General features: G+C 38.1%; 7 protein-coding genes across 16 annotated transcripts; 3 read left to right on the top strand and 4 right to left on the bottom strand.

Annotated features, from left to right (window-relative positions):
- Positions 1 to 6,228: 6,228 nt before the first annotated feature.
- On the bottom strand, positions 6,229 to 23,809 carry LOC119558914 (protein suppressor of forked). 2 transcript variants are annotated; one of them, XM_037872115.1, is made up of 10 exons: positions 23,740 to 23,809; positions 23,481 to 23,664; positions 23,097 to 23,419; positions 17,601 to 17,876; positions 17,239 to 17,542; positions 16,764 to 16,955; positions 16,132 to 16,545; positions 15,957 to 16,064; positions 6,624 to 6,924; positions 6,229 to 6,561 (listed from the first exon to the last, which is right to left on the bottom strand). In XM_037872115.1, exons 2-10 carry the CDS (start codon positions 23,514 to 23,516, stop codon positions 6,314 to 6,316), a joined length of 2,202 nt encoding a protein of 733 aa, XP_037728043.1. In that variant the 5' UTR covers positions 23,517 to 23,664; positions 23,740 to 23,809; the 3' UTR covers positions 6,229 to 6,313. The 2 variants fall into 2 exon arrangements, with proteins under 2 accessions (XP_037728043.1, XP_037728044.1); XM_037872116.1 differs by lacking the exons at positions 23,481 to 23,664; positions 23,740 to 23,809 and adding an exon at positions 22,751 to 22,890 and having other exon boundaries at positions 23,097 to 23,238.
- A 17,400-nt stretch (positions 23,810 to 41,209) lies between these two features.
- On the top strand, positions 41,210 to 42,406 carry LOC119558941. Its single transcript, XM_037872139.1, has one exon. The coding sequence runs from the start codon at positions 41,297 to 41,299 to the stop codon at positions 42,383 to 42,385; it is 1,089 nt and encodes a 362-aa protein (XP_037728067.1). The 5' UTR covers positions 41,210 to 41,296; the 3' UTR covers positions 42,386 to 42,406.
- Positions 42,407 to 42,543: 137 nt separating this feature from the next.
- On the top strand, positions 42,544 to 59,899 carry LOC119558942. Of its 4 annotated transcripts, XR_005220533.1 has the most exons (4): positions 42,544 to 43,105; positions 52,735 to 52,937; positions 55,341 to 55,422; positions 59,433 to 59,899. XR_005220533.1 is itself a non-coding variant. In XM_037872142.1 (3 exons), the coding sequence occupies exons 1-3, from the start codon at positions 42,574 to 42,576 to the stop codon at positions 59,493 to 59,495; spliced, it is 798 nt and encodes a 265-aa protein (XP_037728070.1). In that variant the 5' UTR covers positions 42,544 to 42,573; the 3' UTR covers positions 59,496 to 59,899. The 4 variants fall into 4 exon arrangements, 3 of the variants coding, with proteins under 3 accessions (XP_037728070.1, XP_037728069.1, XP_037728068.1); XM_037872142.1 differs by lacking the exon at positions 55,341 to 55,422; XM_037872141.1 differs by lacking the exons at positions 55,341 to 55,422; positions 59,433 to 59,899 and adding an exon at positions 53,006 to 53,848.
- An 11,169-nt stretch (positions 59,900 to 71,068) lies between these two features.
- LOC119558917 lies at positions 71,069 to 82,542 on the bottom strand. The gene is made up of 2 exons (XM_037872119.1): positions 82,294 to 82,542; positions 71,069 to 72,281 (listed from the first exon to the last, which is right to left on the bottom strand). Exons 1-2 carry the CDS (start codon positions 82,540 to 82,542, stop codon positions 72,174 to 72,176), a joined length of 357 nt encoding a protein of 118 aa, XP_037728047.1. The 3' UTR covers positions 71,069 to 72,173.
- A 94-nt stretch (positions 82,543 to 82,636) lies between these two features.
- LOC119558916 (FHA domain-containing protein DDL) lies at positions 82,637 to 88,824 on the bottom strand. The gene is made up of 2 exons (XM_037872118.1): positions 88,140 to 88,824; positions 82,637 to 83,519 (listed from the first exon to the last, which is right to left on the bottom strand). Exons 1-2 carry the CDS (start codon positions 88,718 to 88,720, stop codon positions 82,811 to 82,813), a joined length of 1,290 nt encoding a protein of 429 aa, XP_037728046.1. The 5' UTR covers positions 88,721 to 88,824; the 3' UTR covers positions 82,637 to 82,810.
- A 3,256-nt stretch (positions 88,825 to 92,080) lies between these two features.
- On the top strand, positions 92,081 to 94,867 carry LOC119558912. 2 transcript variants are annotated; one of them, XM_037872112.1, is made up of 3 exons: positions 92,081 to 92,370; positions 92,428 to 92,514; positions 92,572 to 94,867. In XM_037872112.1, exons 1-3 carry the CDS (start codon positions 92,311 to 92,313, stop codon positions 92,806 to 92,808), a joined length of 384 nt encoding a protein of 127 aa, XP_037728040.1. In that variant the 5' UTR covers positions 92,081 to 92,310; the 3' UTR covers positions 92,809 to 94,867. The 2 variants fall into 2 exon arrangements, with proteins under 2 accessions (XP_037728040.1, XP_037728041.1); XM_037872113.1 differs by having other exon boundaries at positions 92,084 to 92,370; positions 92,575 to 94,867.
- Positions 94,363 to 142,491, bottom strand: LOC119558911 (sodium/potassium/calcium exchanger 4). Of its 5 annotated transcripts, none has more exons than XM_037872107.1 (7): positions 142,122 to 142,491; positions 131,189 to 131,332; positions 121,914 to 122,221; positions 99,333 to 99,564; positions 99,122 to 99,268; positions 98,719 to 99,057; positions 94,363 to 94,710 (listed from the first exon to the last, which is right to left on the bottom strand). In XM_037872107.1, exons 1-7 carry the CDS (start codon positions 142,198 to 142,200, stop codon positions 94,391 to 94,393), a joined length of 1,569 nt encoding a protein of 522 aa, XP_037728035.1. In that variant the 5' UTR covers positions 142,201 to 142,491; the 3' UTR covers positions 94,363 to 94,390. The 5 variants fall into 5 exon arrangements, with proteins under 5 accessions (XP_037728035.1, XP_037728036.1, XP_037728037.1 ...); XM_037872108.1 differs by having other exon boundaries at positions 131,189 to 131,329; XM_037872109.1 differs by lacking the exon at positions 142,122 to 142,491 and adding an exon at positions 135,021 to 135,093 and having other exon boundaries at positions 131,189 to 131,329.
- Between the last annotated feature and the right edge of the window lie 1,688 nt (positions 142,492 to 144,179).

The raw sequence follows: 144,179 nt of genomic DNA, 5'->3' as shown, positions 1-144,179 counted from the left end.
ATCTCGTAGCGAGCAGACACATAAAATCAGTTCGTTACATCTGGCGCCCAACGTGATTGTCCCAACAGTGAGAACAGCACAATAAAAATGGGAAAGAAGTGGATTTACCGCCTCAAGAAGGAGGACTTCGCCCATGTCGCACAGAGGCTCAATGTCGCCCTGGAGGGCAGGCTAGACGTCATGAGGAAGGCATTATCGGAATACTACTCCGAAACAGAGAACGATCCACAACTCGTCGACATCTGGGTCGAGCTGGAGGCGACATACATAACTTCAGGAGGGTGCAGCTGGATCAAGGACATGGGCGAAAAGATAAGGACCCAACCGCAGAAGTACTCGGACTATGTTATGGATGGTGAGACACTGTACAGAAACATACCTCACCGAGCAGGCAGTGAAGACGTCGCGTCATGGAAGATGTGCGTCCCAAAGTCGCTACGAGAAACAGTGTTGAGGGAAAACCACGACGCACCGTCTGCGGGACATGTAGGAGGCCGGAGGACAGTTGCACGGTTGGCAGCCCGATACTACCGGCCAGGCATGCATAGAGACGCCCGAGCCCACGTACAAAAATGCGAGATTTGCATGCGGTTTAAGCCCAATCAGATGCAGGCGGCCGGGAAGATGTTGACCCAAGTGCCGGAGGAACCATGGGCCACGGTATGTGCAGACTTCGTTGGACCCCTACCAAGATCTAAGCACGGGAACCAAATGCTGCTGGTCATGATAGACAGGTTTTCGAAATGGACGAAACTGGTGCCCCTACGCAGTGCGACAGTAGACTCGCTCAAGAAGGCGTTTAGGGAGCGCATAATAGCAAGGTACGGGGTCCCGAAGGTGGTCATAACGGACAATGGAGTACAGTTTGCAAGCCGCATATTTAAAAATTTCCTGGCTGAGATGGGTATCAGACAACAGTTCACCGCACCATACACACCACAAGAAAATCCGACCGATCGAGCGAACAGAACGGTCAAGACCATGATTGCACAATTCGCAGGGCAGGACCAGAGAAACTGGGACGAGAAGTGGCCGGAGGTTATGCTAGCAGTGAACACGAGCACATCGGAATCCACCGGCCATACACCGGCGTTTCTTACCCAGGGCAGGGAGCCACGTCTACCCAGCAGCCTATATGATAAGGAAACCCTAGGCACTGGACGAGCTACGGAGACCCCTGAGGAAAACGCCAACAAACTGAGGTAGGTATTCGAGATCGTACGGAGAAATATGGAAAAGGCGTCCCAGGACCAAGCCAGACACTACAATCTGAGAAGGAGGCAATGGTCACCAGCGGTGGGCGACATAGTGTGGGCCAAGGAGCATCACCTGTCCAAAGCGGCTGAAGGATTCGCTGCAAAACTAGCCCCGAGGTACGATGGCCCTTACCAGGTTGTAGATTTCGTCTCTCCAGTGATCTGCAAAATTCGCCACACACAGTCGAAGAAAGAAAGGACGGTTCACGTTGGAGAGCTCAAGCAACAACAAAACGAGCAGACAGCAGAAACGTCAGATGTCTAACAACAGGTACTAGGCGACAAGACTAGGCGTCAGGCCGAAGCGAGAGTCATCCATACGCCACACGGAAAGGACAATCAGGATAGCACAAGGACATGGATAAGGATTTCACGTTGATCCAGACTGCGAGGCCATAGGATTATGCGTCAGGCCTAAGCGAGAGTCATCCACACGCCACGCAGAAAGGTCAACCATGAGGATAGGTTACAAAGACGTGGATAAGGATGGTTGGTGATCCCAACCGCAAGGCAACAGGATTCAGCGTCGGGCAGTTGCCAGTGTCATCCGCGATTACGCCAGGCGGAAGGGACACTTACAAAACGGCAACAGACAGGCAAGGCAACAGGTTTCAGCGTCGGGCGCGAGCCAGAGTCAACCGTTTACGCCACGTAGAAGAGAGTATGCGCGGAGGGAGACAAGCAACACAAGGCGCGCAGTCCAGGCACACCGTAGCATCCGGAGATTCTTTACGGAAGGCGTCGGACGAACCCGTCTAGTTGTTACCCGAGGAAAGGGGGAGGACGGTGCAGAATCAGATCTACACCGTAGCCAGCTGGTAACAAAAGACAGAAACACGCATCGCACCAACGGTTAACAGGAAAAAAACACGAACAAACCCTGAAAGGAAAGGAAAGTAAATGCCGGTTCAACCAAAAGAGCAACTCACCACGGGCAGAAAAGCTCTGCTACAAACGAAGGCCAAACGTTATTCAATGCCGCTGAGGCCATTGTACTGGAGGTTGAGGGCAACGAACGGCATAGGCTGGAAGGAGCTGAGAAGATAAAATGGAAAAGACAGATTAGCCAGAAGCTGTGCGGGCAGATCAAAAGTTGCAAAATCACCACGAGCCAGGGAAGGGGGCGCCTCGATAGGCGATCGATTGGCACTAGACGATAGTGCGATCGATGGGTACACGAAAATGGTAATATCGGCCAAAGGTGGAAATATCGCAACGAGCAGGTGGCAACGCCGCACCGTCGGTATCGATATGCGAATAAACATCGATCACGCACGAATGGTGTGACCAGGCGGAAAAACAAATAGAAGGAGTAGAACGCAGAAATGAGCAGCGAGCTGGGGATCGATAGCCCATGAGTATCGATGTCCCAGTGGAGCCAGGGAGAATATCGGCGCGGGAGATTTAAGTTGCTACGAGGAGGATGACCAACGCTGTGGAAACTCAACGGAGCTAAGAGCGTCGAGGGAGCATCGAGGGAGCAACGAGGGAATCACAAGGACTCGAAGGCTAGGATAAGCAAGGAAACGCCGGAGAGTAGGAACAAGTTTTAAATGTTTCTCGAAGTAAGGGAGGAATGTCAGGAGTTGAATAACTCCCCACAAATAGAAGCAGCAGCAGAGGGCCGGCCGCTTACCAGATACGCGGCGAATTCGCGTAGTAACGGCCCGGCGAGGAGAGGTTGGAGACTTGGACGGAGAGCGAGAGAGTTGGGAGACCAATGATGGAGAGCGAGAGAGTTTGGAGACCAAGGAAGGAGATCGAGAGAGTTTGGAGACCAATGATGGAGAGCGAGAGAGTTTGGAGACCAAGGATGGAGATCGAGAGAGAATGGAGACTTTGCGGGCAGAGCAAGAGTGCCGTGTGCAAAAGCGGATAACGGAACTCCACCGGACTTTTGACTCTCCCGTGAACTTTGAACCGGGAGAAGAAGTGCCACATCTCGGCAGTGGAGTGGCACACAGGCGTGCCACAAGCATCCCGGGAATCAGCGGGACGGCAGCTGTGGGCAGAGCATCGGTTGGGAGCGGTACGTGAAGGACAAGTGGGTCAACCAGGAGGCACGGACTTTGGACCCGGAGTGGAGAGATCCAGCGGGCGATGCGCAAAAGGGAAATAACGGTTCCCGGAGGCCCTATATAAGGCCGCAGAGCGCTGGCAGCTGGATCAGTCGATCACGAGGAGTCAAACCTTCAAGATCAGTTAAAGTACCAAGTGAACAGTCAGTCAAGCAAGTAATCTACGAGGGAGCTACAACCAAGCGAGTCGTCGGAAGCAGCGCCGTGGGAAGCACACAAGGAGCAAGATCGCCACGTCGAGACGTTCGGGATTGGGACATCAGGAATCCCCGAATTGAGACACAAGTGGCTGAGTTCCGGAAGGCATCACACGGCTAAGTCAAGGCGTTCGTTTTCCAACTTTGTCAAGACCACACCCTGGCGAGTCGCCCGGCGGGTCTGTCAGAGACAAGCGGAAGAGTCATACGACGAAGAACCGTCAGTTTGGGGAGGAAAGTTGTCTGAGACCCAGCGTACCTTGCCGACCAAACAGGACCTGGCGTGACGGACGAGCGGTAGATCGATGGCGGTTTCAAGAGGCGGTCGCCTGGAGAGCCCTGCGATTACCGGCGAAGTTCCTGAACAGCAACCGCCCAACTCCCCGAGTGCCAGAACGACAAGCTACTGGTCAGGAGACAACGCAGAGGACATCGGCAGCGACGCCAGCAGACATTTCCGGCAGCCACGTTACCATCGCCGCGCGAAGCTCGTTGGGGAGCGCAGGCGCGTCACGGACGATAAGCATTAGGGTGAAGCCGGGTGGAACGTTTGTCTGCGCTAGGCGTAAAGCAAAGTGAACTGCTAGGCAGCTTCCTGGCGGCAGCCTGGACTGTTAGCGCGATCTGAGCAAGAACCTAGCGGGACCGTCCAGGACAGAGCAAGGGACAGGTATTGCCTCGAAAGGCGTCGGCCTGGAGAGCAAGGCTTGTTCACCCTAGTCTGAGAACGGTGACGCTTCCCTAAGCCCACAAGGCCGAACTCCCTGCGAGTCTAAGGCGCAACAAGCGACCCCGAGGCAGCGCGTCCGCGAGCGAGCAGAGGCGGCCACTACGAGCGTCCCGAGACCCAGGAGCCAAGCGGAAGCCGAGTCAACGCGTCGACAAGCCAGAAGGAGGAGCACCAGCAGCCGGCGGAACCAGAGCAAGGAGATACAGAAGCCAGCCCAGCCACACACCCGCTGTACCAATACTACGAGAATAAATCCCACTGTTACCATTTGAACCCTTTGTTTTCTCACTGATCTACGGGGCAGTCACGTCATATAAATTTGGTGGGACGAACACACAATCTTCTGAGCTAGCCGCACGAATCTCGTAGCGAGCAGACACATAAAATCAGTTCGTTACAATTCTTATACACAGAAGGATCCATGTCCGGCACGGAGTATCTTGTAATATCAATACTAACACACGTAAAATAAAATCAGCATTCTTTACAGCACATAGCTCTTTATTCGCGAATACGCTGTATTACAAAAGAAGAGATTCGAAATTTGTTTGGACTCACTATAATCACTGCAATAAATAGCCAACTTAAGAAACCCGTTTTTCTATACCGCACGAATCCGAGATATTCTCAACAGCCACCAGTCGAACATAAAACAAGAAAAAACGCTATAGTCGATGGTTTCGACTATTATATTCCCGTTACTCTGCTTAAGAGAGTGCGAGAGGGATGGAGATAAGTTTGCTTGTGGCTAGCACCACCTAGCGCTACCTAGCCTATAACACCACAAGCCCATAGCGTCTCTAGCGTCTTTGTGGCGTAGCACTGTGGACGGCAGTCCACGTAGTGACGAAGCGCAACAGGAGGGTGTGCGAAAGCGACTTCTATATATACACGAAGAAATGAAAATCTACTCTAATCGTCCGATTGTTTCGAGAGGTATTGCTAAAACTAAAAGGATTGCATACCAAGACACTAAAAAACCAATTGGTTTGGGAGAAAGAGCGGTAAAAGTGTAAAGGTGAAAATTTGATTTGATCTGTTGGGGCCGGTGAGGATAAATGCCCCCCGGTATTAGCCTACTTGTATTCTACTGTCATACTGACATACTGTCAAAATCGGATGCTCTGTTCCGTGCTAAATTTTGTAAATTTGTTTACATTTGGCACGCCTGGGCTTAGTGTACGATTTTGATAAAGCGTGCCGAATGTAAAAAAAAATTAAGAAATTATAATTATTTAGTAGATCGTATAATATATTTTTGTCACAAAAGTTGATATCAGAACTTATGTTTGCTGAAGGTGCGATCGTCACTAGATTTTTACCTCGTTAAGAGGTGTTTTTGTTTGATTAGTAACAGCTGATTTTCTGCATATGGTGTGCAATCTCGATTGAATTGTAAAATATTGATTATTGTTTGGTTATAATTTGTTATTGACTGGTCCCGATTTCAAAAATTTTTTCTGGCACGTAGATGGGTATTTATAATAAGAACATCTTGTTTAAATTTTAACAAAATATTAAAAGTTGTGGGCGCTAGACGGGTTTTAGTGTTATGACCGTTTGTGGGCGTTAGATTCGGCGTGGCACCCTGCTGAAACAAACAAGAATCTGCATGCCAAGTCCCAACATTCTAGCTAGTTTCCGAGATCTCAGCGTTCATACGGGCAGACGGACATAGCTAGATCGACTCGGCTAGTGATTCTGATCAAGAATATATATAATTTATGTGGTCGGAAACGCTTCCTTCTACATGTAACATACTTTTCGACGAATCTAGTATACTCTACCAGTAGCGGGTAAATTTAAGTATCTGGTGACCGAATTTACAGCAAAAACCCCTTGTTTAAAACTAGTAATGAAAAACGGAATGTATACCAAGACGTCGGAATCCTTAACATCTTTACCCTTCCATGATGGCCATGGCAACCAACACATCCCCAAACATTCTCCAAAGAAAATAAATCATCTACTGTTTCTTTTCCGTATATTTGTTGTAAATGCTTTAATTGAAAAAAAATAAGTGGGATAATAAGTGGGTCTGTACAGCTGACCTTAATTTGACTTAGCAAAACGCTTCAGCTGCCGCAGTCGATAAATATCGTGAGTGGGCGGCACGGCGGTCTGAAGTTCGTCGTCACTGTCATCGCCACCAGGCAACAGACGTCGCCGGCGCGGTGGAATGGCCGTTACACTATGCTGAACACCCGTATACGTACTTGTGTCCACGATCCAGTGCACTGACTTAGCCAAATCAAAGATCTTTGGCGATAGTTCATTGTCTCCATTCGGTTGCGGTGCAGCTTAAGTGGCAGAACATAATAAGAAATATAAATAAAGTCAATACAAAATCAAGAACACTCACAGTCGGGCAGATTGAGTCGCATAAATATGTCGAAGAGCAACTCCACGCTGACAAAGGGCCCGCGAAAGGAATTTGGTGGAGGCAGGGTGGCACACAAAGCGGCCAGAGCTGGCGGTTGCGGAAATACACCACCGGCAAGTGGATGGGCACCAGGATGAGCGCATGGTCGCGGCTTGAACGGAATCATCTGAGAAAAGTCCGGACGTGGTAGCGGGGGAGCAGCCTCGCTATCTGCCTCGACATCTCCGGTGTTTTGTGGTTGAACTCCCCCGCCTACCTTGTTTAGGATAATGCCCACATTCTGCGAAAACAGTAGTTATTAAATGAAAGGAAAGATACATGTATTTATGTAAGGACATTTTCATGGTCCTACTATAATCCGCCTATACGGTGCGCATTGAGGAATTTAAGGTATACCAAACGATTTATTTTAAACCGGTTTTAGGGTCTGCGAATTGGATTAAAAGGCATATAACGCACTGTTGTATTTGCTCAAATATATTATTTTCATAAAGGTGGTCCGACTTGGTTTTATTTCCTAAATATGTTTGTTACCTACTTTAGTTTTCCAAGCAAAGGCATTTCAGTATTTGTGTCCAATTTTTGATTAATTTGAACGTTATTTAAATAAAGCAAAGAGTATACAGTCATATAGAGGGAGCGTATGGGTCGCTGACATCTATTGTACGCTTGTTGGCGAGGGGAAAGAGCGAAATAGTTGTGTCTTTAACATTCATTCATTGCGTACATGCGTACATACCCAATTGGTTTTAGCTGTGTGTGCGTGCGTAGGAATTTTGAACAAAATTTAGTTTTTGGGATTTCGAAAGTGCGAGAGTTAAACAAGGAAGAACGCTATAGTCGAGTACCTCGACTATCAGATACCCGTTACTCAGCTAAAGGGAAAAAAGGGAAATGGAGATATGCAAGCAGCAAAACGAGATTGAAATGCGCCACCTACCGGCGGTAGACAGACTTAAGCGTTATGGGCGTTAGAGTAGGCGTGGCAAAAATTTTTGGATCAATCGATAGGTATTGACAAGACCAATACATTTCAGTTTTAAAATCTAGCATGAAAATTGTGGCATATTCGTGTAACAAACTTGCGCTGCGTACAATTCTCTATCTTTCATAGTTTCCAAGATATCCACGTTCTTATTTACGATTTTTTGAAGTTTGTGGGCGGTTTGTGGGCGTTAAAGTGGGCGTAGCAAACTTTTTTTGGGTCAATCGATAGGTATTGATGAGAAAAATACACCGCCCAGTTTTGGGCGGTTTGTGGGCGTAAGAGTGGGCGTGGCACTCTGCTGAAACAATCTTGCGCTGCGCAGGAATCTCAGGAATCTGCCTGTTACATACTTTCCGACGAATCTAGTATATCCCTTTACTCTACGAGTAACAGGTATAAAAACATTAAAACGTCAAAACGATTTTTGCAACATTTTTTTTCGTAATAAGCGTAGAGACCTTTTTTTTCTGGTCAGTCTTAGGTCGGTAAACACGCTGAACTCATTTGGAAGATAATTTTTCTTAATTAAAAAAAAAAAATTACCTATGCCGCACAATTCCTAATCGGATTATTTCACGGCATTGCTCGGCTCATTATTGGAGCGATTTTTTCTCAGACTATACGATTTTATGTATGTAAAGTGCCAGCAAGACATCCGTGTCAGCTCTAACGTGCAAAAATTGACCAAACCGATGGGCACTTCTGGTATTCTTTCTGGTATTCAACAATCCCTGGAAAATGTAATACTTGGACCTATAAGTCAATGGACAAAATTGTGTTTAAAAAGTAAAATTTAGCTTATTCATTAGAGCTGCACAAAAAATTATATCGAGTATAAAAACGAATTTAATGTTTCTTGCTTGATTTTTTCAGCTATAGCGGCCAATTTAGTACTGTAAAGAAATAAAAACAACATAAGTAATATTTTAGCGTCTTAATTAGTCCTTTGCGACCAAAAAAAATTTTTGCTATTTATAATTAAAGACACAACTATTGAAGCCAAATTGGATGCTGTCGAAGTCAAATTTAAAGATTTTGTGCTTAGATGGGTGCCCGCCATCCGAACTAGCGCAAGAGGACGAGCAAGTGGTGGAATGCTATTTGGAATAAAAAAAGAACTTCACGACCGAAATATAATCAGATTCATAAATGTAGATGAGAACACTATTATCCAACTGAGGACTGTAGAAAATGAAAACCTGCACCTGCTGCCAGTGTATATTAACTGCAATCATTGGGAAAGAGATTCTGGGAAGTTATATGAGGTTTTAAACCATGCTCGACTAAATGAAAGTGCACTGATCATAGGAGATTGTAACGCAAGGCTGGGTGAAGCTCAACTTCATGGATTCGACCAACAGTTAGTCACAAGCTCCCTCAATGAAGGCCGTAATGCCAAAGACAAAGTAACAGACGCCAATGGCCGGCTCCTAATGGACTTGGTCGAGCTGTTTGGCTTCACGGTGGTCAATGGAAGGTCGGCAAGCGATCCTTTGGGCGATTACACTTTTAGGAGAGGTGAAGCTCGGTCAACCATCGACCTATGTATGGCACGCGGTACATGGATAGAAACTATCAAGGACTTCCAAGTGAGCAGTCAAATATTCTCTGACCATCTCCCGTTGGAAGTTACAGTCATACTCTCCACAACATCGCACGCAAACACAGCGCCGCTCGGACTTTTACCAAGTTTGATCTGGCGAAATCGAGAGAGTGAAAACTATAGGACAAAGTTGGACCGAAACCTGGCAACAAATTGTGTGGCAGATTTGATAAACCCTGACGAAATTGAAGGATTTCTTACAGAGTGCATTACCAAAGCCGCTAATAATCGAGGACGAAGAAAGCCCAGAGACTTTAAGCAAGAGTGGTACATGGAGCAGTGTGAGGCAGCTCGAATACTTTCCTTCAACTTGCTAAGGCAGGCCAAATCAACTAACGCAGCAAGTGCAGCGGTAATGTATCATGAAGCAAACGCCGCATACAAGTTAACTTGTCATAACGCTCCGACGCAATTTTTCATTAACCTAGCGAGATCATTGGATTCCATAACAGATAGCAGGGCATATTGGAGTACTATTAGGAAACTCAATGGAAACTCATTTGTAAAATCAATGGAAGTTAATGCAGATGTTCTAGGAAAACGTTTCCGTGATCTTCTAGCGCCTCCAGACTGGACGCTATCGCTGCACTTTGCAATGCCGTGGGTAAAGAATCAGTCTGTAGATGGATGTGTGACAGGACTAGAAGTGGAAAATGTACTTTCAATGTTAAAAGAAAGAAAAGCACCCGGGCCTGACAGAATACCATCGGAATTCATAAAGAACGCTACTCCTCAATTTAAAGCCAGCCTTGTCACTGCTTTTAACAAGTTCTTGGGATCGGAAACAGTCCCAAAGAGCTTTCAAAAAGCTATAATTTTCCCCATCTTTAAGAAAGGCGACCCGAAAGTGACATCTAACCACAGAGGAATCTCTTTTCAAAATGCGTTAGCTAAAGTCTTCTCTGCGTTGCTACTCGAGCGGCTTAAAAACTGGGTAAGAAACAACAATATTCTTACTGAATTCCAAGCCGGTTTTAGAAAAGGATATTCGACAGTAGACAACATTTTCAGTCTTACAAGTATAGCAAGGTCATATATCGATAGCGGGAAAAAGTTATACGCGTTCTTTGTAGATTTCAGAGCTGCCTTTGACTCTATAGACAGAAGAACCCTAAACTACAAGCTCAGCAATATCGGCATATCAACGGCATTTTTGAACGTCCTACAAAGCTTGTACACGGATAACCTGGCGACAGTATGGGATGGAAAACAACTATCCGAGTGGTTTACCACGGAAGCTGGAGTAAAGCAAGGATGTCTACTCAGCCCCCTCCTGTTTTCCCTTTTTTTAAACGACATAACGGATAGTCTGCCTTGCGGTATTCAAATATGCGGATGCTCGATCAAGGCTCTGCTGTATGCAGATGACATTGTGATCCTCGCCGAATCCCCCGTTGAACTGCAAACAATGATTAATGCTCTGCACAAATAGTGTTTGTTATGGGGATTGTTAGTAAACACCGAGAAGTCGAAAGTTTAATTTCAAGAGGCATTGGAGAAGGCTAGCACAAAACGAAAAGTGGAATTTAGGGTCTATTCAGCTAGAAATTTTCAAGTCGTATAAGTATCTGGGAGTCTGGATTTACCACAACGGTCGTTTCAACAACCATTTACAGGAGAAACTTCGAGAAGCAAAACTAGCCATAAACTGCACATGGAAATCGCTGCTAGGGAAAAAGGACGTCCCAATGGGTAGCAAGTACAAACTGTTTAGTGCAGCAATGCGGTCAATCCTTTGTTACGGCGCGCAGGTCTGGGGCATCTCACCTTATGAAGAAGTTGAAGGCCTTCTAAGATTGTTCTTAAAGAAAATATTTCGTCTACCCAGATTTACTCCGAACAGGATGCTATATCTTGAAACAGGACTGTCGCCGCTGCATATCTTTACAGCTGAAATGCATTTCAGGTATATCCAGAAAGTGGTAACCATGCCCGAACATAGGCTGCCACGAATTCTAGCGAACTTTTTGGTGCAGGAGCGTAAGCAATGGGTTATAGAATGGGAGGCGCTTGCCGAGACCTACGGAGAAAGGCTACAGTTAGGCGATCCTTCACAATGGTCGCAATGGGCGAAAAATATTCTAGCACATATAGACGAAACCTATAGGTCTCAGTTCAAAATGGAATCAAGGAGAAGCACAACTCGGATGTCTCATAGGTCCCTAAATTATGATTTGGGACTTGGTAACTATTTTACTGACGCTTTCACCGTTGAGAAGATTCGTACCATTTTCATGGCCAGGGGAGAAATCCTCCCACTAAGCTATATCCCAAACGTGACAGCCAGCGACACGGTGTGCCCGATCTGCAATATGAGGGAGCAGGAAAACGTCGTGCACTTTATAGGACGCTGCCCCATTCTACGGGAGATCCGCCTGCTGCATTTTGGTAAGGCACAGCTGCAACCGCGGGATGTATTCAATTCGCTGGATGGGCAATGTTGGTCAACTCTCTACAGCTACATCAACCAGGCTCTAAAGTACCGAAACAACATTTTAACGGAAAGCTTTTAAACACCTCATATTATAAATCCAACACAAAACTCAGCTCACCTAGTTGTTAAACTGATTGGTAGAACGATCTGATATCTGGGGAAGACCCGGGAAGTCAGGTGTAGTACACTGTGCAGTTTTGACACTGGGAAAGCGGAGATCGACAGACGGTTAAAATAACCAAGTCGATATATTTCATTTCCTTTTTTAATTCTTGTTTATATAAAAATTTGTGAATCTTTTTAATTGTACACTTGAAATGCCGTTTGTTCAATGTTTTTTTATAAATAAAGAATAATACTACTACTACTACTACATATGACAGCATTTAGAAAGATAACTCAAAGACTTTTTGAAGAAATTACTGCCGGAGATGATCAAACTAATAACAGTTTCAAGCTTTGTTCATTATTAAATATTTTGAAGTCGTATCTGAAAGTATCTGATTTTAAGGCAGAGCACACTATTAATTGTAGACAATTATACCTATTTACAATTTAATTTTAAGCCTCTTATGAATTCTCTAATGAATGAGCCGAACAATGCCGTGGAATAACCGCATACGGAATTCTAGGTTTTTTTTTCAAGGTTGCGTGGGGACTATTTGCAGCACGTTGTTTACTTTTTTCCACGACGAGTCCCGAACGATGTTCGAAGCAGAACGGAAGAGCAGAGTAGAAAATAGATGCGTCGTTGAGTGTTTGTATGTTTATACGTGATACTTTATGTGATTGTAAGCGAGATATAAAGGGATCTGTGTATCGCGAATTTTTTTGTACGAAAACTAGTTTTTAGGTACAGCTACAAAGCGTGTCCACCAGAGTTCGCTTATCAAACTAATTGGGACTGAAAAAGTCATTAATTCTTGTTAAAGTGGTTGAGGTTAAAAATGACACTTTTATCAATTTATGCAGATATTTAGTTTTTAAATCATAACCTCAACTTTAGAAAGGGCCCCCTTTGCTTACACTGTGGGCTAAAAATATAAAGTAGGCCTTAATTTAAAATTCTGATTGTTGGGGCGGGATGGCTTGATCGCTTAAATAGATGAAGTCCCAAGAACGAAGGGTACGCAAAAAACGCAGGGGTACTTTGGGTTTTTTGCACGACGAGCATAGGTGTTTATTGGTACACTTGGAAATAAGAACTCATTAAGCCTAGATGCGAGCGTGCGAGATGTAGACATCTGGATAAAACTGCCGCTCGACACTGCCTCCTGAAATTAAACGCCCTTTTGACGTAAACACTTATTTTTGCAAGCCAAAAAAACACCTAGCGCAGAACTTTAGAGACTATAAAGGGGAAATATCTATTTATTTATTTATTTCGCCAACAGATTTCGAATCCTTAACTAACTTAAATAGGTCTTATTTAATTACTACATCTAGAGAAAAACATGAACAAGGCCGTTTTATTACTATCCATTGACGAACTTGGGTCCAAACGCATGCTATGTGGCAAACTGTTAAATAAATGCAAGGCCCTACAAATGGGCTCAATTAGAGCGTTATTCGTTCTGTCTATTGGTATAAAAAAAGGTTCAATAGTTCTTAGAGTCTTACTAGGTACGGACAGATTAATACTATTTGGCAAGACAGGTTTTTTTTCTGCCACTAAGTAAATCAGGAGCAGAGCAATTACATTTTTTCGATCTTGAAGTGAGGACAGATGCACAAGACAACATTTAAAGGTATAGGTAGGAGCGGGATCGGTAAAATGGAGACTTTAAAGGGCAAAACGCATGAAAACCTTTTGCACACGCTTAACGCGACGGATATGAATGACTTCAGTCGGGTTCAAACAAATGCCGCGTATTCTTATTTGGTACGAACAAAAAAAGAGACTGGGCTAAGCTTAGTATATGGGTGTGAGGTCAATGTGTTGCATTGCGCTTAATGAATCCATACATTACATATGCTTTAGGAATAATGTAGTTGATGTGTTCAATAAACAGAAATTTAGAATCGGAAACAATTCCTAAGTCCAGGCACTCGTTTTTAGTGGCAAGGAGATAAGTATTGAAAGAATTATAGCAGATAACATTATTTATTCGTTTGCTGTATCTAACTAAAAAGCATTTTGAGAAATTCAATGGAAGCATATTCCAGAAGCCTAACCTATTTCAGTCATTTTGGAGGAGTGCACAATCCCAAGTTGAATTGCCGGACTTGAATAATTTGAGGACATCTGCGAATAACAAATAACTCAGAGTCGTATATGACCTTGCTTATAAATTAAACATTTATAAATAAAACACAAAGTAATAGAAATGTAAATTAATTCTTACCGTTTATGTATCTATTAAAACTATAAAATATATATAAACGATGTACAAAAAGGTTATAATATAAAAAAGCTGCTTTCAATGCCCTTTGCATTTATCATTAAAACTATATAAAAGTGGATCGGATTATTGCTATGGCAGCTATATGATATTGTTGTCTGACCCATTGTATTTTTATTCAGAAGTAACAGGTTAGCCCGCATCTTCGCCTGCGTTGCATTATTTGGCGGAAATCCATGAGCAAATATAGCCATACTAAATTTAATGTATTCAATTCCAAGCCATCGACAAGATAGAGATAAAAATAAAAGCAAGAGATGATTATTTACTTAAGTATTACGCGAAAGAGACACGAAGAGTTACAAACGAATGACAGGATTGGATGTATTTCCCTACCCCATCCCCAGCACCATGACTGATTATTTTAAAAACGTCAATTCAAATTATAAAAAAAAAAAATCGAAGCGATCATATCTTTTCAACCTTTTACTTAAATGATTTGATATGTTTGCGAGTACGTTCTGGCGAAAAAAGCGTATCGATTGGTTAAACGGTTTACAGTCCACAATTGTTAAAAGAAATTCGTAGTCATTTCCAGATGGAAGGGAGTGGGGACATCTGGGGAGTTCCAATAAATCTTATCGAATAATTTTACATTTAGAAAAATCGAATGATGTCACTTGAATAGTGTCAATAAGTGGATTCGTTGATTCCTAGTTCTTAGATTTTAGCTGTATATAAGACAAGAAGAAGATATGAGATGGGATAACAAACAATGATTGGTAGATTTACTTTGGAATATTTTAAATTGAGCGAGTTATTAATTTTGACCAGAAAAAGTTGTCAAATTTACCATAGTGAAGTTGGCGTGGCAATCTTTTTTTTGTCAATCGATAGGTGTTCACAATACAAATATTCTTATTCTAGCATCAAAACTGTAAGCAATACAGTTTGTGGGCGTTAGAGTGGACGTGGCACACTGCTAAAAAAAAAACCTGCATGTTTAATACCAATTTCTATTTGACATGCTGTGTATGGAAATTGTCTCAATTTAAGGAAACAATTATTATTATGATATAATAAGTTTTATATGTATTACTAACATACAAATTAATCAACTGAAAAAATAAATAATAGGGTTATAATCCGCGATTGTCAATAAAACTATGTAGCATCATTAATACCACCAATATGAACATTTTTGTATCCCCTCACACTTGCAGTTCTGCTCTGTAGCGTGCTCTTTCTTTTTGATGTGAAAGCGAGAGAAGAGACAATATCAATGTAATCCGCTCAAAATAATATAACAGATGTGCTCCGATTATCACATTAGATTTACGTTTTTAGAAAAACTTTTCGATTTTGTTTTTGCGTGCTCCCGATTTTTCAAAACTTTCGGTTCGTCAATGTTTCATTTTGTTACCGTTTCTTTCTTTTTACGTAGATGTTTTTGTTTGTCACGATGCATTTATTGCTCTTTGAGAAAACGAATGTTGTTGATGCTTGGGTAAATATTTGGGTGTACAGTTTGAAATGGAGTCAAAAAATATTGAATTATAAATTATATATGCCATTTATTGCTCTTGTAATGGTGTAAGTTAATATTAATAAACAAATGAATGCGTAATCTAAATTTTATCTTTGTCAATAAGAACGACTTTAGTTATAAAAATTTTTATCATTTCTAGACCAAAGAAAAATGTGTCGTTCTTAAAACGAAATCAAATTGTGTTTCGCGTAAACATAAGTACTTCTTTTTTGCAATGTAAAACGTAAAACAAACAAACTGGAGCACTCTTACTATTTAAAAAAACATGTTTGCTGCAGTATGACGAAAATAATAATTCGTACATTGAACACTACTGATGTCCACTATTTTCTCACCTTTTTAAAAGTTTTTTTCGTAAAATGAAACAAAAACATAAGTTTTTAAAAGGCTACGCACCTCGGCATATCCTATGGACTTCAGCTCGGTGCTGGTGCAGGGGTAGAGATCCAGGAACTTATAGCGGTCGACCAACTGGGCGGTCTCCTTGCCCTCGTACTCTTTAAGCTTTAATAAAAAATGAGAACACAAGAATTTAAGTGCTTATTTAAGATAAATAGGTTAAAGAACTCACGTTCTCGAAGACGGCACTGCGGCGACGTTCGACCTTAACGATGCTGGACAGATCTCCGATATTGGACTCAAATTCAAGGAAGCGATTCCAAACCTCAACACTCTTATGTGGCGACAAACCTCCGGAGCTAAGTACGCGTTCGAATAAGACCCGCGTGTTGTTGTCCTCGTTTAGATGGGACAGGTAGTCAATGTAGCACATCACGTACTCTGGACTACCTCCAAATCGCTTTAGTCCCAATTCGAAGATTCGAAAGGCGATTTCCTTGTCCTTAGAACAATAGTACTCCATCAAAGCGGCGGCCACAAAGATGTGATAGCGCGACCGAACGTCCTCGCGTGCCTTCTTAAAGATGCCACGCGCCGACTTGATGCCCTCAGCACGACGGGCAAACTTCATGTACTGCACATAGACCTGGAGTATTTGACATTAAGCTTAAAGAATTCTGCTCAAAGTGGTTATCTAGGCAACCTCCCAATGCTTGATCTCTGCCGCAACACGTACAGTGAATAGCAGCGGTCGGCACACACACATCGAGGAACTGTAAGTCATGAATTGCAAATTATACACCCAAATTAAAAAAAATTGCATTGTACTGTGTGCCGACCGCTGGTTTATATCTATGTTCCTACCAGTGTGGGATCAATGTCTGGCAATTGTAATAGCTTGTTGTACATGGAGTGCACCTTCTCGTACTTCAACCTTCCCTCCTCAAAGTCCGCATAGGCGAAATAGAGCAACGCATTCCGGTTCAGTACACCGTTAATAGAGCGCTCCAGAATATTGGCGCACTCGTCCGCAAATATCTTTGCCGCCTGGACGTCCTGAAATATAGTCAAATGTAATTAGCAAAGAAATTTTCGAGACTTTGACTTAGTTCAAGTAAAACGCGTGCGGCCTGACCAAGGGCAAAGGGGCAAGCGGCGGACAACGGGATTCTCTCCTTCACCGCGTGCTCCTTTACTCGAGGGGCGACACTTCTCAGCGAACAAGAGACTATGTTTCATTTCGTTTTTGATTTTGACCCGCCACCGAGCAAAGGCCAAAATCCACTCTATTTGCTTGACTACAGGAATGCAGAGAACGGAGGAGAACACTAGTACGCACGCCTTTCTCGGTGAGCACCCGAGCACTGGTGTCCAAGAATTGGGAAGCCTGGTGCCATACGGCCGGATGATGGGTTAGCACGAGCAAGCATTGTTCCGTAGCGAACATAACGCGACGGGTTACTAGGGCCGTGTCTTCAGTGCGCAACGGATTAGACTTCTCGTACGTGATAAAACGCTTCCACAGCTCCACTTGTTTCACCTCCTCCTTGGTGAGAGTGGGCGGAACGGCGGGCAAGTTGCGATTAAGACCTTTGGTGTGGTATTCCAGTTCCTTGGCCACACGGCGAGCGTTCATGTAGTCCCTGGTCAAAAATATAACTTTAGACTGAAGTTTTATCGAAAGCTCCGTATAAAACAAACTTGGATCGTTCCAGACTCATCTTCTCCGATATAATTGGATTGATGTTTTGCTCGAAAGCAATGTAATCCTTCCATAGCTGCTCAATACCAACAATGGGTGTGACTACCGCTTTTTGATAGACACGGCGTACTGCTGTGATCTTCTGGTTCTCCGCATAATTACCAACGGCTTCAACGCCACGTAAAAAGTAAATGTAATCCTGCCAGATGCTGAACGAGTGCAAATCCATCCCGATCTTCTCCAAGGCAAAATCATATGCCTGAGCCATTTTTTCTCTGGAGAGTATTAAATAGAATAAGATATTTTCCGATTATATGAAAATATGTACAAAAAAATCTTATAATGATCCTTACTTTATTTACTGACTATTCTGTGAAGGAAATTTTGGGACAGACATAATTGTAAGGGGTTAGAACCAAACCAAGAAAGCGTTTTTTACTTTAATAATTCAAAAATGTATACCATCGGTTGAATTTTCGGGTACAACTTAATTTTTTGAGTTGTCCTCGTTTTATATCCTCCATTTAAAAAATAAATTTTCAATTTTTATTTCTTAATCAATAAAAAAAAAACAAGAATTAAATCAAGAAAGCGCATTTTACTTTAAAAAAAAAAAATTAAAAAATGTATACGTTCGGTTAAACTTTCTGGTTCCACTTAATTTTTTTTAGTTTTCCTCGTTTTATGTGTTGCGTATCTAAAATAAGATTGTCATTGTTAATTTCTTTTAAAAATTATAAAATTTCTGAATTTAACGCAACAAGCCTGGTGTCTTTTTTTCAGTAAATTAACTAGCACAAAATATGTATGCATACCAAGTTACCTACATATATATCAAATGAGAGTGAGCGAAATGCACGTGTTGCCGTAACCTGCATTTACTGAAGAATCAGAAGGCTTGTTGCGGTAAATTCGATATCTAATAATCTAAAATAATGATAAAATCTTAAAAAAAAGCACGTACACTCACTTTTGTGTACGGGTAATAATTACAATCTTTTTTTGAAAATTCTGGATATAAAACGAAGAAAACGGAAAAAATATTAATTTTAATATATTTTTTAAAGTAAAAAACGCTTTCTTGACTTGGTTCTTATCTCATAACTCTTACAAATATGTCCGTCCAAAAATTTCCTTCACAGGGTAATTAGTAAGTAAAGTAAGGATGTTTTTGAAATAAATGAAAGGGGGATATTTTGTTAAAAAATAAACCATTTTTTTAGTTTTTCTCAATTAAATATGAATTTTAAAGGCCAAAATAGAAGTACTTTCGTAATTTTTTCTTTTGAAAAAGTGGACAATGTTTTTTTTTTGCAAGATGTTTGTTATTTTAACATTATAAAAAATTATTTAAAAATATTGATTTTAAAAATTTTTTTGGATTTAAAAAAATCAAAAAGGTTTTTAATTTAGCAGAGATCGCTTTTTTACTTCGGTCTTCGCCGTTTTTTTAACCTTGCAGAGGGTATAATGATTTCAGTCAGAAGTTTGTATTCTCGATCAGCATCACTAGACGAGTCGATCTAGTCATGTCCGTTTCTACGCAACATAATCTCTCAGTTTTAAAGCTATCGGGATTAAACCGTAGTATATAAGTCGGATCGAGCCAGATCCGTCAAAAAAATCCTATAGCTCCCCTAAAAAACAAAAAATTTGTTTAATGTAAACAAAATTGTAACTTCGGGTATTTCTGACGTATTAACTTCTACTTTTGTGATTATCATTCTTTCAATAGTCCAGAATTTCACATAAAATTTAAATTAAATCGGACGACTTTATTATATAGCTGCCATTGGAACGATCGGGTAATTAATGTCAAAATATACAAAGACCGTTATATTTCGTTATTTACGGTAGTAAATTAAAACAAAAAATTAGTTTTATATTCCTGTAATGAGTGTTTTGTTTTCCTAAAATCGGAAAGCTCTGTACACACAATGCTCCTACGGTTACGACCTGCAAGGGTATAGAAACTTCGGCATGCCGAAGCTAGCTTCCCTTCTTGTTTTTTTAATATTTTAGAAATTCGAAAAATATTATTTTAAACAATAAAGGAAGTTAGCTTCGGCAAGCCGAAGCTTATATACCCTTGCAGCTATATTTATTAAATTTAAAAACACAAAAAATGATATTCCCAATAGTATAAGATAATATCTCAAAAAACACCGAAGCTATAATTTGTTTCATATTATTTTCCTACCAATTTTCCGATCGTTCCTATGGCAGCTATATGATATAGTCGTCCGATTTTGATAAAATTAAATTCGAAACTCAGAACTAATTAAAAAATGTTTTTTCCAAGCGTTGGAGGTTATATGTTGAAAAACACCGAATCTATAATTTGTTTCCTATTACTTTTTCACCAATTTTCCGATCGTTCCTATGGCAGCTATATGATATAGTCGTCCGATTTCGATAAAATTTAATTCAAAATTCAAAACTAATTAAAAAATGTTATTTCCAAGCTTAGGAGGTTATAAGCTAAAAAACACAAAAGATATAATTTTAAAAAATTTTTTTTTTCGATTATTCCTATGGGAGCTATAAGATATACTTGTCCGATCCGGCTGGTTCCGACTTATATTTTACCTGCAACAGATATAAGACTTTTGGGAAAGTTTCAGCCCGATAGCTTTGAAACTGAGAGACTAGTTTGCGTAGAAACGGACGGACAGACGGACATGGCTAGATCGACTCGTCTAGTCATGCTGATCAAGAATATATACATATACTTTATGGGGTCGGAAACGTCACCTTCACTGCGTTGCAATCTTCTGACTGAAATCAATATACCCTCTGCAAGGGTATAATAATAAATGCAAGGGTATAATAAATATTTCACTATTTCGCTGACCGTTTCCTGACAGCTACATGTATGTTAGTCTTCCGATTTGTATTAAATATAATTCGAAATTCTTAAAAATACACAAAATGTTATTTCCAATAGTATAAGATAATATAACAAAAATCACCGAAGCTATAATTTGTTTCATATTATTTTCCCACCAATTTTACGATCGTTCCTATAGCAGCTATATTATGTAGTCGTCCGATTTTGATAAAACTTAATTCGAAATTCAAAACTAATAAAAAAAAATGTCATTTCCAAGCTTAAGAGGTTTTATGTTAAAAAAAAACACCGAAGCTATAATTTGTTTCTTATTATATTCCCACCAATTTTCCGATCGTCCCTATGACAGCTATATGATATAGTCGTCCGATTTTGATAAAATTAAATTCGAAATTCAGAATGAGTTAAAAAATGTTATTTTCAAGCGTAGGAGGTTATATGTTAAAAAACACCGAAGTTATAATTTGTTTCATATTATTTTCCCACCGATTTTACGATCGTTCCTATGGCAGCTATATGATATAGTCGTCCGATTTTGATAAAATTTAATTTAAAATTCAGAACTAATTAAAAAATTTTATTTCCAAGCGTAGGAGGTTATATGTTAAGGAACACCGAAGCTATAATTTGTTTCATATTATTTTCCCACCAATTTTACGATCGTTCCTATAGCAGCTATATGATGTAGTCGTCCGATTTTGATAAAACTTAATTCGAAATTCAAAACTAATTAAAAAAATGTAATTTCCAAGCTTAAGAGGTTTTATGTTAAAAAAAAACACCGAAGCTATAATTTGTTTCATATTATTTCCCCACCAATTTTACGATCGTCCCCCTATGGCAGCTATATGATATAGTCGTCCGATTATGATAAAATTAAATTCGATATTCAGAATGAATTAAAAAATGTTATTTCCAAGCGTAGGAGGTTATATGTTAAAAAACACCGAAGTTATAATTTGTTTCATATTATTTTCCCACCGATTTTACGATCGTTCCTATGGCAGCTATATGACATAGTCGTCCGATTTTGATAAAATTTAATTCGAAATTCAGAACTAATTAAAAAATTATATTTCCAAGCGTAGGAGGTTATATGTTAAGGAACACCAAGGCTATAATTTGTTTCATATTATTTTCCCACCAATTTTACGATCGTTCCTATGGCAGCTATATGATATAGTCTTCCGATTTTGATTAAATTTAATTCGAAATTCAAAACTAATTAAAAAATGTTGTTTTCAAGGAAAGGAGGTAATAGGTTAAAAAACACCAAAAATATAATTTTTTAACATTTTTTTTCCGATTATTCCTATGGGAGCTATAAGATAAAGTTGTCCGATCCGGCTGGTTCCGACTTATATACTACCTGCAAAAAAAAAAGACTTTTGGGAAAGTTTCAGCCCGATAGCTTTAAAACTGAGAGACTAGTTTGCGTAGAAACGGACGGACAGACGGTCATGACTAGATCGACTCGTCTAGTGATGCTGATCAAGAATATTTATACTTTATGGGGTCGGAAACGTCTCCTTCACTGCGTTGCAAACTTCTGACTGAAATCATTATACCCTCTGTAAGGATATAAAAATCATACTACTGTATCATAAAGCTGCCATAGGAACGAGCGGACAAATAATAAAAAAATATTTATATCTTCGTTATTCTTAAGCATATTTTCATTAAGTCCTTTATATAGAATTTTTTTTTATTATTTAAGAGTTACGAATTAAGTTTAATCAAAATCTGACTACTATATCATATGGCATTGGAAGGATCATAAAAATGATGTCCAAATAATAAAAAAAAATCTACTTTTCGTTTTCGGCAAAACATATATATATATGTATGTATATACGCTAGTAAATTGAAATGAACCATTATCTGAATATTTCAGTGATTTTTCAAAAATCGGAAAGCTCTCTATATACAATGCTCCCATAGGAACAACTAGCAAGGGCATATTATAGTTCCAATAGTTTCCCACCTTACATAAGGACCTGTTACATACTTTCCGCGGAATAAACCTTACTTATACTCTATGAGTTATTAGTATAAAAGTACAGCGGATAGTCTTCAGCTAATACATTACAGCGAATTTATTTGTTCAGATTGCTTTACCAACATGACATATTACAGTTTTGATTGGAAGATTGATTTACTTTAGCTCAGTGGTGCCCACTGGCCTGGCTCGCGAGTCTGGGAGTCCTCTGCTGGCGCTCTGCCACGACACCGACACTGTAAACGGTCGTGTGGCTTCGGCAGGCGTCTTACATTTACGCACACAAATGCAAGTCTTACATTTCATTGTATGTGTGGGGGCACCACTGCATTAGCTCATAATTCCAAAAATGTTATCATGTCAAACAGCTTATCCATAGAAGTTTGGAGCTCAGCTTTTGGAGTCCACAATTGGAAGCTGATTTACACGAGGCGTTTTGCTGAAAGGGGAGGTATTATGCTTTTAAAAAACACTCATGGAGGGTTGATTTACAACATCTGGTAATTCAGCGTATGTACTTTTTGAACTGGGTCTGTTATGAAAGTTAAGGCGTTTTTCAATGTTCAATCATTTAAGGGCTAGCTTACATATCAACTCTTTGAACTAATAATTGTGATAGCCTAGGGGGCACTACCAGCTACTCACTTGTGCGTGCTGAGCCCTGACTTGGTTTCCTTCACGTATGTCAGGTAGAGCTTCCAGAGGTCAATGTTCAGGATCTTGACTAAACAGCGTTGAAAGAGTTTCTCCACGCGTTCGTAGTACCGGCTGCGCATCTCCATCTCGATGTAGAGCTTCCAGTAGCGAGCGGTAGTGGGAAACACATTAACCAGCGATTCGTAGAGGCTGCGCACCTCGTGTATGGGTCGTGTTTGCGCCTCGCGGATCATAACGCTCCAGGACTCGATGTCATAAGGACGAAGTTCCACCACTTGTTGGGCCCGCACTAGGCGCTCCATTCCCCATTCCTGGTGGTCATTGGGTAAACATAAGTTTTAATTGCCTAGTTCAAACGTACTGTGCACTTACTATATCGATTTTGATAAGGTCCCTGGCAGACGACATTGCGTTGTTTTTTGCCTACACTGCTTGTTGTTTTGACGCGTCGATTAGCCGGCGTTTTTCGCCTCTATCGATGTTGTCCTACTCGTTCTACTTTTAGTACAGCTCCTTCCTTGTCGGCGAACTTTTCGCGGTCTCGCTAAGGGATCACCTGGGGGACAAGTTTAAAAATCACTTAATTATTAAAATTATCGTTCAGATTTTGCAATGCGGCTTAGATACGGACAAAGATTTTCCGGCTGGGCTGAATACGGCTATAACAAAAATGCCAGGAAGGTTTGACTATTAAAAAGAAAAACTATACCAGAAATACTAAATTTTAGAAAACTAGCATGTAAGCACAGTGTGCATCGATTATACCCTCTGCACACTAGAGGTGCTAGTGCTCGAAGACGTCGATGTTTTCAAAAAAACATCAATAAGACATCGATGCCAAGAAATTTTTTTTTTCGATTTTAAGTAAATGAATACACACAGCCGGTTAAAATTGCAACAGCAATTCTTTTTCACATATCCTGAAGTGAACAGCTGATCGTCATAAGCAAATAGTATCTGAAAAGGAGGACGTCCAATTTCAATTGCTCTGAAAAAATGCTTAGCAATGCTAGCTAGTGGAATGTTTTCAGCGAGAGATTTCCCTTCAGGCAAGCGTAGTAAAAAGTGAATAGGGACTATTGTGGGCCACAGTGACGCCATGATAATTTTCACGAGTTAAGCCCAGTACTAGCCCGGCTAAGAGTTTCACTAGTCGAAAAATCTTATTCTTTGTAGTTTGACCTAAGTTTTCAAAGATCACCCGCAATGCATGTAGCATGGTTTAACTGTCAAGCTGGGTTGGTTTTGTTGACGATTTTAAAAGACGAATCTGCTGGTGCACGAAGAAATACAAACAAATGGAATGTTCAAAGTATGTTTTTATTTATGTTAATAAGTAGTTTAAGGCTTCCGAAACGCCAAGTACAAAAATCACCTAAGCTCGTAAAATTACTGAACAAAAAGACTGAAATACTGAATTGATTTGCGTGTGCTGTCCATTTTCAGCTGAAGGAAGTTGTTGGAACTTTTTCCCGGCTCATTTTTAGCATATATATATATATTTATATTATAGCCTAGTACTCAGATCGGTTAAAAGTTTTACTTGTCGAAAAATCGTATTCTTCGTAGTGTGACCGATGAATTCAAAGTTCACCCGCAATGTATGGAGCATGGTCTTACTGTCAAGCAGCTGGGTTTTTTGATAAAAGGAACACAAATCAACTGGAGCAATTTTAAAAAGAAATGCACAAAGGAATTAACATAGAAATAAATGGAATGTTTATCGAATGTTGTTTTTATTACTATGTTTATGCTAAGAATTTCATGCATTCTCCAATACATTAAATTATAATAGCCCCTGTTTATACAACACAAAAAATTCATGAAATGATATAAGTAAAGCTGTCAAATATTTTGAATTTGATATAGAGCTCTATAGAGTAGTAGGCTGTGAAGTAGCCTGTGCCTCAGCATTTCGTAAATTGGAACTGAATTCACAGCTAACTTTCGTTTGTTATTGAATTCATGAAACGGTGGTTATGCACACACAAATTTGCTCATTTCATAAATTGATTTCATGAAATAGGCATAGCATAAACAGCGTATATGTAAATTATTAATTTAAACCTTTTTTCTCGACCCACGGATGCTTCGTCATCTTTTCCGCGCCATCTGCAGTCCAGCTCCGAATCCCAATGGGCATATTTAGGAAGTGGGAGCCGGAGCATCCTGGCAATTGCTGGTAATGGCTCCTCCAGCTATCCCTAAGCGGGCGACCTTATTTCCGCCTCCTTATAGAAGCCGGTGCGTCCTCCATCTCCGCTTTAGCTGCCCAGTAGCTGGTGGAGGTGGTGTCCGGTGGTTCCTCTATGTAGAACTCGTCGGAGATCGAGCGAAGTCGCACTCGGCATGTTCCTTCCTACTTAGATTCTCTAGTGGATCTCGCCCAGCACCTCAACTAATCTACAGATTTGCCCTGTCGTGGTATTGCTTCCTGTCGGTGAAATCCCACAATAATGGGCCACAGCTTGGATTAGGCTTCGTTTTTCATCTGCCCTGACCTCCTTTTGGCGTTTTTGGAGTTTTCCTTCCATTTTTAATTTTTAAGTTCCACACCGATTCGCAGAAACACTGCCAAAGATTAAACTTCTAATTCTTTGGGCTAACGGCGTTCATCGAAATTCACTCGCTAGATCTGGTAATTTTTCTGGTACTTCCTTAGCTCAACTGTATACCGCGCTGAAAAACAGACCCGGCGAAAAGCGTTAGTTGCTTATATGCCTCTCGCTCACTCCTATGGTTAGCTCGCGGTTTTGTGTGAGTACTAGGCTTTAAGAAAAAAAGTCGCTAATACGGAATTTGGTCGCTGAAGCGGAAACCTCTCTTGTGTGAATAAGTATTATGGGAACGCTTGTGGAAAGTAAGTGTATATTTTCGTAAATGTGTCCATGGAATCACTATATTACACACAGTTAAAGCCTAGTACTCAGATCAGCTAATAGCGTTTCCACAGAGATCCATCGAGTTAGTTCCCCATCCATATTTGACGGAGTCTTTTATGCGATAGTTAGGCGAAATTTTTTCGGCGCAACTCTGTGTTCTTCTTTTGGCAGTGGAAATTGAAACATTCACTACGGGTACAATCGAAAATGGATGGCGCAGAAGCAACAGGTTTGGTTAGATTAGCCAGACCAGCTGTTATCGGATGGTAGATGGTGGATGTGCTCTGTGAGAATCGGAGTTTCTAATTTGAAAATAGGAGGCTCAGAAGCAACAGGTTTGGTTTCATTAGCCACAGGTCTTCAGATCAGCTGTTGTCGGATGGTAGATGGTGGATATGCCCTGTGGGAATTGGAGTTTCACATTTTCCAAGAACCCCAACCGTTTCGAACGAATTGACTCTATGGGAAGGGGGTATAAGAGTGTTACTAATGAAATAATCTTTTTTTTATAGTGTGACCGAACTTTTCAGAGTTCACCAGCAATGCATGTAGCATGGGTATATTGATTTCAGTCAGAAATTTGCAACGCAGTGAGGGAGACGTTTCCGACCCCATAGAGTATATATATTATTGATCAGCATGACTAGACGAGTCGATCTAGCAATGTCCTTCTGTCCGTCCGTTTCTACGCAAACTGGTGTCTCAGTTTTAAAGCTATCGGGCTGAAACTTTCCCAGAAGTCTTATATCTTTTGCAGGTAGTATATAAGTCAGAACCAGCCGGATCGGACAACTATGTCTTATAGTTCCCATAGGAATAATCGGGAAAAAAAAATGTAAAAAATTATATCTTTGGTGTTTTTTAACATTACCTCCTTTCCTTGGAAATAACATTTATTAATTAGTTCTGAATTTCGAATATAGTTTCATCAAAATCGGACGACTATATCATATATCTGCCATAAAAACGATCGTAAAATCGGTGGGAAAATAATATGAAACAAATTATAGCTTGTGTTTTTTTTAACATATAACCTCCTACGCTTGGAAATAACATTTTTTAATTAATTCTGAATTTCGAATTTAATTTTATCAAAATCGGACGACTATATCATATAGCTGCCATAGGAACGATCGGAAAATTGGTGGGAAAATAATATGAAACAAATTATAGCTTCGGTGTTCCTTAACATAAAACCTCCTACGCTTGAAAATAACATTTTTTAATTAATTCTGAATTTCGAATTTAATTTTATCAAAATCGGACGACTATATCATATAGCTGCCATAGGAACGATCGGAAAATTGGTAGGAAAATAATATGAAACAAATTATAGCTTCGGTGTTTTTTGACATATTATCTTATACTATTGCGAATATCATTTTTGTATTTTTAAATTTAATAATAAGAACTGCAAGGGTATACAAACTTCGGCTTGCCAAGTTAACTTCCTTTCTTTTTATTTATGTGAATAAGTGGCTTAAAGCTTTCTTCTCGTCCCACGATAGCTTCGTCATATCTTTCTCCACATTGGCAGCATCTTGCCGACAATTGCTGCTCAGCTCCGACGTCTAATATTCCAGCATGTACCTTGAGGGATTGGTAGATGGATTGGAAGCAATGTTGTTCGGCTGGTACTGCAAGAAGTCACCCAGCATCCGGGCAAAACGTGGCGATGGCTCCTCCAGCTATCTCTTAGTGTTCTGCCTTGTTTCCTCATCCCTATAGAAGCGTCAGCGCGTCCTCTAGTTCTGCTTTAGCTGCTTAGCTGCTGGTGGTTTCGCAATTCAGCGATTCCCCAATGGAGAGCTCGTCAGAGACCGCATTACTGGTGGCTCTGCTGCAAAAATATACTTATATGAGTACAACGTAATTTTATTCTTTTGACAAGAACCTATTTTCATTGCGAGGAGAGAATTCCCACCCGGAATGTTCCTTCCCAATGGGCTCTCCATTGCAGAGTTGCGGTACTGCGGTGAAAAACGGTCCCGGCGAAAGGCGTTAGCCGCCTTTCGCTCTATTCTATGGTTAACTCGCCGGTACTAGGCTTAAGTTAATGACAAAATTTCGCCTATCAAATTAATGGAAACTGGATATACATTGAACAAAACAGTTCACATAAGAGTAATAGTTCAAAAGTTAATAGTTCAAACATCTTATATTATGTTTAAAAAAAAATTGATTTGAAATTACAATTTTTGATGAAACTTGAATTGAAATGTGGAACGTTCTCAGCACCAAATGATTATTTCATTGCTATTAACAAATTGATCAAGAGTTAAGCGTAGTGAAATGAATAGGGACTATTGTGGGTCATCAGTGACTCCACGAGAATTTTCACAAGTTAAGTCCGTTTGGACCCTTCTAAGGTTTTATGGCACCTTCTTCGCATACTGTTCTTTGACCATATAAATTTTTAAGGAACAATTTTGGGAGGTGGATGCGCCTTTTCTTTTGAAGAATAATGTAAGTTTTGGTGCAAAAGATGTCAGGTCTTGTCTAGAAGGACATATGCTGGAGGTTGATCTTATCCTTAAAAAAGAGCGTAGCAATATTTATTTTCAAGATGAGATCAATTGCTGGGTTTCGAGCCGTGGGAGGCTTCTTGGGCCTGTACCAACAAAAATTTCCTTATAACAGCGCCATTGCAGTTCAAATGAATTTCGTTCTCAAAAAATTCCGAAACGTCACGTACAAAAATCAACTAAACTAAAAAAAAAACTGAATAAAACACTGAAATACTGAATCGATTTGCGTTTGCCGTTCTTTTTTCCATCGCAGCAAGATGTATCGTCTTTACCCGTATCTTTCCTACACGTGTATTTCTTATGGAGGAAAAAAGCATTCTACATGCTAACGTTCAAATTGTATTAAGCTTTGCGTCGTCTTGCATTTTTTTGGAGCAACTAAATTTGCACTTCCTCTCTTTTCGGATATGGTTAGCTTATGCTGATCAGCTGTTCGCTTCAGCGATGTCATGTTTTTTTCGTGCCAATTTTGAGCTAAGCGAACACGCAGGCAGTGAGCAATTGCCCATTATTAAACCTGAGTTATGGAGTTGAGGGGGTCAGGCCCCTGTCTTGGCCGTTTCCAAAATGTTTTATTTTTCTAATACTTTTGGAATTTTGAATTTTTACTATACATGTATTATTTTACAAAAGCATTTGGAAATTAAATATTTTGGAACTTTGGAATTTTTAATTTATCCCATACATGTATTATTTAACAAAAACATAGGTGAACAGTGTTCACTGAACAACCTAAACTCAGTGGATTCACTTATTTGCAGTATTCGGGTTAATGGCTCACTCGATAGGTAACCCGACGTAGTGTAACACGGCTTTTATCATCTCAAGATACCTATCGATAAGTCCCAAAATACCGAATAGTGGGGTAAATTTGTATTAAAGACTGGTACTTATTGGTTATGTCAAGTTTCATTCTACGGTCACACTAGCCGTGAGTCGTAAAAGAATTTTAAAACAAACCAATCGTTTAAAAATAAGTGTGGCAATCAAACGAAACGAAACGCATTTAGTAGCCGAAAGATAGTTTCAGGAAAATAAAATACAGAATAAGTCCAATCAACAATTGAAAAAAATTGCCAAAAATTAAGTTCAATCGAGAAAGAGGTGCAACACTGAGTTGCTTGCTTACAAACGCACGTAAGCGCGTCCCAGGATAGCGACACAAAAACAGGCGGAGGTGTGACAACCAGCTGTTGTTGGATGGAATAGCGATACATAGGGTAAGCAATCGCAATATGAATCAATAGTCTTCTTAGTTTGTCTCTGGCTTGCCTTTCTGTCAAATTAATTATTTATTGGCAAAAGGTTCAGGTCCTGTTTTCTGTTGTCGCTTGACATTCTACTTATTCGTGCTGACGTTGACGGTTTAATGACCGACAAGTCAAGCGCCTCTCTCTTTATTGACTTTTTTCCTACGTGTGTGTATTTGTGTGTGATAAGGCGCAATAAGTGTGTCAGAGGGGCTTTTGTTTTTTAAGCCTAGTACTCAGATCGGCTAAGAGTTTCATTAGTCGAAAAATCGTATTCTTTGTAGTGTGACCGAAGTTTTCAAAATTCACCCGCAATGCATGTAGCATGGTCTTACTGTCAAGTAGCTGGGTTTGTTGCCAAACGGAAAACAAATCAATTGGAGAAACTTAAAAAGAAAGAGTCTGCTGATACACAAAGAAACTAAAATAAAAATAAATAGAATATTCAACCAATGTTTTTATTTATGTAAATTAGTAGTTTAAAGCATCCTTATCGTCCCTGCGCCACCGCAGTCCAGCTCCGAGTCCTAATAGGCATATTGTACCTTAAGGAAGTGGGAGCCTTATTCCTTATACCATATTTTCCTCCTCCCTATAGAAGCCAGCGCGTCCTCCAGCTCCGCTTAACCTGCCAAGTAGCTGGTGGTGGTGGTGTATGGAGTCCTAATGGATAGGTCGTCGGAGATCATACTACTAGTGGCTCTGCTAAAAAGATACTTCTATTAGTACAACGTAGCCAAATTCTTTCGACCAGATATAACTTTATTTGTGAGGACACGCCCGGCAGGATGTCCATGTAGAGAGCGAAGTCCCACTCGGCATGTTCCTTCCCACTGAGATTCTCTAGTGGATCTCCTCCAGCACTTCAACTATTCTGCGGATTTGCCCCTGTTGTGGCATTGCTTCTTGTCGGTCAAGTCCCACAATAATTGGCAACATCTTGGATAAGGCGTCCTTTTTCATCTGCACTGACCTCCTTTAACCGTTTTTAGGATTTTTCTTCCATTTAAAATTTTTAAATTCCTTACCGCTTCTGCACGAACACTGCCAAAGATTAAATTTCTTATTCTTTGGGCCGCGGCTAACGGCGTTCATCGAAAATTCACTCGCCAAACCTGGTATTTTTTCTGGTATTTCCTTAGCTTATCTGAGTACCGCGCTGAAAAACAGACCTGACGAAAAGCTTTAGCCGCCTGTTTGCCTCTCGCTCACTCCTATGGTTAGCTCACGGTTTTCGTCGATGTGAGTACTAGGCTTTAAAGAGAAGACCTAGTCGGAAGTTGAAGCATTCCAGAACACGTTCTCTCACCATAAACGTCTTCTGCTTTGATAAACTTTCAAATTCCATTTATTCGGGAGTAGGACAAAATTTCCATTTAATGAAAGAAAATGCATTCTAGAATGGACCTGTAAGTTTTAGCCATGGGTAAAAAAAATGAGTAGCAAAAGTGTATACCCGTTCCTCGCAGAGTAAAAGGATATATTATGTTCGGGGAAACGTATGTAACAGGTAGGTGGAAGCGTTTCCGAGCCCATAAAGTATATGTATATGTATATTGTCGATCAGGATCACTAGCCGAGTCGATGTAGCCACGTTTGTCTGACCGGCTGTCCGTGTAAACGCTGTGATCTCGGAAATTATAAGAGCTACATAGATAGTTAAGATTTCAGATTTAGACTCCTTAGCTTCGAACGCAGCGCAACTTTGTTACGCGAATATGCCACGCCCACAAACCGCCTATAGTTTTAAAGATAGAACATTTTAACTGAAATGTATTGTGCTCGTCAATACCTATCGATTTACCTAAAAAGATTTACCACGCTTACTATAACGCCCACAAACTTCAAAAAAATCGTTCATACTAACACTTATATTTCGGAAACTATCAAAGCTGGAGAGTTGGGATTTCAGATTTAGATTGCCAAACTTCGTGCGCAGCGAAAGTTTGTTACGCTAGTGTGCCACGCCCAATCTAATGTACATAAGCCCAACACTGTGGCGCCCACAGCTTTTATGCTAAAGTACATACTTTTAATAAAATGTATTGGTCTCGTCCACACCTATGGGATGACCTACATAAAAAGTTTGTCACGCCCACTTTAAGACCCGCAAACGCCCACATTACCATATATTAAAATCGGGTGTAGGTGGCGCTTTATAAACTCGATTTGCTGCTTGTATACCTCCATCTCCCTTTTGCTCCCTTTAGCTGAGTAACGGGTATCTGATAGTCGAGGCACTCGACTATAGCGATCTTCCTTGTTTTTAACATTTTAGCATAACATTTTTTTTATGTTTCGGAATTTAGAATTTTGTTTGGAAAAAATCGGACGACTATGTCATATATGTAGCTGCTACAGGAACAATTGTAAAATTAATGGGAAATTGATTGAGAAAAATTATATTTGGTCGTATTCTCTTCTACAAGTAGCATTTTTTCAAAAATATTTTAGAATTACGAATTATTTTACCATCGGACGATTATATTATACATATAGCTCTTATAGGAAGGAAAAAGTAAAGTCAAAATAATATGAAAATCAATACATTTTTGTTGAAACTATACGCAAGTAACTTTTATTGTTTTTAATCATTGTGGACGGAAGTCCACGTAGTGTCAAACTCGCACCAAGAGAGTGTGCAAAGGCGACTACTATATATAGCCACTTAATTGAAAATCTGCAGTGATGGTTAGATCATAACGATAAAGATATTGTTTACCAAGACTTTAATAATTTTGATTGCCTTGGGAGAAAAATCGGGTGAAAGTGTAAAAGAGAAAATTGAGAAAATTTGAGCTGTTTGGGGCTAGGGGGATAAACGCCCCAGGTTATTAGCGAATTTTTATTCTTACTGAGAATACGCGTCATTGTTAAATACAATGCTCCGTTCAAAAGTTAATTCAAAAACAAGATTTTAAAATGTTTATCCTTTAGTTTGTGGGTTTGTTTGAATCCCTTTTTGATTTAAGGGTATTAGGGACTATACGGGTGTATTAAGAAGTTTGAGACAGAAAACTTTTGTTCTACTTTTTTTTTTAAGACCCGGTAGTTTATCAGGAAATCAAAAAAAAAATGGCTATATTTTAAATGCTTATAGTTTCTATCAAATAATGCTACAGATACGTGCTGTATATCGCTACAAAAGATAATTCAATATGCTAGTCACGATGTCTTTGCTTAAATTCTCTAAGTACAATAGGATTAAAGTTATAGGAACAAGTTTTTTTTAAGTCTCTTATGTCTATTTGCTCAAAATAGGTATAAACGATTTCTTTTTTAATTTCTAACTTTATAGACCCTGAGATTTCCTAACTTTTAATCTATATCATTTTTTGTCATAAAAATTACCGTTTGAAAGTTATTGAGCGATAAAAAGTGCAACTCGATTCAGCTCAGTATAAAAAACAGTTTGTGCTTACCTTGAATGCCCAAAACTATGCATCATTAATTTGATGACACAAAATTCTTATAAAAAATTCTTAAGTAAAAGAATAACATTTTCAAGTTTTTGTAATAAATAAATAATTAAAAGCCCGATAGATAGAGTGGTTTGATTTCCAATGTCTTACTACACATACTTTACTTAAATTCCTAGAAAAATGTTTCTATAATTAGGTACGGGATACAGTAACCAAGTGGACGTGGCCTTGCCAACAGAACTATACATATATATATTCATTTTAATGTTATTGCAATAGTATTACAGCAAAAGTGAATAGAACAACCATTTTCTAATTTATGTTTATGGCAAAAACTTGTAATATCAAATAAAACAAGAAAGGAAGTTAATTTCGGAAAGCCGAAGTTTGTATACCCTTGCAGCTATAATTATTAAATTTAAAAATAGAAAAAATGATTTTCCCAATAGTATAAGATAATGCTAAAAAACACCGAACCTATAATTTGTTTCATATTATTTTCCCACCAATTTCCCGATATATTATACAGTCGTCCGATTTTGATAAAATTAATTTCGAAATTCCGAACTAATTAAAAAATGTTATTTCCAAGCGTAGGAGGTTATATGTTAAAAAAAACACCGAAGCTATAATTTGTTTCATATTATTTTCCCACCAATTTTCCGATCGTTCCTATGGCAGCTATATGATTAGTCTTCCGATTTTGATAAAATTTAATTAGAAATTCAAAGCTAATTTAAAATGTTATTTCCAAGCAAAGGAGGTTATATGTTGAAAAACACCGAAGCTATAATTTGTTTCATATTTTCCGATCGTTCCAATGGCAGCTATATAATATAGTCGTCGGATTCCGATAAAAATTGATTCAAAATTTATAACTAATTAAAAAATGTTATTTCCAAGCTTAGGAGGTTATATGCTAAAAAACACCAAAGATATAATTTTTTAAAATTTGTTTTCCCTATAATTCCTATGGGAGCTTTAAGATATAGTTGTCCGATCCGGCTGGTTCCGACTTATATACTACCTGCAAAAGATATAAGACTTTTGGGAAAGTTTCAGCCCGATAGCTTTTAAACTGAGAGACTAGATTGCGTAGAAACGGACGGACAGACGGACAGACGGACATGGCTAGATCGACTCGTCAAGTCCGACTTATGTAAACCTGCAAAAGAAATAATACTTTTGGGAATGTTTCAGCCCGATAGCTTTAAAACTGAGAGACTAGTTTGCGTAGAAACGGACGGACAGACGGACATGGCTAGATCGACTCGTCTAGTCATGCTGATCAAGAATATATATACTTTATGGGGTCTGCGTTGCAAACTTCTGACTGAAATCAGTATACCCTCTGCAAGGGTATAAAAAACTTTTGTAGCGCTCTTATTGAAAATCCCTATGCATCTATCAAAATCGTGGGGCGTGAGGTGATCTTTGGGATGGTGTCAACGACTTGTGCCGAGACTCTAGGTTGTAGGCCCTACATTGTATACCCTCAAAACCTATTCCACAGTTTTTCTAACGTTCTTTAATATTGTTTGCCCTATGTCGTTATTGTTGTTTATCGTGAGTCGAAATATGCAAACTGTACCGATTTGTACCAGGTCAAGGGGTAGATACAACAAATGTTCTAGTTACAATATTTAACGACGTGAATGCTACTAATTTTGTTATTGAGAGAGGACCACCCTAGCTCACTTAGCTTAAGCGGCTTTTGTTGGATGGGTGAGGCAGTCGAGCAGGAATACAAATGTGCAAAATTCAATATACCCTGAGATTCTCAATAAATTCGTCGAACCCTGCTACTTATTAAATGTATTATACCCTGATAAACCCTGAAACCTATTAAATTTATTATACCCTGGCTAAGACACAAAAACTATTGGTTAAATAAGTGGTTAAATATTGCAATGTTTATAAATAATGCAATTGTCTGTCTTCAAAAATTTTAAAGGATATTCTGAGTTTCGGTTCACCAATCCAACAACCCAACCATTCTTTGATGTCCCTATTCCACAGCGATGTCGAACAAACGACAACAAATCGCGACCTGACGTGATAACAAATAACCACAAACTGTTGTTGCCAACAGAATTTGTATTGTTCGGTTGTTCAATAAACGTACAAACATAATTTGAAGCACCCATAGGCGGGCAACTTATATGCGCCATACACCCCTTCCTTGCTCATCATATTCCAATAACAACAATGGGCGATTGGGCGGAGCCATCAATGTCAATCCGTGTAGTTCGCTTAGTGGCTTCCGATGAGCAAGTTGGTATAAAGCGGCCCATTGTCCCATTGTCTCCGACGGTCGTCTGTCTGCTGACCAATTCGCCGGATCCTTAAAGCATGTGCTCCTCTGTCGGACTGGTCGTTGAAGGCATTCCGCTGGGCAGTGGTCGCCAATTTTCTCCACGGTTGACCATGAAAAGGGAATACAATACAAAGTGCTTTCGACCGGAGCGCTATTGTCACGAGGTGGCCAATCACTATAGGGATTACAAGCTGCAGCAGAATCACCACCAGCAGCAGCTTGAATCTGGCTATGGATCCGGATCGTTGGGCCATCGGCGACGCAGGAGGAGACGCATGGTGGAAACATCTCAAGTGTCCGCCTCATTAGCGTCAGGATATGCGCAGTTCCGCGATGTGTGGCCAACCCATGTGTACTACTTTCCCAGGTTTGGTGGTGGTGGTTTTGGGTGGCCTTGCCCACCGGCAATTTACCCTTATATAGAGACTTTGAGGGTGGGACTCGACGGTGTTTGCCATAAATTTAGGTTGGGTACTAGCAAAAACGATTATTGTCGAGGAGTTTACGACGCATCTCCGCAGCTTGGATAAAGTATGTTGTAGTTGCCTAAGATAATATGTTTTCTTTACAATGTTGTAGTTTAAAAATCTAAACCGACAAATTTAAATAAAAGCTAGATTGCTGGGAATAAGTATACAGATTCTAGGGTTCTTAAGCAGCGCAAGGTTATTTCAGCGGAGTGGCACGGCCACTCTAACGACCACAAACGCACATAACGCTAAAGTCTGTCTGGTGCCCACATTTTTAAAGATTTTGTTTCAATGCAAAATGAAATTGTTTTTTTTTTTACCAATACCTATCTTAATGCTGAGAGTCGCTCCAATCGCATTATTATTTTAAAATTTATGACTAACGAAGTTTAACAGGCTTTGGCAAGGTTAGTGGTACCATTACCCTCCGTTAAGTGTAGTTGTGCTGGCATCGGTGGTGAGTGCCGCGCCAATAGAAATGCTCTGGAATTTTATTTAAATTTAAATTTAAAACGGAGTACCGGATATTTGATAATCGAGACTCTCGAATATATCGTTTATTTTCGTATACTTTTCGTTTATTATACCCGTTTCTCGTAGAGTAAAATGGAATAATAGATTCGTCGGAAAGTATGTAACAGGTAGAAGAAACCGTTTTCGACATTAAGAATATATATTCTTGATCAGGATCACTAGCCGAGTCGATCTAGTCATGTCCGTCTGTCCATCGCGGTAGGCGACGCACAAAATCGGTGCATATCTTATTTTCTTGGGGTCTACATTCCGTCCTCACTAAAGACTTACAAATTACAAATTACAAATTAAAATTCAATTTTATGTTATTATTACTTAATTTTGCACACAAAAGTAAAGAAAACGGAAGGACAATGAAATAATAATAAATCAAGAAAGAAAGTTAGCTTCGGCAAGCCGAAGCTTATACACCCTTGCAGCTATAATTATTAAATTTAAAAACACAAAAAATGATATTCCCAATAGTATAAGATAATATCTCAAAAAACACCGAAGCTATAATTTGTTTCATATTATTTTCCTACCAATTTTCCGATTGTTCCTATGGCAGCTATATGATATAGTCTTCCGATTTTGATAAAATTAAATTCGAAATTCAGAACTAATTAAAAAATGTTTTTTCCAAGCGTTGGAGGGTATATGTTGAAAAACACCGAAGCTATAATTTGTTTCATATTATTTTTCCACCAATTTTCCGATCGTTCCTATGGCAGCTATATGATATAGTCGTCCGATTTCGATAAAATTTAATTCAAAATTCAAAACTAATTAAAAAATGTTATTTCCAAGCTTTGGAGGTTATATGCCAAAAAACACCAAAGATATGATTTTGAAAAATTTTTTTTCCGATTATTCCTATGGGAGCTATAAGATATCCGGCTGGTTCCGACTTATATACTACCTGCAAAAGATATAAGACTTTTGGAAAAGTTTTAGCCCGATAGCTTTAAAACTGAGAGACTAGTTTGCGTAGAAACGGACGGACAGACGGACATGGCTAGATCGACTCGTCTAGTCATGCTGATCAAGAATATATATACTTTATGGGGTCGGAAACGTCTCCTTCACTGCGTTGCAAACTGCTGACTGAAATCAATATACCCTTTGCAAGGATATAAAAATATTTTTTAAATGTAATTTTTTTTTTTAGGTTTTTTTGTTTGCGTTGTAAGACCTAGTTAGGAAATTTGAAAACATGGGGAAAACCAAATTAAAGTTGGTTTCTTGAGGGCTCGAACGCCGTTTAGACAACCGTACAAAGGAAAATGCACAAGGCATTAGACTGGTAGGCTACCCATTTTCTAATTGTTGATGCGATTCTTAAGGCGATTGCCCGTGTATTTAAAAAGTAGAAGCAACAAATCTATCGCGATTAGCCTTAAGAGTTAGAAGAGGTAAGGCGAGCCAGCTCCGAAAATATCTAAATATATGTAAATAATACTCTAAAAAGATTTTCATGATGACCTGCCTTGAATTTATGGCAAATTTTTTGCAAAATTAAAAAAGTTGTTTTTAAAGTTTAAAGGAACTTTTTTTAGGGTAATTTTCTAATACCTAAAAGATTATTTCCTAAAGTGAAAATGAAAAAAAGAAGGGGTTTTCAATTTTCAATGTCGTTTGAAATTTTCAGAGTTCAAAAGGATTGACTGGCAGAACTGGTAATTTCAAACGCGTTTCCTAGAGAGCACATTTATTCAATTAATTTCAAAATTTACTTTGTTAAATGTAAATGGCTCAGCACAAAATTTTTCTTTAAATCATAAGAAAAACAAGAGAAAACGCTTTAGTCGATGGCCTCGACTATTAAATACCAGTTACTCAGCTTAAAGGAGTGTGAGAGGGATGGACATGTGCTTAAAGCTACGCTGTTTTTATACCCTTGCAGAGGGTATATTGATTTCAGTCAGAAGTTTACAACGCAGTGAGGAGACGTTTCCGACCCCATAAAGTGTATATATTCTTGATCAGCATGACTAGACGAGTCGATCTAGCCATGTCCGTCTGTCCGTCCGTTTCTACGCAAACTAGTCTCTCAGTTTTAAGGCTATCGAGGCTTCCCAAAAGTTGTATATCTTTTGCAGGTAGCATATAAGTCGGAACCAGCCGGATCGGACAACTATATCTCATAGCTCCCATAGGAATAATCGAAAAAAAAAATGTAAAAAATTATATCTTTGGTGTTTTTTAACATATAACCTCCTTTGCTTGGAAATAACATTTTTTAATTAGTTTTGAATTTCGAATTAAATTTTATCAAAATCGGAAGACTATATCATATAGCTGCCATAGGAAGGATCGGAAAATTGGTGGGAAAATAATATGAAACAAATTATAGGTTCGATGTTTTTAGCATTATCTTATACTATTGGGAATATCATTTTTTGTATTTTTAAATTTAATAATTATAGCTGCAAGGGTATACAAACTTCAGCTTGCCGAAGTTAACTTCCTTTCTTGTTTTCACTAACACACCTAGCCTATAGCGCCACCAAAATAATATGAAACAAATTATAGCATCGGTGTTTTTATACCCTTGCAGAGGGTATAATGATTTCAGTCAGAAGTTTGCAACGCAGTGAAGGAGACGTTTCCGACCCCATAAAGTATATATATTCTTGATCAGCATCACTAGACGAGTCGATCTAGCCATGTCCGTCTGTCCGTCTGTCCGTCTGTCCGTCTGTCCGTCCGTCCGTCTGTCCGTCTGTCCGTCCGTTTCTACGCAAACTAGTCTCTCAGTTTTAAGGCTATCGAGGCTTCCCAAAAGTCGTATATCTTTTGCAGGTAGTATATAAGTCGGAACCAGCTGGATCGGACAACTATATCTTATAGCTCCCATAGGAATAATCGGAAAAATTTTTTTTACAAAATTATATCCTTGGTGTTTTTTGGCATATAACCTCCTAAGCTTGGAAATAAAATTTTTTAATTAGTATTGAATTTCGAATTAAATTTTATCGAAATCGGACGACTATATCATATAGCTGCCATAGGAACGATCGGAAAATTGGTGGAAAAATAATATGACACAAATTATAGCTTCGGTGTTTTTCAACATATAACCTCCAACGCTTGGAAATAACATTTTTTAATTAGTTCTGAATTTCGAATTTAATTTTATCAAAATCGGAAGACTATATCATATAGCTGCCATAGTAACGATCGGAAAATTGGTAGGAAAATAATATAAACCAAATTTTAGCTTCGGTGTTTTTTGACATATTATCTTATACTATTGGGAATATCATTTTTTGTGTTTTTAAATTTAATAATTATAGCTGCAAGGGTATATAAGCTTCGGCTTGCCGAAGCTAACTTCCTTTCTTGTTTAACATATAACCTTTTACACTTGGAAATGAAATTTTTTGATTAACTCTAAATTTCAAATTTAATTTTATTAAAACCGGACGACTATATCATATAGCTGCCATAGGAACGATCGGAAAATTGGTGGGAAAATATTATGAAACAAATTATAGGTGCGGTGTTTTTTGACATATTATCTTATATTATTGGGAATATCATTTTGGTATTTTAAGAATTTCGAATTAAATTTAATAATTATATCTGCATTGGTATACAAACTTCGGCTTGCCGAAGTTAACTTCCATCCTTTTTTTTTATTTGAAATCTGAAAACTTTAGAAATACAACTTTGTTATTTCAATTTATTTGGAAATGTTATATATTATTCTTTAAAATCGTACAGCGTTCTCTGCATCGGCGCATACTTGAACCGGAGACCCTTCGCATCATAGACAGACACATAACCAATTGGTGCATCGCACAACGTTTTCTGCGGGCTTTTAGTTCAAATGCCATAATAACCTATACTTGAGCAACGCTCAATGAGCATAGTTAAAAACTCGAACGATTGCATAAGCTTTTATCGGTAATGAAGAAACCACGGATGTTGTCAAAATGACACTTTTTGGGGTAAAATAGTATTATTTATTTAATGTTGTATACTTTTGACACTTATTTGTTAGGAATGTCTGCATTTCACACGTGACAATTTTTTTTGAAATCATGTCGTAAAAATAAATATAAATGTCATCGATAAAAATGGTTAAAAAAAGATTTAAAAAATAATATCAACTTTTCAATTGTATACATTTATTTTATTATTTTTGTTGCGGTATTTCATATTGTTGTTTCTTAAACCTTTTTTTTTATGAGTTGAATCGCCTTTCCAAAACATTTGTCAGGGTCGTTCGGGCTGTCGATTAATAATACTGAAAATAAATACTAATTTTAAGTATATTTAAGTTATATTATCTGCGCTGTGGTAAAGGCGAAATAATAAAAACTGCAAATAAACATAAACAAATAAAGATTAAAAAAAAAAGAAACCAAGTTTACGTTTTGGTAACATTTATGGTACATAACTCTGTTAAATAAAGTTCGCTTATAAAAGGTCATATATACTCGAAAATACTGGGGTTTCCCTTATTAACACGGTAAGACAAAATAATTAAAAATGGCAACAGGAAAGTTAAATAACCACTCATCAAACCAAATTTTGCTTGAAATAGCGGGCTTGGGCTAGACAAATTAATCTGCTTAATTTTTGTGTACCTAAAAAATTAAAGCACTTTCTGGATACCAAAACAAACAAACAGAAAACAAGTAACTGCCAGTTTTCCCTTGGGGAGCGGTGGTTTTTTTAAAATTATATTACCCCCATGCAGGTGGAGATCCGACACCAGGTACCGGGTTACGGACTACGGGTTAGGGCTGAAGTTCGCTTGTTTGTCGTACGTGTTTACATTTGCCATTGTAATTAATGTTTTGTTCCATTCTATTTTCTGTCCATGATGTTTGTACCCCTCGACTAATTGGTGCTTCCACTAATTACAGATCCGACGATAATACGTATGCTTCGCGAGGCCGACAGACAGTGTGCTCCGGTGAGCCGCCCGACGACACCTACAACGTCTCAGTGCGCCGCATAAAGACTGCCCACAGCTGCGAGCAGCTGCGTTACCTGGTCCACCGAATTCAATGGAGGAACAATTGTAAAAGCAGTTATGAGGCGCAGGTGGCCCCCGCGCCCAGAAGCCAAACCAGCGAAAGTGGCCGTCTCAACAATAAGCTAAATATTAATAAGTGCCTCGTGGAAAGCCCACAACAGCAACTGCCATTAGACATCTACGGCTATTTGCAACTGGCCAACAGCTATTACGAACGGGGGTTGCAGGCCAACATCAAGTACCTTCAATCGATTGGCCAGCGGGAGCGTAATGCAATAAGGCCGTCGTCGGGCTTATTCTGTGATGCAAGGCAGCGCAGCGAGATCCCAGTTCAAAAGTTGAGCGGTCGACTGCTTACGCTGCTCAAGAGTTTGCGAGGCAAGGCGGCCAATGAGCAGGTAGGTTACCCGGGTATTTGGGTAACCATAAGGTCGGTCAAGCGAGAGGAGCAAACAAAGAAGAAGCAGGGGCTAGAGGAGGAGGACTTTGACTCAGAGGAGCAGGAAGGGGGGCCGTCGGAGCATCTGGATAGCATGTGTGATTATTATGATCTAGGCTGTACAACTACAGAATCAGGTGGACTAACAGAAACGTCAGCCGGAGGCGTCGCACTCTCTGCATCCAGAGCTACAACAGCCACTCCAACGAGTGAAGCTGCTATATTTCAAGCCACATTCACATCTGATCAACGACGTCTTTTTGAGATCATCGACAATCTGAGCCACCTCAGCATTGGCGATCCCAGTAGACGCAGGCAACAACTAACACTGACCCTTCCCCAAATTACACTTACCGATTGCACCGCTCAACAGGTGGCGCTCCATAGTGCCAGCTTCGACATTGCCACGCTGCAGATACCCAACGAAGCCAGACCACCGAATCTCAAAGTGAATGCCACGTAGAATCAATATAAAGAGGAACAATCGGCAATTGAATCGAATAGAATCACATTAAATCGGATCGAGCAAACTGAAGCGATAGCGTAACCTACAACAGAAAGGAACCGATCCCAAAGGCGTGTGCACGTCAGCGGAAATCGTTTATATGCTAAGTAGTAAAAAACAAATAGCGAAGCTTGAGCTCTCGAACAATGGTTGTTGTGGTTGCCGCTGCCGACGTCGTTGAAAACAGCAGCACCAGCGGGAGCGACGCCAGCAGTATTATCGTAAGCGGTACCGCTGAATCTCAACCATTTGTCGGCTGTACACAAGCAACAGCGGTCAATAACAATCATACTGATAAGGACACCACTACAAAAACGGATGCAATAGAAGCGCAGCAGGAAGCGGAGAATTGGCATCAACCAAAGGATATTCAGAAGAATTATCTTCGACAGGAAAAAGAGGACAAAAATTGTGACAACGATATCAGCAACATCACCAACAATAATATGACGGATGCGGCCAAAGGAACTGCAGCGACAAACACAAGCACGACTGGGTCGGAGGCGGTTATGTCCACTAAGAGCGCAGTCAGCCAACGAAACGTAGATATCAAGATAGAGAAGACCAGCAACATGGAAGCAGCCACACAGCAGCTCACCAAGAAGGTCCTCAAACTAGATCTTGCTGGCAAGAACCTCGACGAATACTCACTTAAGTCGCCTAAGTCACCTATAGCTGGTTAGTATACCCAATTGGAGTAGTACATCACAATGAATAAAACAATTTTTTATATTTTATGTCCCTTATCTAAATTATTTTGTAATCTGTAATATTTAAAATTACATAGCCCGGCAGAATTTTCATGTTTTGGTTGTCCAGACCTAACGGCATTTTAGTTTGATAAACTTGGATTTTTTGAAGTTGCCACTACACCTATAGTCCAGTGTGATTATTTAGAAAAACCAAAATTTGTATACCCGTTACCTGTAGAGTAAAAGGATATATTGTATCCGTCGGAAACTATGTGACAATGGAAGGGAGCTTTTTCGATCCTATAAACAATCCTATTCTTAAACAGGATTAATAGCCGAGTTGAATTATCCATTTCCGTCTGTCCGTATAAACGCTAAGATCTCGGAAACTATAAAAGCTATACTGTTGGGATTCAGAAAGTAGTTTATAGATAATCCTGCGCAGCGCAAGTTTGATTCAGCAAAGTGCTATGCCCACTCCACAAGAATGTGGCGACGGCCACGACTACAGTGTTGTTCCTTGTATTTCAATTTTTTCTTACTTTGTTTTTAGTGACGATTTACACACTGTGCCCATTAGGGTGGACTTTTTTTTTTAGGTCAAATGAGCTCGCCATCTGAAATGGTAGTTTTCTGTGCAAAATAAATTAATTCAAAAACAAAATATTTGTATTTTAAAGTTTAGGCGGTGCGCAAGAGCCTCAAAATTTCAGTAAAAGAAACTCACAACACAAAAAAAATGTTATTTTCCTCCTTAATATGTCAACTTTTTTTCTAATCGAATAAGAAAAAAGTAGCTTACCTCATGAATTAAATCAGTTTGATGTAGCCTAGTCCGTAGAGCTTCTGTCCCTGAAGCCAAACGGACCGTGTTTGGTCCCTGAGCAATCAATTTTTTTTGGTCTACCCTACTAAAAAATTTTGTGGTACTTACATTTATTTTAAAATTTTGAAGATCAAGGTCTATATAAGTGTAACACAATTCGCATATAAAAGATGTTGTCTATTAAATAATGGTTTAAAAAAACAACTCTACGGCATCTAGACGAATATAAAATATTCCTAAAAGCCATTGCACACGGTCTAAGACTGATTTATTTTATGTTTTGCATTGAGGATATCAAAATGAAATATTTAATGTGGTTAGAGTATGTCCTTAAAAATTGCATACAAAAAAGTCCGCACTACTGCCGCCCATACCTGTCACTGTTTAAAGTAACTCACAACCTTTGCTTTTTTTAAAGCAGTACATAGCCGTAGATAAAAGCATGTGCATCAAGTAAGCAGTACAACTTTTGATATTCATTCTTTTCTTGTATTATTTTTACATTTTTTACTTACTTTTTTACCAGTTTAAAGTAATTCGGCAAAATTCCAGCTTAAATCATTTTGGATAAGTTTCAGTTTAGTGAGTTGTACTAATTTACATGTACATTACTTATTGGCTTATTTAGTTTTCTTATTAAATGTACTTTATAATTGAAAAATATTTGCAAAAATTTCTACGCAATACAGTATTTATTATGATTAAAGTAATTAATTAAAACATAAAATAAAAATATTTAATAAAATAATTAATTAACATTTAACAGAGTTGATCTGCTAACTTGATATCAACTTAGCAGAACAACTAAGTTTTTAAAAAATACATATTAAAACTGGATTGACAAAATTTTTTCTTTCACAAATAATTTTCGGATAAATAAGGGCAAAATCCCATGTAACAACATTTTGGAAAAGTTCAAGTTTTGTGAGTTGTACTGCTAACTTAATATCAACTTAGCAGAGCAACTAAGTTTTTTTTTAATAACAAATGCTAAAACGAGCGTCAAAATTCTTTCTTTCGCGAATCATTTACATATAAATAACGGCAGAATCCCAATAAAAACAATTTGGAGAAAATTAAATTAGTGAGTTGTATTTTATATTAAGTTAGCGAAACATCTTATAATTTAAAAAAAAAAGCCGCAACATTTTTCCATTCTCGAATAATTTACGGATACAAAACGACAAAATGTCAATAAGAAATAAGTTTAAGTATCAAAAGTTGTACATCTAACTTGAGGCACATGATAAAAGCCCTTTAAAGAGGCTTAAAAGCAGTTTTGCGAAAATTAAACGTAAGCGTTGAAAAGTGTATTAAAGTTTGTTTAACCAGTCTTGAGGATATAAGCAGATAGGCGAATAAAAATTGGGATTTTCTTAAATTAATCGTACCACAAATACCAGAGCTGATGGCAATATGTACTTAGAAAAGCCAAATTTATTGATATAAAATGCTGTCAGGCCTAGACAACCAAAAGAAAAAACGTCTGTTGGGCTGTGTTATTAATAAATTATATATTTTTTAGTTATAAATTCAACAGTTCAAAGACCTACGTGTATATCACGAATAAAGTTTTGTTAAATTTAATCATTTTATCTGCGTTATATTTTTCGCAATTTTTTTTTTCAAGATTTCAAGACTTATACACCCACAAAAAAGTGGTACTATTTTTTAGGAAACGCATGAAGATTTTTAATAAGCTAAACGGAAATTTAACAATTTCCGTGGTGCCGGTAGGTATTCCCAAGTGGAATAAAATACAATTTATTTTAAATTGTAATCTTTGAAAATGTGTGTGACACAGTTTTAGACGATTTGTGCGCAAGGCACCGCACTGCACATACGATGCGAAAGAATCTCCAAAATCTACATGCTTAATCCCAACTTTCTATGTTTCATAGTTTCCGAGATATCAGCGTTCATACAGACGGACGAACGCACATGGCTAGATCGACTAAGATATCCGTAATTCAGCATACCAATTAAACATATAAGCTAAAAATTACCTTAAACCATTTTTGTCACGCCAAAAATTAAGTTAATTAAAAATAACATAAACATTTTTATTTTTCTTGTGATTTGTGGGAGTCAGAGAGGGAGTGGCATTCGACTAAAGGATTCTTTGGTTTTATATGCTATAGTAATAGTAAATATGTTAACGCAACCTACCAGCGAAAACTTTAAATGCTCAGAATTTTTTAACGAATGGTCAGGTTTTTTGATGGGTAGATGGGCGTAATAAACAAAACAAAACATTTTCACTTTTACAATGTCTTTAAAAATGTGGGCGCCAGAAAGATTTTAGCTTAAATTTAAGGTCGTTACAACAAATACATTTCAGTTAAAATTGCATTCTAGCGTCAAAAATGTGGGCGCCACAGTTTTATTTAGTCTATGGGCTTTAGATCCCAGCCGAAACCAAAGAAAAATGTAAGTTTTTGCACGATTTAAATGTGAACCGAACAGAAAATGTTGCTATAAATTGGCTGTAAATCAATATAGTTTCCGTTGAAACAGGGCTTAAACTTTATTTACCGTAACAGTTATAACTTTAATCGATATTCATCGCCTTTTATTTTATTCCAACTTTTAGATAAAAATCTTTTTTTGATAAGTTGATTGGGAGTGTTACGTTAAACTCAATTTATTTTCTCTCTTAGTAAATTTTACAAGTAGTATAATAGAAACAAGGAAGAACGCTATAGTCGAGTACCTCGACTATCAGATATCCGTTACTCAGCTTAAGGGACCAAAGGAAAATGGAGATATGCAAGCAGCAAAGCGAGATTGAAATGCGCCACCTACCGGCGGTAGACAGATTTAAGCGATGTGAGCGTTAGAGTGGGAGTGGCAAAGTTTTTTTTGATCAATCGATAGGTATTGACGAGACCAATACATTTCAGTTAAAATTTTTTATCTAGCATTCAAATTGTGGGCGCCACAGGCTTGGTCGGTTTGTGGGCGTTAAAGTGGGCGTGGCATATTCGCGTAACAAACATGCGCTGCGCTCAAGCCTAATCTAAATCTGAAATCCCATTTCTCTATCTTTGATATTTTCCGAGATATCCGCGTTCATATTTACGATTTTTTGAAGTATGTGGGCGTTAAAGTGGGCGTGGCAAACTTTTTTTTTGGTTCAATCGATAGGTATTGGTGAGAACAATACATTTCAGTTAATATTTTTATTCTACCATCAAAACTGGAAGAGCCACAGTTTTGGGCGGTTTGTGGGCGTTAGAGTGGGCGTGGCACTCTACTGAAACAAACTTTCGCTGCGTAAGAAGCTCAGGAATTTGAACGCCAAATCTTAATAGCCTAGCTCTTATAGTTTCCGAGATCTCAGCGTTCATCCGGACGGAAAGACAGACGGACAGACGGACATGGCTAGATCGACTCGGCTAGTGATACTGATCAAGAATATATATACTTTATGGGGTCGGAAACGCTTCCTTCTGCCTGTTACATACTTTCCGACGAATCTAGTATACCCTTTTACTCTACGAGTAAAGACCCATTACGAAAATTGGGGAGTGTGGCAAACTATGCGTCTAAGTCTAAAATTAGTCTACCACTTGCGGGCCGTCCAAGTATCGAATTGTCTGATGGGTGAAATCTTTTTAGGTTTCTTCTGTTCATAGGTCTGGGAAGTGTGAGAGCAAGTCTGTTTGTGTTAGAGACGAGTCTTGATCTGTAGCGAGTGGTAGTCTAAGTGATAGATGTACAAACAGGATTAATTTTGACCATTAACCATTCGAAAAATGGTAGTCTTTCTTGTATTGTACGGGGCGTTTATCATGTCTTAAAATTTTGGCTTGGCAGGATTCAATACTTTTTATAGACGTGTTACAAACAGAGCCCCATAATGACATAATGACACCCCAGTGAAGACTAGGCATTAAAATAGCTTTAAAGAGCCAAGTTTTCGCCGTGATCGACAGTCCACTCCCCGGACAAAGGAGCCATCTCATTTTTCTGACCTTTTGCCTTGTGGAAGCACAGGTAGCCATAATGTGCTGCTTCCAAATAAGCCGCCTGTCCAAAATAAGCCAAGGGTTCTTAACCGTGTCGGAGTGCTTTATTGGAGTCCCGTCCAGGGTGAGACGATAAGTGTTCAGCCCGTTAAACGAAAAGGTTCCGTACTGAGATTTTGTACAATTAACAGCGATATTCCACCTTGACGCCCAGGCCTCAAACTCATTTAACATGTCCTGCACCAAATCGGTCGCCTCTCTTTGCAGTCCACTTGTCGCCAGAAACGCAGTTACATCTACATAAGTAGCTGTTAAAAAATTCCTGCTTCTGGGCGAAGGAAGGTCTATGGTATATAAGACAGGGCCCAGGACACTCCCTTGAAGGACTCCAGTAAGTATTGGCCTTGAAGTAGACTTAGGTCCTGGAAAATCTACCTGGAAGGTTCTGCTAATAAGAAATGAGCGGAGGAGATCAAAGTATGTCGGGGGAAGAATGGGTTTAAGCTTAAAAAGTAAGGCGCAGTGCCAGTGCTTGCTTGACATCTAAAATTACTCCGCAAAAATATTTCTTCGTCTCAAAGGCTTTAAGCATATGGTTGACCACCAGATGCATTTGCTCGGCAGCGTTATGCAGGCGTCCTGAAATAGATGAACACTAATAATCCTTTTTAATAAGATTTGCTCAAAAATCTTGGAGAAGGCTGGCATAATATAACTAGGAATTTTAAGTGTGCATGAAAGGAAAGAGAGAACGCTTCAGTCGATGCCATGGACAATCGAAATGATCGACAAATAGAAATTCGTTTGTGTCCAAGATTGCACACTTTATTTGCTTATAACTTTTTAATGAATGGACCGAATCAAACAATTTATGGCATGCAGATGTGCCTTAATAACACCAGTTTACAAAAAAAAATGATGAAATACGCCTTCAAGGAAACCTTTGTTTTCCGGTAACGTACATCTCCCTGATTAAGAAAAGGGCACTTTAAATTTTTTCTATGGTACCAATTTTTTTTAAAGTGTAAAAAACGTTTTTCGCACTTTTTTATTTTCTAACTCGAGTTCTGATAAACCGAATAATGTTTAACAGCCGCTGCTCCCGAATACCGAACTTGGGTATATACGTTAAAAATCTGTAAAATATCGATTTACCAACGGATTGTCGTGATCAATGGCGCATATTCTCCGTTAAGGTTCAGTTTTCAAGAAAACAACATAAGACTAATTTCGGTTTTTAAGCGTGTATTTTTAAAGAAGCCATTTATGCCAGCGTTTTTGCATTTTTTCCAACTTTTTCAACTTTGACGAAGTGTAGCTTCCAAACTAATGAATGGAACTCAATGATGTGTATAAGAAAGTTAAGGGGCATTACCTGTAAAATGAGTTTTTGATGACCGAATTCGGTTTATCAGAACACGAGTTCGAAAAAAATGCGCGAAAAACGTTTTTTACACTTAAAAAAAAATTTGTACCATAGAAAAAATTTTAAGAGCCCTTTTCTTTATCAGGGAGATATACCTTACCGGAAAACAAAGGATTCCTTGAAGGCGTATTTCATCGATTTTTTTTTGTGTAACTGGTGTAACCAAAACAAAATCTAATTTAAATTTTTAAAAAATGTTCTAGCGTTTGTGGGCGTTTTATGCCAAATCCCAACATTCTAGCTATTATAGTTTCCGAAATCTCAGCGTTCATACGGACAGCCGGACATAGCTAGATCGACTCGGCTAGTGATCCTGATTAGGAATATTCTTTATGGGGTCGCAAACGCTTCCTTGTGCCTGTTTCATACTTTCCGACGAATTTAGTATACCCTTTTATTATACGAGTAACGGGTATAAAGATAATAACTGAACTAAAGACTTGATTATTAATATCCATTTACATACTGAAATTGTTCAAATCCGACCATCCGTTAAAAAGTTATAATCAAATAAAGTAATCGACGCTAAGTGGCACAGTCGCGTGGTGTGCAAACAGTCGCTTTGCTGGTTGCTTGTATATAGCTTTGTCTCTGGTTTTTTTCAAATATTTCGAATGATATTTTAGGCTTATTGTCATCCCTTTCTATTAAGTACTTTAATATAAGAGATCGAATGTATGTATACGCAGCTCGCTCATTCAAATGAACGAGCATAAGAGGGAGTGAGAATTGTGGCAGCAGTCAGCGTTACACGTTCGAAGCAAGCGGTTGCCAAATAAAGACTATAGTATAACCTATAACATTTACCGAAATAATTTTGACCTACTACCGGGGACCGAAAATAACCGTTATTTTGTCTGACTTTTATATAAAAAATAATAACGGACTGAAAAATAAAAGTCTAAATAACTGTAATTCGAAGACTTACTTTATATAATATAAATATATCTATATTATATTTTTGATCATTAAATAACTATTATTAATTGACTTTTTGCCAACGGGAATGACACAGAGTTAGAATTTGGTTGATTCCTCTTGTTCTAAAGAATTCGCGTATTCATATTTTTAGGAATTCTTAGATGGGTTAAAATAGCCAGCACTATCAAATTGGTAACCATGGTCAATAGAGGTTCCTTTTGTTCCGAAGAATTCGCGGATTCATATGTTATGGATTCATGGATGGCTTTAAATGGCCAGCACTAACAAATTTGTTACCATGGTCAAAAGTGGTTTCTCTTGTTCTGAAGAATTCGCGGTTTCATATGTTAGGAAATTCATGGATGGTTTGAAATGACCAGAATTCATGTTTATAAGTAGAATTCCAACCGAATTCAAACAAAAGAGATAAGCAACAGAAACTTAAGACTAGTATATTTTCGGTGCCCAAATAAAAATTATTTGATTACTTTTTTAATAAAAGTATTCTGATAACATTTATTAAAGCTTTTATTTTTTATTTTAAATGAATTTTTTCTGATATTTTTAATGTTATCCAAAGTGTATGATTTTTTCGAAAAAAAATAATAAAATATATGTTATTTTCGGTCCCTGGTACTTACACTTTAAAAAAACCTACATTTTTAAAGCAAGAGAGATATACGTTACTTAGCTAAAGGGAGTGCGAGGGAGTTGGAGATAAGTATGCTGCAAATCGGCTGTTTTCGTGATTGTACACTTTGTTTGCTTATAACTTTTTAATGAATGGTCCGATTTAAGAATTATTATTTGACATGCAGATTTTACTAAAAACAAGGAAGAACGCTTTAGTCGAGTACCTCGACTATCAGATACCCGTTACTCAGCTAAAGGGACCAAAGGAAAATCGAGATATGGAAGCAGCAAAGCGAGATTGAAATGCGCCACCTACCGGCGGTAGACAGATTTAAGCGTTGTGGGCGTGGCAAAGTTTTTTTTGGATCAATCGATAGGTATTGACGAGACCAATACATTTCAGTTAAAATTTTTATTCTAGCATCAAAACTGTCAGAGCCACAGTTTTGGGCGGTTTGTGGGCGTGGCACTCTGCTGAAACAAACTTGCGCTGCGTAAGAAGCTTAGGAATCTGCACGCCAAATCTCAATAGCCTAGCTCATATAGTTTCCGAGATCTCAGCGTTCATCCTGACGGACACACAGACGGACATGGCTAGATCGACTCGGCTAGTGATCCTGATCAAGAATATATATACTTTATGGGGTCGGAAACGCTTCCTTCTGCCTATTACATACTTTCCGACGAATCTAGTATACCCTTTTACTCTACGAGTAACGGGTATAACTAGAAATAACGCTATAGTCGGCGGGCTCGACATTAGATAGCCGTTACTTAGCTAAAGGGAGTGCGAGGGAGTTGGAGATAAGCATGCAGCAAACCGGCTGCTTCCGAGATTACACACATTTTTTGCTTATAACTTATTATTAAATGGTCCGACTATTATAAAATCGCCCCAAGATACCTCCGTGGTACCTCCGTGTTTTTAATTATATTTCGAGTTGCGCTTTACATCTAAACACACAAAAACACCTTTAACGAGGTAAGAATCTAGTGACGGTTGCACCTTTAACAAACAAAAGTTATGATATCAACTTTTGTGACGAAAATTTATTATAGGATCTACTAAATAAATAAACTTTCTAAATTTTTTCTCATTCAGCACGCTTTATTAGGCACATAAGTATACATACATATTTAACCGTTCATATGAACCAAACGCTAGAAAGTTTTAAGCGTTATGGCGTTGTGCTGAAATAAACTTGCACTGCGTCAGAAGCTCTAGAATCACATGCCAAATCCCTCTTATAGTTTTCGAGATCTCTGTGTTCATACGAAAGGACATGGCATCCTGAACTAAAATACATAGACCTTATATGGTCGGAAACGCTTCCTTGTACCTGTTACATATTTTCCGACCAATCTAATATATCCTTTTTCTCTACGAGTAACGGGTATAAAAAACGGCGCCCACTCAAACGCTCAAAGTTCTTATGCTGGAATAAAAGTTAATTAAAATGAAATTGTTTCGTCAATATGTATCGATTGTTTTAAAGAAAAGTTTGTTACGCCCATAAATCTCAAATTCAAATATTTTGCCAATACCTATGTTTATACCTAAACAAAAGTTTGCCACACCTCTTCTTTCGCCCACTAATTATTAACATCAGTCAGTAACGTTACTTTTATTTATTATTTATTTATTTTTAAATGAATTCACAGAGTAATAGGTATCTGCTAGTCGTCCCTAATGTTCCCTTTTATTTTCATGAGCGTTTTATGTTTGCGTCAACAATCTGACTTCATGCCAGATTATTTCCCCTCTGGGAGCGGTTCTTATCGGCGGCTCGATGTCTATTTACAAAATACGTATTCTGAATTTCTTTTTATATTTCTAGCACGTTTGCCGCATCAGACATCGCTGACGTCATCGGTAGACGTAGAGGACCGAAAGACATTACGAGAGGCCTTATACCAGGGTATATTCCATCGACATCGCCGGACTATCTTTGCCGTGGGAAGCTTTCTGAGGATGTTGCGCAGCCGCAACTCGCAATACAACACGATACGGAGCTCGTCGGAGGGCGAGGATGTCGATGAGGTTAGATAAAACCTATATATGCTCCCTATGTATGATCCCACGCCTATTCCGCACATCTTCATCAGCAGCAGCCGAAGCATAATCAGCAGGAGCTGAAGCAATCGCAAGAATATCTCCAACCGTGTGACCAAGAAGTATCGACCGCATCCATAGAATCACCATCTAGACAGCAGCAACAATCGGATTCGCATTAGATGTCCTTGCTGCTTAAGTTTAATTTTTGATTTATTTATAAGCCCATACGACATTCACGTATTATTAACTGCTATTTTACGATTTACGATCGTGCAACCATGAAACTAGCCACCCGTTGTGTTAGCATGTAGTGAGCCATATGAATTCTGTAACTAATAATATTGATGCCGGACTGTGACCTGATTTTATACCAAAACTAACATCTGCAGAACACCGAAAATACAAATGACATTCCCGAGGAACTGCTGCTTCATCTCGTTCTTTACTTGAGCAGATCGCCTTATCTTAACTGCGACACATTTAAGCTAAACTAAACTAATACTTAGTTAAACTGAACCTAAGCTGAACTAGAAACTACTACTGATATACAAGCTATATGGGACGTTCTTTTACAAACCGAACACCTTTTTTGGGTCACATTTTTGATTTGACTGAAACTTTTTTTACGTGTTCTATTCGGTAAATAACGAGTAAATCAGGATTTAAACGAAAATTTTTTTTGATTTCAAATTTTCGAAAGCTTTGTAAGTTTTTTAAAATTTGTAAAAAAAACCAACAAATTTAAAAACGTTGCTCGTTTCAAAATCTATTTTACCAACTGTAGTAATCCGAATGACTTCAATTTTGTTGTATCTAACCCTCTAAGATCTGTACTTTTAGATAATTATTTTCTTAATTTCTTAAAAATAAAAACATATTAAATTAAGAAAAAACAAGGAAGAACGCTATAGTCGAGTACCTCGACTATCAGATACCCGTTACTCAGCTAAAGGGACCAAAGGAAAATGGAGATATGCAAGCAGCAAATGCGCCACCTACCGGCGGTAGACAGATTTAAGCGTTGTGGGCGTGGCAAAGTTTTTTTTTAATCAATCGATAGGTATTGACGAGACCAATACATTTTAGTTAAAATTTTTTATCTAGCACGAAAATTGTGGGCGCCACAGGCTTGGGCGGCTTGTGGGCGTTAGAGTGGGCGTGACAAACTTATTTTTTAGATCAATCGATAGGTATTGACAAGACCAATACATTTCAGTTAAAATTTTTTATCTAGCATGAAATTTGTGGGCGCCACAGATTTGGGCGGTTTGTGGGCGTTAGAGTGGGCGTGGCATATTCGCGTAACAAACTTGCGCTGCGCTCAAGCCTAGGAAATCCAAATCTAAAAATCTTGATTCTCTATCTTTGATATTTTTTGAGAAATCCGCGTTCATATTTACGATTTGTTGAAGTTTGTGGGCGGTTTGTGGGCGTTAAAGTGGGCGTGGCACTCTTCTGAAACAAACTTGCGCTGCGCAGGAATCTCAGGAATCTGCATGCCTAATCCCAGTATTGTAGCTCTTATAGTTTCCGAGATCTCAGCGTTCATACGGACAGACGGACAGACGGACATGGCTAGATCGACTCGGCTAGTGATCCTGATCAAGAATATATATACTTTATGGGGTCGGAAACGCTTCCTTCTGCCTGTTACATACTTTCCGACGAATCTAGTATACCCTTTTACTCTACGAGTAACGGGTATAAAAATTAGGTCTTCCACAACCAAAAAATGATTCTTTTAATTGTAATTGTCGCCTACAATTGTTTTTTTTTTATAAGTTGGAACCATTTTTGTACCCGTTACTCGCAGAGTAAAATGATATACTAGATTCGTCGGAAAGTATGTAACAGGTAGAAGGACGCGATTCTCTCTGGTCTGTTTTTAAGTTATTGAATTGTTTCTAACAAGACCTCTAATTTCTTCTACGAACGCATGAACGAATTAAAAAATAATTTTTTTCGACCAATTCCTGATACTAGTGTTTACTTATTTACCGAAAAGTATACGAACAAATAATTTAAAAAAAATCAAAAATGTGAAAAAATATTTTTTGCGAAATCCGTTTGGTTTGTAAAAGAACGGCCCATATATGTACAAAAATCAATATTATTGTATGGAACTCGCATTGTTTTAGCGCCCCGCACTCTGTATTTAGGTGCAAAACTACCTTAGTCCGCCCCATTTGTCTTTCTGTTTGAACACTAATAATAAAGTTTTAGAAGCTATAAAAATGCTGTAGTCCGATCTATAACTTGGGAATTATTTACATTTTTCATTTTCGTATTAGTCTGTAAATGCTGAAGGTCGATTCCCGTCCACCACCCTAAGAACCGGCACTTTTTTCCATTTTCGATTAACATTTTTTTTTCCCGATTTTTTTTCAGTCTTTGTATACATTTTTGCACTAATTTTCAATATACAAAAAAAATGGTGGCTCTAGCCAGCGATCAAGCCATTCTTAAAAACGTACGTAAACAGTGTAGCTCCTACATGGCACACAAATAAACTTCAATTCAAAAAGATTTTAAGAAAAGATTAAGTTTTGGAAAGCCCAACAACAAAGCAGTCAAACTAGCGTTTTTACTTAAACATTTTTAAAATTTAATTAGCTGTTGCTTGAATCGTTTTGCAATCGGAACATTTGTAGAAGCTGTAGAAGACACACTATTTTTTAAAACGTGGTTTCAAAAAAATTGAATTTAAAGTTATTTTCATCAGTTTTGCTCGCTTGGAGACTGGTGGACATTTACTCTTATAAAGGGTTATATACACTTGCACCACGATAAATACCTAGATTTCTGGGATTTTTTTATATGGATGAAAAGTTTTATTCAAATTAGTACATTTTTTCATTTTTATACCCGTTAGTCGTAGAGTATAAGGGTGTACTAGATTCGTCGGAAAGTATGTTACAGGCAGAAGAAAGCGTTTCCGACCCAATAAAGTATATATATTCACTAGCCGAGTCGATCTAGCCATGTCCGTCTGTCTGTCTGTCCGGATGAACGCTGAGATTTCGGAAACTATAAGAGCTAGGCTATTTAGATATGCCGTGCAGATTCCTGAGCTTTTTACGCAGCGCAAGTTTGTTTCAGAAGCGTGCCACGCCCACTTTAACGCCCACAAACCGCTCAAAACTTTGGCTCCTACAGTTTTGATGCTAGAGTACAAATTTTAGCTGAATTGTATTGTTCTCATCAATACCTATCGATTGACTCAAAAAAAAGTTTGCCACGCCCACTTTAACGCCCACAAACTTAAAAAAATCGTAAATATGGACGTGGATATCTCGGAAACTATCAGAGACTGAGAATTGGGATCTCATATTTAGATTCTGTAGCCATGCACGCAGCACAAATTTGTTACGCGGATACGCCACGCCCATTCTAACGCCCACAAACCGCCCAAAACTGTGCCGCCCACAATTTTCATGGTAGATAAAAAATGTAAACTGAAATGTATTGGTCTCGTCAATACCTATCGATTGATCCAAAAAAATCCACGCCCACTCTAACGCCCATAACGCTTAAATCTGTCTACCGCCCACATAACCATATATTGAGATCGCGGTTAGGTGGCGCATTTCAATCTCGCTTTGCTGCTTGCATATCTCCACTTCCCTTTGGTCCCTTTAGCTGAGTAACGGGTATCTGATAGTCGAGGACCTCGACCATAGCGTTCTTCCTTGTTTTTTAATGAAAATATAAAAAAGTTTAAAACTAACGGAGTTATGCGTAAACTGCCGGACCCCTATTGATTTCAAGTGCGATAGACACGATTCCGAGAGAACGGTTTATCTGTAATCGAAAATGTAAAAAACATTTAGTTTGTTCAATCAAGTATCCTGTTACTGAACGAATAAATTTGCAAAATTTCGATTACAGCGCAAATGGCGAAATATTGAACGAACAAGGTTTTTCAACGTAAAGAAATTCGTTTTTTTGGATGTATGAAATCACAATATAACCCTTCCTTCAGTGACAAGATAATTCTTTTTAGGAAGTAGCAAAAAAAAAAAGTAAGTGCCGGATTTAAAGTTTTCCCGAAATCGTGTCCACCGCAAAACCATTTTCGGGAAAACACCATTTCGAGATAATCGCGTTTGAAGTTTCAAGTGCTGCTTGGGTAGCCAGAGGTAGTTAGCCAAATCGCATTTTTTTTTGCGGGTACTAATGTATATAACCCCTTAACTCGAGAACTACTGTAGATATCGAAATGATTTTTCTTGTACGCATTCTTAAAAGTATAAGAAACAATATTAGACAATAAAAAAAATAGATTTTTTCATCGTCCTTGACGGGAAACCCCGTTGGAAGTTACTACAAATGTTTTGGTTTTATTTGTTATACCCGTTACTCGTAGAGTAAAAGGGTATACTAGATTCGTCGGAAAGTATGTAACAGGCAGAAGGAAGCGTTTCCGACCCCATAAAGTATATATATTCTTGATCAGGATCACTAGCCGAGTCGATCTAGCCATGTCCGTCTGTCCGTCTGTCCGGATGAACGCTGAGATCTTGGAAACTATGAGACCTAGGCTATTGAGATTTGGCGTGCAGATTCCTGAGCTTCTTACGCAGCGCAAGTTTGTTTCAGTAGAGTGCCACGCCCACTTTTAGGCCCACAAACCGCCCAAAACTGTGGCTCCTACAGTTTTGATGCTAGAATAAAAATTTTAACTGAAATGTATTGTTCTCATCAATACCTATCGATTGACTCAAAAAAAATTTGCCCAGCCCACTTTTACGCCCACAAACTTCAAGAAATCGTAAATATGAACGTGGATATCTCCGAAACTATCAAGGATAGAGAATTGGGATCTCAGATTTAGATTCCGTAGCCTTGTGCGCAGCGCAAGTTTGTTACGCAAATATGCCACGCCCACTCTAACGCCCACAAACCGCCCAAGCCTGTGGCGCCCACAATTTTCATGCTAGATACAAAATTTAACTGAACTGTATTGGTTTCGTCAATACCTATCGATTGACCCAAAAAAAAAATTGCCACGCCCACTCTAACGCCCATAACGCTTAAATTTGTCTACCGCCGATAGGTGGCGCATTTCAATCTCGCCTTGCTGCTTGCATATCTCCATTTCCCTTTGGTCCCTTTAGCTGAGTAACGGGTATCTGATAGTCGAGGCACTCGACTATAGCGTTCTTCCTTGTTTTTATTATTTATATTAAGCTCAGTTAAAAAGTGATATTTTAATTTACTTTAAAATTTTACTAATTATAATGTTTAATCTGACATAACAAAGTGCAATTCCTAAACTCAATATTAAAGGTACTCGGGTTGTAATTAATATTTGAAGTTAAAATACTCCACAGTAATTGGATTTAAACAGATTTTAAGAATAAACATTGTAATACTTGTTAAAGTGTATATTTGTTATAAGCCAATTGTTTTTTTTTTATTAAAAGTACTGAATTTATGTAAAAAGCTACTTCAGACCTAAAATATGTAGATGTTGTAGTAAAGTCGATTTTGATTAAAACAATGCTTATATTACTTAACATAAACAAAACCATTGTAGTAATGAATAAAGTTACATAAAAGTCAAACGAATGCAAACAAATTAAAATTAGATAAAAGCTAGATCTACCTTCCAAATCCGCCTACGATCATAATTAGAGTGCTGGGTTGCCAAATAGTCGAGAGATGATCGACTATATCATTTATACTCATTTTCAAATCGTTTCTTATGTCATTGACAATTCTTTGGCATTTGTTTTTCATTGCAAAGGGAACAAAACTTTAAAAGACGCAAGACGAAACATATTTTTTAACCTATAAAGAAATGGATATATTGGAGATGTAAAACATACGGGGGTGCCACAAAAATCGCCAAGCACTGTAAGGGGGTTGGGTTTCTTTTGTGCATCAATATAAATTGTACACGACTTAGCGCTGAAGTAATTTCTGTGGCACCCCTTCTATATATGTATATTGACGTTTAAATGTATGTGGCTTGGTTTTAGAATATACACGATTGTTATTGTCTCCATAAACATGTTTCGGGTGGACACATACATTTTTTTGGGTGAAACTTGTATTGACGTACGTAAGAATTGCATCCGAGTTTCGATCGATCAGAACTGTGTGTCACCCCAAATTTTGTGTAATTGATTTTGATTTGCGATCCCGCACCCAAAAACACACAAATATTAAATAGTGTAAACATATATTTTAGACCATTTTTTGTTTGTGGTACCTTTAATATAACTAGCGCTAAAACTAATTGAATATATAGTGGTTAAGATGACATGTTGTACAGGGCAAACACATTTGAAATGGAATTCATAACAAAAAAACAACCAATATTTGCTAAACCGTATTATTCCGTAGTTTACTTCATATAAAACCCTGATTATTTTTTCAGATTTGTCGAATTAAAGAACAATAAAAACTAAAGAAATGCTAGTTATTGCTTCATGTTTGTTTCGTTGATCACATTTACTCTTTCGTTCCTTCCAGTTCTTCAAGCGGCGCGGTTCGAAGCTCCTGCGATTTCCGCACCTCTTTGACCGGTCATCTTGACGTTATTACAATCTACAAAATTTAGTAAAGTGGTAAGGCATGCTGTCAGCCGAATCTGGGCCAAAGGATGGTAAAGTTAAGGGCTGGCGCACTCCAGGGCTGGGTCAAGAATAAAGGTGTTGGCCAACTGCCACCTAGGCTGGCCAGAAAATCCTATTGAGTTAGAAGGTGATATATTACAAATGCATGCAAAGATGGTATAATTATAAAGCCATTCGAGGATGACATAGAAATATTGACATTATTATTGATTTACTTGAAAAAAGATTTCTGTGTCACTTCCAAACGGCAAATACAGGAATATATGTACATTCTTTTAGTTTGTTTTATTAAATGTTCGGTTTTAATATTATATTATATTAAAAATGTATAAAATAAAGTCAATTAAAGTCAACTTAAATAGACGTAAACCTTTGATTTATTAAAAGCCGTGGGGGTCTAATCTGTATAGCGTTGTAAGCGATACTGGTGAACAAAGTTATGGTCTAAAATTACATTTGACCCCCCAAAGGCAAATGAAAAATAAAATTTGTTTGTAAAAATATAGCAGCCAGCACAGATATATTGAAATAATCTTTCAAAATGCTACGCTACATGTATAGTTTTTACTGTTTGCTTTGCTACTAGTGTAATTTCTTTAACGCCTGGAGCCAAGCATTTTTGAAATGCTACGAAATAACATTTCCGTAGCAATATTTATAATTATAGTTAATCGTAGAGTAAAGTGTACTAGATTCGTCCGGAAGTATGTAACAGGTAGAATGAAGCGTTTCCGACCCTATAAAACACACATGTTCTTGATCAGGATCACTAGACAAGTCGATTCAGCAATGTTCGTCTGTCCGTATGAACGCTGAGATCGCGGAAACTATAGGAGCTAGAATGTTGGGATTAAGCATGCAGATTCTTGAGCTCCCTGCGCAGCACAAGTTTGTTTCAGCAGCCCAAAAATTGTAAATAAGGGTTTGTTCTGAATATCAATACCCATTCATTCATTGAAAAGTTGTAAGCAATTCGACGCTAGGTGGTGCTGTTTCGGTGTGTGCAGTCTTGGGAATCCCTCACACTCCCCTTAGCTGAGTAACAGGTATCTCATAGTCGAAGCCGTCGACTATAGCGTTCTCTTATGTTAATATTGCTACGGCTTCCTTTAGAATTCGATTTGTAGCATTTCAAAAAGGCTTGTCTACAGGCTCTAAGTAAATTACTGATTTTAATATATCTGTGCTGGCTACTATGATATTTTTCTAGGCTTTAGTGATACATCGTCAACGAACAATAGTACCGAAAAACACCAAACACCCGACAAAGACCCTGATTTTGCCCACCTTTAGTTGCCTATGTAAAATATATGTAAAAAAAAAGCCGTGTTGACCCCGTAACCCCGCAAATAAATCCAAAACTCCACCCTTGTGTAAACACCATAAATTAAGTTAAATTCTTTAGAAATTTTCAGGCCTTTTTGATTTTAAAGTCGTAAGCTCTGGAACTCATTCCGAAAAAAATAGTTCTAGGTCGCACTTTTTTTACACAAAACGGCACGCATGTAAATTTTCCAAGGCAAATGGGCATAAAATTAAATTCGAAATTCATAACTAATTAAAAAATGTTATTTCCAAGCGTAGGAGATTATATGTTAAACAAGAAAGGAAGTTAGCTTCGGCAAGCCGAAGCTTATATACCCTTGCAGCTATAATTATTAAATTTAAAAACACAAAAAATGATATTCCCAATAGTATAAGATAATATGTCAAAAAACACCGAAGCTATAATTTGTTTCATATTATTTTCCTACCAATTTTCCGATCGTTCCTATGGCAGCTATATGATATAGTCGTCCGATTTTGATAAAATTAAATTCGAAATTCAGAACTAATTAAGAAATGTTATTTCCAAGCGTAGGAGGTAATATGTTACAAAACACCGAAGCTATAATTTGTTTCATATTATTTTCCTACCAATTTTCCGATCGTTCCTATGGCAGCTATATGACATAGTCGTCCGATTTTGATAAAATTAAATTCGAAATTCAGAACTAATTAAAAAATGTTATTTCCAAGCGTTGGAGGTTATATGTTGAAAAACACCGAAGCTATAATTTTTTTCATATTATTTTTCCACAAATTTTCCGATTGTTCCTATGGCAGCTATATGATATAGTCGTCCGATTTCGATAAAATTTAATTCAAAATTCAAAATTATTTAAAAATTGTTATTTCCAAGCTTAGGAGTTTATATGCTAAAAAACACCAAAGATATAATTTTTTTTCATTTTTTTGTCCGATTATTCCTATGGGAGCTATAAGATATAGTTGTCCGATCCGGCTGGTTCCGACTTATACACTACCTGCAACAGATATAAGACTTTTGGGAAAGTTTCAGTCCGATAGCTTTAAAACTGAGAGACTAGTTTGCGTAGAAACGGACGGACAGACGGACATGGCTAGATCGACTCGTCTAGTCATGCTGATCAAGAATATATATACTTTATGGGGTCGGAAACGTCTCCTTCACTGCGTTGCAAACTTCTGACTGAATCAATATACCCTCTGCAAGGGTATAAAAACACCGAAGCTATAATTTGTTTCATATTATTTTCCCACCAATTTTCCGATCGTTCCTATGGCAGCTATATGATATAGTCTTCCGATTTTGATCAAATTTAATTCGAAATTCAAAACTAATTAAAAAATGTTATTTCCAAGCAAAGGAGGTTATATGTTAAAAAACACCAAAGATATAATTTTTTTAAATTTTTTTGTCCGATTATCCCTAAGGGAGCTATAAGATATAGTTGTCCGATCCGGCTGGTTCCGACTTATATACTACCTGCAAAAGATATACGACTTTTGGGAAAGTTTCAGCCCGATAGCTTTAAAACTGAGAGACTAGTTTGCGTAGAAACGGACGGACAGACGGACATGGCTAGATCGACTCGTCTAGTCATGCTGATCAAGAATATATATACTTGGGGTCGGAAACGTCTCCTTCACTGCGTTGCAAACTTCTGACTAAAATCAATGTACCCTCTGCAAGGGTATAAAGAGTAAAACGGGAATCCTTTGAAAGATTTACTTCTAATATAACCCCTTTATCATCGACCAAGAAAACTTGGTCTGACCTAATTCGCTTAATTGGTAATATTCCAAATAACCTCAGGAAAATTAAATATAACAACGAAGATCTCCATCACTCCGTAGACATTTGGGAACTTTTGGTCGGACTACTCTAAGGACGACAATTTCTCCCACCAATACAAGACCCGTAAAGAAGAAATTCTTTCTCAGTAATACACACCCACCAAATTGTCGACCGCTTATACAGTCCTTGACTCAAATTTTACGCTTAGTGAGCTTGAATATGCCCTTCAGTATGCGAAAGGGAAAACACCCGGTATAGACCGAATTTCATACCCATTGCTTAAACAATTGCCCTCCGAAGCTTAATACCGCCTATTAGAAATGTATAACGCTAAGCTCGCTAGGGGTACCTATCCACATGTGTGGAAATCTGCCATAATTATCCCTATCCTAAAACCTAACATACCAACACACGAAATAACATCATTAAGACCTATTTCTTTACTCCCATGTTTAAGCAAGACCCTAGAAAAAATGTTAGCCAAAAGGTTAATGTGGTTCATTACACAACATAAACTTATCAGCCCCCACCAAACAGCTTTTAAACAACAGCATAGCACTCTTGATTCCCTTCTGCATCTCCACCATTACGCATCGGATGCCCTTTCTACCAAAAATCATGTTACCGTATTGGCAACTGATTTTGAAAGGCCCTTCGATCGCGTAGGGGTGCATACAGTATTGGATCAACTTTCCCGGTGGGGGGTAGGTCAAAAGACCTTCAACTTAGCGAAGGCATTCATGATCAACCGTTCTATCCGAGTAAGAGTTAACAACACTGTATCTAAATTCTATATTCTCCACAATAGCATCCCACAAGGATCGCCCCTCTCTGTGGTATTGTTCATGATCGCCTTCCAGTCCTTAAATAACATAATATTAAGACATAAGCAAATTAAACTGGCAATTTATGCGGACGATGCCATAATTTTTAGCAAATTTAAGAATACTACTACACTGAATAATAAGTTTAAAGAAGTCCTTAATGAAATCCAAATCTGCGGTAACACCTTCGGTGCGACCCTTGCTGTAAATAAATGTAAGGTTTTTCATATTTGTAAAAAAGAGCGCTGTACATACCCACCATTATCGTACAATGACATAGATATAGAACGCGTTTCTTTTCTTAAAATACTTGGCCTGACAATTGATAAACGACTCACATTTAAACAACACTGTAGATTAAACTTATCAATAGACTAAACATTATTAAATTCTTAACATCTAAGCGATCTCTCATCCACCGGACCACACTTATACAAGCAACAAGAGCTTTCTTGCTGTCCATAATTGATTAAGTTGCCTCGAAGCACAGTAGGAAATTCAAAGTCCAATCTACGATACGAAGATGTATAACCTTTATCAATAGACACAACATAGGGTCGCCTTATCGTTGGAACAAAGTCATTCCATCCCCTCCGTGGAAATTACACTCCACCGCCGTAGACACTACACTTCATGATTTCCAAAAATCAAGGACTCCAACACAACGTTTAAGCAGCTATTCGAAGAAGTTACCCATAAATACTCCGATAGGAAATGGCTTTACACCGATGGTTCAAAGTCCGACGCCACAACCTCCTTTGCAGTGGTTGACCAACACGGACTAATTGTTTCACGGGGTCAGCTACCTCACCACTTCTCAGTTTTTACTGCGGAAGCAGTAGCTATTATAAAGGCAATTAAATTTGCTATCGAACTTAAGGTAAGTTATATCATCTGCAGTGATAGTCTGTCCACCCTGCAAGGAGTACAAAACTTCTGCAATAACAATAAACTTCTATCCGAAATTCGTTTGTTTTTATTATTTATATTAAGCTCAGTTAAAAAGTGATATTTTAATTTACTTTAAAATTTTACTAATTATAATGTTTAATCTGACATAACAAAGTGCAATTCCTAAACTCAATATTAAAGGTACTCGGGTTGTAATTAATATTTGAAGTTAAAATACTCCACAGTAATTGGATTTAAACAGATTTTAAGAATAAACATTGTAATACTTGTTAAAGTGTATATTTGTTATAAGCCAATTGTTTTTTTTTTATTAAAAGTACTGAATTTATGTAAAAAGCTACTTCAGACCTAAAATATGTAGATGTTGTAGTAAAGTCGATTTTGATTAAAACAATGCTTATATTACTTAACATAAACAAAACCATTGTAGTAATGAATAAAGTTACATAAAAGTCAAACGAATGCAAACAAATTAAAATTAGATAAAAGCTAGATCTACCTTCCAAATCCGCCTACGATCATAATTAGAGTGCTGGGTTGCCAAATAGTCGAGAGATGATCGACTATATCATTTATACTCATTTTCAAATCGTTTCTTATGTCATTGACAATTCTTTGGCATTTGTTTTTCATTGCAAAGGGAACAAAACTTTAAAAGACGCAAGACGAAACATATTTTTTAACCTATAAAGAAATGGATATATTGGAGATGTAAAACATACGGGGGTGCCACAAAAATCGCCAAGCACTGTAAGGGGGTTGGGTTTCTTTTGTGCATCAATATAAATTGTACACGACTTAGCGCTGAAGTAATTTCTGTGGCACCCCTTCTATATATGTATATTGACGTTTAAATGTATGTGGCTTGGTTTTAGAATATACACGATTGTTATTGTCTCCATAAACATGTTTCGGGTGGACACATACATTTTTTTGGGTGAAACTTGTATTGACGTACGTAAGAATTGCATCCGAGTTTCGATCGATCAGAACTGTGTGTCACCCCAAATTTTGTGTAATTGATTTTGATTTGCGATCCCGCACCCAAAAACACACAAATATTAAATAGTGTAAACATATATTTTAGACCATTTTTTGTTTGTGGTACCTTTAATATAACTAGCGCTAAAACTAATTGAATATATAGTGGTTAAGATGACATGTTGTACAGGGCAAACACATTTGAAATGGAATTCATAACAAAAAAACAACCAATATTTGCTAAACCGTATTATTCCGTAGTTTACTTCATATAAAACCCTGATTATTTTTTCAGATTTGTCGAATTAAAGAACAATAAAAACTAAAGAAATGCTAGTTATTGCTTCATGTTTGTTTCGTTGATCACATTTACTCTTTCGTTCCTTCCAGTTCTTCAAGCGGCGCGGTTCGAAGCTCCTGCGATTTCCGCACCTCTTTGACCGGTCATCTTGACGTTATTACAATCTACAAAATTTAGTAAAGTGGTAAGGCATGCTGTCAGCCGAATCTGGGCCAAAGGATGGTAAAGTTAAGGGCTGGCGCACTCCAGGGCTGGGTCAAGAATAAAGGTGTTGGCCAACTGCCACCTAGGCTGGCCAGAAAATCCTATTGAGTTAGAAGGTGATATATTACAAATGCATGCAAAGATGGTATAATTATAAAGCCATTCGAGGATGACATAGAAATATTGACATTATTATTGATTTACTTGAAAAAAGATTTCTGTGTCACTTCCAAACGGCAAATACAGGAATATATGTACATTCTTTTAGTTTGTTTTATTAAATGTTCGGTTTTAATATTATATTATATTAAAAATGTATAAAATAAAGTCAATTAAAGTCAACTTAAATAGACGTAAACCTTTGATTTATTAAAAGCCGTGGGGGTCTAATCTGTATAGCGTTGTAAGCGATACTGGTGAACAAAGTTATGGTCTAAAATTACATTTGACCCCCCAAAGGCAAATGAAAAATAAAATTTGTTTGTAAAAATATAGCAGCCAGCACAGATATATTGAAATAATCTTTCAAAATGCTACGCTACATGTATAGTTTTTACTGTTTGCTTTGCTACTAGTGTAATTTCTTTAACGCCTGGAGCCAAGCATTTTTGAAATGCTACGAAATAACATTTCCGTAGCAATATTTATAATTATAGTTAATCGTAGAGTAAAGTGTACTAGATTCGTCCGGAAGTATGTAACAGGTAGAATGAAGCGTTTCCGACCCTATAAAACACACATGTTCTTGATCAGGATCACTAGACAAGTCGATTCAGCAATGTTCGTCTGTCCGTATGAACGCTGAGATCGCGGAAACTATAGGAGCTAGAATGTTGGGATTAAGCATGCAGATTCTTGAGCTCCCTGCGCAGCACAAGTTTGTTTCAGCAGCCCAAAAATTGTAAATAAGGGTTTGTTCTGAATATCAATACCCATTCATTCATTGAAAAGTTGTAAGCAATTCGACGCTAGGTGGTGCTGTTTCGGTGTGTGCAGTCTTGGGAATCCCTCACACTCCCCTTAGCTGAGTAACAGGTATCTCATAGTCGAAGCCGTCGACTATAGCGTTCTCTTATGTTAATATTGCTACGGCTTCCTTTAGAATTCGATTTGTAGCATTTCAAAAAGGCTTGTCTACAGGCTCTAAGTAAATTACTGATTTTAATATATCTGTGCTGGCTACTATGATATTTTTCTAGGCTTTAGTGATACATCGTCAACGAACAATAGTACCGAAAAACACCAAACACCCGACAAAGACCCTGATTTTGCCCACCTTTAGTTGCCTATGTAAAATATATGTAAAAAAAAAAGCCGTGTTGACCCCGTAACCCCGCAAATAAATCCAAAACTCCACCCTTGTGTAAACACCATAAATTAAGTTAAATTCTTTAGAAATTTTCAGGCCTTTTTGATTTTAAAGTCGTAAGCTCTGGAACTCATTCCGAAAAAAATAGTTCTAGGTCGCACTTTTTTTTACACAAAACGGCACGCATGTAAATTTTCCAAGGCAAATGGGCATAAAATTAAATTCGAAATTCATAACTAATTAAAAAATGTTATTTCCAAGCGTAGGAGATTATATGTTAAACAAGAAAGGAAGTTAGCTTCGGCAAGCCGAAGCTTATATACCCTTGCAGCTATAATTATTAAATTTAAAAACACAAAAAATGATATTCCCAATAGTATAAGATAATATGTCAAAAAACACCGAAGCTATAATTTGTTTCATATTATTTTCCTACCAATTTTCCGATCGTTCCTATGGCAGCTATATGATATAGTCGTTCGATTTTGATAAAATTAAATTCGAAATTCAGAACTAATTAAGAAATGTTATTTCCAAGCGTAGGAGGTTATATGTTACAAAACACCGAAGCTATAATTTGTTTCATATTATTTTCCTACCAATTTTCCGATCGTTCCTATGGCAGCTATATGACATAGTCGTCCGATTTTGATAAAATTAAATTCGAAATTCAGAACTAATTAAAAAATGTTATTTCCAAGCGTTGGAGGTTATATGTTGAAAAACACCGAAGCTATAATTTTTTTCATATTATTTTTCCACAAATTTTCCGATTGTTCCTATGGCAGCTATATGATATAGTCGTCCGATTTCGATAAAATTTAATTCAAAATTCAAAATTATTTAAAAATTGTTATTTCCAAGCTTAGGAGTTTATATGCTAAAAAACACCAAAGATATAATTTTTTTTCATTTTTTTGTCCGATTATTCCTATGGGAGCTATAAGATATAGTTGTCCGATCCGGCTGGTTCCGACTTATACACTACCTGCAACAGATATAAGACTTTTGGGAAAGTTTCAGTCCGATAGCTTTAAAACTGAGAGACTAGTTTGCGTAGAAACGGACGGACAGACGGACAGACGGACATGGCTAGATCGACTCGTCTAGTCATGCTGATCAAGAATATATATACTTTATGGGGTCGGAAACGTCTCCTTCACTGCGTTGCAAACTTCTGACTGAATCAATATACCCTCTGCAAGGGTATAAAAACACCGAAGCTATAATTTGTTTCATATTATTTTCCCACCAATTTTCCGATCGTTCCTATGGCAGCTATATGATATAGTCTTCCGATTTTGATCAAATTTAATTCGAAATTCAAAACTAATTAAAAAATGTTATTTCCAAGCAAAGGAGGTTATATGTTAAAAAACACCAAAGATATAATTTTTTTAAATTTTTTTGTCCGATTATCCCTAAGGGAGCTATAAGATATAGTTGTCCGATCCGGCTGGTTCCGACTTATATACTACCTGCAAAAGATATACGACTTTTGGGAAAGTTTCAGCCCGATAGCTTTAAAACTGAGAGACTAGTTTGCGTAGAAACGGACGGACAGACGGACATGGCTAGATCGACTCGTCTAGTCATGCTGATCAAGAATATATATACTTGGGGTCGGAAACGTCTCCTTCACTGCGTTGCAAACTTCTGACTAAAATCAATGTACCCTCTGCAAGGGTATAAAGAGTAAAACGGGAATCCTTTGAAAGATTTACTTCTAATATAACCCCTTTATCATCGACCAAGAAAACTTGGTCTGACCTAATTCGCTTAATTGGTAATATTCCAAATAACCTCAGGAAAATTAAATATAACAACGAAGATCTCCATCACTCCGTAGACATTTGGGAACTTTTGGTCGGACTACTCTAAGGACGACAATTTCTCCCACCAATACAAGACCCGTAAAGAAGAAATTCTTTCTCAGTAATACACACCCACCAAATTGTCGACCGCTTATACAGTCCTTGACTCAAATTTTACGCTTAGTGAGCTTGAATATGCCCTTCAGTATGCGAAAGGGAAAACACCCGGTATAGACCGAATTTCATACCCATTGCTTAAACAATTGCCCTCCGAAGCTTAATACCGCCTATTAGAAATGTATAACGCTAAGCTCGCTAGGGGTACCTATCCACATGTGTGGAAATCTGCCATAATTATCCCTATCCTAAAACCTAACATACCAACACACGAAATAACATCATTAAGACCTATTTCTTTACTCCCATGTTTAAGCAAGACCCTAGAAAAAATGTTAGCCAAAAGGTTAATGTGGTTCATTACACAACATAAACTTATCAGCCCCCACCAAACAGCTTTTAAGCAACAGCATAGCACTCTTGATTCCCTTCTGCATCTCCACCATTACGCATCGGATGCCCTTTCTACCAAAAATCATGTTACCGTATTGGCAACTGATTTTAAAAGGCCCTTCGATCGCGTAGTGGTGCATACAGTATTGGATCAACTTTCCCGGTGGGGGGTAGGTCAAAAGACCTTCAACTTAGCGAAGGCATTCATGATCAACCGTTCTATCCGAGTAAGAGTTAACAACACTGTATCTAAATTCTATATTCTCCACAATAGCATCCCACAAGGATCGCCCCTCTCTGTGGTATTGTTCATGATCGCCTTCCAGTCCTTAAATAACATAATATTAAGACATAAGCAAATTAAACTGGCAATTTATGCGGACGATGCCATAATTTTTAGCAAATTTAAGAATACTACTACACTGAATAATAAGTTTAAAGAAGTCCTTAATGAAATCCAAATCTGCGGTAACACCTTCGGTGCGACCCTTGCTGTAAATAAATGTAAGGTTTTTCATATTTGTAAAAAAGAGCGCTGTACATACCCACCATTATCGTACAATGACATAGATATAGAACGCGTTTCTTTTCTTAAAATACTTGGCCTGACAATTGATAAACGACTCACATTTAAACAACACTGTAGATTAAACTTATCAATAGACTAAACATTATTAAATTCTTAACATCTAAGCGATCTCTCATCCACCGGACCACACTTATACAAGCAACAAGAGCTTTCTTGCTGTCCATAATTGATTAAGTTGCCTCGAAGCACAGTAGGAAATTCAAAGTCCAATCTACGATACGAAGATGTATAACCTTTATCAATAGACACAACATAGGGTCGCCTTATCGTTGGAACAAAGTCATTCCATCCCCTCCGTGGAAATTACACTCCACCGCCGTAGACACTACACTTCATGATTTCCAAAAATCAAGGACTCCAACACAACGTTTAAGCAGCTATTCGAAGAAGTTACCCATAAATACTCCGATAGGAAATGGCTTTACACCGATGGTTCAAAGTCCGACGCCACAACCTCCTTTGCAGTGGTTGACCAACACGGACTAATTGTTTCACGGGGTCAGCTACCTCACCACTTCTCAGTTTTTACTGCGGAAGCAGTAGCTATTATAAAGGCAATTAAATTTGCTATCGAACTTAAGGGAAGTTATATCATCTGCAGTGATAGTCTGTCCACCCTGCAAGGAGTACAAAACTTCTGCAATAACAATAAACTTCTATCCGAAATTCGTTTGTTTTTATTATTTATATTAAGCTCAGTTAAAAAGTGATATTTTAATTTACTTTAAAATTTTACTAATTATAATGTTTAATCTGACATAACAAAGTGCAATTCCTAAACTCAATATTAAAGGTACTCGGGTTGTAATTAATATTTGAAGTTAAAATACTCCACAGTAATTGGATTTAAACAGATTTTAAGAATAAACATTGTAATACTTGTTAAAGTGTATATTTGTTATAAGCCAATTGTTTTTTTTTTATTAAAAGTACTGAATTTATGTAAAAAGCTACTTCAGACCTAAAATATGTAGATGTTGTAGTAAAGTCGATTTTGATTAAAACAATGCTTATATTACTTAACATAAACAAAAACCATTGTAGTAATGAATAAAGTTACATAAAAGTCAAACGAATGCAAACAAATTAAAATTAGATAAAAGCTAGATCTACCTTCCAAATCCGCCTACGATCATAATTAGAGTGCTGGGTTGCCAAATAGTCGAGAGATGATCGACTATATCATTTATACTCATTTTCAAATCGTTTCTTATGTCATTGACAATTCTTTGGCATTTGTTTTTCATTGCAAAGGGAACAAAACTTTAAAAGACGCAAGACGAAACATATTTTTTAACCTATAAAGAAATGGATATATTGGAGATGTAAAACATACGGGGGTGCCACAAAAATCGCCAAGCACTGTAAGGGGGTTGGGTTTCTTTTGTGCATCAATATAAATTGTACACGACTTAGCGCTGAAGTAATTTCTGTGGCACCCCTTCTATATATGTATATTGACGTTTAAATGTATGTGGCTTGGTTTTAGAATATACACGATTGTTATTGTCTCCATAAACATGTTTCGGGTGGACACATACATTTTTTTGGGTGAAACTTGTATTGACGTACGTAAGAATTGCATCCGAGTTTCGATCGATCAGAACTGTGTGTCACCCCAAATTTTGTGTAATTGATTTTGATTTGCGATCCCGCACCCAAAAACACACAAATATTAAATAGTGTAAACATATATTTTAGACCATTTTTTGTTTGTGGTACCTTTAATATAACTAGCGCTAAAACTAATTGAATATATAGTGGTTAAGATGACATGTTGTACAGGGCAAACACATTTGAAATTGAATTCATAACAAAAAAACAACCAATATTTGCTAAACCGTATTATTCCGTAGTTTACTTCATATAAAACCCTGATTATTTTTTCAGATTTGTCGAATTAAAGAACAATAAAAACTAAAGAAATGCTAGTTATTGCTTCATGTTTGTTTCGTTGATCACATTTACTCTTTCGTTCCTTCCAGTTCTTCAAGCGGCGCGGTTCGAAGCTCCTGCGATTTCCGCACCTCTTTGACCGGTCATCTTGACGTTATTACAATCTACAAAATTTAGTAAAGTGGTAAGGCATGCTGTCAGCCGAATCTGGGCCAAAGGATGGTAAAGTTAAGGGCTGGCGCACTCCAGGGCTGGGTCAAGAATAAAGGTGTTGGCCAACTGCCACCTAGGCTGGCCAGAAAATCCTATTGAGTTAGAAGGTGATATATTACAAATGCATGCAAAGATGGTATAATTATAAAGCCATTCGAGGATGACATAGAAATATTGACATTATTATTGATTTACTTGAAAAAAGATTTCTGTGTCACTTCCAAACGGCAAATACAGGAATATATGTACATTCTTTTAGTTTGTTTTATTAAATGTTCGGTTTTAATATTATATTATATTAAAAATGTATAAAATAAAGTCAATTAAAGTCAACTTAAATAGACGTAAACCTTTGATTTATTAAAAGCCGTGGGGGTCTAATCTGTATAGCGTTGTAAGCGATACTGGTGAACAAAGTTATGGTCTAAAATTACATTTGACCCCCCAAAGGCAAATGAAAAATAAAATTTGTTTGTAAAAATATAGCAGCCAGCACAGATATATTGAAATAATCTTTCAAAATGCTACGCTACATGTATAGTTTTTACTGTTTGCTTTGCTACTAGTGTAATTTCTTTAACGCCTGGAGCCAAGCATTTTTGAAATGCTACGAAATAACATTTCCGTAGCAATATTTATAATTATAGTTAATCGTAGAGTAAAGTGTACTAGATTCGTCCGGAAGTATGTAACAGGTAGAATGAAGCGTTTCCGACCCTATAAAACACACATGTTCTTGATCAGGATCACTAGACAAGTCGATTCAGCAATGTTCGTCTGTCCGTATGAACGCTGAGATCGCGGAAACTATAGGAGCTAGAATGTTGGGATTAAGCATGCAGATTCTTGAGCTCCCTGCGCAGCACAAGTTTGTTTCAGCAGCCCAAAAATTGTAAATAAGGGTTTGTTCTGAATAATAATACCCATTCATTCATTGAAAAGTTGTAAGCAATTCGACGCTAGGTGGTGCTGTTTCGGTGTGTGCAATCATGGGAATCCCTCGCACTCCCCTTAGCTGAGTAACAGGTATCTCATAGTCGAAGCCGTCGACTATAGCGTTCTCTTATGTTAATATTGCTACGGCTTCCTTTAGAATTCGATTTGTAGCATTTCAAAAAGGCTTGTCTACAGGCTCTAAGTAAATTACTGATTTTAATATATCTGTGCTGGCTACTATGATATTTTTCTAGGCTTTAGTGATACATCGTCAACGAACAATAGTACCGAAAAACACCAAACACCCGACAAAGACCCTGATTTTGCCCACCTTTAGTTGCCTATGTAAAATATATGTAAAAAAAAAGCCGTGTTGACCCCGTAACCCCGCAAATAAATCCAAAACTCCACCCTTGTGTAAACACCATAAATTAAGTTAAATTCTTTAGAAATTTTCAGGCCTTTTTGATTTTAAAGTCGTAAGCTCTGGAACTCATTCCGAAAAAAATAGTTCTAGGTCGCACTTTTTTTACACAAAACGGCACGCATGTAAATTTTCCAAGGCAAATGGGCATAAAATTAAATTCGAAATTCATAACTAATTAAAAAATGTTATTTCCAAGCGTAGGAGATTATATGTTAAACAAGAAAGGAAGTTAGCTTCGGCAAGCCGAAGCTTATATACCCTTGCAGCTATAATTATTAAATTTAAAAACACAAAAAAGGATATTCCCAATAGTATAAGATAATATGTCAAAAAACACCGAAGCTATAATTTGTTTCATATTATTTTCCTACCAATTTTCCGATCGTTCCTATGGCAGCTATATGATATAGTCGTCCGATTTTGATAAAATTAAATTCGAAATTCAGAACTAATTAAGAAATGTTATTTCCAAGCGTAGGAGGTTATATGTTACAAAACACCGAAGCTATAATTTGTTTCATATTATTTTCCTACCAATTTTCCGATCGTTCCTATGGCAGCTATATGACATAGTCGTCCGATTTTGATAAAATTAAATTCGAAATTCAGAACTAATTAAAAAATGTTATTTCCAAGCGTTGGAGGTTATATGTTGAAAAACACCGAAGCTATAATTTTTTTCATATTATTTTTCCACAAATTTTCCGATTGTTCCTATGGCAGCTATATGATATAGTCGTCCGATTTCGATAAAATTTAATTCAAAATTCAAAATTATTTAAAAATTGTTATTTCCAAGCTTAGGAGTTTATATGCTAAAAAACACCAAAGATATAATTTTTTTTCATTTTTTTGTCCGATTATTCCTATGGGAGCTATAAGATATAGTTGTCCGATCCGGCTGGTTCCGACTTATACACTACCTGCAACAGATATAAGACTTTTGGGAAAGTTTCAGTCCGATAGCTTTAAAACTGAGAGACTAGTTTGCGTAGAAACGGACGGACAGACGGACAGACGGACATGGCTAGATCGACTCGTCTAGTCATGCTGATCAAGAATATATATACTTTATGGGGTCGGAAACGTCTCCTTCACTGCGTTGCAAACTTCTGACTGAATCAATATACCCTCTGCAAGGGTATAAAAACACCGAAGCTATAATTTGTTTCATATTATTTTCCCACCAATTTTCCGATCGTTCCTATGGCAGCTATATGATATAGTCTTCCGATTTTGATCAAATTTAATTCGAAATTCAAAACTAATTAAAAAATGTTATTTCCAAGCAAAGGAGGTTATATGTTAAAAAACACCAAAGATATAATTTTTTTAAATTTTTTTGTCCGATTATCCCTAAGGGAGCTATAAGATATAGTTGTCCGATCCGGCTGGTTCCGACTTATATACTACCTGCAAAAGATATACGACTTTTGGGAAAGTTTCAGCCCGATAGCTTTAAAACTGAGAGACTAGTTTGCGTAGAAACGGACGGACAGACGGACATGGCTAAATCGACTCGTCTAGTCATGCTGATCAAGAATATATATACTTGGGGTCGGAAACGTCTCCTTCACTGCGTTACAAACTTCTGACTGAAATCAATATACCCTCTGCAAGGGTATAAAGAGTAAAACGGGAATCCTTTGAAAGATTTACTTCTAATATAACCCCTTTATCATCGACCAAGAAAACTTGGTCTGACCTAATTCGCTTAATTGGTAATATTCCAAATAACCTCAGGAAAATTAAATATAACAACGAAGATCTCCATCACTCCGTAGACATTTGGGAACTTTTGGTCGGACTACTCCAAGGACGACAATTTCTCCCACCAATACAAGACCCGTAAAGAAGAAATTCTTTCTCAGTAATACACACCCACCAAATTGTCGACCGCTTATACAGTCCTTGACTCAAATTTTACGCTTAGTGAGCTTGAATATGCCCTTCAGTATGCGAAAGGGAAAACACCCGGTATAGACCGAATTTCATACCCATTGCTTAAACAATTGCCCTCCGAAGCTTAATACCGCCTATTAGAAATGTATAACGCTAAGCTCGCTAGGGGTACCTATCCACATGTGTGGAAATCTGCCATAATTATCCCTATCCTAAAACCTAACATACCAACACACGAAATAACATCATTAAGACCTATTTCTTTACTCCCATGTTTAAGCAAGACCCTAGAAAAAATGTTAGCCAAAAGGTTAATGTGGTTCATTACACAACATAAACTTATCAGCCCCCACCAAACAGCTTTTAAGCAACAGCATAGCACTCTTGATTCCCTTCTGCATCTCCACCATTACGCATCGGATGCCCTTTCTACCAAAAATCATGTTACCGTATTGGCAACTGATTTTGAAAGGCTTTTCGATCGCGTAGGGGTGCATACAGTATTGGATCAACTTTCCCGGTGGGGGGTAGGTCAAAAGACCTTCAACTTAGCGAAGGCATTCATGATCAACCGTTCTATCCGAGTAAGAGTTAACAACACTGTATCTAAATTCTATATTCTCCACAATAGCATCCCACAAGGATCGCCCCTCTCTGTGGTATTGTTCATGATTGCCTTCCAGTCCTTAAATAACATAATATTAAGACATAAGCAAATTAAACTGGCAATTTATGCGGACGATGCCATAATTTTTAGCAAATTTAAGAATACTACTACACTGAATATTAAGTTTAAAGAAGTCCTTAATGAAATCCAAATCTGCGGTAACACCTTCGGTGCGACCCTTGCTGTAAATAAATGTAAGGTTTTTCATATTTGTAAAAAAGAGCGCTGTACATACCCACCATTATCGTACAATGACATAGATATAGAACGCGTTTCTTTTCTTAAAATACTTGGCCTGACAATTGATAAACGACTCACATTTAAACAACACTGTAGATTAAACTTATCAATAGACTAAACATTATTAAATTCTTAACATCTAAGCGATCTCTCATCCACCGGACCACACTTATACAAGCAACAAGAGCTTTGTTGCTGTCCATAATTGATTAAGTTGCCTCGAAGCACAGTAGGAAATTCAAAGTCCAATCTACGATACGAAGATGTATAACCTTTATTAATAGACACAACATAGGGTCGCCTTATCGTTGGAACAAAGTCATTCCATCCCCTCCGTGGAAATTACACTCCACCGCCGTAGACACTACACTTCATGATTTCCAAAAATCAAGGACTCCAACACAACGTTTAAGCAGCTATTCGAAGAAGTTACCCATAAATACTCCGATAGGAAATGGCTTTACACCGATGGTTCAAAGTCCGACGCCACAACCTCCTTTGCAGTGGTTGACCAACACGGACTAATTGTTTCACGGGGTCAGCTACCTCACCACTTCTCAGTTTTTACTGCGGAAGCAGTAGCTATTATAAAGGCAATTAAATTTGCTATCGAACTTAAGGGAAGTTATATCATCTGCAGTGATAGTCTGTCCACCCTGCAAGGAGTACAAAACTTCTGCAATAACAATAACCTTCTATCCGAAATTCGTCACCTCTGCATCAAAAACAATAGCAAAATTAAACTATTATGGGTCCCGGCTCATATAGGAATCATTGGGAACGAGTTAGCCGACAATGCTGCAAAATTAGCCGGACGGGCTCCCTGCCATACAATCATACCTGGAGTACAACAGGACATCTGGGAAAACATCAAAAACATTTTGCTGGACATCGAACTGGAAGACTGGTCGTCGTTTAACCACTGGTATAAACAATTTAACCCTGACAAGAAAGACATCAAGTTCCCTTCGTCAATCAACAGAAGGGAATGCGCTATTCTCACTCGATTAAAAACCGGACACTCAAATCTCACACATAAGCACATCCTTAATGGGGAAAGTCGGCTAGACTGCCCTAATTGCGGAGAAGAACTATCAGTAAAACATCTACGAGATACCTGCCGACACTACCAAAACATCAGAACAAACCTATTCGGTCTTACCCCGCCATCAAATCTATTAACTGACCTAACAGCTGCCAACTCCAAACTATTATTATCTTTCCTACGGATATGTAAAAATATACACCTAATTTAAACACCCCTGTTAATTATCTAATATCCGCTCTCATCAAATGTTAAATCACAAATATAAATGTAACAAAATTGTTATCAATTGTCGAGTCGATGGCCATAGTAGCTAGTTACTCCTTTCCCTAAATTAGTTATTATATTGTAAGTGCGATTTATGTATAATAGCTAATAGTGAAATAAATAAATAAATATACTTTATGTGTTCGGAAACGCTTCCTTTTGCCTGTTACATACTTTCCGACGAATATAGTATACCCTTTTACTCTACGAGTAACGGGTATAAAAACAGATGTCCGTCAAGAAGCATATGTAGTGAAACGGCCTTCAGACTGGGGAATAATAGAATCCCCATTATGAAACATATGCAAAAGTTTGGCCAAATCAAAAAGTAAGATCAGGTCGAACCGGTGGCAGACGATCAACCAGAAGATCCTGAACCAGAAGATCACGAACTAGAAGATCTAGAATTAGAAGATCCCGAGCCAGAAGATTCCGAATCAGAAGATCAGCAGTAAGAACCAGCAGTACTGACGAAACGTGGTTCCGGAAGAAGAAATTAACAGGTAAGCCAGGAAGACCCATTCTAATTAACAATCAAAAACTTGCAAAGCAAATCGGCACACCCAAACAGAAGCTTGAGTCCGACAAAGAAGATAAATTCTATTTAGCCACCTCACTCACAATGAACTCAGAAGAACTAACTGAAAATGCAGCCCTTAAAAGTGCAACTGCTATCGAATGGAAAGGAAGCCTTGACACTCGAGTACCGGTCGTCGATCTTCAGAAAAACCATAAGTTTATCGAAACTAAATGGGTACTTCGAACCAAATATTTACTGAATGGAAAGGTAAATTGTCGCAAAGCTCGCCTGGTTGCCAAAGGATTTACTCAACGCGAAGGCATTGATTTTGATGAAACCTTCTCTTCAGTACCCCGAATGAGCTCAATACGACTTTTAATAGCCTTAGGCAAAAGCGCCTAAAGAGAAGCAGATACATATGTACATATATGGGCCCGAAAAGGTGTGCAAGTTACAAAAAGCACTACCCCCTGAAGCAGAGTGGACATCAATGGTACAAAATGCTTGATAGCCAACTCAAGGCGCTGAGCCTTATACCAAAGATAATATAAACTACAAAATGAGTAACGGCCATACAACGTACGGCAAAATTTTTGGTGTGGATTTTCGATGTGGATTCTCGATCTTGCTAGTGTGCGTTGTCCGTGTAAAGCTCTTTGGTTGTGTTGGTGTATCATTTCGTGTGGTCTGCTGCAATAAGGGGTCAATCTCGCATTTGACTAACGCGAGGTGTCAATGGCCTGTAGGAAAGGGGTCTAGTCGCTCAACCGCGGAAATTGCAGGTCGGAGTTCCACTCCGACTGGGAACAACTTTTTTTTTATGCAATCGGTTTTTTTTAAACAATTATTGAAAATGATGAGTGCTATTCACATAAAATGCTAATGTAAGATAAATTTATTAGTTTTGCTGTACAAAACTTGTAAGTGGCTAGACTCCCCAGACAAATGTAAAAGGAGCAATAAGCTAAATATACTTCGTCATAAAAAAATAAATATCTGGGGATCTTTGAACAGTAAAGCTTTAATCTATTTATCGAACATTTGCATTTTATACACATTACGCTTTGATTCAAAGTGAATTGCTTATTGTGTTCATGTTTTTATTGTTATTAGATATTTTTTTAAAACCTTTGATATGTAATTTACACCAAAAAAATATATCTATAGGAGCGATTAATTCCTAAAGTCCCAGCATAATTTAAAATAATGAAAAAACTATAAAAAAAATAAAAAATCTATCAAAAATATTTTTTTTAAAAAATTGTTTAAAAAAGGACAGCTAAAAAAATATTAAAATAAAAGAAACTACACAAAAAAACAAGGAAGAACGCTATAGGCGAGTGCCTCGACTATCAGATACCCGTTACTTAGCTAATGGGACCAAAGGGAAATGGAGATAAGCAAGCAGCAAAGCGAGATTGAAATGCGCCACCTACCGGCGGTAGACAGATTTAAGCGTTATGGTCGTTAGGGTGGGCGTGTCAAAATTTTTTTTGGGTCAATCGATAGGTATTGACGAGACCAATACAGTTCAGTTAAAATTTTGTATCTAGCATGAAAATTGTGGGCGCCACAGGCTTGGGCGGTTTGTGGGCGTTAGAGTGGGCGTGGCACTCTACTGAAACAAACTTTCGCTGCGTAAGAAGCTCAGGAATTTGAACGCCAAATCTTAATAGCCTAGCTCTTATAGTTTCCGAGATCTCAGCGTTCATCCGGACGGACAGACAGACGGACATGGCTAGATCGACTCGGCTAGTGATCCTGATCAAGAATATATATACTTTATGGGGTCGGAAACGCTTCCTTCTGCCTGTTACATACTTTCCGACGAATCTAGTATACCCTTTTACTCTACGAGTAACGGGTATAATTAAGTTTAATCCAGTCTCAGAGTGGATTCGAACCTGGAACTCAAAACCATTATTCACGGATCACCAACATACGCAGGGCGCCACAGCCCGCTTATTACCCACATGAGCAATGCGTCTTTTAGATCGATTCCTTTTCGTCAACATAATTCAAGAATCGACAATTGAGACAAAAATTGAATTTTGACTTTTTCACAGCGCGGAGTGTCGTGAACGAGATAGCAAGAGAGAGGGTGAGAGAAGGAAGCAAAGCAACGGCAATCTAAAAATAGATTCCCATATGTGTGAGTCTTGCTTTGCAAAAATTAGGCCGCCTGTGTACATTTTCTTACTCCTCGTTACGCATCTTGGTATTCTATGGTCTTTGCTTATACCCTGTACAGATATAGGGTGCTTTCGCTTCAGGGACCATATTCCGCCTTAGTGACTTTTTCCTCCATAAGAAATACACGTGTAGGAAAGAGAAGAGAACAAGTCGAAACAACTCGCTGCAGCGGAAAATGGGACTGCACACGCTAATCGATTCAGCACTTCAGTGTTTTTTTCAGTATTTTTTTCGAGTTTGGGTGATTTTAGTACTTGACGTTTCGGGATTTTTTGAGAAGGAAATGTATTTGCATTGCAATGGCGCCGTTATAAGGAAATTTTCGTTGGTTCTGGCCTAAGGAGCTTTCCAACGGCTAAGAATCCAGCAATTCATCTCATCTTGAAAAGAAACATTGCTTACTTTTTTAAGGAAATGACCAACCTCCAGCGAGGAAGGTGTTATAAATACCTAAAAGGGACTAAAGCGGAGCTGGAGGAAGCGTTGGCTTCTATGGGCAGAAAGAAAATAAAGCCGCCCTCTAAGTGGCAGTTGTAGGAGCTATTACAAGCCACTGCTAGGATTCTAGGCGACTTTCTGCATTACGAGCAGATCAACGTCCTACCCAATGCGGCTCCCACTCCCTCAAGGCCCATGCTGGCACATTGCGTATCGGTGCTGGACTGTAGATGGCGCGGAGAAGATGGCGAAGCACCCGCGACACGAGAAGGAAGCCTTTAACTACTACTTAACATAAATAAAATCATCATTTGAACATTCCGTTTATTTTTATTTCTTTGTGCACCAGCAGTTTCGTTTTTTTTAAATTGCTCCAATTTTTCGTTTGTCAACAAAACAAACCCAGCTGCTTGACAGTAAGACCACGCTACATGCATTGCGGCTGAACTTTGAAAACTTTGGTCACACTACAAAGAATACGATTTTTCGACTAGCAAAACTCTTAGCCGTTCTGAGCACCAGGCTTTACGCAATCTTTTTCCGGTCTGAACGACAAACTTCTCACCTTCAATCGGAAATCATTCGCAAAACGAAACATTTAATTTTCCCATTCATTCTTTCACATTTATTTGGGAACAACACAAGAGCAATCATGGACGTATTTAATTTTGAACAATAGGGAACGCTATATATATATATATATAAGTGCAAGGGAGATGGAGATTGCACACCCTTCAACAGCGCCACCTTTCGTCGATTCCTTTATCTGCTTATAACATTTTAATGAGTTCTACGATTTTAACAATTTTCGGCATAAAGATAGATATTAATGATCAAAACAATATTTACACTTTTACAAAATATTAAAAAAATGTGGACGCTAGACAAGTTTTAGAGTTATGGACGTTTGTGGGCGTTAGAGTGGGCGTGGCACCCTGCTAAACTTGCGCTGCGCAGAACCTCAAGAATCAGAATGCCAACTCCTAACTTTGTAGTTCTTATAGACTAGTACTCACATCGACGGAAACCGCGAGTTAACCATAGGAGTGAGCGAGAGGCAAACAGGCGGCTAAAGCTTTTCGTCGGATCTGTTTTTTAGCGCGGTACTCAGATGAGCTAAGGAAATACCAGGAAAAAACACCAGATTTCGCGAGTGAATTTTCGATGAACGCCGTTAGCCGCGGACCAATAATAAGAAATTTAATCTTTGGCGGTGTTCGTGCAGAAGCGGTGGGGAATTTAAAGATTTTAAATGGAAAAAACCCCAAAAACGGTTAAAGGAGGTCAGTGCAGATGAAAATGGACGCCTAATCCAAGCTGTTGCCCATTATTGTGGGACTTGACCGACAGGAAGCAATACCACAACAGGGGCAAATCCGCAGAATAGTTGAATTAAAATAAACCATTCTGATGTCAAATTCTTGGTTGTTATCGTAAATAGTTGAAAGACAATTCCTTGGCTTACTCACCTGCGATGGCGGAGCGGCCACCACGTAGGTGTCTTCATCGATGGCCTTATGGATCGTGGCCCTCAGATCAGCCACTTCTCTCAGCTTCTGCGGTGTGATCACTACCTTGCCCTGAAAGCCGGTTGGCAAAGGGGGTCCCATCAAGTGCTTAGGCGTCACTATTTGACGCCGCCACCTTATCACAGGTGCGGCATACACCGAAACGAAGAGCCACAATATCGTCAACTTCCAGCGCATGGTGTTGACCATTAAATTAAAACTGAAACTCTGGAGATCTTGCAAGCCATGGAATACACGGCGTCAGCACTTTTCGGCTGACCTTATGTTGATTTCACGAAAAATGTGGATTTCGAGTACAATTTATTTTTTGTTGGCAGTGAACACGAAAAAACCGTGTTCCGTAAGACTTTATACATACATATTCTCTCGCGCAAGGCCTGGGTTGCTAAACGCAAAACATAAAAGTCTGTAGTTAGCTTAATGAAATTAACAAATACAACTAAAGTATGGGTGCGATCTAAGGATTGGCCACTTCAGCAAGCAAATCCTGCGGCTCATCCTTGATATGTACATCGTCGTCCTCCTGGTCTTCCTTGCTGTTCTCGTGCAGCAGCACATACTCGCGGGAACTAAAGCCGAACTTGATCACGTCCTTCTCCATTAGCTCATAGTACTTTCTGCCATCAATCTTTTTGTTGTTTAGAAACGTGCCGTTGGCTGACTCCAGATCGATGAGGTATAGCCGCACGCGTTTCCCATGGCTGCCATCCTCCCGCTCGAATGGTACCAGTCGGTACTGCAGGGCGGCATGCTGTTTGGAGCAACTTGGATGATCCACCGCTAGGTCGACCACTTTGCGGTCGCGCCCAACCAGAAAGCAACTCTGTCGATGAATATGCAGAGTGGGCAACGCCGTCTCACCCTTGAACGGGTATAATCTCCAGCGGCGCTTGGGCTTGCGGGCCTCCGGGGGCTCTGAGTATTTAACCACCACGCCATTCACCTTGTTGGCGTCTTCGGTGAGTGCTCCACTTAGACCGAAGTTTGGCTTCTCCTTGTCCACTGGCTCCTCTCCTTCCGGCGGTGCCTTATCGTCACCTGCCTTGCCCCAGTTGTACTGCTCTTCCTCATTCCTGTTTCGGATGTCGCGACGCTGATTTCGATGTCGTCCTTGGCCGAAGTTTGGCCCCACGCGATGAGAATGATCGCGGGGACTTCTACTTTGGCTGAATACAGAAAATAAATATTCATTACTAAACCTATTAAGTTAAGGTATACCTAACTAATACATATCTGTGAATATGATAACTCAAAGTCTTGAAAGTCTTACATTTGCAGGGTTATTGAAGCTAAAATGGTAACCATTAAAAGCGCATATTCGAATATTTGGTAATAGATCCGCAGAAATTGTTCTGCGGAAATGCGTGGTTTTCTTGCAGTTGAATTTCAAAGATGCCTGTTGTACTATAAAAACAAAAAAACCTTTTCTTCGATTTTAAGTATTGTGCAATAAAAATCAAGGTTAGGGGAGTGTAGGGTAAAGTGACTAGTAGGGTAAGGAGACGAACTCGTGAAATCTCACATGTGACGTCAAGTCAAAAATTCCAAATAATTGTGGTCGATTCCTCTTGTCATGCCGACAATGTATTTACAATAATGTGGAGCAAATATTAAAAAAAACAATTTCAATTTGTAACGGTTTCAGCAGTGCCATCCGTTTCTACGCAAACTAGTCTCTCAGTTTTAAAGCTATCGGTCTGAAACTTTCCCAAAAGTTTTCTTTCTTTTGCAAGTAGTATATAAGTCGGAACCAGCCGGATCGGACAACTATATCTTATAGCTCCCATAGGAATTTTCGGAAAAACAAATTACAAAAAAATTATATCTTTTGTGTTTTTTAACATATAACCTCCTACACTTGGAAATTACATTTTTTTATTAACTCTGAATTTCAAATTTAATTTTATTTAAACCGGACGACTATATCATATAGCTGCCATAGGAACGATTGGAAAATTGGTGGGAAAATAATATGAAAAAAATTATAGCTTCGGTGTTTTTTGACATATTATCATATACTATTGGGAATATCATTATTTGTATTTTTAAGAATTTCGAAATAAATTTAATAATTATAACTGTAGGGGTATACAAACTTCGGCTTGCCGAAGTTAACTTCCTTTCTTGTTGTTTTATTCTTTTGTGCCCTTTGAAAGAGGCACCATCATATTTCCAACAGTACCTTGTAGGGTATCGTGACAAACATTTTGTAGAATTTGAACATTTAATTTTTTTTGGGTATTTCTTGACATTATATCGTTATTTGTTTCTTTTCTACTAATTTCTACTTATTAAAAACAAATATTTTTCGTTAATTTTTGTGAACTGTTTTTTTTTTATATTTAATTTTAGCAATTTAAACATTTAAGTGTACAGTAAATTTGTATTTCATTATAATACATTTTCTACTTTTCTTGAAGAAAAAATAAATAATTTTCATTTTCGTCACTTTACCCTACATCTTTTAAAAGTGAACAACAAATTGGTTTACGCCAAGAGCTATAGGATTTCACTACACTAGAATTTTACCATCGAAGATGTTAAAAACTTTCTGCTTTCAAACTATTGAAAAAAAATTTTTTTTTTAAAGTGACATTCAAAAAACGAAAATTTCGTCTTTATACCCTACACTACCTTACCTTTTTATTTTTTATTTTGTGGAGTTATGAATACCTTGCCAATGATATTGGACAACTGCATTAAGTGCTCCCTACCATTTAAAGACTTTTACCATTAGCAAAAAAGACCTCTTTATATTTCTCCAGAGACACCTAACGCGATCCAAAAAATTTGAAAATAATTGATCCTCCTTGTACCGAGATCTCTTTAAATTCACATTGCAAAGTATGACCAACATATAATACGAGTTCTTAAAGAATCACTGTCTTTCAAGAATATTTAATTCGCGGTTGTGAGGACTGGCTTGCTATTAAAACAATTACAGATTTTTTTTCGATTTTTGAAGAATGCTTATTATTTTGACAACGAATGGAAAGCTCATGTTTTTATAGCATAGAAAAGGCTTAATCATAGAAAATGCTACTTTGTTTTTATAGCAAAACACAATTACAAGAGAACCACGCATTTCCGCCGAAAAACATTTGGTCCCAAGTTCTTAAGAAACCGCGGTCCATCGAGTGTAATTTTTCACAATTTTTGGGCACAGGACCTTGTTCTAGATTACTACCCAATATTTTTAAAGGAAGAACGCTATAGTCGAGTACCTCGACTATCAGATACCCGTTACACAGTTAAAGGGACAAAAGGGAGATGGAAATATGCAAGCAGCGATCTCAATATATGGTTATGTGGGCGGCAGACCGATTTAAGCGTTATGGACTTTAGAGTGGGCGTGGCAAACTATTGTTGGGTCAATCGATCGATAGGCATTGACGAGACTAATACATTTCAGTTAACATTTTAGTACCCTTTACTTGTAGAGTAAAAGGGTATACTAGTTTTGTCAGAAAGTATGTAACTGGTAGAAGATAGCGTTTTCGACCCCATAAAGTATATATATTCTTCATCAGCTGAGTCGATCTAGCCATGTCCGTCTGTCCGTCTGTGCGTATGAACGCTGTGATCTCGGAAACTATAAAAGCTGCAATACTGGGATTGAAATGCTGATTCTAGAGATTCCTGCGCAGCGCAAGTTTGTTTCGTCCGTGTGCCACGCCCTCACGATAATACTCTAGTTTACGGTTCTCACCCCCAAAATTCGCGAAAAAATTATCATCGACGGACCGCGAATTCTTAAGAATTTACATGAAGAAATAAAGGCGCGGTCTGCCATGGTTCTCTTGTAATCGAATTTCAAAGTTAAAAATAAAGTAGCCTTATCTATGATTTTGAGTGTTCTGATATAAAAACATAAGGGCTTTTTATCCCTTGTCAAAATAATAAGCATTAATGTTTTTATGTTTTTTTAAATTTTATGCCTAATTTGTTTTGGACGACTTTTTTTATTTTTACGTTCACGAATTTTGAGTTTTCTTTTTTTAAACATACATCAAATAATTTTATCTTTGGATTGTATAAATTGGCCATCGCTGTGAAGTTGCCGTGAATTAATGTGGTGTGGGATTTGTGTTTCTTCAGGAAATACTCGCACAGAGACATTTTGTAGTTGCGTTAAAAAAATTCAAAAGCCTACATGATTTTTTTTTAAAAATCATTTAAAAGCCAATATATTTTGTATGTCAAGTCGTCGAAAAGGCTACTTTATTTTTATAGCAAAACACGTAACTTTGAAATTCGATTACAAGAGAACCATGGCAGACCGCGCCTTATTTCTTCATGTAAATTCTTAAGAATTAGCGGTCCGTCGATGATAATTTATTCGCGAATTTTGGGGGTGAGGACCGTAAACTAGAGTATTAACGCCCTCACTAACGCCCACAAACCGCCCAAAACTGTGGCTCCTACAGTTTTAATTCTAGAATAAACATTTTAACTGCATTGTATTGTTCTCATCAATACCTATCGATTAACCCAAAAAAAAGTTTGGTAAGTGGGCGTGGCGTGAAAACTGTGGGCGCCACAGGTTTAGGCGGTTTGTGGGCGTGGCTAACTTTTTTTTGGGTCAATCGATAGGTATTGACGAGACTAATACATTTCAGTTAATATTTTTTTCAAGCATGAAAATTGTGGCGCCACAGGTTTTGGTCGGTTTGTGGCATAATCGCGTAATAAACTTGCGCTGCGTACAAGGCTACGGAATCGAAATCTGAAATCCCAATTCTCTATCTTTGATAGTTTCCGAGATATCCGCGTTCATTTTTAAGATTTTTTGAAGTTTGTGGGCGGTTTGTGGTCATTTAAGTGGGCGTAGTAAACTTTTTTTTGGGTCAATCGATTGGTATTTATGAGAACAATACATTTCAGTTAAAATGTTTATTCTAGCATTTAAACTGTAGGTGTCACAGTTTTGGGCGGTTTGTGGGTGTTAGAGTGGGCGTGGCATACTGACGAAACAAACTTTAGCTGCGCAGGAATCTCTAGAATCTACATGCCTAGTCCCAGTATTGCAGCTTTTATAGTTTCCGAGATCACAGCGTTCATACGGACAAGCTAACAGACGGACGGACGGGTATAATAAATGTGTATTAAAATGTAAAACAAAATAGCTTATTTGGTGTGTTTGTTCATGGTAAGTCCAGATACCTACCTCAATCAATGAGGCAACGAAATGGAACCTTTCATACAACATTTGGTTCATGAATATTTCTGTTTTTCCCTCTACAAGGGTATTATGACATCAGTCAGAAGTTTGCAAAGTCTTCCCGTTCCTACGCAAACTGGGCTGGTCGTTTTAAAGATATCCGGACGAAAATATCGCCAGCCTTCATTCTAGTCCAGGTAGTATACATGTATGTTGAAACGAGCCGGATCGGACGACTATATCCCTTAGCTTCTATAGGAATGATCGGACAAATAGAAAGAAAATTCTAGTTTCGTTGTTTTTGATCATACATATATATACTGTTCTACTCTATACTCTTTTTCACAATTGCAGAACTTCGAATAAAATTGTTTTTTAATCGGACGATATCATAAAGCTGCCATAAGAACGATAGCAAAAATAGTGAGAAAAAATATCAATAAAAATAAAGATTCGTTCTCCTCTACTCTCGGGTATTGCACTATTTAAGGACTTCGATTTTTTAATGTAAAATTCGGAGTTAGCTTCTCTTGGCTTTTTGATTAAGGTAAGCATCGAGCTTAATCCTAAATTAATTTGTTTGATTGTCTGACCGAAGTTTAAGTATTAATCTTGTCTGACCTACCGAACTGGCCTCCTTTCTGGCGACCTCCGTTGGCGATCCTTGCACTCGCTGCTCCGAGACAGCTGCCGATGTCCTGGGGATCGCTTGCTGCGCTCTCGGTCTCTTCCGCTGCGGTGCATGTGATTATCCCGCTCTTGATCGCGGTTCCGATCGCGGTCTCTGTCCCGCTCCCGTTCCCTCTCGCGCTCGCCACGATCCCTGGAGCGGCTTCGGCTGTGCCGTCGCTGCCTTATGCTGTTTCGATGGGAGCTGCTGCGTTCCGGACTGTCCCACTTGGAGCGCTGCTCTTGCATCTCCTCCGAGAGTTTTGCGGGTTGTTTGGAGTGCTTCTCCGGGGCCTCAGGTGATTCCCTGGCTTTCCTGACGGGCCTCTGTTTCTTTCTATCTGGCGAGAAGCTGTTGCGAATCGATTTCTTGCTTTCGGAAGAGGAATCCGATGAACGCGAGTTATGGCGGTCCCGCATTCGCTTGGCTTTCTTGGTTTTGGTTGAGTTGCGATCGTTTATTTTGGTGACCACCTCATCGCCGGATAAATGTGGTTCCTGGTCGCGACCACGCTCCCGACTGCGTCGTTTGCCCATATAAGGTGTGTAAGCTTCCCGATATCAAAGGAAAAATAAATTGTTAAAAAGTGCCTCCTTTTTTTTATACAGTCTCGTCAGCTGTTGGAGGCAGTGTGACCAAAGTGAAAATAAAGACTCGTAATGGTATTCAGCGTAACCGCACCAATAAAGATAAGAATACAACCAAGCATTAAAAAAATACCACTTTAGTTTCAAAACTTACCACTTAAATACCATACATCTAATAGCCTATGCACACAGCCTTTTAAAATTGCTGTTGGAATTTTAAGCGGATTCTTGCTCACATACCAATCGCTGAAGCGAACAGCTGATCTGCATAAGCAAACCGTATCCGAAGGCACAGGACGTGCAAATTCAGTTGAACCGAAAAAAATGGGGGGGAACGATAAAATTAAATTCAATTTAAACGCTAGCATGGAGAATGTTTTATTTATTTATTGAGTTTTGTATTATATCCCAGTGCTGCAAGAATAAGCTTATTAATATCGCACTGGTCGCAATGGAGTTGAGTTTATACTATATAGGGTTTTTGGTAAAGAGTAAATAATTTTTTACATATAATTTTAGTTAATTTGAGTTATAACCAACAATTGTATATATATATGAATTCGTTGAATCTTATAATTATTATTATAATTTTAAAGTGCTTGTACAGTTTTAGTTAAGTTTTCAGCGCCAAATTATTATCTTATCTTATATATTAGCAAATTGATCAAAGATGAGATTTCCTTTAGGCAAGCGTAGTGCAAAGTGAATTGGGACTATTGTGGGTCAATAGTGCCGCCACGAAAACTTTCACAAGAACGTCCTATATTTTACTATCAATAGCTTAAAGTAATATATCGCATAAAAAAGTCCGACACAGTGCGTTAAATTCAGATGAAGGACTTACTGGGAAGATTTCAGAAAAGCAATTCCTAGTAGTCCTTTCATTGAAAAGGTGACGAATGGATCTCTATGAGAAGGCGCTATAACAATCGCAAAAAAAAATACGTCAAAAAGTGACTGCCGTCGAGAAAAAAATAAATTTGCCGACCCTCTTCGAAGTCACTTCTGCATTACTTCTGGAACTGACGCTGAAGTGACTTCTGGAATTGACGCCGAAGTGGTACATTTCTTCTGACGGGAATCACTTCCGCGATTTGAATCCGATATCACCGAAGTCACTTCTGGAAGTGTCGCCCAACACTTGTAGATGATACCAAGGGCCTTTCCCAATTGAAAAATCTTGAATAAAACATATTTTTTTACTTATTTTGCAATTTTTGCATTTATTTATCTTATAAGGGCTTTGTCCGCTAGTACAACACGGTACCTGGCATGTAGGAAATGCTGTTGAACAGTTTTATTTGTGTCGTACTCCGTTGACAAGAAAAATGTACTAAAAGCCATTTCTAAGTCAAAACAAAAATAAATTTGAAGGCTCTTTATAATCTGCGTTTCTTCACACTAATACGCCAATGTCCAAAGCTAACTCAAAACAATTGTACAGCTTCACGCTAGGCACGTCATATCGCTAGAGGAGTAACGGCAAATAATCGTGACCTTTTTCAATCGCGTGATTGTTTTTTTGAATTCCTTTTTATCTTCTTTTAAAGTTCTAGTAGTCATTTGGAAGAAAGTTTTTTCCCAATAATTGTGTTTTTTTTGTAAAATGTGTTCTATCGTCTTTTTATCGCCTAGAAGTATCTCAGAAGATACTTCTTCGCGATCCCGACCCATTTTTATAACTGGGAATTACCTTATTTCTCGATCCCTACCCTTCTTCTTTATGTAAACTTGTGTTCTATCGTACAGAAGTGACTAGGAAGTGACTTCTACGCGATATACATTGTATATGTAAACTGTGCTCTATCGTGTTTCTATCTTCCAGAAGTTACTAAGAAGTTACTTCTGGACGAGACAGCAATACGTTTATCCAATGGTTGGGCGAAATAATGTATCATTTTGATAGGCCTGGTGCCATCCCCACCAACTGCTAAAATGATTTCTTGTCAATGCGGAAGGATTTCTTGAAGAGCACATCCGCGTTTTGTTGCGCTTCAGTCTTCAAAAGACTCCATTTTTTTCTATCATTATATATATATATATATATAAATGGGATATATCACTGATCACTGATCTAATGCATACGATTACTAACATGATGCAAAAATGGTTGTATGATTAGTAAGTAATGTATCATGTATCCAGAAAAGGTAGCGAACAATTTGTATGCTTCTTTCTTACTAATCATACAACCATTTTTGCATCATGATTAGTAAAAAAGGGGCGTAAAAATAGTACGCTACCTCTTCTTGACACATTATACATTGCTGCTGCGGTGTATCGATGAGTGAAATATTTATAAGAATGAACCAAACTATTATTAAAAAATCACGAAATAAGTTATTTCTTTACGAGTGTTTAGCATTGATTGCTTTGACGTGTCCACGATTGGAGTGCGCAATGCTGCAGTTGCGGTGGCAACGATATCTTTTTTACGAAGGCAATTTTGATTAAAAAAAACATTTGAATTTGAATTGCATAGTGGAGCTTTTCAGGTAAAATCATTCAGGGTATTCCCTAAACCGTTGAATTGCTAAATTGTTGGGTTTTGGTTAGCTGTTAATCAGCTGTTCCATACAAAGTCAACTTTTAGAAATTTCAGCAATTCAACAGCCTCGGGGCTGTCGAAAATTTTGTTGAATTGTTGAAAGCCAAAGTTGTCGCTGTTCTCGATTAAAAGTAAGAGGGTAACTCTGGTCACTTGTAAACATGGAGGAATTGCAATCGGATAAAATATGCATATAAGGGATATCTGATAGGATGCTGCCTGTTAGCAGTTCTAATATTTTAGTTTTTTGGCTTATTCTCGGCGTTTTCCTTAATTTTTAACATTATCTTTGGTAAACACAGCCTGCCAATTTGACAATCTGACAAACAGCTGCATCTTAAAATTGAAAATTCAACAGGGAACTTTTAGGGTCGATCCCTTAATGGCTGAAAATTTCTATTGAATTTTCAACAATTCAGCAATTCAACAGTTTAGGGAATACACTGATTTACTTATTCGGCGTTCAGCAAAACAAACTTGAACGCAGCCATTGTCTGTTTTGTAATTCATGTATGATGTGCAAAAGCTTTTCTGCGATGTAATTGATCAATAGCATACCATGCTATTTGAATCCACAGCTTACTTAAGCGCGCATGACTACAGAACAGCTCTGGCAAAAGCGTTTGCCAATGGAAACACCACCGCGTTTCCTATCTAAAAATCCGAAAAATACCAAAAATACCGCTTAGTGGAAATTGGTTTTAACTTTACCATAAAAATACTACCTTACTAATGAGTAGGTATTTGGCAGTAAAAGATTTGTCGTCTATACTTGCCGAGCCTGGTCACACAGCCGAAAAGCCGTGCGAAAATCGAGTTATATTCGGAGGCCATGCCATGATAATTACATTATAATCCTTCGGACGACCATGCTGTTCTGCGGCTTGCAGCGTCGTTCGTCATAAGCAGCTGCTGAAGTTGCAGTTGCCAATCGTGCAACAAAGTGCAAGCGCGCAACCCCGTTGCGGAATCCAGAACCTGGATAGCCACGATGACACCCTTCGATGACTTTATCTATCTGATCAATCATGTGCTTTTGGGCGAGGAGCCGGTAAGTGGGCTCCGTGCCTTCGATCACCAGCAGATATTAACTTTAAACCTTGTGCAGACAATCGAAGACTTCATATTGCTGGTGGGCACCCTGGTGGCGTTTATAGCCTTCATCCTGTGGTGCTGCTTCCCCATACAGCCAAAGGTAGGTTCCTCCGGCACTATAGAGTTGTAGTAAACCCAAGCTATTTAATATGTCCAGCAGGAGCCTGGTCCCCATCGCCAGTTTACGTGCAAGATCATACAGAATCCCATCAAGGCCTTCGACGCCGCCACCAGCACTGACGACGCACCTAAACCAGGAGGTGGGTCCGGAACTGGTAGCTCCACGTCCAACATGCAGTACAATAGCAGCAGTGGCAGCGGAAGCTACAGCAAGAACGGCACAGTGGCCATGCACAATTACTACGTTAAAAACGGACACCATTGCTGCACCTAATAATTGGTTATCCGCACTAGCGACACTGTCCATGTCCAAAGTTGGACAGGATGTTATGTTGCACAAACGCCGCCCTTAGTAACCATATGCAGAGCACACCTATCCGTATGCGGAGGCATATAGATTGAGATTTGTGCCAATTGGTTCGACAGGTTGTTAGGAGGCAGCTGAAAGCTGTCAGTTCGCATTCACAGGCACATTTGAATTGTAATTGATCAGACTGATTTGTTTATGGAACATGAGAAGATTGAAGGTGGAACAGGTAGCAAGGTCAAGGCCGCACACTCATTCGCAGCAGCCCTTGGCAAGTTTATAAAACTTCCTTGTGTGTGCATTTGTTGGCATACCACATGTAGCATGCGTATTTGTCTAAACGAAAAAACGATTTAAAAGCCAAGCGACTAATTGTAAGTATTTATTTGTGTAAACGATTCGCTTACCCCCTGAGAAACTCCAAGCCCTTGCCAACACATTGTGTGCAAAAAAAAGAAAACAAAAGCCCTTGAAATAACTTTTAATTATGTTCAATCGGGTAAAGGATTAAAGTCGGGTAAAGGATTAAAGTCTCCGATCATATTTACCTTTATAAATTTATAAATATATATTTAAGGAACAATATTTATATGCCGAGATACAGACCAATTAGTTAGCATAGGTCTTTTCTGTAGAATCGCTTTTGATTTTATTTATTTGATGTGTATTAGTCTATTTGATCTCATTTAAAGATATTATTTGTGATGTAACTTCAAGATAAATCCAATATTTCTCAAATGCGAATGAAACTATATTTAAAGACAACCTGCCACACGAGTGTTACTGTTTTATTGTACCCTAAAAAAGGTATTATTTTGGTCAATAATATAGAAGCTGTTAAGGAGAAATTTCCGAGCCCAAAAATAATAAGAAATGAAAGGCAAGTTTGGTAACGTTTGGCTTAGTGTGTATTTATAAATTAATAACAATGGCATTAAGGGTATTTAACAAAGTTAACAAATGCTTATTCGCTAAGCATACATGAAAGAGTAGGAAATCAAGAAAAGATTTTTGTGTGTGGGCTTGCGAATTTTTCATTCCGTTTTCGGGCCTGGGCAATATTGGTGAATGTCGTAGGTTCATTTATATGTGAATTTATCCTCTTAACTGCTAGTATCTCGTTTTGGGCTTTGGTAACGGTTAAAACATTTGTGGATGGTAGTACATGCTATGGAACATACACAGAATCACATAAACAATATGTGTATAACGCGAAATAAACAGAATTCGCTGCTGAAAGCTTTGTCGTCTAAACCTAAAGACAGTCTTAGGCAATAATCAACGCGTAAACTAGTGTACAAAAATACTAGGTATTTACTCTGTCCGATTTTTGGTTGAAAATTAAAATGATAATTACAAAATACATTAAGTTATAGTTATCATTTCAATTTAATTAAACTTTACCAGATCTAGTATTACCCAAAAATAGTTAAAAACGAATGCAGACCTGTAATTGGGTTGCTGGAGTAATAGTCTTGTGGTGCCAGCACCAAAATGATTTTTTAAGTGGGTTTTCCCCATCTCTGGGTTTCCAGATCCAGTTCCATTACTAGCTACTGCAATCTCTGGGAAAGAAGACATTCATCTCGATGAGGATCTGCAGAACGATAAAAACCCCATATACAGTGAAGAGGGCCACTCCCACCCGCTTGGTAAGGCGATAGCCACTGAAGCTGAGAATTACGAAAAGTGCCACCGTGGAGATGATCAGGATCAGAATATTGTACTCTATGCCCTGGGTGCCAACCTGCTGGGGCTCCCCAGATCCGTAGTGAATACAGTTCTTGATGAACCACGGCACTCCCAGGGACAACAAGATGGCCAGCGAATTGGCACCCAAGGAATTTGAAACTCCAATGCCACTTTCACCTGAAATAAAGAGAATATATCACGAGTTAAAAATAATTAGTCACAAATATGTTTATGAGTATACATTTAAAGAATTGTAACAGTTATCACCAGGAACCGATTTAAAAAGCTTTTTAAGTCCTTTTAATTAAAATGTGAGGCAACATGGATATATAAATATTTTTCTTGCATTAATCCTTAATTATAAAGGAAAGAAAATAATTTATAACAGTTCCTAACGACATATATATACATATCTCTCAACGAATAAAAGTTATCCTAAGACTTATTTTACCTTTAAGAGAATAATAGTATTCTACGGACTGACTGATCATTCAAAATACTTCTTAAATATATTTCAGTCAGGGACTTTTAGTTTGTGATTGACAGTAATGTAACTACTGTAATGTAACTATTATTAAACTCGGATTTGATTATAAATTAAGTCATCCTCTCTTTAACATTAAAAATTTGAAATATTAAAGCTAATACCCCAGAGAAAGAAAGAATATGATAAAAACCAAAGATAGAATTTTTGTTTTCTTCTTCTCATTAATCTCCGCAATAGGGTCGCGCAGTTATTTGATTTTTTTTGTCCATTAAAAAAACAATTTTATTCAAAATTCTAAAATCGTAAAAAGATCTGTAACCCAGAGTAGAACAGAATATATAAAGCAAGGAAGTTAGCTTCGGCAAGTCAAAGTTTATATACCCTTGCAGTTATAAGTAATAGTCAATGCTAGTCATAGGGACACTGAAAACAACCCTCCCTTGGCTGGAGGTCATCACACACATTTCCTCCAGATGACGGCATTAAGGTAATATTTATACCTAAAGCTGGCAAACCCTCCCAAAGGACTCCAGTCCAATAAGTTTCTCCTCTTTCTTGTTAAAGACACTAGAAAGTCTAGGACACCCACATCAGGCTAATTTAAAATCCAAACCTACTCTACAACGCACAACATACGTACCGCAAGGGAAGATTAACAGACACCGCTTTTTACTCCTTAGTATAATGTATAGAGAGGGGTTTCCACAACAAGGAATACTCTGGCAGCTTTTCTAGACATAGAAGGCGGTTTCGACCACGTCACCCCAACACCTATCACTGGAGCACTAGCTGACCTTGGCATAGCGGCTCCACTAGGGCTCCGCACAAACGACTAGGACTGTTAATAGAAGAACACCGTAAGGAGGTGCACTCTCCCCCCTTTTATGAGTAACAGTAGTAAACAAACTCCAATTACTTGTAGAGGAGGCGGGAACAAAAGAGGAGAATAACCCAAACCTGCAACCTGATGGAGACAGCCCTATACACCTTCTCAAGGTGGACAACGGCCTGGGGACTGGGTGTAAACCCAGAAAAGAGCAAACTAGTCCTATTCACAAGAAACTACAAGACACCAATTCTAACCCTTCCAAAACTAAACCAAACGGTTCTACTAGGTACATTCTTGGTAAAAAACTACATTGGCCGAAAATAACACAGACCGCACACGCAAAGCAGCCACAGCACTATTCGCATGCAAAAATGCAATGGGCTTCTCCCCGCAATACTTTATTGCCTATACTCTCCAATAGTCCGACCAATTGTTCTACAGGGGAGCATCGTTTTTTGTGGCACTCTAGTACAGAGCTCAGCAACGGTGGGGCGCTCCGCACTACCGCCATTGATGCCCCCAACATTATTTTCGACCTTAAAACCCCTTTTTTGACTACCGGACTACCAATCCAGGAGGCCATTTCTCACATAGATACATCAGAGCACTACGGCTCTGACATCTTCATCTTTTCAGGCAGTCAACCCACCCTCAGCGCCCTCCAATCTTTAAATGCCGCAAGTCTCTGAACGAGATGGCCACTTATCTCAGAATCAACCCGACTTGGGCGCCTGGACACCGTAACATTGAAAGTAACTGCATAGCAGGCGAGCTAGCAAGACAAGGGACAACCGCCGATATCCTTCGCGATAAGGACACGGTGGATGTGCCCATGGCTATCAGTAAGCTCCTCCTTAAGCAAAGATTGTACACCCTCTCCAACAACCGATGGAACACAATCTCAACATGCCACACTTCCAGGCTCATTTCGCCGAAAAAACCAAAACTCTCCTACAATGCAACAGGGAAGACATCTCCATTCTAATTAATGCCCTCACGAGCCATTGTCTTTTAAGGACTTACGCGCGTAGGCTGGGACTCAGCAACCACGACTACTTCCGCAGCTGTAAGCAGGTAGACGAAGAGGAGAACATTGAACACCTCCTATGCTTCTGCCCAGCACACAGCCTCACACGTTTTCAAACCCTAGCTACATACTTTTGAACCTCGCTGCCACACAAGCAAACTACTATGTTTCCTACAAAGAACTAGTTGGTTTGAGAAGACCACTGGACCCTTGAGCTAAGGGAAATCGATATTTACATTTTTAATGATTGTTGCTTAGCTTCAGTGATATTGAAACAAATTTTAAAAACGGGTATGCCTCTTGAAGTTCAGTTTATGCTGTTAAAAAAAAAAAGAAGTATGAGGGCTGCTCAAAACATTTATAATCGGCTGATCAACGTATGATCATATACGGTGAAAGGCAATGAAGTTATGACGAGTTATATAAAATGAATACCATAATAATTACAAAATGGCTTATCTCGAGTTATATAAGGATTTCTGTGGCGGATCCTGGATTTGGTTGTGGGAAGAACAAATTTATTGTTCCATACTTTTTAAAAACCACAATGCCTTCGATTTTTCACCAAAGCAAGGCGATTTAACCTCCACATCCCCCTTGGATCCACGACTAAAGGATTTATTCATATAGTTAAAATTGGCTTTTGTATTATTTTGTCATTTGTGTTAGTGAAAAAAGCAAAGTTCTCTGAAGCTAAATAACGCGTATCTAATAGTCAAGGCCATCGACTATAGCGTTTTCTCTTGTTTAATATTTTTCGAATTTTCAGAATCAATTTAATAAAAATGGGACTGCTATATGGGGAATCGGAAAATTAAAGTCAAAATAATACAAAAACTAATATAATTCGCTTTCGGTTAAACGCTAGTAAATTGAAATGGAAATATTTCTGTAATTATTTTTTAATTTTCTAAAAATCGGAAAGCCCTGTCTGTGTATGGGCTAATCCGCCAAATGGTCAACCAGGACCGAAATTAAAAAACCTTCATAATCATCGTATTTTTTGCGTATTTTCATAAATAAATGGCCATATTTTCATAATACTGTGGAACCATGGCTTATTTCATTTGTTTTGTTGAAGGAATTTCCCTGAAAACTGAAAAAAAATTACTTTTTATCATTTTTAGCTACTTTTAAGGACATTTTTATGTTTAATTATTTCGCAAGGAAAACATATGATTTGTTTGCACTTTTTCTACCAAATCTCTTTATTGCAATCTAATAAGAAGATAAAAATCCAAAGAAAAAATGGTCAATTAACTGTTAAAAAAACAACATGGAAAAATCGTACGTTCGCTACCCGTTCGTTCGCGACCGGTACTTAATTCAATAAAAAAAAAACAAATGGATATATTTCCTTGGGAACAGAGTCAATAGAAAACTACATGAATCCATTTTAAAAGTAGAGTTATTGCATAAGAATCTTCCGTCCCAATTCGCAGATATTTGCATTTTACTAGATTAAGCCAAAGTCGACTTCCATTTTGTGTACGTTCGCGACCGCATGATTTTTGCCAATATGAAAACGATAGCTCAATAAATCCCATCATTAACACTAAGCAAAGAACTAACAAAATGCTATAAAATAGGAAAAAAAAGTGCAGAAAAGATTTTTTTTTCTTTTTTTATTTGCACTAAGTGCGTACGAACGTACGTTCGCGACCCCTGGAAATGCCCATATGCATTGCTCCCATAAGACCGATATGCATGGGTATATAAACTTCGGCTTGCCGAAGTTAGCTTTCCTTCTAGTTAAATGTATTTTAGGAATTTAAAGTCAAATTAAAAGACATCTTAACGAAAATGGGACATTTGTCTTTATATAAGGTAAACACCACTCACCATTTCTTAGCGAAATAAGACTGGAGACAGCTTCTGGCATGGTGGACCCAGCCGCCAGGAAGGTCAGACCCATCACAATGGTGGGTACATGGATTGCCACACCGAAGGCAGTTAGCATCCAGACAATAAGATAGGCATTCCCACCGATGCACAGGATGCACATGATAAAGGATAATGGATACAGACGGCGGTATTTCATTGGATGCGGGATCAGCAGGGATAGTGTGAATTTAATAGGGAAGACGAAAATCCACCAAAACTGCATCCATCCGGAAACGTCCAGCGGATAAGAGTATATGCTCTCAGGCATACCATCCTTCTCGTCATTCTCGCCATTCCCTGGAAATCAGAATTATTTTATTAAAAAAATAATTCAATACAGAATTAAGGATAGCACACATACAGTGCTTGGAGTGCGTGAGGTTAGCTGTGGAGGACATGGACGAGGTGTTTTCGGGAAGATTGACCACAAAGAGGCCATTGCCGGATAGTGGATCCTTCTTGAGCGGCAGCTGGGCCTTGGCACTGTTCTCTGGGGGCTCTGTTAGGTCTGAAATATAAAAATTGAAGTTATAAAATCTGTATGCTTACTTAGCATAGACGGATAAACACACCATATCGTGTGGAGAAGCAGCAGTTCATCCGATCTTCGATAAATACGCGGATGGATGGCATAAACTTGTTGTTGTTGAACGTGATGAGATAGTAGAGCACTAGGAATCCCATCATTATGCACGACTCCGTGAAGCTAATATTGCCGCCCCAGGCCAAGACCAGCAGGATAATCGTGTTGAAGATGTAGATAAAGCAGTCGCGTGCTATTGGCCACCAGTCCAGCTGCACTGGCTGTCAATCAATTTTAAGAATAGTATTTTGTATCGTTAGATTTATTGTTTTGATCATATCAATGTATTACGCATTTGTTTTTTATGAACATGTTTGTTTGTTTTATGTTTTCATGTCTGTTAAATAATGACACTAGGAATGAAACTAGGAAATATTGAGAAATCATAATTATTAATCATAATAAATTTTTTGTAGTAAATGATTATGCCCTATAACCTCTGCTGGACAACGCCACGGCTAATTTCTGGATGGAATTAATTTTCGGAAATATAATAATGGATAACACAACTATTTAATTTCTGAATTAATTTGTACGAGTGGAGACAAAAAACAAGGAAGAACGCTATAGTCGAGTACCTCGACTATAAGATACCCGTTACTCTGCTAAAAAGACCATAAGGAAATGGAGATATGCAAGCAGCAAAGCGAGATTGAAATGCGCCACCTACCGGCGGTAGACAGATTTAAGCGTTATGGGCGTTAGAGTGGGCGTTGCAAATTTTTTTTTTAGCAATCGTCAATAGGTAATGACGAGACCAATACATTTCAGTTAAAATTTTTTATCTAGCATGGAAATTATGGGCGCCACAGGCTTGGGCGGTTTGTGGGCGCTAGAGTGGGCGTGGCATATTTGCGTAACAAACTTGCGCTGCGTACAAGGCTACGGAATCTAAATCTGAGATCTCAATTCTCTATCTTTGATAGTTTCCGAGATATTCACGTTCTTACTTACGGTTTTTTGAAGTTTGTGGGCGGTTTGTGGGCATTAAAGTGGGCGTGACAAAATTTTTTTTGTTCAATCGATAGGTATTGCCGAGAGCAATACATTTCAGTTAAAAATTTTTCTCTAGCATCAAAACTGTAGGAGCCACAGTTCTGGGCGGCTTGTGGGCGCTTGAGTTGGCGTGGCACTCTGCTGAAACAAACTTGCGCTGCGTAAGAAGCTCAGGAATCTGCACGTCAAATCTCATTAGCCTAGCCCTTATAGTTTCCGAGATCTCAGCGTTCATCCGGACGGACAGACAGACGGACAGACGGATATGGCTAGATCGACTCGGCTAGTGATCCTGATCAAGAGTATATATACCTTATGGGGTCGGAAACGCTTCCTTCTGCCTGTTACATACTTTCCGACGAATCTAGTATACCCTTTTACTCTACGAGTAACGGGTATAACAAGGAAGAACGCTATAGTCGAGTACCTCGACTATTAGATACCCGTTACTCAGCTAAAGAGACCATAAGGAAATGGAGATATGCAAGCAGCAAAGCGAGATTGAAATGCGCCACCTACCGGCGGTAGACAGATTTAAGCGTTATGGGCGTTAGAGTGGGCGTGGCAAATTTTTTTTTTTATCAATCGTCAATAGGTGTTGACGAGACCAATACATTTCACTTAAAATTTTTTATCTAGCATGGAAAGTGTGGGCGCCACAGGCTTGGGCGGTTTATGGGCCTTAGAGTGGGCGTGGCATATTTGCGTAACAAACTTGCGCTGCGTACAAGGCTACGGAATCTAAATCTGAGATCTCAATTCTCTATCTTTGATAGTTTCCGAGATATTCACGTTCCTGTTTACGATTTTTTGAAGTTTGTGGGCGGTTTGCGGGCGTTAAAGTGGGCGTGGCAAAATTTTTTTTGGTCAATCGATAGGTATTGCCGAGAGCAATACATTTCAGTTAAAATTTGTTCTCTAGCATCAAAGCTGTAGGAGCCACAGTTTTGGGCGGTTTGTGGGCGTTAGAGTGGGCGTGGCACTCTGCTGAAACAAACTTGCGCTGCGTAAGAAGCTCAGAAATCTACACGCCAAATCTCAATAGCCTAGCTCTTATAGTTTCCGAGATCTCAGCGTTCATCCGGACGGACAGACAGACGGACAGACGGACAGACGCTCAGACGGACAGACGGACATGGCTAGATCGACTCGGCTAGTGATTCTGATCAAGAATATATGTCTGTATGACTGTATGGTGTCGGAAACGCTTCCTTCTGCCTGTTACATACTTTCCGACGAATCTAGTATACCCTTTTACTCTACGAGTAACGGGTATAACAAGGAAGAACGCTATAGTCGAGTACCTCGACTATTAGATACCCGTTACTCAGCTAAAGAGACCATAAGGAAATGGAGATATGCAAGCAGCAAAGCGAGATTAAAATGCGCCACCTACCGGCGGTAGACAGATTTAAGCGTTGTGGGCGTCAGAGTGGGCGTGGAAAATTTTTTTTTTGGATCAATCGATAGGTATTGACGAGACCAATACATTTCAGTTAACATTTTTATCTAGCATGAAAATTGTGAGCGCCACAGGCTTGGGCGGTTTGTGGGCGTTAGAGTGGGTGTGGCATATTCGCGTAACAAACTTGCGCTGCGTACAAAGCTACGGAATCTAAATCTGAGATCCCAATTCTTTATCTTTGATACTTTCCGAGATATCCACATTCATATTTACGATTTTTTGAAGTTTGTGGGCGTTAAAGTGGGCGTGGCAAACTTTTTTTTGGCTCAATCGAAAGGTATTGATGAGAACAATTCCTTTCCTTTATTCTAGCATCGAAACTGTAAGAGCCACAGTTTTGGGCGGCTTGTGGGCGTTAGAGTGGGCGTGGCACTCTGCTGAAACAAACTTGCGCTGCGTAAGAAGCTCAGTATTCCCTTTAACTCTGCGAGTAACGGGTATAAAAATGCGTTCCCGAACTTCCGACTGGGCGGGGCAGCTCATCGATGTGTGTGTGCCGACCGCTGTTCTACATTGTACGAGTGGCAGCAGAGCTCTAGCAGAGCTTTCACGCATAGTGGGTAACCACTCACTATGTACATTTGGAAAATGAGCCTATGAAATCAGACACTTTGAAAACAAGGAAGAACGCTATAGTCGAGTACCTCGACTATCAGATACCCGTTGCTCAGCCTGAGGGAATGTGTTCGTCTATATTCCTTTAACACGTTACATAGCGTGAAACCTAGGCGTGAAATCTCGTAAACAGCCGATTTGCTGTATGAATATATCTTCATCCCTCTCGCACTCTTTTGAATTTGCTAATTATTGTTTATTGTTTAGCTAAAAATTTTTAATGAATGCTTCGATTTTACCATTATTTTTCGATTTGGCACGTAGTTTGATATTGATAATCAGAAAAAAATCTCATCCAAATTTTTACAAAATAATACAAAATGTTGGCACCATACGGGTTTTAGCGTTATGGGCGTTAGTGGGCGCTAGATTTGGCTTGGCACCCTTCTGAAACAAACTTGAACTGCGCAGGAAGCCCAAGAATCTTAATGCTTAATCCCAACATTATATGTAGCTTTTATAGTTTTCGAGATTTACGCGTTCATGCGGACAGACGAACATGGCTAGATCGACTCGGTTAGTGATCTTGATGAAGACTATATATACTTTATGGCGTCGGAAACGCTTCCTCTACCTGTTACAAGCTTTCCGACAAATCTAGTATAGCCTTTTACTCTACCAGTAACAGGCATAAAAATAGAGCAAACCGACAAACATGCCTTTTGGTCTAAATTTGAAAATGGGCTAGAACTAATTTAAATTGCATAACTTTGCAATTGGGAACGTATATATTTTGGTACCAGTCGACGCGTATTTCGGTAAAGAAAATGAATAATTTAAAGGATCATTACATTTTGGTTTCCCTCGCTTTAATATTTTAAACTTAAATTCTCCTGAACTAATCGACGTATTAAAGGTATTAGAACCGAAAATTAAATAAATCACAATTCCCTTTTTGCCGTATATAGTAGTCTTCTCGATTAAAGAGAAACACCTTTTAGCAAGGTAAACTACTGACGATATCACCTTCAACATACAACAGTCGATATAAGTATTTTCACGAAACAAATGTTATGTACACTTATAATAATGAACTTAATACATTTGGCATTAATAGAAAGTTCATTGAAATTCCTTTTGAATAATACAAGACTTTTCTTAACCCATTTTGCAATTATTGAAAATTACGAATTTAAGAAGAAACATTTTTTAACTCAAAAAGTTTCTCCGAACAAAACTAATAGAAACTGCAAAAATAATTTTTCAAAAGTCTCTTCACTTATAATTTTTTTATACATGTTTAAAAATTTGCATATGGGCCATATCTTTCTCTTTTTATACACGTTACTCGTAGAGTAAAAAGGTTTACTATATTCGTCGGAAAGTATGTAACAGGTAGAATGAAGTCATGTCCGTCTTTCTGTCTGTCCGTATGAACGCTGTGATCTCGGAATCTATAAAAGCTGCCATACTGGGATTAGGCATGCAGATTCTAGAGATTCCTGCGCAGCGCAAGATTGTTTCGTCAGTGTTTTTCATGCTAAAAAATTTTAACTGTAATGTATTAGTCTTGTCAATACCTATAGATTGAACCAAAAAAAGTTTCCCACTCCAACGCCCATAACGCTTAAATCTGTCTGCCGCCCACATAACCACATATTGAGATCGCTTTGCTGCTTGCATATCTCCATCTCCCTTTGGTCCCTTTAGCTGAGTAACGGATATCTGATAGTCGAGGTACTCGACTATAGTGTTCTTCCTTGTTTTAGAACGATTGCATGCTTAACATTAAAGACTTTATTATTTTAAGAACGTTCGCACTGAAAAGGTATTTAATTGAGCACAATTTTGATTTAACTAACGATCACCTCTAAAAGTTCCTAACTGCTTATTCTGAAAGTGCTTGGTATATAAAGTGTTAATGGCCGTGACTGGCAAGTCGTAAGTAACCTTATTAGATCATTGTAATTTATATATATCTCGTTTACCCATTTTCAGTTACTTTACTAGCATATAATTAAAGCCCAATTTCAATTTACAATACATGTATATTGAATTATTTGTTCCTTAATCACGCCTGCAACTTCTTACTTTATTCATTAATCGTACTTATTTCAAGAACAAATATCACTAGACTTAAGAATAATTCATACTTGATTGTAAACCAAAAGGTTTTAAAAACGTATTGAAATCGATTATTTTCTTTTTTTTTTACATTCGTACTTGACAACTGTATTTTGTTCTCGATTTCGGGATTTTCAATGGTTGGCGAAGTTTTGACACTGAAAATATTTGATTCAAGCACGAAATACTTATTTTTTTTCTGAGTGTAGCTTTAGTAGTTCACAGGTTACGAGCGTACGGAATGTACCTATAGCTGTTTTCCCGTCAAACTAGCGGGTTTTCCAATAGTTGTAGAACTAAAGTTTCTTATATTAAGTTATTTAACTTCATCGTCTAGGCTAATAAACTGGGCATTATCTTGGGGATAAAGAAACAGATCGAATTTTCCTAATTTTTACTTTTACTACTCTTTCTCCCAAAACATTCATTTGCATACCATGACATTTTAGTTTTAATTTTCCTTTTTAGTTTTTGCATTACCTTGCGATTGTTGTACTCGTTGCGATTGGCCCATCGCAGCAAATTTTCATTCCTGATTTCTGATTTTTAAGTAAATGTCTTGAAATTTAAGACTTAATTGTTTCGATAAAAATGCTATTTTCTGTCTTGGAAATAAAAATCGCAATTCTTAGTTTTAGCTTATCTTTAAACAAGAAAGGTAGTTTACTTCGGCAAGCCGAAGTTTATATACCCTTAAAGTTATAAGAACTAGTCAATGTTAGTTGCACCAGTGATATCAAATGAACAAGAAAGAACGATACATTCAAATGACTTGACTATTTGATGTGGATATATGCATGCAGCAAGTCTACGAGATTGCACACTTAACTTGCTTATAACTTTTTAATGAATGGTCCGGCTTAACAAATGTTTGGCATGTAGATGGGTATTGATAATCAGAAAATCCCATTTAACAAAATATTAAGTTGTAAAAAAATTCTTGCGGTAGTTCTAGTTTTATTCGTCGCATCGGGTCAACTTTTTGGAAAGCTCTTTTCACGCGCTAACACGTTTGTGTGTTTTTGATTGATTGTTGTTTCTTTTTAGTCGTTCGTGAGTTAGCGTCGCAAACATGGAGGAAAATAAAGAGAAAATACGGCATATTTTACAGTACCACTACCATAGAGGCAATAATGCATCTAAAGCCGCCAGAAAATTTGTGCAGTTTATGGACCCGAGACAGTTTCCAATTCCACCGCACAACGATGGTTTCAACGTTTTCGTTCTGGTGTAGAGGTGGTCGAAGTTGCGCCACGCTCCGAAAGGTCTGTCGTCAAAAATGACGATAAAATCGCTGAATTGGTCGAAAGAGACCGGCATAGTAGCAGCCGTAGCATCGGCCAAGAGCTGTGCATGAGTCATCAAGCCGTTATAAACCATTTGAAGAAGCTTGGATTCACTAAGAAGATCGATGTATGGGTGCCACACGAATTGAAGCAAAAAAACATCTTTGACCGTATCGACGCATGTGAATCGCTTCTGAATCGCAACAAAATCTACCCGTTTTTGTAGCGTATGTTGACTGGCGATGAAAAGTGGTTCACTTACGACAACGTAAGGCGCAAACGGTCGTGGTCGAAAAGCGGTGAAGCGGCCCAGACGGTGGCCAAGCCTGGATTGACGGTCAGGAAAGTTCTTCTGTGTGTTTGGTGGGATTGGCAGGGAATCATCCACTATGAGCTGCTCCCCTATGGCCAAATGCCCAATTCGGACCTGTAGTGCCAACAATTGGACCGCTGAAAGGCAGCACTCATGCAGAAGAGGCCATCTTTGATCAACAGAGGCCGAATTGTCTTGCATCAGGACAACGCCAGGCCACACACATCTTTGGTGACGCGCCAGAAGCTCCGGGAGCTCGGATGGGAGGTTCTTTTGCATCCACCGTATAGTCCGGATCTCGCACCAAGTGATTACCACTTGTTTCTGTCCTTGGCGAACGCGCTTGGTAGTCTGAAGTTGGCCACAAGGGAGTCCTGTGAAAATTGGCTCTCCGAGTTTTTTGCCAATAGGGAAGCGAGCTTCTATAAGAGGGGCATTATGAAGTTGGCATCTCGTTGGAAACGCGACATCGAAAAAAACGGCGCATATTTGACTTGAATCGCATTATTGTAACCTATTTTATGAGCTACTGAAAATTCAATAAAAATACCGCAGGACTTTTTTGACAACCTAATAATTAGAAAGTTTGGCGCTAGACAGGTTTTAGCGTTATGGGCGTTTGTAGGCGTTAGAGTGGGCGTGGCACTCTGCTGCGCAAGAACATCAAGAATCTTCATTTCAAATCCTAACTTTCTAGCTAGAAGGAAGGAGAAACGGATGGACGCACATGGCTAGTTCTACTCGGCTAGTGATCCTGATCAAGAACATATATACTTTATTGGGTCGGAAACGTTTCTACCCTTTGCATATTCTTTGCTATTTGCATATTTCCATCTCCCTCTCGCTCCCCTTTTTTGAGTAACGGGTATCTGATAGTCGATGGCATCGACTATTGCGTTCTCTTTTGTTTAATTTTGAAATATTAAAAAAATATTATATACCGAAGTAGAAGAGAATATGATAATTATCCGATCATTACTATAGCGCTACGATATGATATGGTCGTCCGATTTTAAAATTTAATTTGAAAAAAATTATATTTCCTGAGCTTCTTACGCAGCGCAAGTTTGTTTCAGTAGAGTGCCACGCCCAATCTAACGCCCACAAACCGCCCAAAACGGTGGCTCCTACAGTTTTGATGCTAGAATAAAAATTTAAACTGAAATGTATTGTTCTCATCAATACCTATCGATTAATAAAAAAAAAGTTTGCCACGCCCACTTTTACGACCACAAACCGCCCACAAACTTCAAAAAATCGTAAATATGAACGTGGATATCTCGGAAACTATCAAGGATAGAGAATTGGGATCTCAGATTTTTATTCCGTAGCCTTGTGCGCAGCGCAAGTTTGTTACGCAAATATGCCACGCCCACTCTAACGCCCATAAACCGCCCAAGCCTGTGACGCCCACAATTTTCATACTAGATACAAAATTTTAACTGAACTGTATTGGTCTCGTCAATACCTATCGATTGACCCAAAAAAAATTTGCCACGCCCACTCTAACGCCCATAACGCTTAAATCTGTCTACCGCCGATAGGTGGCGCATTTCAATCTCGCTTTGCTGCTTGCATATCTCCATTTTCCTTTGGTCCCTTTAGCTGAGTAACGGGTATCTGATAGTCGAGGTACTCGACTATAGCGTTCTTCCTTGTTTTATATTATATTAGACTCATCGGCAAGTATGTAACACGCAGAAGGATGCGTTTTTAGACCGCATAAAGTATATATATATTCTTGATCAGGACCATTAGCCGAGTCGATATAGTCATGTCCGTCTACCTGTCTGTCCATATGAGCGCTGTTATCTCGAAAATTATAAAAGCTAGCCAGTTGGGACTGCAGATTCAGCGGAATGCCAACTTTGCGACGTCCACTCCAACAACCACAAACCGCATTATTAAGAAGTGAAGAGAAGCAATGACGTCAGTGCCAGCCAATGAATGACTTATGTATTTGTGCATGTCTGTGTGTGTAAATGGTTGCAAGCCGAATGGCGCGGCAAATATAACTCTTTCAAAACAAGAAAGGAAGTTAGCTTCGGCAAGCCGAAGCTTATATACCCTTGCAGCTATAATTATTAAATTTAAAAACACAAAAAATGATATTCCCAATAGTATAAGATAATATGTCAAAAAACACCGAAGCTATAATTTGGTTCATATTATTTTCGTATCAATTTTCCGATCGTTCCTATGGCAGCTATATGATATAGTCGTCCGATTTTGATAAAATTAAATTCGAAATTCAGAACTAATTAAAAAATGTTATTTCCAAGCGTAGGAGGTTATATGTTAAAAAACACCGAAGCTATAATTTGTTTCATATTATTTTCCTACCAATTTTCCGATTGTTCCTATGGCAGCTATATGATATAGTCTTCCGATTTTGATAAATTTAAATTCGAAATTCAGAACTAATTAAAAAATGTTATTTCCAAGCGTTGGAGGTTATATGTTGAAAAACACCGAAGCTATAATTTTTTTCATATTATTTTTCCACAAATTTTCCGATCGTTCCTATGGCAGCTATATGATATAGTCGTCCGATTTCGATAATATTTAATTCAAAATTCAAAATTATTTAAAAATTGTTATTTCCAAGCTTAGGAGTTTTTATGCTAAAAAACACCAAAGATATAATTTTTTTTCATTTTTTTGTCCGATTATTCCTATGGGAGCTATAAGATATAGTTGTCCGATCCGGCTGGTTCCGACTTATATACTACCTGCAAAAGATATAAGACTTTTGGGAAAGTTTCAGCCCGATAGCTTTAAAACTGAGAGACTAGTTTGCGTAGAAACGGACGGACAGACGGACAGACGGAGAGACGGACAGACGGACAGACGGACATGGCTAGATCGACTCGTCTAGTCATGCTGATCAAGAATATATATACTTTATGGGGTCGGAAACGTCTCCTTCACTGCGTTGCAAACTTCTGACTGAAATCAATATACCCTCTGCAAGGGTATAAAAACCTATTCGACCCAATATTTTACAAAACAACTAATACAAACGTTTAGATTTAAATTGTTTATGCTTAGCAACACTATATTAATATAAATGTTTGTAGTCTTTTTGACGTATTGCTCACTCTTTTTGGCGCTGCCAGAATCATAAGTAGGCGCAGAAAAATGAGACCTAGAGTTAAAAGAGAGCAGAGTGGGCGGCTAACTTACTATATTTAATAATGAATAATTTAAAGTATTTGCCTATTTGTCTCTCGTTCTCTCTCCCTAGTAAACTTAATACCAATTTAGTTTATCTAATTCCGACTAGGTTAATGTAAAATGTAAATTGCTAAAACACAATGTAAGGGGTGCGGGAGGGGGACTTTTCGCTCTTTGCATTTTTTCTTTGTACACTGACCTGCAGGGCATTCAAATACGCCAAAAAGAGACGAAAGATCGTTTACCCAGTGTTGCAAAGGGCTAGATCGCAGTAAAAGCAACGAAAATTGTCGACCATGTTTTCTCATTAGTGCACAACTAACTCTCGAGCGCCTAATACGATATTTTGCGAATTTTCCAAGTGTATTTATACCCGTTACTCGTAGAGTAAAGGGGTATACTAGATTCGTCGGAAAGTATGTAACAGGCAAAAGGAAGCGTTTCCGACCCCATAAAGTATATATATTCTTGATCAGGATCACTAGCCGAGTCGATCTAGCCATGTCCGTCTGTCCGTCTGTCCGTCTGTCCGTCTGTCCGTCTGTCCGTCTGTTCGTCTGTCCGTCTGTCTGTCCGTCCGGATGAACGCTGAGATCTGGGAAACTATGAGAGCTAGGCTATTGAGATTTGGCGTGCAGATTCCTGAGCTTCTTACGCAGCGCAAGTTTGTTTCAGTAGAGTGCCACGCCCACTCTAACGCCCACAAACCGCCCAAAACTGTGGCTCCTACAGTTTTGATGCTAGAATAAAAATTTTAACTGAAATGTATTGTTCTCATCAATACCTATCGATTGACTCAAAAAAAAGTTTGCCACGCCCACTTTTACGCCCACAAACCGCCCACAAACTTCAAAAAATCGTAAATATGAACGTGGATATCTCGGAAACTATCAAGGATAGAGAATTGGGATCTCAGATTTAGATTCCGTAGCCTTGTGCGCAGCGCAAGTTTGTTACGAAAATATGCCACGCCCACTCTAACGCCCACAAACCGCTCAAGCCTGTGGCGCCCACAATTTTCATGCTAGATACAAAATTGTAACTGAACTGTATTGGTCTCGTCAATACCTATCGATTGACCCAAAAAAAAATTTGCCACGCCCACTGTAACGCCCATAACGCTTAAATCTATCTACCGCCGATAGGTGGCGCATTTCAATCTCGCTTTGCTGCTTGCATATCTCCATTTCCCTTTGGTCCCTTTAGCTGAGTAACGGGTATCTAATAGTCGAGGTACTCGACTATAGCGTTCTTCCTTGTTTAATTTTAAAGCAGTCATCTTAACGTAAATTAAGTTTTATCAATTTTAAATTTAAAAGCTGAGTATCGATATCTGATAGTCGAAACACTCGACGGTAGCATTCTTTCTTGTTTTAAAATGTTTATGTCATTATTTTTCCGAGCATTCGTATGAGGGTCATAGGATATAGGATATATCCTATTCGACTTACATACTACCTGCAATGAATCGACTTTTGGGAAGGTTTCATCCAGATTGCATTAAGACTGAGAAACTTGTTCGCGTAGAGTCGGATAGACGGACATGGCTACATCGACTAGACTAGTGATACTGATCAAGAAATCGAGTCGGAAACGTCTCCTTCACTACGTTGCAAACTTCTGACTGAAATAAATATATACTCTACAAGGGTATAAAAAACACTAATTTTTATTCAAGAAATTTGGTTGAAATCGAATTGAGTTTTAGTCCTTTTTAGGCAATTGGGAAAACTGTTGGTCAATATTTTTATATCATTTAAAGCGTTATAGAAATACGATTACTTATTAAATACTTTTTAAAGAAAAATACTCTAAAACCAACGAAATATAAACAGTTGTGCAAATCGAATTTAAGTATAACATTTGAAAGTGAAAACAGGAACAGAACAGTAAATCTCTTTCGTTGAACGCATACTTTTTTGTAGTAGCATAAATAAACACTTGAACTACTTTTAAAAGTCCTTATAAGCTAATAAGAACTATACGAAATGACTTTACACAATTTTTTGTTAAGATTTCAACTAAGTGTGTGGTCAATATTCTTTGTGGACGGCACTCTATCTAGTAACGAATCGACTATGTTGTACACGTTACTCAGCTAACTAATTTAAATTATAAACTAACCGTCCCATTGACATGCCAAAACATATATACAAATGCAATACAATAAAATGTAGGGGAGTGTAGGGTGAGTGTATAGTGACGAAAGATTCGTTTTTTTAATGTAACTTTTCAAAAAATCAATATTTCTTAAAAGTTTAAAAGCTGAAAGTTGCTGACATCTAATGAGCATATTCCTGTAAAAGTAAAACGGTAATTCCAGCGGGGTTAAATACTAAAGCTCTTGGCGTAAACCAAGTTTAAAGTGTGCAATAATGGAACACAAATTAAATTAATCAATTCCTAATTCACAAAAATTAACAACAAATAATTGTTTTTTTAGTTATCTGCTGTAGAAAAAAAATGTCAATAAATACCGACAAAAATCTACAAAAAAATCTACCCTACAATGTATTGTTGGAAATATGGTGGTGCCATTTTAATAAGGCGCAAAAGAAAAAACACAAAGTACCAAGAACTGTTGCTAAAGATCTTATTAATACTTGTATATATTTATATGGGTTGGTTTTTATTGGAAATGAAATTGGGACATGAAGAACGCTATAGTCGAGTACCTCGACTATCAGATACCCGTTACTCAGCTAAAGGGACCAAAGGAAAATCGAGATATGCAAGCAGCAAGGCGAGATTAAAATGCGCCACTTACCGGCGGTAGACAGATTTAAGCGTTGTGGGCGTTAGAGTGGGCGTGGCAATTTTTTTTTTTGGATCAATCGATAGGTATTGACGAGACCAATACATTTCAGTTAACATTTTTTATCTAGCATGAAAATTGTGAGCGCCACAGGCTTGGGCGGTTTGTGGGCGTTAGAGTGGGTGTGGCATATTCGCGTAACAAACTTGCGCTGCGTACAAAGCTACGGAATCTAAATCTGAGATCCCAATTCTTTATCTTTGATACTTTCCGAGATATCCACATTCATATTTACGATTTTTTAAAGTTTGTGGGCGGTTTGTGGGCGTGAAAGTGGGCGTGGCAAACTTTTTTTGGCTCAATCGAAAGGTATTGATGAGAACAATTCCTTTCCTTTATTCTAGCATCGAAACTGTAAGAGCCACAGTAGGCGTGGCACTCTGCTGAAACAAACTTGCGCTGCGTAAGAAGCTCAGGAATCTGTACGTCAAATCTCAAAAGCCTAGCTCTTATAGTTTCCGAGATCTCAGCGTTCATCCGGACGGACAGACAGACGGACAGACGGACATGGCTAGATCGACTCGGCTAATGATCCTGATCAAGAATATATATACTTTATGGGGTCGGAAACGCTTCCTTCTGGCTGTTACATACTTTCCGACGAATACCCTTTTACTCTACGAGTAACGGGTATAAATATTTACATAACACTTATTGGTTTACTGGGCAAGCTCTTAAAGCTGCCCTTTTAAAATCGCTTATTCTTTTGAAAATGAATGCAGGCAGAGACATGAGAAACCACATAACTTTTAGTAGACAAAATAAACGAAGTGGATCTCCTGATTATTGACGATTTGTTAAGAATTTCGCTATTATACAGCTTCCCATAAGAATAAGATCAGTTTCGTATCGCGATCGAGACTCAGAAAAGCTTAATATCTTAATAAAGTGATTGAAGTACGAGGCAAGGAACAGAAATCACAAAGAGTCCGTTACCCGGTGCATTATTGGTGGATAAGAAAAAGGCAATAGCAGCAAAGCTAAACATTAATCAAAAGTTTAAGTTTAAATACTACTGATTCGGTAAAATCGGTAAAAATTAATTAATCAAAATAAAAGCATGTACGTCAATATATACTATACAAGAAGTGACTGCAGTAACTGGTGCCTAGACTATGGAGCAACATCTCAAATGTGCTCCCAGCAAATATGTTCAAAAACCTGGGGCCTGCAAAAGGATCGAAGCACAAACAGGCAAATAATGAGGCAACAGAAATAAAAGATTACAGATCCGTGTAGTTCTCCCAAACCAATACCTTCACTGCCAGCCAGCCGCGCTCTACGTACCTAATTTAAGAACCAATCTTCAACGTGATTTTTAAGAAGGAGAAACCTGAAATTGATTTCAGTGCTCCCCGCAAATCTGAATTGCACCAGATCATAGAAGAACACGTAAGCAGCTAAATCGTTGTAAGAAAACAAAACAGCAGTCAAGAATGGCACGAGCATTTCGGTAACCTTAATGAACCGGACCTAAAAGAACTCATTGGAAAATGTAAAGTACAAGGAGCAAAAGTAAACTTAAATGAGAATCTTCCAATTTGTGAAATATGCATCAAGGGGAAGTTGAGCGACGAACTTGAAAAAAGCTGAAAACGATCAGATAAGATAACGGTGCAGAATACACTAATAATGAGTTACAAATTATATTGCATCTCAAGGAATATAGCACGAGTGTTTCGTAGAATATTGCCCTTAACAAAATGGTACAGCCGAGCGTTAAAATCGGACCCTCGTAGAAATGGCTCCCTGCTGGATGTTACAGGCTCCACTATCTCCAAACAAGGGAGAACGCTATAGTCGAGTACCTCGACTACCAGATATGCAAGCAGCAAAGCGAGATTGCGTTATGGGCGTTAGAGTACGCCAAAATTTTTTTTGAATCAATCAATAGGTATTGACGAGACCAATACCTTTCAGTTAAAATTTTGTATCTAGCATGAAAATTGTGGGCGCCATAGGTTTGGGCGGTTTTTGGGCGTTAGAGTGGGCGTGGCAAATTCGCGTAACAAACTTGCGCTGCGTACAATGCTACGGAATCTAAATCGGAGATCCCAATTCTCTATCTTTGATAGTTTCCGAGATATCCACGTTCATATGTACGATTTTTTGAAGTTTGTGGGCGTTAAGGTGGGCGTGGCAAACTTTTTTTTGGGTCAATCGATAGGTACTAATGAGAACAACACATTTAAGTTATTATTTTTATTCTAGCATCAAAACTGTAGGACGGTTTGTGGACGTTAGAGTGGGCGTGGCACTCTGCTGAAACAAACTTGCGCTGCGTAAGAAGCTCAGGAATCTGCATGCCAGGTCTCAATAGCCTAGCTCTTATAGTTTCCGAGATCTCAGCGTTCATCCGGACAGACGGACAGATTGACAGACGGACATGGCTAGATCGACTCGGCTAGTGATCCTGATCAAGAATATATGTACTTTATGGGGTCGGAAACGCTTCCTTCTGCCTGTTACATACTTTCCGGCGAATCTAAAATACCCTTTTATTCTACGAGTAACGGGTATAAAAATTCATATTGACCCAAACGAAATATATAGTAGACATTCTGAAACGATTCAACATGGAGAACTGCAAGCCTGTTAATACACCAATTAACGCAAGTGAGAAATTATCAGTCGAAATGTGTCCATCCACCGAAAAAGAAAAGGAAGACATCTCGAACATGCCCTATCAGAGTCTGGTAGGAGCCGTTACGTGGTTAGCAATATCAACACGCTCTGATATTGCATTTGCATTGAGTGCACTAAGCCAATATAATACAAATTTTAAAAGACAACACTGAATCGCTGCAAAAAGTGTATTACGTTATTTGAAAGGCACTCAAAACCACTGTTTATTGTACAAACAAGTAGGCAAGGACCTGGTAGGCTACACTGACGCTGACTGGGCCGCCAGCATCGACGATCGCTGATCTTTTACTGGTTTTGCCTTTAAATTCGCTGGTGCCATATACTGGGAATGTCGAAAGCAACAAACGGTTGCATTGTCCAGCACAGAGGCAGAGTACATGGCCCAGTCTGACTTCTCAAAGGGAGCTGTTCACCCTAGGAGTTTTCTGCAAGATGTTTTGGGCCAACTGAAAACGACTGTCCTTCACAACGACAATCGGGGTGCTGGTCAGCTTACACGAAACCCTGTATTCCAAAAACGCACCAATCATGTAGACATCCGCCACCATTTCATCCGAGAGCTGGTTAAAGAAGGAACTATATCGGTAAGCTACATTCCGACGACCGAATCGCCAGCAGACATATTGAAAAATGGTCTTAGGGCCTCGAGGCATAACATTTGTAGAACAGCTTTGGGCATACATCAAGTCGATTCGAATTGAGAAAGTATTGGAAATGCAATTGGCGCCACATTGATCTGCCTCCCTGGTTAATCGTAAACCTTCCTATCATATAAGTTGCTATGGTACACTTTACTATCAGTCGTTGTTTCACATCTCTATCAACAAGAACTATGTATTAATCTCTGTATTCAATATCATCAATTAAAACTATTCTTATTATCCAACCTAAAATAACAACAGTTTTCCACAATTATTTGCTTCGGCACTGTTTAATCACATTTAAACTGAATATGTTTTTTAATTTTTGCTCCATTTTTTTTTAGTCAAAATACGCAAATTCCTAATAATATTATTGTTCATACATTGTCGATCCGATAAAAGTAAAGTATTTGGAATTTTTGACGTCATATTTTCTTTTGCTTTATCAATACCCATTTTCATGCCAAACATTGTCATTCAATAAATACAAAATAATTTATGTTTTCTTCTTTGAAACTAGTTTGCGAAATCGGAATTGAAGCTGGTAAGTTTAAATTAAACATGCAGATTCTACTAGTGCCTATTAAGCTCATGAGTGCTCCATCCAGTGCCACTAACCAACATAATGTCAGTATTATGACTGTTCACAAAGAGTTCCAGCTTAAGGGCTTTGTTGGCAAGTCTGTCGGCGTTCCACGCACCAATGTTGAGGTTAATTTGACTCTCGGTTGTGCTACATTGGCTGGCATTGCTGGTCATTGATCAATTGCTGCGATCTGCGTCGTTGGGGGGAAGACTGATGCTGGTGATTTGGCTGTTGTTGTTGATGAGGCCTTTGTTGTTGCTGGGATGGCTGCTGCTGCTGTCGAGGTGGTACTACTTGATGGCGTAGCTGACTTTGCTTCCTATTGTAGCTGCCCAGAGGGGGAAACTGTTGACTCTGTGGCAAAGATATAGGAGCTTGTTGGTGCTGGGGACGACTAACTTGACCACGAACGCACAGTGGTCCAGCCCGTAGGCCAAAAATAAAAAAACCAAAGTCCAAATGTTGACTTTAAATGTACCAATTCTTATTTATAATTGGTCAAGCAATTTGAATTTATTTATCTTTTTGTTTTGCTCTGTCTGTCCGCTTCAAGAATAGCATCGAAAGAGATAGCATGATATTCATTGTGTATTGCAGCGTAAGCAACGTGCAAGGGAAGCTCTCCGCAAAAAATTTGTTAAACATATTTAAAACAAGTGTTTGTGCCATGGAAGTGATTAATATTTTAAAGAAACGTATTAACTTTCTTTCTACAATAAAAAGTATATGTAGTATTTGTTGTGTTTTGTATAAATCATTGTTGTATTTAGTACATAATTGTGAACGTTCTTAGTTTGTCTTTTCAGTGTTTGGTTAGAGTTTTAGTTGTGATGGCACTCTTTGGCATTCACAAATCTTTTTGTATAATATTCTTAAGCATTTTAAGAATATAAGAAAGTTTAGTTCAAGTGCCGTAAGGTGACGTGCGGCTTGCAAAATACAAAAAGGTAACCTAACCTCAATTTGAAAAAAAGCACGTGCTTCTGCTGTGTGTTGTTGTTTGTTGCCGTTTGTTCCCGTTTGTTGGTTTGTGTTGTCGTTTGTTGTTATTTTTGTGTTATGTTTTCTGTTTATATTCTTTTCTTTAAAATAAAAGCTTATTATTTCCTTAGGAGCCACTTATGAATGCCAATTTTCACGTTTGCATGCTTTTGAGATTTGGTGTGGAGAAGCAGGTTCAAATAAAGAAAAGTCGGCTAGTTTAAAGGAATCCATATTTAAACATGCTTGTAATTTGGGATATCAGCTTGATCAGGAAGAGTTCGAGAAATGTCTGAACTACGTTTGCAAGGAGCTTGCTAAGTTTTGGCTAAAGTGCAAGTTAGCCGTTTTAAGAAATTATTCTAATTGGTTGGCAATAAACGAGACCATAGCTGCGAAACAATGCGATGCGCAACAAGAACCTTCAACAGTGGCTCGTGGTCGTCCAAAAAAAATTTTCCAGAGTGCTCCAAAAGGACGAAACGTCGAAGAATTGCGGAGGTTGGAAAACACGATGAGTCTGCTGCTTCCGATATGCGCTCATCAAATGTACAACCGCAAAATTTATGCAATGAAGCTAATATTGAAGAAGTTTTATCGCTTTTCGTAGAAGCAAATTTAACAAAACATCAATATTTATTAATACGCTCATTTGTAAATTTAAAAATCGGGTATCATTTACTACCTAGTTCTGATCCTTTTATTGCGGGCCAAAGAAAACTTCAATGCAAATCAAAATCCAAGCTCCAAATCAGCTATTGATTTACTGGACAAAACTGTGTAAAATATTATTTTTTTTAAACATTCATTTGTCGAATTGTTACTACACATATATGTAAATATTAAAGGGTAAGCATTTAAAATAAAAAAATTGATTTATTTTATGATCGTTTTTGTTATTTACATTTATAATTTCTGTCATTATTATTTTAAGGCGAAATAGTTTCCCGGCGAAACTCGTTTTACACTGATTGCTCCTATGGCAGCTATTACTATGTTTATGCTATGAATTTCATGCTTTCTCCAACTCACGAAATTATAATAGCCCCTGTTTATACAACACAGACAAATTCATGAAATGATTTTAGTCGAGCTGTCAAATTTTTTGAATTTGATATAGAGCTCTATAGAGTAGTAGGCTGTGCCTCAGTATTTCGTAAATTGGGACTGAATTCATAGTCAACTTTCGTGTGTTATCGAATTCATGAAACGGTGTTTATGCACACACGAACTTGCGCATTTCATGAATTGATTTCATGAAATAGGCATAGCATAAACACAGTATATGTATAACCTATAATATCCAGATTTTTACTGAAGTTTCCCAGGTTATATACGAAAATTTCCAAAGTATTGTTGCATCAAAATAAAAAAACAATAGTTTTTCATATAAAAACTGAATATCAGACCGATTGTTCATATGTCAGCTATATGATATAGTTGCCCGATCTGGCTGATTTTTACATATTATTTTAGGAAAAATATAAAAAAATGTTGTGCAAAGTTTCAAGTCCCTACCTCAACTAGAAGTATTTTTGGCCGCTCTCAAGCCGGACCACTGTGGAACGGCGTAAGCGTTTAAGTTTGGAGCCAAAAAGTTTGGTCAAACATTTGAAATAGCAGACGCTGCTGCGATGGGATGTGACACTTTTTCGTCGATTTGCAACCTGCTGATTAACGACACAACCTTTATAGCTAGCTGTCTGGTTTGCGCCACAGTTTTCGCACTTGACTGGTTGGACATTAGGGTGGTCCAAAAAATGAAAACTAGTTCTCACCATTTTACATGGTAGATTAAGGTCTGTAAAAAATGTAATCAAAAATTAAAAAAAATTTTGTTGAGATTTAGACCTCTTGAATCGTCCTCAAAGTTTGCTTTAAAATTACTCATACGACATGTGTTCCAGGCAGAACATTTTTCGAAATATCGATTTCCCACACCCAACTTTGTCAACATTCTAAGCGGCTTCACAAAGATTATTTTAGCCTTAAAAAAAATTTGTATATAAAAGGAGAGCCTTCTTTGTCCTTCCTCATTTGGGTACATAAGTGTTTACAGAAGGTCCATTTATGAAACGGTTTTTTAAAAAAAAAATACAATTATTTGCGAAATGTTTCAAATGACTTATTATGCAATTCGAGGATTTTAATACCTTGTTGTCAATGTTTTCAAAAATTAAATCCAATTCGATCTTGTACGACCATGTAAATTCTGGTTTTAGCAACTAGAAAAGGTTTTCAATTTTTAAAGCTTTCAAATTAGTTTGGAAAGGTGACAAACGAATTTAAGAACTGCAGCCTCTTCGAAAAATCCCCATAAAGAAATCTGACGACATACGGTGCAGGTCCGACTCAGAAATTTCTTTAGCTTTTGCGGAAGAACTTCAGAAACGCTTTTAGCCATTTGACCTCGTGAGCCGCGAGGATGTTGAAGAAACACTTGCCTTCCTTAATGCTCCTTCCACGGATGCTTTACTGATCCAACACGTGAGTCCAGAAGAAGTTTTCCTCCATATTCAAAAGCTACATCCTAGAAAAGCGCCGGGCTTTGATGGCATAGATAGCAGAATCGCCAAGACTTTGCCTAAAAAGGGAATCGTGTTGCTTGTTCTCCTGTTTAACTCAATGCTACGTATCCTCCACTTTCCCTCTCACTGGAAGTGTGCTGTCATAACGATGATACCAAAGCCAGGAAAACCGGAGAACCTTGTCGAGTCATACCGACCGATAAGCCTTATACCCACATTATCTAAAATATTCGAAAGAATCAGGGTGTTCCCTAAACTGTTGAATTGCTGAATTGTTGAATTTTGATCAGCTGTTAATCAGCTGTTCCATACAAAGTCAACTGTCAGAAATTTCAGCAATTCAACAGCCTCGGGACTGTTGGAAATTTTGTTGAATTGCTGGAAACCAGAGTTGACGCTGTTCTCGACTAAAGTAAGAGGGTAACTCTGGTCACTTGTAAGCTTGTAGGAATTGCAATCGTATAAAATATGCAAGTAAATGATATCTGATAGGATGCTGTGCTAGCAGTTATAATTGTTTAGTTTTTGGCTTATTTTCAGCATTTTCCTTAATTTTAAACATAATCTTTGGTAAACACAGTCTGGCAATTTGACAGCTGACATCTTAAAATTGAAAATTCAACAAAAAACTTTTAGGGTCGTTCCCTTAATTGCTGAAATTTTCTGTTGAATTTTCAACAATTCAGCAATTTAACAGTTTAGGGAATACCCAGAATATTTCTTAGTAGAATCATAGGAGTAAGAAGCGTACAGGATGCCTTTCCCGAACACCTGTTTGGTTTTAGGCATCATTGGACCCCAAAGCAAGAACATCGAGTTGTCCAGCATATTTTAAATGCTTTTGAAAACATTGCTTGCTATTTTCCTCTGCTATTTTCCTCGACGTTAAGGAAGCTCATAAGTTGAAGTCCCTACTCCTGACTGGCCAATTTCTTTTATTAAAATCATACCTGCTTGGTTGAAGTTTTATGGTCGAGGTGAGAGGATAAAAGATCAAGCATTAGAATAGTTCGAGCTGGCGTTCCTCAGGGAAGCGTTTTGGAACGCGTTTTGTATACCCCGTTTACTTCTGATCTACCGTGTCCTAATGAACCGGGCATACGCTGACGACACTGTCTTTCTTGCGAACTCCTCCTGCCGAATCGAAGCGTCAAGGATCACCCAGGAATTTCTCGACTCGTACAACGAGCAATCTCAGCCTTGGCAACAAAGTGTTGCTGTTTAAATCAATTGTGGTGCCCTCGATGACTTATTGCATCCAATTATGGGGCATGGCTTCAGACTCGAACGTCATGAAAGTCCAAAGGGGCCGAAACCGGGCGCTGCGTATGATTGCAGATGCGTCGTGGAACAGGAACGAAGCCCTAGCAAATGACCACCATATTCCCTCTGTCAGGGAGCAGATTAACCGGCACTCGAGTCGGTACAACGAACGCCTTACTGCTCACACCGATCACCTAGGAGCTTCCTTGGCCCACCCAACGATTAGAAGATTACTGAAACGAAGGCACCCCAGCGATCTCTGAACAAGAGGACGTCATGTTTCATGAGTCCTAAAACATTAATTTGTTTTTGGTTCAATTGTTATAAAAATTGTTAGCCACCATTCTGTTATATATTCATGTTAACTGTTTCTCTTTATACACAACGTATTATAGCCATTAAATTGGTTGATCGACGTTAAAATAAATTTATATGTTATTCTAAAAAAAAGGTTAAAAATTGGGAGAGGAAAATTACCTCTACCCCGATACTTGTGATGCAGGTGTTGCCAGCATCACTTTTCCTACTTCAGTGAAATGTGGTGACTAAATATGAAGTCGCCGTAAAAATCCATTATGTTGTATGTTAATAGTAAATTAAAAAAAAAAATTCAATTTCCATTCTTGTATTGGTTTGACAGTTTATCTAAAACGTTTTCTCGATTCAACTTTTGCGCTGTCTGAATTCCATCCAGAAATGTGAAAAAATAATGCTCCTGCAAATCAATTATGCTGCCAAGCTTTACCGAGCTATACGAGAAACACACATTAAAAGACCTTTTGGCGAGTGCTCAAAAAGGAAAGGGTCTCGAGTCAACACATGACCCGACCGAACGAACAAACTCCCTCATCGGTTGAGCAGGGAGCAAGACAAAGGCGAACAAAGTTTTTTCTGACAGCGAGCACTAGTGATTAATACCTATATACCTGTCTACAATTTGTTTAAGTCGGAAAGTTCATTATAAAATTATGACCAAATAATGCAATCGCCACTAGGGGCGCCAGGTAATCTCGGAAAAAGTGCATATTTCTATCTTCCTTGCGATCCCTTCAGGTGAGTAGCGGGTATTGGTAACATGTAAGAGTTAATAAAAAGAAAGCGCCGTGTTTGGCCGAACTTGACTGTGTTCAAAATAATTTTACCCGTAAGACGAAAATTTGTATTTTCGTGTCCATGCCCATCTCTGCTCCTTACCTTATCGATGGCGAGTGCCGCCAATCCAGCCACGCCCAGTGTGTTAAACATTAGCGATCCGATGATCGTCCCAAGGCCCATATCCGACTCTAAAATCAGCGTACTGATCGTGTTCGTGAAGAACTCGGGCATGGAAGTGGCCGTGGCCATGAAAGTGGCCGCTGCCACGTCCTTTGATAGGTGTAAGTCCTCGCAGATGCACTCCACCGTCGGCAGGAAGTAGTCGTTGCAGATGATGGCCAGTAGGATGAAGAAGTAAACTGCGGCGAAGACGTGAAGCACCACCCACCCCTGACGAAGTTGTTCCACTAGAGATTGAAGGAAAAATTTGGGTATTTACTATAAATAAAACAAGGGAGAACGCTATAGTCGAGTACCTCGACTATCAGTTACCCGTTACTTAGATAAAGGGACCAAAGGGAAATGGAGATATGCAAGCAGCAAAGCGAGATGTAAATGCGCCACCTACAGGCGGTAGACAGATTTAACCGTAATGGGCGTTAGAGTAACCGTAGCAAATTTTTTTTAGATCAATCGATAGGTGTTGACGAGACCAATACATTTCAGTTAAAATGTTTTATCTATCATGAAAATTGTGGGCGCCACAGGCTTGGGCGGCTTGTGGGCGTTAGAGTGGGCGTGGCATATTCGCGTAACAATCTTGCGCTGCTTACAAGGCTACGAAATCTAAATCTGAGATCCCAATTCTCTATCTTTGATAGTTTCCACTTTCATACTTACGATTTTTTGAAGTTTGTGGGCGGCTTGTGGGCGTTGAAGTGGGCGTGGCAAACTTTTTTTGGGTCAATCGATAGGTATTAATGAGAACAATATATTTCAGTTAAAATTTGTATTCTAGCATCAAAACTGTAGGAGCACAGTTTTGGGCGGTTTTTCGGCGTGAGAGTGGGCGTGGCACTCTGCTGAAACAAACTTGCGCTGCGCAGGAATCTCAGGAATCTGCATGCCTAATCCCAGTATTGTAGCTCTTATAGTTTCCGAGATCTCAGCGTTCATACGGACAGACGGACATGGCTAGATTGACTCGGCTAGTCATCCTGATCAAGAATATATATACTTTATGTGGTCGGAAACGCTTCCTTCTGCCTATTACATACTTTCCGACGAATCTAGTATACCCTTTTACTCTACGGGTAACGGGTATAATAACTTTAAGGTCGAGTGCTTCGACTATCAGATACCCGTTATTCTGTTAAGGTTGCATCAAACAAAAACTCCTCTTAACGAGGCAGAAAGTAGTGGCGAACGCGCCTTTATCAAAAATTTCTGATATAAACAATTGTGACGAAAAATGATATTACTTTCGATAAAATAAATAAACTATTTTAAATTTATATTTTTCGGCCCGCACCAGAATATATTTATTTACCTACATGTAAATTTTCTGTTGTAGCGTGCCGAATACACAAATTTAATATAGTTTATTTATTTTATCGAATGTAATATCATTTTTCGTCACAATTGTTTATATCAGAAATTTTTGTCAAAGGCGTGTTCGCCACTACTTTCTACCTCGTTAAGAGGTGTTTTTGTTTGATATCAAAAGTTTTTTTTTGCTCAAGAGTTTAAGTACCCCAATACCATGACTAGGAGTCGTCCCCATATGGCTTGGCTATTGAAAAACCAAACACACAGATTCGACCCCTAAACTTAGCTGAACGCCACCTTAAATTAGGCACAACAAGTTTTATCGCTTCAATTACCTATTTTAATAGCACAAGTTTGGAATCTCAATGGTGGTATAGTTTCAGATTCCAAGAGAAATCTGTCGTTTCTTACATTTCCCGCCGAACTAGCGGGTTTTTCCAAAGTGGTAGAACAAATAGATCAAGTTTTCTATTTCGTTTAGCTTCATGCAAGTAAAGGACCCTAAAACCATAACAGATTTTCCGTTTGAAAAAATCTAATAAGAATATTTTTCATCAAATAGGTTTTTTTCTTGTTTATTCCAATAAGTATGAAATATTTCGTATACGGAGCTGAAACGAGTTGCACTTTTTATTGCTTAATATCTTCAAGGGCTGAATGATTTAAAATTTAAAAAGAAATCGTTCGACTCAATTTTGAGAAAATAGTCAAAAAGTGGTTTTAAAAAATAACTTTTTGTCATAACTCTAAATCTATTATATTCAGACAATTGTACTATATAAAAAGTATTTAGCAAATTAAATTATCTTTTCAGATATATATAGCACGTTTCTGTAGCATTAGTTGTTTAGATACTATAAGAATTTTAAATCTGGATTTTTTTTTTGATTTTCCGCTAAACTAGCGGGTTTTTCCAAAAGTCGTAGAACAAACGTTTTCTATTTCAAGCTGCTTAATACACCCATAGGGTTTTCAAAACCCTAAAACTAAGATGGGATGCATACAAACCCACAAACAAAGGGACAAACATTTTCATTTTGGGAAGAAGAAGAAAATCTTGTTTCTTGAATTACTTTTGAACGGGACATCGGACTTCAACAAATGAGGTGTCATTCGACGCGTATTCTCAGTAAGAATAAAACTAGCTTAACAGCCGGGGGTTTTTATCCCCACCGTATCCAGCAGCTCCAATTTTCTAAATTTTTACTTTTACACTTTCACCGCATTTTCTCCCAAACAAATCTATATTTCGAATGTCTTGGTATGCAATCTTCTTAGTTTTTGCGATACCTTTCGATCAATGTATCACTCGTTACGATCGGACCATAATGGCAGATTTTCAATTCTGCGGCTATATATAGTAGTTGTCTTCGCACGCTCTCTTGCGCGCTTCGCCACTACGTGTAATTTAAAACCCAAACATAATATTTTAATTGGTTGTTTTAACATTTACTAAAAAATTTCGCAATATTCAAAAGGCAAGGGTGCACAAAAGTCTAGCTATTTTAATTGATGGGCCTCCTTGCCCTCACACGCATTTCTGCAGCTGAGACATGGCGAGAGAGGGAGAGCCCAAAAGTACTTTTTGTGCGTTCTCTTTGCGGACCCCGACTGAGAGCGCGTCTCTTTGCCGCCGTTGCGCTCAGCTCTGCCGGCGTTGCTGGCTGCTCTGCCGACGTCGCAGTCGGCTTCGTGATGATTGGGCGCTTAACTCAATTGTGGAACTGCAGGGGTATATAATATAATGTATTTATAGTAGTCGCCTTCGCACACTCTCCTGGTGCGCTTCGCCACTACGTGGACTGCAGTCCACAGTGATTACCGTTTGGAAGTTATTGAGCGACAAAAACTACAACCCATTTCAGTTCAGTATGAAAAACATATTACGGTTACTTGAATAGCCAAAAACGATGCAACATTAATTTGATGAAAAAAAATTTTTGTCAGATATTTTTTAAGTAAAAGGGAAATGTAGAAGTTTTTCATTGAAAACTAAAGACAAAATTTTTTGTAAAAAATTATTTATTAAAGCTCAAAAACTAAAAACACGTAAGATAAATTTGCGATGCCTAACTAATCATAATTTATTTAAATTGCTAGAAAAAATGTTTCTACAACTAAGTATGGGATAAAGGATACTGTTGGCCTTGCCAACGGAAGTATATATGTATACCTATATATTTATTTTAATGCTATTACAATACCTTATATGAGTATTAGAGCATAAGTTAACAGAACTCCCATTTTATACAGGCGTGCTCCGGTTTTCACTTTACTTTTGCGTTTTCAGAAAAACTTTTTGTGGTTTGTTTTTACGCGCTCTGGTTTTCGGAACGTTTTTGTAATTGTTTCGTCATCGGAATGTTCAATTTCAATTTCAATCTCACCGTTTCTTCCTACTTAGACAGTTGTTTGTGTATGTCAAAACAAAAGTTGTTCTTGCTTAGGAATATATTTGGTAAAATTTGAAGTAGGGTCACAAAATATCACTGTGGACGGCAGTACACGTAGTGGCGAAGCGCGCAAGAGAGCGTGCGAAGACAACTGCTATATATAGCCGCAGAATTGAAAATCTGCCATTATGGTCCGATCGTAACGAGTGATACATCAATCGAAAGGTATCGCAAAAACTAAGAAGATTGCATACCAAGACATTCGAAATATAGATTTGTTTGGGAGAAAAAGCGGTGAAAGTGTAAAAGTAAAAATTTAGAAAATTGGAGCTGCTGGATACGGTGGGGATAAAAACCCCCGGCTGTTTAGTTTTATATGTTATGTTATAGTTTTATTCTTACTGAGAATACGCGTCGAATGACACTTCATTTGTTGAAGTCCGATGTCCCGTTCAAAAGTAATTCAAGAAACAAGATTTTCTTCTTCTTCCCAAAATGAAAATGTTTGTCCCTTTGTTTGTGGGTTTGTATGCATCCCATCTTAGTTTTAGGGTTTTGAAAACCCTATGGGTGTATAAAGCAGCTTGAAATAGAAAACGTTTGTTCTACGACTTTTGGAAAAACCCGCTAGTTTAGCGGAAAATCAAAAAAAAAAGTCCAGATTTAAAATTCTTATAGTATCTAAACAACTAATGCTACAGAAACGTGCTATATATATCTGAAAAGATAATTTAATTTGCTAAATACTTTTTATACCCTTGCAGAGGGTATATTGATTTCAGTCAGAAGTTTGCAACGCAGTGAAGGAGACGTTTCCGACCCCATAAAGTATATATATTCTTGATCAGCATGACTAGACGAGTCGATCTAGCCATGTCCGTCTGTCCGTCTGTCCGTCTGTCCGTCTGTCCGTCCGTTTCTACGCAAACTAGTCTCTCAGTTTTAAAGCTATCGGGCTGAAACTTTCCCAAAAGTCTTATATCTTTTGCAGGTAGTATATAAGTCGGAACCAGCCGGATCGGACAACTATATCTTATAGCTCCCATAGGAATAATCGGACAAAAAAATGAAAAAAAATTATATCTTTGGTGTTTTTTAGCATAAAAACTCCTAAGCTTGGAAATAACAATTTTTAAATAATTTTGAATTTTGAATTAAATATTATCGAAATCGGACGACTATATCATATAGCTGCCATAGGAACGATCGGAAAATTTGTGGAAAAATAATATGAAAAAAATTATAGCTTCGGTGTTTTTCAACATATAACCTCCAACGCTTGGAAATAACATTTTTTAATTAGTTCTGAATTTCGAATTAAATTTTATCAAAATCGGACGACTATGTCATATAGCTGCCATAGGAACGATCGCAAAATTGGTAGGAAAATAATATGAAACAAATTATAGCTTCGGTGTTTTTTAACATATAACCTCCTACGCTTGGAAATAACATTTTTTAATTAGTTCTGAATTTCGAATTTAATTTTATCAAAATCGGACGACTATATCATATAGCTGCCATAGGAACGATCGGAAAATTGATTCGAAAATAATATGAACCAAATTATAGCTTCGGTGTTTTTTGACATATTATCTTATACTATTGGGAATATCATTTTTTGTGTTTTTAAATTTAATAATTATAGCTGCAAGGGTATATAAGCTTCGGCTTGCCGAAGCTAACTTCCTTTCTTGTTATATAGTACAATTGTCTGAATATAATAGATTTAGAGTTATGACAAAAAGTTATTTTTTAAAACCACTTTTTGACCATTTACTCAAAATTGAGTCGAACGATTTCTTTTTAAATTTTTTAATCATTCAGCCCTTGAGATTCCTCAACTTTTAATATATGACGATTTTGCGCTAAAAATTACCGTTTGGAAGATATTGAGCAATAAAAAGTGCAACTCGTTTCAGCTCCGTATACGAAATATTTCATACTTATTGGAATAAACAAGAAAAAAACCTATTTGATGAAAAATATTCATATTAGATTTTTTCAAACGGAAAATCTGTTATGGTTTTAGGGTCCTTTACTTGCATAAGGCTAAACGAAATAGAAAACTTGATCTATTTGTTCTACCACTTTGGAAAAACCCGCTAGTTCGGCGGGAAATGTAAGAAACGACAGATTTCTCTTGGAATTTTAAACTATACAGCCCTTGAGGTTCCAAACTTGTGCTATTAAAATAGGTAATTGAAGCGATAAAACTTGTTGTGCCTAATTTAAGGTGCCGTTCAGCTAAGATTAGGGGTCGAATCTGTGTGTTTGGTTTTTCAATAGCCAAGCCATATGGGGACGACTCCTAGTCATGGTATTGTGGTACTTAAACTCTTGAGCAAAAAAAACTTCTGATATCAAACAAAAAGACCTCTTAACGAGGTAGAAAGTAGTGGCGATCGCGCCTTTAACAAAAATTTCTGATATCAACAATTGTGACGAAAAATTATATTACATTCGATAAAATAAATAAACTATATTAAATTTGTGTATTCGGCACGCTACAACAGAAAATTGACGTGTACTATAGATAAATAAATATTTACTGTTGCGGGCCGAAATCATAAATTTAATATAGTTTATTTATTTTATCGAATGTAATATAATTTTTCGTCACAATTGTTGATATCAGAAACTTTTGTTAAAGGCGCGATCGCCACTACTTTCTACCTCGTTAAGAGGTGTTTTTGTTTGATTTAATTATAAACAAAATATGCCACTAATGAGTTGTGCTAAAGGGACCAAAGGGAGATGGAGATATGCAATCTGCAAAGCGAGCTTGTAATGAGCCACCTAACCGCGATCTCAATATATGGTTATGTGGGCGTCAGACATATTTAAGCGTTATGGGCGTTAGAGTGGGCAGCCATGGCAATCATGTTTTGGGTCAATCGATAGGTATTGACGAGACAAATACATTTCAGTTAACATTTTTTTTAGCATGAAAACTGTGGGCTCCACAGTATAGGTACAATAGGTAATGACGAGACTAATATATTCCAGTTACAATTTTTTTTTTAGCATGAAAACTGTGGGCGCCGCATGTTTGGGGCGGCTTGTGGGCGTCAGAGTGGGCGTGACATATTCGCGTAACAAACTTGCGCTGCGAACAGAGCGGGATGGGCGGGATGTGAGCGTTAAAGTGGGCGTGGCAAACTTTTTTTGAGTCAATCGATAGATATTGATGAGAACAATACAATACAGGTAACGTTTTCTTTCTAGTATGAAAACTGTGGGCGCCGCAGTTTTGGACAGCTTGTGGTCGTTGGACCCTGCTGAAACAAACTTGCTCTTAGATGCCAAGTCCCAACACTCTAGCTCTTATAGTTTCCGAGATCTCAGCGTTTATACGGACAGAAGAATACATCAAGAATATATATACTTTATCGGGTCGGAAACGCTTCCTTCTACCTGTTATATACTTTCTGACGAATCTAGTATACCCTTTTACTCTACGAGTAATGGGTATACCAAGAGAAAACGCTATAGTCGATGGCCTCAAGTGTGTTAGTGATAAAAGCACAGTTGCTTTAAGCATATCTTCATCCCTCTTGCACTCCCTTAAGCTGAGTAACGGGTATCTGATAATTGAGGTTGTAAACTATAGCGTTTTCTCTTGTTAAAATTAAGAAACTCAATTTTACTGGTCCCAGCTAATAGAGCTGTAGTATCGTCGATCAACGCATTTTTATACCCTTGTAGAGGGTATCATTTCAGTCAGAAGTTCGCAACGCAGTGAAGGAGACGTCAAAAAACACCGAAGCTATGATTTGTTTCATATTATTTTCCCACCAATTTTCCGATCATTCCTATGGCAGCTATATGATATAGTCGTCCGATTTGGATAAAATTAAATTCGAAATTAAAAACTAATTTTAAAAATGTTATTTTCAAGCGTAGGAGGTTATATGTTAAAAAACACCAAAGATATAATTTTGTTTAGTTTTTTTCCGATTATTCCTATGGGAGCTACAAGATATAGTTGTCCGATCCGGCTGGATCCGACTTATATATAACAAGAAAGTAAGCTAACTTTGGCACGCCGAAGTTTCTCTACCCTCGCAGGTCGTTCCTTTGGGAGCATTGTATTGTACAGAGCTTACTGATTTTTACGAAGCTAAAAACTAATTACAAAAATTTTATGATAAAGTTCCATTTTAATTTACTACCATGTATGTTTGCCGAAAACGAAGTATAACGGTCTATGTAATATTTTGACATTAATTATCCGATCGTTCCTATGCTATATGAAAAAGCCGTGCGATTTGTTTTACATTTTTGTCGAAAATCTGAAATATTTAAATAATGATAATCTCAAGAGAATAAGTTTTTATGTCAAAAAACACAGAAGTTATAAATTTTTTTAAAATATTTTTTTGATCATTCCTGTGGGTGCTATAGGATATAGTTGTCCGATCCGGTTCGTTCCGTCTTATACCTGTAATAAATATAAGCCTTTTGAGATGGTTTCATCCTTATAGCTTTAAAACTGAGGGACTAGTTTGCATTAAAACGGACGGACGGGCAGACGATTTGGCTAGATCAACTCGTCTAGTGATGCTGATCAAGAATATATATACTTAATGGGCTCGAAAACGTCTCCTTCACTGCGTAGCAAACTTTTGACTGAAACCATTATGGTATAAAGAGAGAGATCGAGAGAGAGAGGGTTGGTAAAAGCGTTAGCTCTGTCGATGTTGCCGTCTGCTCTGTCGGCGTCGTAGTCAAAAGAGTGATGATTTTGACCAGTAAATTATTGTAGAACTGCTTTCATTTGCATTGTTGTCAAATATTGTGATCGCCATCCAGACCGTTAAAGTACGTTTTCATGTACAATGTAACTTATTTCGGTCGCCTCAAAGCTGCGCATGATTGATGGACGCTTAAGGCAACCTATCTTTGCCTAGAAATATCCACTCACAAGGAGCTTCCGCTCTCTTTACAGATCCAATCTAATTCACCTAGCAACGAGCAGTGGATTAGATAGGCGATCGATCCGAGTCATTTCCTAAATTTAGACCCGAAAGAACTGCTTTGTGTACGGCTTGGGACCCCTAAAAAAGACGAAATCTTATCGCGGTTGCTATTGAAATCTAGACCCATTCCCCGGAGATATCACCATCTGAGCTGTAAGTGCTCAAGTATGCTATTGCTAGTGATAAGAAAGCGATCCCCAAGTGCTCTGTCCCGTGTCCGTTTGTCCGTAACTCCAGTGGGTACTGTATATGATGACGACTCTATAAACAGACTATGCGGCTTGCCTGATTTATTTGCCATTGAATTGCTCTTTATCGCGGCAGCTGATAGAGCTAGATCAGGAAAAGACATTGAGCCAAAGCACCGGATAGTGCGTATAGCAGACCACAGGCGTCGTCCACGGACAAGTTCAAGTTTAATACGGAATCTATTTACAGTGCGCACACATTCGGCCCATTTGGGTCACCATTGGATAACGGTTATCTCTGCACGAACCGGAAGTGAACTCACCCGTAAAAAGGTCGGCGAACTCGTCCATCGGAGATCCCTCATCCTCTCCAGGACACGTGGCACGTGGTAGAATATCGAGCAGAAGCTGCTCGTCAAAATACCGCAGTGAGACTTCCAGAAAATTGCTTCCATTGCCAATTGCTGCTTGGAAGAAAAACAAAGAACAGTTAACACATCAATTGACATCGGGTTCTTGACATACATATCTCCCTGACTTCTTCATATTAATGAAGAATTCGCTCAACGAAATGAAAGCAAGAAGGAAGGGCGTGGTTGAATGCCTCGGATAATTGGTACCCGTTTTTCTGTTGACCAAATAAGAAGGTATTGACAAGATATTATCATGCAACAGAATTTTGAGATTTTTGGGTGATACGGTCGGACTAGATCGACTTGGATAGCGATCCTGATGAAAACATAAAAATAGGGTTAGAAAAGCTTCCATACATATCCTTGCCGAGGGTATAATGATTTCAGTCAGAAGTTTGCAACACAGTGAAGGAGACGTTTCCGACCGCATAAAGTATATATATTCATGATCAGCTTCACTGGAGGAGTAGTTTTAGCCATGTCCGTCTGACCGTTTCTACGCAATTTGGCCTCTCAGTTGAAAGCAATCGGGATGAAACCTTCCAAAAAAGTCTTATTTGTATGGCAGGTAGTATTTAATCGAAACGAGCCGGATCGGACAACTTTATCCTATAGCTCCCATCCCTGCAAGCAAAAGGGCGATATTTCTATCGCCTGTCGTCCAGAAGTCACTTAGTAACTTCTGCGCGATAGAAACGCGATGGAACACATTTTACAAAAACAAAATATACATATATCGCGTAGAAGTAACTTCCAAGTCACCTATGGACGATAGAAAGGCGATAGTACACATTTTACAAAAACAAAAAGGGTCGGGATCGCGAAGAAGTAACTTCTGAGACACTTCTGTGCGATAGAAAGGCGATAGTACAGATTTTACAAAAACAAAATATACATGTATCGCGAAGAAGTAACTTCTGAGTCACTTCTGGACGATAGAAAGACGATAGTACACATTTTACAAAAACAACAAGGGTCGGGATCGCGAAGAAGTAACTTCTGAGACACTTCTGCGCGATAGAAAGACGATAGTAGTGAGTAAAACACACGAGAAAAAGAGGTCGCGGTAATTTTCCGTTGCCCCTTTTTTTCTGATAATTTTTTGGGTCTTCCTTTTGACCCACGCCGTTATTTTTCGCCTGAGCGTCATTTCGTTGCGTGATTTGTCTGTGGACAGTGCGGTTTTGTATCAAATTTGTGCGTTTTAAAAATATAGCTTTGTTTCTTTCTAAATGTTTTTAATTGCTCAACATATTTAAATGTCCCCCAACAAAGCGTGCGAAATTACGTGCTTATCGTGAGCTGTACGATTATTTAAACCTTTTTACGGACAAGCTAGCTGTGAACATTACATGGCGTGTAACTGCGGAGAAACCCAGCATCCAACGATTCTCAACATATTTCATTGTAAAAGGTAATGTCTTCTAGTTTATTTTTACTTAGAGTGAACGAAAAACAATTTTGGTTTCTGTTTCTTTTAGAAATAATTATAAGTAAATTTCTTATGTCGACGGAGCTGGACCTGAATAACATTGTTTAGCAAAATTTCCTACATGCCAGGGACCGAGTATACAAGCGGACAATGCACGTATACAAGAAATAAATGCAAAATATTAAAAGTTAAAAAAAATCTGTTTTTACTCAAGATTTTCCAATGGGGAAAGACTCTTCTAGGTATCTTCTACAAGCATATGTAAAGTCACATTTTTGAGTGACTTCCATAAGTGACTACGGCGACACTTCCAGAAGTTACTTCGGCGATATCGCATTCGGATCGCGGGATTGACTCCCTTCGGGAAGAAATGTGCCACTTCGGCGACACTTCTCGGAGTCACTTCGGCGACACTTCCAGAAGGGAGTCACTTCCGCGATCCGAATGCGTTATCGCGGACGATCGTTTTCATCTTCTAGAAGTGCCTTCCGCGATAGAAAATGCTTGCAGGGATAGGAATGATCAAAAAAATATTTTTCCTAATATGTAGAAAAAATATAGCTTCGGTGTTTCTTGACATATTAACATTCACTCTTGGGAACATAATTATTTTAATATTTCAAAATTTCGAATAAATAAAAAATTTCGAATGTCAAAATAATACGTAGACCGTTATATATCGTTATCGGTTAACATACATGGTAGTATATTGAAATGGAGCATTATCTTAAAATTTTTTAATTCGTTTTTTGCATTCTAATAATCGGAAAGCTCTGTACATACAATGCTCCCACGGGAACGACCTGCAAGGGTATAGAAACTTCGGCGTGCCGAAGTTCATGTTATTAGTTCTTGTTAATCATATACTTCTTTACACTGGGATACTTTAATTTTTATCTTGAGCACGTTCAAGGAAAAGTAGTGCATTAAAAAATTTAAGTTTTCCATCAGCCCTTCAGCTACGTGTCGTCCTCTGCGCGCTCAATTTCTTTCACTTATGCCTATGCCGAGAGTCTAAAAAATTAACATTTTACGAAAGCCAAAGTATACTTCGGAAGGCTTCCGAAAACTTTCAGAGGGAATATCTCTCTCTTATTTTTAAACTCTCTTATTTATTTCCACAACCAATAATAAGATGGTGTTGATGTCGAGATTGCTGCTTCTCAATAAACAAGATCGAGAACGATGGGTTCTTAAACACGAAGTCAGGCACACATTACGGTTGATTTTAAGAACACTTGTACCTAAAAAAGTGACAAAAAATCTGGAATCAAGCAGACTTGTTCTTGGTCGTATCGTACTCATGTTTCTTACTTACATCCTAAAAAATAAAATGAACTTGTGTGAGGTTTTTTTTAATATTTTATTCTAATGTTATTACAAATTTTACTTTCTTTAATGTAGGAACTAAGTATCTATCATTCCGTGGAAGTGGACTTATCTACGTTTGTTTCAGATAGCATTTATTGGCTTTAAAGTTACTCATTGCCAGTTCCCGACTATTATGATTTCATAATATTTTCTGTAGTTCGCACGAAACGCTCAAAGAAACAAAAAACATTCCATTCATATTCGTGGTCAAAAAATCAATTACACAGCCGTGCGCGCAATTAAGTTGGATCAGTTTAATTAATGCCTCTGCTCGATTTTGATTGAAATTCTTTTTACAACATTGTTATTTGTAACTTGCTATTTGTTATTTTCCTTGGCTTTGAAAAAATTGCATTGGCGACCCGAAATAAGTGCTACAGTCACGGGCATTCAGCTGATGATTTGTTTATGTTTGTCTGGCTTTGTGCGATTGTTTTATGATTCCGGACCGGGGGTTTCTTTATCTTGAGAAAGGGCGAGGACTCCGTCTAGGTCTAGAGCGTTATCAGTTTTACACCCCCCGAACAGTAAATTAATTACCAATGTCAGTCATAATTTTCTGTTTCGTTTTCACTCGCTTTTTTATTATTTTTTGTGCCGCTTTTATTGACCAAGTTTCACACAGCGGGTGCAACCTCTTGACCCGATTTTCCAGATGAACTCGATGATTCAGCAGCGCTCAATAAATCTTCATCACTTGGCCATTGTTTTGGCTTTTTATTTTTTTCTACTTTTGTATATTGCGTGCCAAGAATTCTGGCAGCTGCATAGCAGCAACATAGACGGCTGCACGGCAGCAACATCCCGCGACAAGAGCCATAATTGTTTTATTGTTTTTCACCTGCAATCGCCAGGTGGAGAATTAAAACATGGCAGACAATTGCGGCGGGAAAAACAAAGGCAAATAACATAAAGCAAACATTGGGCGATCTTACATACTCTCTGCACTCAAACTCAGTGGGTCTAATTCACATTTACAATCACGGGCATCCATGACGCCTCCCAACGAGAAGAAAATTCTTGGCCGACTAAAAAACTAACTTGGCATTGCATCTGGAATGCATTTAGACGTAGTAGCAGTCGCATTCGCAGATCATGTCTACGAGTATTACGGCCAAAAGCCCGAATCGAGCCGAGCTCAGCAGACAAACAAGTTTATTGAACTTGTTGGCAGCTGCCACTCTGAAGTGGAAACACTTAAAATAAATTGGGAAAACTAATTTGAACTTAAAATGGGAATGCAGAGAAATAATCTTTTTAATCATGTTCAACAGGGTAAGAAAATAAAGAAGATTAGGATATTTTAAAATCTTATAATTACGTAAAAAATAAAATATGCTAATAATAATTCACTTGTTTTACATAAATGCTTAGAGTTTTTTAGAGGAGAGGTCTGTTGGGACGCCTTTTGCGCCTCGACTTTAGGGAAAGCGGCAAAGCGGTTGCTTGAAGCACTTTAATTTAAATTAAAAGTAATAGCTTTGACCCGACCGTTAAGTTTTAAATATTGAATATCCAAAAGGAAAAAATGACCGATTTTAATTAGTTGATGCCTATAATTTCTAACAACTTTTGTAGTGTAAAGTTATAGTCGACATAACTATTTCGCTAGAAGTGGTATCCAATCATACGATTACCAAAAAAAATACATTACATTAGTATTTAAATATTTGAGGAAGTTGACCTCTTACTACTTATACCGACACATTTGACCTGCATTTTATACAGCACAGAAAGTAAATAGTATTTAAATTTTTGGTTAAAGTAAGCTCCAAGAAGCCAATTTTTTTTTAAATGTAAAATTCAAATGATTATAAAAAGTTCCATACGTGTAGGGTAAATACAAAAAATGGGGAATTTGTATTAATGGAAAACGTTTCTTTGGGTGCAGCGCAAAGCTTATGAGATGTATTGGAAAACCCAAACTCGAGTTAAGTTGAAAGTCCAGTCAAAGTCAAGTTTTGTTCCTGAGAGCCGAGCCGGCTTGCGGAAATTGGGAAAATTTCGCTGAGAGCCGAAAGCTCTCGTTCAGGGCTAAATCGGCAATTATGGGAAGCCCCAGACCTGTAGGCACCGCCCACCGATTCGATCAATTGTGGAACATCAAGTTATCAAGGCGTTCCGCCTGTTTTGTAATCAGTAATCAACACGTTCTTCTTTGTTCCAATTACCTCAAAGCGAGGCTCCAAACAAGAGTTTTAAAATGGTAAACACGATTTATTGGCGCGCTCCCAGTTGTCCTATGTCGAATGTATATTTAAACTACGGGAAACGGGTATAAATATTGAATATCAAAAAATTCAAAAATTGTGTACTGATGCTTAACATTTTTTCTCAGATAATGTACAAGCTTTAAAAACTATTAAAATGGGAAAAATTGCTTGCTTGCGAAAATGTTTATAAAGCTTAGGGTATTTATACAGAACAGAAATTCATAAATGTTATGTGTGCAACTTACCTTAAGAAAACTTTCGATTTGTGTAGAAACACATAAGTAGCAAGCGAATAGCCATGGAATGAAAAGGGAGTGGTAACAAAACGCATGAGTATGACGGTTAATGGAACAGGATTACGTATGGTAACTTATTGAATGATCATAAATTTGTAATTCTCTACTCTATATTAATCTTGCAGCGTTTTTTACTTTGTGAACTAACTTTAGGAAAGATGTTACTTTGATTATCGATCATTGATTTTAAATTGAGAAGAATCTCTTTGCTTGAATGTGGATGTCAACATTATATATGTATATTATATATGAATATTTGTTTGTGCGGATGAGTCTTCAAATCTGGAGAAACTAAGTGCTTTGGACCCATGTTGCATGGGTCACGTTAACAGACGAGCTTGTTTACTTGTTTGCGCAAGCAAAACAAAACAATACCGAGCAGCACTACACAAATAGGTGAATAAAAATAAATAGATAGTATTGCTTAAATTCGAACTCAAGATCGGCAACAAGAAAAGGGGGCTGTCAGAAAACGACTGTAATTACTGGCCTATGTGGACAATTAAGGCTCCGCGAAAAGTCCCCGCCTGGCACTTCCCAAATTTGATCTGTGGTTTAAGTGCTGCCAATCTCCCATATCACCAGACCCACAAATTTCTTTTCATCGTTCTAACGAAAATAGCAATTCGGAATTACCAAACACCAAGTAAGCATATGAATCACATAGCATATGGCATCAAATGTGGGCATCGTATTTATAGATCTCTGGGTTTTGGGATGATATTAGCGTTTCCCAAGAATATGGGAATCACCTGGACGGGCCCTGCTATCGTTTAAATCGTTTAAAGCTGTCTCTAAGCGTTGATTTTTATTATCCAAGCCGATTATGGCGATGATTGTGCTCACGTTAAGATCAAGATCATGAATAGACAAATTTGTCATCCTGAAGTGGGTAACAATGGGAGGAGAACATATTGCGTTACTTGAATGTTTGTCGGAAACTTATTTTCTAGTTTGGTAGGGTAGCTGGAAAGAAGTATAAGGAAGAAGTGAAGTTAATAAATAACGGCTGCCAAGCTTTAAATTGTAAAAGGCATCATTGTAAAAAAGAGTCGAACTAGGTTTGTGACGCTTGATAATTATAGGACAGAGACAGAGACATATAGCACGTATTTGTAGCATTAGTTGTTTAGAAACTATAAGCCCTTAAAAGGCTTTTTTTTTTTGGATTTCCCGCCAAGCGAGCGGGGGTTTCCAAAAGTCGTGGAACAAAAATTTTCTATTTCGAGCATTTTAATACACATATTTAGTCCCAAAGACCCTAAAACCAAAAAGGGATTCATACAATCCCACAAACAAAGGGACAAACATTTTCATTTTGAAAAGTTCCCCAAACTCGTGTTTTTGGAATAACTTTTGAACGGAGCATGGGACTTTAACATATGAGGTGTCACGCGTTTTCTCAGTAAGTCTAGAACTAGGTTAATAGCCGGGAGAATTTATCCCCACCAGACCCAACAGCTCCAATTTTCTAAACTTTTACACTTTCACCGATCTTTCTCCCAGGCCAATTGCGATTTCTAAAGTCTTGTATGCAATCTTCTTAGTTTTTGCGATACCTTTCGATTGGTTCATCATTCGTTACTATCAGACCATCACAGCAGATTTTCAATTTTGGGGCTATATAGTAGTCACCTTCGCACACTCTCCTGGTGCGCTTCGTCACTACGTGGACTTCCGTCCTCATTGATGTGCATCAACCTGCTAAAACCTGTATAAGCCGAAAACTAGGGGTCCGAAAAAAATTGGTTAGCTGATCTGGATTTGGTTCTTAATTCGTAATTCTTAAAAATATGTCCGACCCAAAACATCGTTCACAGGATCATAAGATTTAGTTTACAAAAATCGAAGGAGGCATAATTTGCTAATATTTAAAAACATTTTTAAGGTTTCTTTTTAAATTATTACTAAAAATTGTTATTTTCTGTATGTTTGACATGTTTTGCAAAAAAGGAAGGTAGTTGCACAAAAACCGATTGACTCGTTTAAATGTTGTACTTTCTGAAAGATTTTCTGCCGAAATAAAGGGCGGCAACACAACATGCGATAACACTCAAGTCAATCTTTTTGTGTAAGTTTTGACGTACACTACCACGTGAAAAATGACGGAAAATGTAGATTTCCTTTTTTTTTTGAGTTGCCGGTTTTCCAGATAGCCCATATGTATTATTGATCATATGTTTTGCAACGAAAGTATGACACTCATTTAGAAGATAAAAATGTCATTAATTCATTCTTTAGCTATTTAAGAAAAAACTACACAGCCAAATTCTCAATATTTAGAAAGACACAAAAAATCGGGACCAGCGACCAAACACTACCCACTAAAGATTTGTAGGCGTTAATCAAATATATTGTTATTATTTTAAAGATATTATTTTAGGAGGCCGATCATACATTTTTGTGATATATTTAATCAGAGCTTCTTTAAAAATCTCTACAGAATTGTTGTCAATGGAAAAATTTCCAGTCAGATTGAGTTGAGTGAAAAAATCAGAGCACCTAGATAAGTGAAAAACAATCGGGTTTCTTGGTCGTTTAGGCCCATAACGCGTAATCAAGAATTTTTAATGAAATTGGCTTGTGGTGATAATGGACTAGGTACAATTTAAATGACCGGAACACTAGATAGTGGCCGGGCTCAAAAAATAGCCATATGTGTGCTGACTATTACGATCGCATTTTTCCACAGAACTCGGACTTCAATCGCGGGTAACTCACTTCAATTTACTTTGGGTTCTTCGATAAGGGAGCACGCCACTGGTGCACACCACCACCCACACACCGGGTGGATCATCCTTGGAAATAGAAAAACGAACCCACAAATGTAATTGCTAAGGAAGCATCCATTTGCCGTCGATGAATAAGTGCTACATTATTGATCGATCGAATCGATCCATACGTCCAGTAAATAAGTGCAAACTGAACCGCTTTTGGGCGACAGGAAGTCTAGATAAGCGTGTGGCTAATGATTAGACTAGGGTCTAAAGCCTTTGGACTAGTGAAGAGCCGGAAAGTCACTCAAATAATTGACAAACATTCCTAATTTAAGAGTAAACATTTTAGGGCTATATTTGATTAGCTCTTTAGTTATCAAAATAATCTATGGTGTCTAGTTTACCTATAATATTGGAACGATTTATTACCCTAATTTCCATATAAATTTTGTTCTGATTGTTTCAAGCTCTAATTTATTTAAAGTATTATTTTTACCATAATTATAAGTAACAACATTTAAAAGCAGAATGTTTTTCCAAAATTGGACCAAGTTGTTTTTATACCCGTTACTCGTAGAGTAAAAGGGTATACTAGATTCGTCGGAAAGTATGTAACAGGCAGAAGGAAGCGTTTCCGACCCCATAAAGTATATATATTCTTGATCAGGATCACTAGCCGAGTCGATCTAGCCATGTCCGTCTGTCCGTCTGTCTGTCTGTCCGGATGAACGCTGAGATCTCGGAAACTATAAGAGCTACAATACTGGGATTAGGCATGCAGATTCCTGAGATTCCTGCGCAGCGCAAGTTTGTTTCAGCAGAGTGCCACGCCCACTCTAACGCCCACAAACCGCCCAAAACGTTGGCTCCTACAGTTTTGATGCTAGAATAAAAATTTAAACTTAAATGTATTGTTCTTATCAATACCTATCGATTAAACCCACAAGCCGCCCACAAACTTCAAAAAATCGTAAATATGAAATGGGATTTCAGATTTAGATTCCGTAGTATTGAGCGCAGCGTATGTTTGTTAGGCGAATATGCCACGCCCACTTTAACGCCCACAAACCTCCCAGACCTGTGGCGCCCACATTTTTCATGCTAGATAAAAATATTTTAACTGAAATGTATTGATCTCGTCAATACCTATCGATTGATCCAAAAAAAACTTTTCCACGCCCACTCTAACGCCCACATCGCTTAAATCTGTCTACCGCCGGTAGGTGGCGAATTTCAATCTCGCTTTGCTGCACGCATATCTCCATTTTCCTTTGGCCCCTTTAGCTGAGTAACGGGTATCTGATAGTAGAGGTTCTCGACTATAGCGTTCTTCCTTGTTATATTTAAATGTAGCTTCCTAGCTCATTATAAAAGTAAGGTAAATTTTTTCCCGTGGGAGAATTGTATGTACAGAGCGTTCCGATTTTTAGAAAACTAAAAACTAATCACAGAAATTTTAAGATGTTTCGTTTCAATTTCCTACCCTATTTTGACATTAATTATCTGATCGTTCTTATGGCAGCCACATGATCAAGTCATCAGATTTTTTTTTAAATTTTATTTGAAATTCCAAAATATTAAATTTATATTCCCAAGAGTAAAAGTTAATATGTCAAAAAATACCGAATTTGTAATTGTTATATCCTTGTTGAGGGTATAATGATTTCAGTCAGATGATTGCAATCCAATTAAGGATACGTTTCAGGTATATATTCTTGATTACCATCACTAGACGAGTCGAACTAGCCTTGTCCATCTATCCGTCCGTCTGTCCGTCAGTCCGACGGACGATCGGCTGCGCAGGAAGCCCAAGAATCTGCATGCCAACTCCCAACATTCTTGCTCTTATAGTTTCCGAGATCTCAGCGTTCATACCGACGGACGGACATGGCTAGATCGACTTGGATAGTGATCCTGATCAAGAATATATATACCTTATGGGGACGGAAACGCTTCCTTCTGCCTGTTATATACTTTCCGACGAATCTAGTATACTCTTTTACTCTACGAGTTACGGGTATAAAAATATTTCATAAATATTAAACAAGAAAATTTTACGCTTTTGATTTACTTGTGTATTTGGTCATTAATTTACCGATTCTTCCTTTGACAGCTATACGATATAGCTGACCGATTTTTATAAGACTTAATTTGTAATCCTAAGAATAGAAGTAGAAGAATATGATCAAAATCAACGAAGCTATAATTGTTGTTAATTTATTTCTTCATTGATTATCGGATTATTATTTTTTTAATATGAGCTACGTATAGGACACATTGGTCGTGCAGAATACTTTTAATCACCGATAAAGATTTAAAACTGAGAGACAAGCTGTGCAGAAACAAACGGATGGAAAGTCGATCATGGATAGAAAAGCTGTTGATGCTGATTAAGAATATACATAGTTACAGGGGTGGTCAAAAGTATTTACACAAAACAATAGTTAAATATACTCATAATTTGAACTTACTTTATGTAAATTTTGGCATCAATGGAAAGATCAGTTAAATTCCGCTTGCATGATACCAGACTTTTCTTAACCCATTCAGTACTTATTGAAAATGTCGAATTTTTGTGAAAAATACATTTTAAGCTTTTTTCCACGTCTTGAAAACTAGAATTTTTTGATGTTAAAAGTTTTTCTAAACAAAACTAATAGCAACTGCAAAGATGGTCGGTACGAAAGGTATATAACATTTGTAAAGGATTATGTTTTCCGATTTTTAATAGAATTAGGTGAGGCGCTCGAAAGCTCATCAATTCTACGACATTTTAAAAGTGTATAGATCATATCTCTCACCTCTCACACTCACCTTTCGCTTGAGTATCCGTTAAAAGGCATCCACAAATTATTAAGAATAGGGCCACAAAAAGGATGGCAGTTTTAACCATTTCAAATATCAAGTGTTAAAAAAGAACAAAAACAAACGGCGACGAAACGTAAAAAATAAAAAACAACTTGGGATAATGCACGTGCTGGCGGCACTTTAGCCGACTTTATAATTTATTTGTAAACCTTGTTGGGGAATGGGGAACACACACGGCGTATGCGCACCGGAGCGCTCAAATTCGATTTGCTAGCGGAAATTCAAACTTTCGGTGTTTCGATTTTCGAATTTTCGGACTTCCGTTCTCGGTACTTAATTCGTGTCGCTGGCAAGCTCCAGCAAACCGCTTGGCTAGAATTGTATCGAACAACTAATTAACTGCGACCCGCTCGCGCCCGTCTTAATAATAAACAGCGACGTCGGCGGTAGCGTCGGCAGAGGCAGCGGCGGTAACGTCGACAGAGGCAGTGGAGTAGCTTCGTATTGACGGTTTTACCAAGATATCTCTCTAGTACGTCTAGTCAAGTAAAGTCGGATGGTGCAGGTTGCCGGTTTTATGGCCAGTTTTTATTTCTCCTTTTCTACCTCCACCATTAACACCATTTCCTGCTCCTTCTCTTTGGTCCTTCTCCTGCTTTAGCTTTATAAGTATTCACTATTTAATTAAAAAAATCCATTGGCCGAAAGAATGTGGTAATCGGGTTGGGTTTACCCGCTAGGAAAAGGAGTTATTCAGTGCAGAGTAAGTAGAGAATACTCACAAGCCCCTGAAACGTTGCTGCCAGGAAATGCCCAACCTCTAGGTTTGCGTGCCAAAATTTAGAAAGTGTATTTATTAAGTGAATTGTATAATATATTTTCGCCACAATAGTTGATGTCAGAACTTTTGTATGTTAAAGGTCCGATTGTCTCTAGATTTTTACCTCGTTAAGAAGTATTTTTGTGCGATATTAGGAAGTCAACTAATTTCACATTGTTACACCCAAAAAAAAATGGTCATCAATATGCCATTATTTAGGTGTCAATGTGATACTATTGAGTGTCAAAAAATCTGTGATACGAAGAACATCTAATTGACACTATTTTGGTGTCATTTTGATATATTCGCAAATATCAATTTGACACTTTTAGGTGTCAAAAGGACACTACGCATTGGCATTTTTTAGTAAGAATATGTGGTCACATTGACAATATTTCGCAGTAATTTGATACTCATTCGGGGTATAAAAGGGCCATTTTTAGGGTCAACTTGATACGTTGATAATATATAATATATGATACGTGATAAATTGTTGATTTCACACCCAAAAAAAGACCAATAATTTCTTCTGAACTATTTTTTAAATAAAAATTTTGTTTTTTTATTGAAGTTATATGTTTATTTTATAATATTTTTAATCTAATAAATTTGCTGCCGTCGACCAGGTGTACGTGGATAGGCAGGCCAGTAAATACATCGATTTTGTTTAATTCTAAATAATAAAATAAATAATATTAAAAAAATATAATTAAATAAATATTGTTGAATTAATTGTGTAACTGCAAACGAACCAGTTAATTTTGTTAGACATCCTTCGTCCAAATTGGATACCTTAACAAATTTGATCAGCTTCTGCATAGCAACGTTGTCCTCCATAATGAACTTAAGCGAAAAAAATCAAATGGCATTCAAAAATTGCAAGCGATCGCAGTAACGAATAGATACACATTTATTATCATTTATAATTATTTATTATTAGGAATGTACTTACCTGATTCAATAAACACTAGAACCGCGCACCGAAATATTTGTCGTCTTTTACACAATGTCGACCTCACAATGATTTATCGATAACTACGCTTTGAAAATAGAAATAAAATTATTGGTATCGACGAGACCCTGGACTAGGTCAAAATGACACTAATTAGGATCAAAAAAGATTTTTCATATACTACACTATACTTTTGACACTCATTTGGGATCAAATTGATCCCAAAAAATTGATCCTAGGTGTAGTGTCATTTTCACCCACACTTATCAAATTGACACTCGCTGATTTTTAT

This window comes from Drosophila subpulchrella, unplaced genomic scaffold (genome assembly GCF_014743375.2).
Source record: "Drosophila subpulchrella strain 33 F10 #4 breed RU33 unplaced genomic scaffold, RU_Dsub_v1.1 Primary Assembly Seq15, whole genome shotgun sequence".
Classification (NCBI taxonomy): Eukaryota; Metazoa; Arthropoda; class Insecta; order Diptera; family Drosophilidae; genus Drosophila; species Drosophila subpulchrella.
Note: the sequence above shows the minus strand (reverse complement) of the source record. Positions and strands in the feature narration are given on the sequence as shown.

Excerpts from the sequence above, each read along its gene's own strand:
- LOC119558914 (XM_037872115.1), bottom strand. The coding sequence starts at position 23,516 with ATGTCGTCTGCCAGGGACCTTATCAAAATCGATATA. Across the intron at positions 16,546-16,763 it reads CAGACATTGATCCCACACTG|GTCTATGTGCAGTACATGAA; the intron begins GTAGGAACATAG and ends CAAATACTCCAG. Across the intron at positions 16,065-16,131 it reads GCAGTGCCGTCTTCGAGAAC|CTTAAAGAGTACGAGGGCAA; the intron begins GTGAGTTCTTTA and ends TTTTTATTAAAG.
- LOC119558941 (XM_037872139.1), top strand. The coding sequence starts at position 41,297 with ATGTTTTGTTCCATTCTATTTTCTGTCCATGATGTTTGTACCCCTCGA.
- LOC119558942 (XM_037872140.1), top strand. The coding sequence starts at position 42,574 with ATGGTTGTTGTGGTTGCCGCTGCCGACGTCGTTGAAAACAGCAGCACC. Across the intron at positions 43,106-52,734 it reads GCCTAAGTCACCTATAGCTG|CACGTTTGCCGCATCAGACA; the intron begins GTTAGTATACCC and ends TTATATTTCTAG. Across the intron at positions 52,938-53,002 it reads AGGGCGAGGATGTCGATGAG|CAGCAGCCGAAGCATAATCA; the intron begins GTTAGATAAAAC and ends CATCTTCATCAG.
- LOC119558917 (XM_037872119.1), bottom strand. The coding sequence starts at position 82,542 with ATGGTCAACACCATGCGCTGGAAGTTGACGATATTGTGGCTCTTCGTT. Across the intron at positions 72,282-82,293 it reads TGGCCGCTCCGCCATCGCAG|GATTTTCTGGCCAGCCTAGG; the intron begins GTGAGTAAGCCA and ends CTAACTCAATAG.
- LOC119558916 (XM_037872118.1), bottom strand. The coding sequence starts at position 88,720 with ATGGGCAAACGACGCAGTCGGGAGCGTGGTCGCGACCAGGAACCACAT. Across the intron at positions 83,520-88,139 it reads CCAGAAAGGAGGCCAGTTCG|CCAAAGTAGAAGTCCCCGCG; the intron begins GTAGGTCAGACA and ends TTCTGTATTCAG.
- LOC119558912 (XM_037872112.1), top strand. The coding sequence starts at position 92,311 with ATGACACCCTTCGATGACTTTATCTATCTGATCAATCATGTGCTTTTG. Across the intron at positions 92,371-92,427 it reads TGCTTTTGGGCGAGGAGCCG|ACAATCGAAGACTTCATATT; the intron begins GTAAGTGGGCTC and ends AACCTTGTGCAG. Across the intron at positions 92,515-92,571 it reads GCTTCCCCATACAGCCAAAG|CAGGAGCCTGGTCCCCATCG; the intron begins GTAGGTTCCTCC and ends TAATATGTCCAG.
- LOC119558911 (XM_037872107.1), bottom strand. The coding sequence starts at position 142,200 with ATGGTTAAAACTGCCATCCTTTTTGTGGCCCTATTCTTAATAATTTGT. Across the intron at positions 122,222-131,188 it reads GTTCGCCGACCTTTTTACGG|TGGAACAACTTCGTCAGGGG; the intron begins GTGAGTTCACTT and ends TTCAATCTCTAG. Across the intron at positions 99,565-121,913 it reads CGGCACTCGCCATCGATAAG|CCAGTGCAGCTGGACTGGTG; the intron begins GTAAGGAGCAGA and ends ATTGATTGACAG.